We start from the raw sequence: 144,179 nt of genomic DNA, 5'->3' as shown, positions 1-144,179 counted from the left end.
TGTAACGTCTATGAGAATGCCCACTATTTTATTTTGGATGCATCTTTTATTTATATCATCTACAAGGATTAATGTGTTTAATCAAGTTGTATACACTGGTATGATGTCTACCGGGATTAATGTACTTAATCAGTTGTGTACACAGACTGTTATTATTTTGGATGTAAATGAAGAATGAGTGCGGATTCTGTGTTAATTGTACATGGAACATGTGTTGGACCACAATGAGATATTTTGGAAGACAAGTGAATGACTTTTATGGTTTTCTATTTAGATGCAAGGCCTCATACATTTGTACATACCAAATAGTATTTTATACTTTTGTTAGGCCCAAGACTTTATATTAATTCTTGCTATATTTTTGTAGAGCTTGTACACTCATAAACTCAAAAGCACTTTCTTGTGCTTTGTTTTTGGAATTATCTATTTGAAAAGCAAGCATGGTTTTAGTACATATAAATATGGGAGAATGGTACAAGGGCCACACTCTTCCCAAGGGAGATTCAACCCAATCTTGTGTCGATAGTGACCTCTACTCTGTCTCTCTCTTGTTTATTTTTAATTGTTTAGTTTATGCTTTTACTTTGTGCAATTATATGTTATGCTCTAATTTTTTGTTGAGAAATTAGAGTTTTCTTCTCCAAGTGTCTTAAGGTCCAAACGTATATAAAATAATATTGCATTCTCATATACGAATAATAATACTAGATTTTAGACCTAGAATGACAATTCCACCCCATCAGCCATACGACTACAATCAAATGACATCATGAGAATTTTAGGAGTTGGGGTCATTGTATACTATCTTTATGTACCAAGACCAACATATAGAATGTGCCAGAATGTGGATATATGCAACAATTTTTCCCAAACTTCTAGCTATAACACCATTTTATATTAAGCTTAGCCCAAGAATTAAGGAGGAGGTGGTGAGAGAGGAAGATGTCCAAGAGAAATAACACAAAATAAGTCAACACAAGAAGCTAAAGTAAAGCACAAATTTCAAGGAGAAACAAAAAAAAAATCAAGCCAACACAAGTGGCTAAACTAAAGCAGAAAATTCAAGGAGATACACACTAAGGATAATCTTTTTAAATGTAGCCATATTTGGTAGTGATATGTGTGAACACACTAGGACCAGTCGGGGCACTTTTTCCCTCTTTAGGAGGTTTTTTCCCACATGCTAGTATACATCCATCTTGGGGTATACTTATCATCTTTGTACATCACACATTCATTATCTATCTATCATCCCATTGTGTGCTCCCTTGAGCTTCTCCACTGTGTGTGTGTGCGCGCACGTGCACGTGCACGCATGCACGTGCATTCGTGCAACCCCATTTCCAATATTTGGTATCAGAGCATACGCTCCTTGCTCCTGTACTCTATTGCCTATACTACCCTTATCTTCTTGAATTGGATCAAGGAGCCCTTTTGGGAGAAGAAAGAGGACCATGAAGTGTATAGTACTTAAATTGAAGTTTTTCGGTCATATTTTTGTTATGGGCGTGTTTTAGAGGGCCGTTCACACAATTTTTGATTTTCTACAAACATCTTTGGGAACCGGATTTACACTATTCTTCATTGGATTCTAGAGTAGTTTTGTCAGATCTACTATAGACTGGTGTGCAGATACATGATAAAGCATCAACAGATACTTACCACACCAGATCTTGTCTACGGGCTTCACTTTAGCGACATCGATCTTTGCATCTTATGAATAAAAAATTTACTCACTATACTCTGCATTTCTTTCATACAACTTACAGGTCTCCATTTTCAATTGCCTTATTAGAAACCACCTTAGTTGCATCACAGGAGCACTCAGCACTTGCAAGTTACGTGATTACTTGCTTGGGTATTATCAGAAATGGTAGACTTATGTATTTCAGATATTATCCACTGAGGATAATCTTGATGTAATCAACTACCTGTTATGGTTCTATATAATACGGCATGTATTGGTAGCTAAAGGGCTTTGGAATGCTATGGTCGGTAGTACTGAGAAACATCCAGAAGGCACATCTATAAACATAGACTCAGTTTCACATGGTGCATTACCATAGCATAGCATACCTTCTATGCAGTAGGAACAAACAAAGTGAGATGGAAGAGATACATAGGCACATGTGTTGCTTGCTTTGTTAGTCAAGAGGAGTAACATTCCTTACCCTTTATGAAATGGAGAATTGATTTTATGGGACCAATCAGTACGATTGCACGTGGCATCCAAACAAAGTACATTTTAACAGCTATGATTTATGTCATGAAATGGGCTGAAGTAAGAGCTTCAAGAAAAGTGAATGTTATGGCTATAGCTAAGTTTCTTTATGAGAATATCCTTATCCAATTTTTTTTTCTCCTTTTGATCTAGTGAGACCAAGGGAAACATTTTATAAATAATGAAATCCAACATCTCACCATGACGTTCATGATCTCACATCATCACAAGTCCACTCCATACTACCTGAAAATTAAATGGTCAAGCATAGAGCGCCAGTAAATTCCTAATTTCCATATTAACAAAAACTGTTGAAGCTCAATGCAATGATTGAAAATTCAAGCTCACAACAACTTTATGGGCTTACCAAACCTCTTACAAAGTTACAATTGGTTACACAAAATTTAAGATGGTACATGGAGTTGAGGTGGTAATGCCATGGGAATTTATGATACCTAGCTTAAGAATATAACTGAGAGACTTGAGCGTAACATGTTGGACTAGCCGGTTGTTCATTCTTGAACAACTAGAGCAAGAAAGACAAATTGTTGTACAAAACATGTTAATAGAAAAGGATTAAAGAAAAAAGTGGTTTGATAAAATAATCTCAAGGATAAGAAAATCAATGAGAGAGACATTGTACTTATGTACGTAGTCTGTAATGAAAAAAAGAAACTAAAGTATACTGAAAAATGACCATTTTGAGTCTACAAAATAACACCTCAAGATACTATGCAGGTTGAAATGACGGGCTAAAGAAGTGGCAACCCAAACTATCTTAAAATGGATTCCCAAGATTTCTCGATCTGTACCACCTCAACCAAGCAAGCAAAGAAGACAGAGCTCAAGCACAAGAGGCAAGGATGCAAGAAAGTAAAGAAGGGCACACTAGATAATGCATAAGAGAATGAATGGTGAGAATACAAATCGACCCTTATCTTGGTCTCCTAAGCCTTCACACCTTAGCCTGCCATACTTAAAATATAGGAGAAGAGCACACTAGATAATGCATAAGAGAATGAATGGTGAGAATACAAATCGACCCTTATCTTGGTCTCCTAAGCCTTCACACCTTAGCCTGCCATACTTAAAATATAGGTCCTTAGCTATCCAGTGCTGCCTAGGCTTATAAAAACACTTAATCTAAGCATACAATCCCAATAATTAATCCCGTAGTGTGCCTTTCATAGACAAGCGATGATCGTACATGTAAAATATACAATATTAGTATTTCTAATGTCAATGGACCAAATGAAGTGATGGTTACCAATAGATGGTGTTGACATTAGAGAGGTGTCCCATGAGGGTTAACATGCCTCCCTTCTTGATGTAGATTCCATCCTCGAATATGTCGATGAAGATGCATGGAGGTTGTATGTTGGATGCATGTTGGCATTGAAAATGTTGAAGATCTTGTAAGGTCTACAAGGCAATATGGTATACCCAATAAGATGTTCTTGTGTAAAATAATTAAAATTGAATCCCATTACACACACCTAATTAAGCATTAAGGAAATATAACTATGACTAGTATAAAATTTCTAGTTAAGACAAGGGTAATCTTAAGGTTGGTCCAAATTCGATTTAAACTAAGATGGAGCAAAGAGTATGCCTTGGGTTATGACTTTCATCAGGCGAAATATGGACTCTCATTTTTATCCCTTAAGGATTTCCACACCTCCTCTCTCTAGAAAAATGGACTCATGGTGAAATTTTTGCAAATCAGCTTAGAAGTGAGCGGAGTTTGAAAATTAGGAATCTACTCTTCGATAGCTTTCCAATGATATATAGCATGATGGACAATTTTGCATATTAAGAAAGTCCCCAAATTGGTGATAACTTTCTTAATATGCAAAATTGTCCATCATGCTATATATCATTGGAAAGCTATCGAAGAGTAGATTCCAAATTTTTAAACTCCGCTCACTTCTGAGTTGATTTGTAAAAAATTCACCATGAGCCCATTTTTCTAGAGAGAGGAGGTATGGAAATCCTTAAAGGGAAAAAATGAGAGTCCATATTTCACCTAATGAGTCTCTACACACTCACTTTGGTGAAACCATCTCTAGCTATTATCTAGCCTCATAAATGAAACTGCTAAAGGAATTTTACATGCTTTTGCCTTAATTTTATTTATTTATTTTAATTTAATAAGAAGATAAAAATATAAAAGTAGGGCACCACTATGTAGAGACCTAAGCAATGGCCCCCCACAGACCTCATACAACAGTATCTAAGAACCACTAAGTATCTCTATTTAACAATGGTTTTTTTAAATCTCTTTATTGGTAGGTTTTTAGCCACAAGGTCCCATTCCATGGAGATCAAGGCTATGGTCCCTAGGCTCCATCACTAAGAGCCAAAAGTCCTACCTAGATTGCATATGGTGATGATTATCTTGTGTTTTTCTTTTTTATATATTTTTGGTTTTTTTTAAAACTAATTTTTTTCTTTTTTAACTAATAACCTTGTCCTTAGTCAACTCTTCATCTTATGTGAGTATTTACTCATTTTTGGGTTTTTATGTTTGAAAATCCCTTGAAGGCATGTCTTGTGGGGTGACAGCAATCTCTTCTAGGTAAAAGGGAAGCATAAAGTGTTATGTAGTCACCTGGAAGTCTAGACCTATTCTAACTAAAGAGGGTACAATAAGGAAGGTGGAGTACTTGGCATACTCCTTTGACAATCGATCTCAGAAAGAGTTGAACTAGAACCAAATCCTGAATGATTATCAAGGTAATAACTAGAAAAGTGATAGACCAATCACAGAACGATGTAAGCAAGCACTCAAACAAACATTAAATGGAGAATTATAAAAAATATTGAAATTAAAGACAATAGCATTAGTCGTTGAGAATGGGTTTAGAATACACTTGGTTAGTTATATGGTTTGGAAGTCGGTCTTGCGAATTGTACTTGTAATGTTGAGAACTTTCCTTGTGCTTAATGTGATTCTTAAAAAATATTCAAAAATCAACGCAACAGATCATCATCAGATAGCCATAACTCAAACGATGGGTCAGACAAAGTGCCGCTAAGCTAATCATACTCACGGTTTGCTTATGATATATGTACCTCCTCTGGTGTACAAGGCAACGGACTGTATGCATCCTCACTATGATATGGCAAGTGAGATAAGTAGCTACCGCTAGCTAAGCTATCTAAGAAATGACCCACCATGCTGCAGAAGGGATAAGGAGTCAGTAACATTATTTTAATGACGGTGTAAGTGCATAAGCTCTTGCCCTCCTCCCTTGCTCTACAAGTACATTATTTCTTACTTGATAGGATCCTCCCACTAGGTAAAGTACACTCATGTCATCATGTCATTGTGATATCTCTCCTACCATGGACTGCAAGAGTCATGTCCAATAGCGCTTAAAATAAGTTCTACGATGCCAGCATAAGTAGGATGCTATGAACAACATATGCGATGCTCACAATGAAGACATGGGCAAAGGGGATGAAGATATAGGTAGAATAGGTCCACAAAGGTGGCTCCACAACATCACTCTCCTAGTGGTGCATCAAAATAGCATGAGTGGATTTGGAAAGGAGGAATACTTAGCTTTCCTTGATAGTACCAATCCACAAAGGTGGCTCCACAACATCACTCTCCTAGTAGTGCATCAAAATAGCATGAGTGGGTTTGGAAAGGAGGAATACTTAGCTTCCCTTGATAGTACCAATCCAGACAATCCGGGTCCAAGATAGGGTCACTCGTATTAATCCACGAAAAGTCCGTTCTTACAACCTATAGTAACAACAAAGTCGTAGTTCATTATCTTGTTTTTATCATGTGCTCTTTCTCATCATCTTTTTTTAACTTTTATGGTTAGTCAAATTTTTAGTATGTCTATAGATGCTATACTGTTGTACATGTTGGTGCAAGCTTTATTGTCATGGGTTGGCTTTTTCCAACAAGCTCCCTCATGATATGGACATGAAATTTATCGGGGAGCAAAACATGGGGGGTAAAGATTTAGGCTTTATGAAAATTCTCCCTTCCTGCTGCTGCAGGTCATCCCTAGACTTCACAGAGGCTTATGTAAGCTTTCTGTAGCCATCCTCTCCAACTTTTATCCACTTGGGACTCTTTCTTTGGGGCGCACCTGGTTGTTGATGTTGTTGAGTAATCAAAGAATTAAAGATGGTAGTAGGCTTTCATAAGCACAGATAGGACTTGCAGGTTCCTGGAGAGGTGTTGACATTGATGCGAGAACTTGTTGGAGGAGCAGGACTTTCCTCAAGTATTGGGGTCTCTAGAAGTACTTTTAAAAATGGAGGCTGAGTAGGCATTGAAGAACTTGTAAAGGCCTCATGGGAATTGGAGGCTTTATTAGAGTCTTCTTTTCTTAAGGGGTAGGCCATTTTAAACAGCTTTTGAAATCCAAATCTTGTGGGATGTTGGCAATGAAGGTTTATTAATTTATTTTCCCTTGTCTCCTTGAGCATTATGGTTGGCAGAGATTGTTGATTGGCAGACGGATGTGTCTGTGAATGATGAAGCTATAGACATCTACATCCTCTTCGGCACCCAAGTTCATGTGTTACCCTTGTAGTATTCTTGATCTTGAAGAAGACGAGTTAGAATCCATCGAGAGGTACCCTATGCTTTCGATTGATTTGGGTTTTTTTCTTGTGGGTTGGCAATTGAGAACTGGTGCTAAGACTTTAGGGACCCACTTAAGGGCAGCTCATGGCTTTCTTTGTTGATGCCCTACTGGTAGTTGATTTTATATGGAGGTAGATGCAGATGTGGAGCTTGAAGATGAAGGACCTTGTGGTGGTGAAGTGGATGTTAATGGGGAGGGAATGACATTGGGTCATGTCGATGTTGAGTATTTGTTAGTGGCATTCAAATGCTTGTTTTGTTGGTCCAATGCACTTGGTAGGGTCCAACGCATGTTCGTGGAGGAGCGTAAAAGTGTAGAGTTTGGATTTTTTTGCCATTGTTTGATGCACTCCTTATGCCCCAATCAATTCCGCATTTGAGCCGCTCTCATCTAGATCCATCCAAGAATGACATGTTCTTTTAAAGTCCCTGTGGGCATGACCACTCCTTTCTTCGTTCCTTTTCTGTCAAGATGTTTTGCATTACAAATTGTCTTTCCTTTGTCAGTTGTTCTAAAACAAACAATCGATGGTTAGCTAATTCATTACCATCAAATTTTTCATTTACAATTACCCTTAAACTAGGAATCATGAACTCCCAAGGCATTACTACCTCAATTCCATACACCATCTTAAATGGCATGCAACCAATTGCAACTTTGTATGATGTGCGATAGGCCCATAAAGTTGTTGTGAGATTAGACTTCTAGTCAGTGCATCGAGCCTCAATAGTCTTTGTCAATATCAGAATAAGAACCTAGTTGGTGCTCTCTACTTGGCCATTTGTCTATGGGTAATATGAAGTTGACTAAAGGTGTGCGATCATGCATGTGCTGCTGAGATTTCTGATAACATCGTTGATGGAATGCTTACCTTGATCACTAACTAGCTCAAATGGACATCCAAAGCGGATAATGATGTCCTATAATAGAGAAAATTAGCAATCGCCATGGCATTCTCTTCTCGTGAAGCTCTTGCTTCAACCCATTTGGTTACATAATCTATCATCGCCACAATGATGAAGCATGCTTATATGCCACATGTAGCAAGACTAATAGGAACAATGAAATCTAAGCCCTATTTTGCAAAAGGCTGATCGACTCTGAAAGGATGCAGTGGCATCATGTCCTTCTGTGGGTTTGCACAATGTTGGCACTCATCACAACCTTTTCCAAATAGCACACAAGCCTTGAAAAGTGTTGGCCACCAGTACCTTGAGTGGAGTATTTTCATGGCTGTGATTTCTCTCTCATAATGTCCACTTGCTACCCCTTGGTGTGCTTGTTTCATGATCATGAGGTATTTTTCCTCCCGTGGGGACAGCGGCTAAGAATATCTTCCTTACCTCTTCTATAAAGAGTTTCGAAAATAAGCTGGGAAGGCTCACTCTCTTTTAGCAACTTTATTGCTAAATCTTTCCTCAATTCCTTTCCTTCTAGAAAACCATTACCTTAAAAGTTAACGATTTTCTCGCTCCACTCTGGAATACACTCAACCTTTAATAGCTTAGTACCTGGTAACTCGTCATCAACTCCTATTGGTGCTTCACCATTAGGTATACGGAATACATAATCCACCATGACATGTTTCTTGCCACGCCTCTCAGAACTACTATAAAATCAAACTCAAGAAGTATCAACAAACCACCTTGTGATTCTTCCTATGTGGAGCATGGTTTGAAAACAAATTTGTTAGCAAGAATGTAATGCTAAATATTCTTTATAGCATAAACCATTGCTAACCCTTCACGCTCAGTGGTGGTGTAATTGATTTCAATCTCATCTAGTTGCCGATTTGTAAAACTGATAGGATAGTCAAATTTGTGTTCCCCTCGCTATATTAGGACACATCCAATTGCAAAATTAGAGACATCAATGTGCGCATGAAACAGTTCATATAAATACAGTCAATAGCTTGTACAAAGGATGATCTATCTCTGCATAAAAAAGAAGAAACCGACGATAATAGTCGACATGGACCATGAATCTCTCGAATCCCTTGTACTTTATTAGTGGGGTTAATTCCAAGATGACCTTGATTTTTCTCTCATTAGTGAAAATCTCATTTCTGGACAAAATATGCCCAAGAATAACTTTGTGCTTCACCCAAAATTGACAATTGTAAGGGTTTAAAAATATGCGATAAAATCGACACCTTTCAAACACCCTTTTTAAGCACACTAAGTGCTCTTTTCAAGAAGAATGAATGCACAAATCATCCAAGAAAGCTTTGAGAAACTTTTTTAAGAAGTCCTTAAAAGCAGTATTCATAAGTCTTTGGAATATGGTTGGTGCATTGGTTAAACTGAATGGCATAACTCTGTAAGCATACACACCATGCTCAATGAAAAAAGTTGTTTTGGCTTGGTCCTCAAGTGCAATCGAAATTTGATTATAGCTTGAGTATTCATCCAAAAAGCTATAAGCCTCCCTGCCCACAACTCATTCGATCACGTGTTCTGAATATGGTAAAGGGTAGTAATCCCTAGGCATGGCAACATTTACTTTCTTGAGATCAACACACACTTTAGTCTCAAGGAGGCAAGGCTCTTTTGATTATGCATTTCCTTGATACAGTTTCTTAGTCTCGAGGAGGCGAGGCTCCTTTGAGAATGTGCAGGGGATCTTGGGTCTTGCTGCTTGAGAATCCGTGGTCTCTCCATGCATTGGGCAACCAATTCTCTTGCCTCTCGGTCAGGGCTAGTGCCACCCGTGCTTAGATGCTCTTTGCTTTTGCTGGTGCTGCCAAGTGTCAGGAATTTTTCTGAGAGGTATTTTGGGCTTGTGTATATATGAATGCATGGTGTGAATAAAGGATTTGTTTGGGAATGCATTGCCAAGCGTTCAGTGTGGATGGATTTGTTTTGAGGCTCGTGCAGGCCTGTCCGGAATGTAGTTCGTTGGAGATGGTTTCACCTGTTCCTCGGTCGTCTTGGCATCCTAGAAGTACAGTGGGCACACGAAGTTATATGTGAAATGTGTGTGGAAAATCTGGGGGATAATTGATGATAAAAGGGCCAAGGTAGCATTGTGGTGGCTATTTTTCATAATAAATAAAATAAAAAAATAAGGATGATGTGGCCAGCTAGTAACGTTGGTGTGGAGCTATGAGTGGGCGCTAGTGAAGGAGTCCAGAAACTTGTGGAAAGCGTGGAGCTGGCGGGAGATGCGCGAGATGTAGATAAAGTGAGGCCACCTTGTTGTTATGGGGGACTCTCTGGGGCGTAGCTGCACACACACAAGTGACCGTGCATCAAAGGTAGCTGCTGGGCATGCAGAGAAGGCCCCCATGTGGTAAAGGTCGAGGGCTCTCGGTGGAGTACGCAGGCGCAAAGGTAAAGCTGCAGCGGCGGCTGAGAAAGGCCAGAGATTCGAAAAGGCTGGAGAGCAGCCGTATGTGCAGGCGCCTTGGTGAGCGCAACTGGTAGTAGGACCAAAGGAAGCTGGCGATAAGTGGCAGACGACTGGGTGAAGGTGAGCACAGCCGTGTGGAAGCTAATGGAAGGCGACGCTCTGGTGACTCTGCTGCTGCCGACGTGTGAGAAGTAGCCGCTCTGAAGACAGTGGGGCAGGCGTGGCTGCTGGAGGGCGCCAGTGTATGGTGAAGCTGCTGTTCGACAAGAAGGACGGGCTGGTAAAAAAGAAGCAGAGGGTGATGACTGGCTGGCGTCAAAGATAGCTGCTGGTGGCGAAAGGAGAGAAGTGTGGGCAAGCGTGGTGCGGCCGTCGGGTAGAGGCGTCAAAGGTTGACGGGCTACCAGCGCAAGAGAAGAGGAGTGTAGAGCTGGCGAAGGCATAGCGATGCGCAGCCATTTGTGTTAAAGAGCTACAGTTGGAGACAAGGCATGTAGAGGCTGCCTATGGGCAAGGTAGGCGCACAGAAGGTGAGCGTGGAGACCAGAGGGAGCTGGTGATAGCAAAAACAAGCACGGCCTCTGTTTGCAGAGACAGGCTGGGGAGAAGGAGCCGCTAGGAGGTGCTGCAGTGGTGGCTGGGTTACAGAGGCCGCCATCTTGTGTAGCAAGGCCTGGCTGGTAATAAAGAAGGGTCGGACAGAGAAAGAGAGACTTGCTGAAGGTCATCAGTAAGGCAGGCAAGAGAAGGCTAAAGATAAGGCTGACGAATGCGGGTGATTGGAGACGCCGACATACAGGTCCAGCCAGTGATTGGAGCAGTGGGCAGAGCCAACGCAAAATGAAGGTGTGGCTGCATGGTAGAAGGCTGGTGGCTGGTGTGGGCCGCCTAGGAGACATGGCAGTGGACAGAGCAGGGTGCCGATTGGTAAAGAGAGACAGGTTTTGCTGCTTGGTGGTGGGCCGGTAGCACTGCAGATAAGCTGCAGAGAAGTGTTCAAGGGTGCGAGGCTGACAGAGGATCAGCACAGAGAGAGTGAGAGAGAGATGATTGGGTAGTTGCTGCTGACAACACATGCAGAAGTGATGGGTCGCAGAGGAGTTGAGGGTTAGCTGGTGTGGGCGCCTTCTGAAGTGTAAGTGGCCGGGTTCATTCTGATGTGATTGGTACAGCATGCAGGCGAGTGGATCATGTGGTGATTGGGGATGTGGTGTATCCTCGGCTGACAGGCCTGAGTGTTTTGTTTATGGTTGTGTGAGTAAGGCTTCTGTGTCGAGAGAAGCTTGTATACAGTGTTGATCTGTGGAAATATATTGCTGGGTGTTTACTTGGTCTATGGTACCCCTGTTTTATGCTGTCTGTCTGGCGTGGGTTGGGTGGTGAAGTGTGAGAGAGTGTTCCAGCCGGTGGGCTGGTGGTGCCCCCGTTCGTGTTTGTGTTTCTAAGTTTGCGAGGTAGAAGAGCTGTAGAGGCAGGGTTTTCTTTCTTTCTTTCACCTCACATCCTTCTGGTGCCCCCACTGAGGAGTTGCTCTGGCATTGTCCCACTGAGGATTGCTCAAGGATTGTCCCACTGAGGAGTTGCTCTGGCATTGTCCCACTGAGGATAGCTCTAGCGTTGTACTTTGCCTAGAAGGGCGTGTGTTCCACTCTGAGGAGAGCTCAGGGATTTTTGCAGGTTGTCATGATGTGGTCTTATCTGGAATTTCATGGCAGGAAGGGAGAAGATGTGGTTGACTTTTTGGAGCAGATGGAGTTGGCATGCATTAGCAACCATGTCACAGATGAAGAGCAGGTTCTGAGACTGATAAAGATTTTCTTGAAGGGAGATGCCCGAAGTTGGCTTAAGGATTTTGAAGCACAGGATGCTGGTGTTTTGACCTTAGACAGGTTGAAAGAAGGCCTTTTGGAGCATTTTCAGCAAGTGGAGGATCCTAGTGTGCTTTGGCAGGAGTTGAGCATCTTGAAGCAGGTACATGGGCAATCACTGGACGATTTTGTGAAGGTATTTACATGTTTGTGGAGTAAGTGGTGTGTGACACTAAAGCAGGAAGTTCCTCCTATGTTTTTGAAGAAGAGTTTGTTCATTGATGGTTTGCTACCTCATTTGAGGATCAGGGTTGAGTTGAAGAATCCCAAGTCATTTAATGATGCTGTTAGGATTGCTAGGGAAAAGGAAGGCAAGGTTTTGAAGCAGATGGAGATGGGTATTTATCCGTATGAAGGTGTTGTGTCTGCAAGGGATATGCATGTGAAATTGGTTGAGGTGGATAAGAGTTTTATGCAAAGCTTGATTGGACAGGAGCCTCAAAGGCCGATACAGGTGCAAAGGGGGATGTTTTATATGCCTTCTGACTTTTTTCCAAAGTCTTTAAAGCATGTGCAGGTGGATGAGAAGCTAGTTGAAAAGCCAAGTGAGAACGTATGCTTGGGGCATGATGTGGATGTAGTTCAGGTTTCGCATGATGTTGATAGGTTTATTGAAAGGAAAGATATGCATGTTGGGAAGCCGAATGAAGATTTAGGATTACAGGCTGAGTCTTTTGCAGGTGAAGAGTTGTTAAGGGACTCTCCTTTGGTAATGGATGTCATGGCTACGAAAGGTAGCGATGTGGAAAGCTTGGTTGACGATCCTTCAAGTGTTGAGAGTGATAGTATGCAGGTACATGAAAGTGAAGACTTGGACGATACTTTGGAATTTGCAGATGATGAGCGGGAAGATGAGCCGGACACAAAAAGTCCTGAAGATAACTCTAGCAGGGAGGAGGATGGGGTAGAGATGGCTAGTGAGATTGTTATTGAGAATGTTGGTGATGTGGATGTTCAAAACAGGGAGGACGACCTTGTTATCATTGATTTTCTTGGCAATTGGATGATGATCCAGTACCTGTGATGGAAAAGGTGGATGTTCTGTCATGGGATGCTTCATGTGAAGAGGAGTCTTTGGACAGCAGTGACACCTGGGGGGTTGGCGATGCCATAGAAGGCTATCAGCTAGAAGAGCGTGAAGATGAGAGTTCGATCGATAATGATGCGAAGCTCGATGCTGTCCTAGATGGTGTACTCCAAGACCTGGTATGCTTGGGGGAATTGGAAGCTAAGCAAGTGAGTGGGTGTTCTGGGAGTTTGAAGGTGGATGAAACTGTGGCTTGCGAGCTTGGAATTCCCTGTATGGATGCAGACATGGTTGTGAGTGTATCAAAGGCTTCTATGCATGTGGCTGAGATGTTGAAGACAAAGGCCATGGTTGAAAAAGATGCTGAAAAGGTTGAATTGGAGGATGATGTTGTGATGCCTGTCTTGGAGAGCACTGAGGCACCTTTGAATGCTCCTATGGTGGAGAATGATGATATGCTTGTGTGTGAAAATGTAAAGGTTGAGACTTGGGCCTCTCAAATGTTGTTGAATTGGATGTTAGCTGTTATGATGCCGCAAGTGTTGAGAACTAAAATGTATATTGTAGGAGAAATGCTATATCAAGGTCTGTCTTGAGAGCAGGCGCCTATGGATGAGGATATATGGAGAGAGACAATGGACGCTTATGAAGAGATGGATGAAAATGATTTTGGAGCACATGTGGTTGACGTGTGGTGTGCTTTGATGCCACTTTTTTGGAAGAATGTTATGAAGGTGGATGATGGATTGAAGCGGTTTCCTTTTGATCCAGGTGGCTGAGTTTTTTGACAGCGATTTGGAGTTTTGTACATAAGGTTGTACATATTGTGCGATGAGTGTAGATGCTTTTTGCTGCTGAGCATGAATGCTCTAGCGGGCTGGGGGGTTGGCAAAGTATGTCAGGAATTTTTCTGAGAGGTATTTTGGGATCGTGTATATATGAATGCATGGTGTGAATAAAGGATTTGTTTGGGAATGCGTTGCCAGGCGTTCAGTGTGGATGGATTTGTTTTGAGGCTCGTGCAGGCCTGTCCGGAATGTAGTTCGTTGGAGATGGTTTTAGCTGTTCCTCGGTCGTCTTGGCGTCCTAGAAGTACAGTGGGCACACGAAGTTATATGTGAAATGTGTGTGGAAAATCTGGGGGATAATTGATGATAAAAGGGCCAAGGTAGCGTTGAACAATAAAAGGAATAACATGGTGGCCATTTTTCATAATAAATAAAATAAAAAAATAAGGATGATGTGGCCAGCTCGTAACGTTGGCGTGGAGCTATGAGTGGGCGCCAGCGAAGGAGTCCAGAAACTTGTAAAAAGCGTGGAGCTAGCGGGAGATGCGCGAGATGCAGATAAAGTGAGGCCGCCTTGTTGTTATGGGGGACTCTCTGGGGCGTAGCTGCACACACACAAGTGACCGTGCATCAAAGGTAGCTGCTGGGCGTGCAGAGAAGGCCCCCATGTGGTAACGGTCGAGGGCTCTCGGTGGAGTGCGCAGGCGCAAAGGTAAAGCTGCAGCAGCACCGGCGGCTGAGAAAGGCCAGAGATTCGAAAAGGCTGGAGAGCAGCCGTATGTGTAGGCGCGCCTTGGTGAGCGCAACTGGTAGTAGGACCGAAGGAGGCTGGCGATAAGTGGCAGACGACTGGGTGAAGGTAAGCGCAGCCGTGTGGAAGCTAATGGAAGGCGACGCTCTGGTGACTCTGCTGCTGCCGCCGACGTGTGAGAAGCAGCCACTCTGAAGACAGTGGCAAGCGTGGCTGCTGGAGGGCGCCAGTGTATGGTGAAGCTGTTGTTCGACAAGAAGGACGGGCTGGTAAAAAAGAAGCAGAGGGTGATGACTGGCTGGCGTCAAAGATAGCTGTGGCGAAAGGAGAGAAGTGTGGGCAAGCGTGGTGCAGCCGTCGGGTAGAGGCATCAAAGGTTGACGGGCTACCAGCGCAAGAGAAGAGGAGTGTAGAGCTGGCGAAGGCATAGCGATGCGCAGCCATTTGTGTTAAAGAGCTGCAGTTGGAGACAAGGCATGTAGAGGCCGCCTATGGGCAAGGTAGGCGCACAGAAGGTGAGCGTGGAGACCAGAGGGAGCTGGTGATAGCAAAAACAAGCACGGCCTCTGTTGCAGAGACAGGCTGGGGAGAAGGAGCCGCTAGGAGGTGCTGCAGTGGCTGGGTACGTCAATTGCAGAGGCCGCCATCTTGTGTAGCAAGGCCTGGCTAGTAATAAAGAAGGGCCGGACAGAGAAAGAGAGACTTGCTGAAGGTCATCAGTAAGGCAGGCAAGAGAAGGCTAAAGATAAGGCTGACGAATGCGGGCGATTGGAGACGCCGACATACAGGTCCAGCCAATGATTGGAGCAGTGGGCAGAGCCAACGCAAAGTGAAGGTGTGGCTGCATGGTAGAAGGCTGGTGGCTGGTGTGGGCCGCCTAGGAGACAGGGCAGTGGATAGAGCAGGGTGCCGATTGGTAAAGAGACACAGGTTTTGCTGCTTGGTGGTGGGCCGGTAGCACTGCAGATAAGCTGCAGAGAAGTGTTCAAGGGTGCGAGGCTGACAGAGGATCAGCACAGAGAGAGTGAGAGAGAGATGATTGGGTAGTTGCTGCTGACAACACATGCAGAAGTGATGGGTCGCAGAGGAGTTGAGGGTTAGCTGGTGTGGGCGCCTTCTGAAGTGTAAGTGGCCGGGTTCATTCTGATGTGATTGGTACAGCATGCAGGCGAGTGGATCATGTGGTGATTGGGGATGTGGTGTATCCTTGGCTGACAGGCCTGAGTGTTTTGTTTATGGTTGTGTGAGTAAGGCTTCTATGTCGGGAGAAGCTTGTATACAGTGTTGATCTGTGGAAATATATTGCTGGGTGTTTACTTGGTCTATGGTACCCCTGTTTTATGCTGTCTGTCTGGCGTGGGTTGGGTGGTGAAGTGTGAGAGAGTGTTCCAGCCGGTGGCTGGTGGTGCCCCCGTTTGTGTGTGTGTTTCCAAGTTTGCGAGGTGGAAGAGCTGTAGAGGCAGGGTTTTCTTTCTTTCTTTCACCTCACACCAAGGACTAACACCATCAGATTTCTCAAGTGATTGTGTGTTTGATGGCTCGATGTCATCAAAAAGAGGGTTATTTTGCACTGATTTCCCTGAGTGTAGGTTTATGAATGTGTCAAATGATAGTGTAGGATCACATTCTAGACATGGACACGGGTGGCACCAATAGGCTCCCGTCCATACAGCACGAAGCAAGTCACACACGGGTGGCATAAAACTGGTTCCCGTCCATGTGACGTAGTACGGGTCACACACGGGTGGCACCAATCTAGCTCCCATCCATGTGACACCAAAAGACTGGCCCTTTCACATGGGACACCGGCCTGGCCCCATGTGAACATGGCACAAATCTAGCCGCTCTATGGAGTAACAATCCTAGAAGAGTGGCTCTAGACATGGAGATGGACCAAATGGTGACATACCCTCGGGCTTCTAAATAGTTGTGCTCAACTGAAAAACCTCAAGATATGCCTACAAAAGCTAAGGGTAGTCAGCAAAATAATCCTCGTCTACCCACAAGTTTTCCATTCTTCTTAGGCACAACCACAATGAATGAGACCCATTCTGAGTGTTAAATCTCATTGACGAATCCACACTCAATGATTTTATTGATCTCTTCCTTAATAATGCTTGCATATTTGGGATTCATTGGATAGGTGTCGTTGTTGGACTAGCAACGGGTGCCATGCGGATGGTGTGTTGTAACACCTTTGTGGGAACTCCCTTCATATCATGGTACGTCTACACAAAGCAATCACTATATTCCTTGAGGAGAGCAATGAGCTTAACTCCTCTTCCTTGGTGAGGTCTTTAGTAATGTAATCTGGCTTAGAATTTTCACTAAATTCCTTGAGGAGAGCAATGAGCTTAACCCCTCTTCCTTGGTGAGGTCTTTAGTGATGTAATCTAGCTTAGAATCTTCACTATATTCCTTGAGGAGAGCAATCAGCTTAACCCCTCTTCCTTGGTGAGGTCTTTAGTAATGTAATATGGCTTAGAATCTTCACTAGATTCTACCAAGTCTACCTCCTTCACTTCAATAGGTCCATCATAGACTCTGCTCTCCTCACTCGTAGGTCCTCGTTTTACATTTTTTCAAAACACAAACATACGATCCCCTATGATATATAATTTTTAATGCTCCCATACCGAGCGTAATTCAATTTCTTGTTCTTTCTCTTCCTCAGCTGCCTTGATAGCCTTAACCTCAGTGTCTCGTTCCTTTTGGGCTAACGCACAATTTTAGTTCCTTTGGGCTGAACAACTAAGCTTGGGTTGGCTAGAGACTTCCACCTCAGCTATATCAATTGGAGGTGCTCCACAATACATGACTTTTTGTAACTCTTCTGCCCAACTTTCTATAAACTTTCGATGAATGTCTATAGCACCAATGTATTGTAGCCACCACTAGGCCATGGTTGTTCTTCTTGCAACCTTATGTACGTGTTTATCTTATAACGCTTTTGTTTGTCTTATGTTTTCAGTGCTCTTTTACTTTGGTGAGAAGCTTCTTTATCTAATTGTGTTTCTGTTTCACTTGTCTCAATTTTTCTTAGTTCGGTTCCACTCGCCCATCTTGGCTTTAGTTCTGTTTTCATCTCATTTCCAAGCTCCTCCCCAGAGAGGTGTAAGAGTTAGAAGTGTAAGAATCAAAGTCTTCTTCCATCTAGATTCAAGCTCACTATACTCCTTGATTCCCTCATTGTCTCAGTACATCACTCATCATTTGCAATGTTACAATTTTGGGAAGTTTCTTGTCATCCGGTGTTACCCATTTTGATCCTCTCCTTCCCGAAGTGTCTATGTGGTGTGGCCATCATTTGAATCCAATTTAAATCATCACCTTCATCTATGACCTTTGATTGGGATGGTCCCTGGTTCGTATCAGTGTCCTCCTTGCATATGAAGCAATATTGTAATGAAATAGAATTGATTAACTGTCGAAAAGTCCACTACTACCCATAGCATGTGCAAAGTATGTCAGGCGTTTTTCTGTAAAGGTGTTTTGAGTCCGTGTACATATGGGATGCATGGTTTACGAATAAACTTTGCCTTGAATGCCCTGGCAATTGTACAGAGTGGGTGGTTTTATGTTTTTTTTACGAGCTGAGGGTGATGCCTGCATGTGAAAGTGTGCCGGGAACTTCGAATGTGATGATGGTTGGTCAATCTAGGGCTGATTCTGGATGCAGAGATGGCACTCCATTTTTAGCATGAATGTGGAGATGGCCGGCAAAACAGGGCACCGACTGGGAAATGGTCTGGTTTGGTAAGTTGATGCTGCTGATCACGAAGCTGTGGGCAGCTCTGGCAGCATTGTTTTGGAAGGAAAGTATGGGTGCCGTTTCTGCTAGAAAAACACAAGAAAAGGAAGAGCCCTTTTAGTATTGGTGGCCATCCTTAAGACTTTAAAAAAATAAATAAAAAACATATATTATGTGGCCAGCTAGTGAAGGGGCCACGTGGGGTTTGGTGTAGCTAGCCAGCACGCTATCTAGAAGCTGGCGAAGAAGCGTGAAGGCGTGAAGACAGGCTGGGGGTTGGCCACTTAGAAGGTAGAGAGACCTTGCTGTGAGTGTGTGATAAAAGGAGAGTGCGAGGAAGAGTGGGTTGAAGCTTGTCAATTGATAAAATCTATGGTGATGGATGACCCCTTGTAAATGGACAAATAGGGTTTGTGTTGATGATATGTGAGTGGCTTAGCCTTGCTAATAGATAAAAGGTCTTGATAATGAGATATATGAGCCATTGAAGCTGTTTTTTCTCTGGTCTCTGTGTGGTGTTTTGAGAGTTTTTTGTTTCCAGCATAGTGCTGGTGGTGTCCCTTGTGTTTGTTGTGTCTTCCAAGGTTGCTGGGTAGGTAGCTATAGAGGCATTTCTTCTTTTCCCAGCCTCCCGACACCAAGCATATGAGACTAGTGGTGGCTAGGATATTTAGACTCATTCGACGAGTCTGACATCAACAAACTACTTTAACACACTTCTATTCGAGTAACTTATCTTCATACTTGCATTCCATTGGATTATCCGGTTGGCAAGCCCTTGGAACTTTGTATAGATTTAAATACTCCAATAATATACTTCAATATTGAGGGGGGGTCGGCCCGTTCTGGCCCCAGTGATGGTGTACTATGTAGTGTTTGTCTCTTTTGTAGATTATCTTGTGTGACGATGTTTTATTTAGATGTATTGTGTAATGTGGGTTGTACATATTAAGTGTGATGTGCGTATTAATAGTTCACAAGACAGTGCCCAAGGACGTTCACACCTAGCCGGTGTAGTTTCAGTAGAATTTATCAAACGTTGTAATGAATGCATCAGGTTTGCCATAGTCAAAGAGAAGAATTGCATGTCCCTAACCCCCATAATCTCGAAATATAGTGATGCGTGCTTCGTGACTACTATATATTATGCAGCATTATCTTCCAAGGAGATGAGTGCTTCCATCATAGTTCATAGTTCTTCATGATGTAGAGACCTATGAGCATTAGGTTTAATCCCCATAAATATCTTAGGTATTCCTTGTTTATTATTTGGTTTCTTGAGTGCCTCAAGATTTGAATGAGGTTTAGAGCTTGACTCTAACTTTGTGTGATCGTCTACTTGGGCATGTGAATTTCCGTCTAGTCTTTTATATCTTGCATAAGTGTAGATTTCTTTGCATCAAAGAACTTATGGGCACTTGGACTTTAGAGGATGAAAAGCAATGAGACCAACAATGTCTCTTAGTTGATGGTCACATTTACTAGGTGGTGGGCTTGGACCTACTATAGTGTTTGGCATTTGAATTGGCTCTTCCTTTGGAGATGGTATTTTCAAAAGCCTATGAGCCTTACGAATTCGAAAGGAGGAGCCTCACAAAATTGAATTAGCACCTCCTTTGGAGATGGTATTTTTGAATGCCTCAAGAATTCAAATTGGCTCTTCCTTTTTGGAGATGGCCCACGTGCCATCTCCATTGGCTTCCGTGCAACCTCACTCTAATGGCTACCATGTTAAAAGGAGATAAGGTGGTTTTTAAAATCCAACTTTAAAGCTTTAAACCTTAATCATTAAGGGCTGGCTCACATGCCTTTGATAAGAATGATGCTCAATAAAAATTCAACTTTAAAGCTTTAAACCTTAATCATTAAGGGCTAGCTCACAAGCCTTTGATAAGAATGATGTTCAATACCTTAAAATCACAATGTGAACTAGCCCTTAATCATTAAGGGCTGTTCACATGCCTTTGATAAGAATGATGTTTAGTACCTTAAAATCACCATATGCATTGACATCATGGGTATCACCAACAAGGCCTTCTCCATCAGCACACAAGATCACATCAACTACTTCATCAACGGATCATCAAATGAGTTCATTGATACCAATGCCCACACACAAGACCCAACTCTTGGAGTCATGGAAGAGATGCCAAAAAAAGGAGACACCACTAACATATGTTCGATGGGGGAATCTTAATCTCTCCATAATAATATATTTCTTATTTTGTGTTGTGTCATGGGTCCTCTGCCCAAGTAGTCCCCTAAAACGATGTCATAAGCATGTGTTAGTTTTGTTTCTTTGTGTTTTTCTAGTGTTGATGAACCCCAGTTAGAGTGAGGGGGTTTATTTTTCTCTAGCATTGCATCCTTACCACTCTCTACATACATGAGCTTTACACAACATTATAAATCATCATTGTGTCCTTACTAGTCTCTACATACATGAGCTTTACACAACATTATAAATCATCATTGTGTCCTTACTAGTCTCTACACACATGAGCTTTACACAATACTATAATCATCATGGCTATAGCATACATGGGCATCACACCTGAGAAGAATCCAACATTATATACCATTAGTGTTTTGCCTACAGGGTCATCATGCCTATCATAGGTCTCATCAGTGTCATGAGTTGTTTTAGTTTAGGGAAAAAATTATCATAGAGGAAAATAATCTTAAAGCATCTCCACTTCACTCCAAAGGGGTATTTGTTGGGTATTCGAAGCTTCGTGTGTGTGTTGTGTGTGTTCACCTTGCATGTAAACCCTAGTTTGTGTGTGTGTGTTCACCTTGCATGTAAACCCTAGCTTCGTGTGTGTGTTGTGTGTGTTCACCTTGCATGTAAACCCTAGTTTGTGTGTCCATGTATATGTGTGTGTGAAAACCCTCTTAGGAGTGTGAGTGTATGTGTGTGTGGCAGCCTCCTAAGGCTAAATATTATGTGTTGATGTAATAAGAAATGATGTCATAGCTCATGCCATGTGTAAGTGCTTTAGTGTATGTGACCTAGTCAAAGATAAGGCTCATGGCATTGTACCTTTATGTATCAACAACACAACATCTAATCTAATCTTCATTGTATCATGTAATACTGGTCTTCTCTCTTCCTCCCTCCCTCCCTCTCTACATTGCTATATGCTATTTTGCTCCTAGTACATCAGTGTATGCATCACCTAGAGGGCAGTCTCCCTTTTCTATTTTGGATGATGACTGCTATATGCTATTTTGCTCCTAGCACATTAGTGTATGCATCACCTAGAGGGCAGTCTCCCTTTTCTATTTTGGATGATGACATTTGGGAGTTCTCTTGGGGGACTTCAATGCAAGGACCGCCCATAACCAGACAGTATTTTATGATACCTCAGAGAGGAGATGTTGAGGGAGCTTGATGTTAGGGATATGGGCCTATCTAGACTCTCACAGGATGAGGAACACACTGAGTATGGGCGGTATTTGATAGACATGGGGACTGCACATGGATTGGCCATCCAATGATCATCATCATGTGCTTCCTCAAAGGAAATAGGTTCCTTCTCATTACATAAAGTAGAAATGACAACATGATCCACATGAGAATAATATGCATGATGAGAACATGCACGAGTTCTGCTAGGTAAAAGAGCTACCAACTTGCTCTCTCTCAATGTCTGCACAAGCCATTTTGGCATATGCCTAGATTCTTCTTTGGTTGCTTCTCTTTATCCACTACATCCTCAATAATTGCCTCATTAAAAGGCTAATTTGCAAGTTGATTTTACACCTGCAAATGCTGAATATTAGCACTTGGTTGAGCATTCAATTACTCTAGATATGGCTGCCCTCCATTAAACAAAGGTAGGAACGAATCAAACATGTCCTCTGAGCATACATTATGATGTTTTTTGCATGAAAGCATGGGCTAAACTGAGTGATCGACAAAAAACATCTCTACTTACCAAAATTCGCTTTGAGGCCGGATGGTAAAGTCTATATCCCTTGCTTTCTGAACTATATCCCACAAATATGCATTTAATTGCCTTATCATCAAGCTTACTATGTTGTTGCTCAGGCACAAGAGCATAAGCAAGACAACCAAAAACATGTAAATGAGCCATAGAAGGCTTCTTGCCATGCCAAGCTTCATAAGGAGTTTTAGACTGCAAGGCCTTGGTAGGGCATTTGTTCAACACATAGTTTGCGCTTGGGCTTTTACCATACATCGTGCTATCTCCATGAGAGACCTGTTCTTCCTCTCAACCACACCATTTTGATGAGGTGTGTATGGCACTGTACATTGATGCCTTATGCCGTTTTCAGCCATATATGCATGAAATTCCTTGAATATATACTTCCCCCCCTCAAGTTGAATGAAGGGTGCCAACTTTACATTCACATGTATTTTCAGCCATGGATACAAAGTGCTTAAAGCACATAAAAACCTCTGACTTTTGCTTTAATGGATACACCCAACTATATCTGGAGTAATCAAATAAAAGTGACAAAGTAAAGATATCCTCCAATAGATGGTGTCCTCATAGGACCACATACATCACTATGTATAAGCTGTAATTTCTTAACAACTCTCACAGATTCATCCTTTGAAAATGATACCCGATGTATTTTACCAAGAATACACCTCACATAAATGTCTGGCACGAGTCTCAACAAGAGTTGGCAACTCGGACATGATATCATGCCTTTGAAGGCATAACAAACTGCCATAATTCAGATGGCCAAATCGTGCATGCCATAATTCTACATCACTCATAGCGTACGAGTCGTAGTAGAGACAGAGCAAGCATCATGCTATAACTTCTCAAATACATCCATCTTCTATAGGCCATGAAACAAGGTACCTGAGACAATGATAGAATAACTATCATTTCCATCTTGAACTGTACATTTGTCATCCACAAATTTCAACATTAAGCCTGAGAAGATTAAGGCTAAAACTAAAAAGTTTTTCTTAATGCCTGAAACATATAAAACTTTAGAAAGAGTAAATGCACCCCCATTTGCAGCAGAGAGCACAACTCTACCAACTTCTTTGACAGGATATGAGGAACCATTTGCACATGTGACAGTTTCTTCACTTGGGATAGATTCTAGAGATGAGAATAAAATTTTTTGTGAAGTAATGTGCTTACTAGGACCACTCTCAAAGTACTAAGCATCCGATTCTACCACTAACATACATACATCATGAACAGAAAAGTCATAACTACAATGTACAATCCATGCCCAATCATCTTGAGCAAAACTTATAAATTCCTTCTTCTCTGCACTTGGTGCAGATGCATCAGCCACAACCATGCCTAATTCTTTCATTTTCTCCTTCTCTAGTCTTTTTTGCACTCATTTATGTAGTGCCCTAGTTTCCTGCAATAGTGACACTTGTCCTTCTTTTTAGGCTTATCACCTTCTTGCTCTGCATCCTTATCTGAGGATTCTGATTTTGGCTTTTCTTATAGCCACCATGCGAAGAAGCTTTACCTTTACATTTTTCTAGCAACAAAAGCTTGGTCACCAACTCGCATAACATGTTTTGCCTTGACTGCTCTGCTTGCAAGAGTACTGAAACTAACTCATCAAATGTAAGGGCATTTGGATTTCCCTTCATCTCATGAGTCTAAGGGTAAAGGTAAAACTCTAATAAGAATCCGTCAATGCATTGAGAACTGTGAGCACCAATGTACTATCTGAATATATCTCATCCACACTAGTGAGGTGCTTCTTAAAATCTTTGATCTTAGTCAAGAAGCTGTCCATTGGTCTCCCTCATTCATGAGCTCAGACTCCTACTGTTTGCGTAAATATGCAATACGTGCTTCATTACACACATGGTATAATGGAGCAAGTGCATCCCATGCCTGTTTTGAAGTCTTACATAACCAAATATGAGGAATAATGCTTCGCTTCACAGAAAATGCAAGCAATGCATGTACTTGCGAATCTCTTCCATTCCATCTCGTTTGAGCAGCAGTGGGAGATACTGGTGGTGCATGTAGAGGAGCCACATCTGTATCAGATTCTACTTCAGATGTACCTGCAGCACCTGGTTGCACTAGTAGTTGTGAAACAAGACGAGTTTCACTAACACTGACCATATTCCAAAGACCTTTAGCAACCAGTACACATGCCTCATCATATAGGACCACAATGGGTAGTTAGTCCCATCAAGTTTGTCCTCAGCAGCAGCAGACAATATGTTGAATACGTCACTACTGCTAGCCATGACTGTCTACCAAATGCAAAATCTTTCAACACACTGCAAGTACTCAGTATTCACTGAAATCGACCCCGGATGGCCGCCAATTGACTAAATCACCTACAAAGTGTATGAAAAATAACACAAAGTAGAGAATAGAGTATTACTGGGCGAAAGTATGATTGGTCGATGTTGTTGAAGACACTTTAGATGTTGCCTGATGCTGCACAACCCAAACACCCAAAATTGAGCAGAACCAATTCAAAATGACGCCTCTAGAACGTCAACAGAAACCTTGCGGTGCCCAAAACGCGCTCGAATCACGTCGCGAAACCCGAAAACGTTGACACACTACAATATATACCTTCTTCTCCTAAGAGGGTATCTCAATTGGAGAAAGAAAAACAGGGTCGTGTGAGGAGGGAGACAGACTACTAGATCAAGTGTCAAGGAAGCCAATTGTTGAAATTAGGGTTAGGGTTGCAACAATGCACACACACAAGATAGAGAAGCTTGAGAGCACACAAACTCACTAGATTAGAATGAACAAATGTGTGCCAGATATAAAAAGATAAGTACACACCCCAAAATGAGTAGATAAGATGGTATACATATGTACTGGAAAAAAAACCTCCTAGTGAGGGAAAAAGTGCTCCGGTGGTCCTAAGTGTGTTCACACACATCACTACCATATAATGCTACATGAAAATCCTCAAAAACATCATTAATGAGAATCAAACAGATTGGGAACAGAAGTTGCATTCTGTACTTTTTGGATGTTCAAAATGGTATATAAGCCAAGGTAGTGAAAATAATATTCAAGTTGGTGGGTTTAGAACTAGTATAGGTCATGTAATTCCTTGTGTCGAGTACGCGAGTAGAAAGGTTATCACCAGATCAGTTCACACAGCTCAAATAAGACCATTTGTTAGCACTAGAGGAAGAAATGTAAAAGAGTGCCATATTAGTAGAGGCTATGTAGAGAATGTTAAAATGTCAAGCTCAACACGAACTAACACTCATGACATGCTTGGGTGTGGTCGTTCCACATTTCCACCACTGGTATGTTTAGTAGTTGACACGTCGAATCTTCGTCAGTGATTCTACAGCTTGACTACACCTACCTATAGTCCAACCGAGTTATGGCATACTTATCTTGACAACTCACTTACTTAGTATGTTCACATTATGGACCTCTTGTACATAGTACTCTGGTACTTATGTTGGTTTTCACTTATCTTTTTTAGACCTCTTTTGAGAGCACAAAGAATTTTCACTTATCTTTTGTAGACCTCTTTTGAGAGCACAAAGAATAAAAAGATTTCAATCTTTCCTCTTTGTGCATTTCTTATTCATTGTTGTGTGGTGTGTGTGTACTTGCAAGAGCTCAAGCTCTCTCTCCTCCCCCAACCTTGTCATGGTATCAGAGCCTAGTTTAGGCTAAGGAGCTAAGCAACAAAGCAAAGGAGGCTGCAAAGGCAAAGGAAGCGGTACTACATGGGTAAGAGCATCATCGTATCTTTCCCTTCTTGTTTTGGTGTATAACACCTCCTAGATAGCTCTAGGAGCTATATATCTCTGCTTGATAACTACTTGTATGATACGAAGTAATTTTGCAGCTAGATTTACGTTTTGAGCACGTTTTGATCTCCATTCGGCCAACTGCTAGGTGATTTCGGACACTTTTGGAAAGTTTTAGCTGGGAACTATTTTCGAGCACTTTTGGAAAGTTTTGGTTTGGAATTGTTCATATGTGCTCTGGTCACGTGCTGTAACATATGGATTGTGTAGAAGTACCACTAGAGAATTATAACAAATACTACTATGTTAAAGGTTACATACAAACATTGTTTCTTTATAGATTTTTTATTGTTATTTGGCAAGAAATGATGTCTGACAACATCAAGCAAATTGTCAATAAGAAGCTTGACAAGAACAACTTCCATGCGTGGAAGTTCAAAATGATAAATTTCTTCATGGGAAAATGATTTTGGGACTATGTTGAAGGAGACAATGAGAAGCCTTTAGAATTGCATAAAGAGAATGCTACTCTAGTAGAGATAAAGGCGTTCAAAGATTGGAACCAAGGTACAAGGAAAGCCATGTATTGGCTTTTAGTTCAGTGTAACAGACACTATGATAGGGCATATACAAGATGCCAACACTCCAACAGTAAAACCTGGTGAAGATGTTGTAGAAAAGCATAAGACAAGGAAGTTGCAACTTAAATGGGAGTTGCATACAGTGATGAAGAAGAAGAACATGTCCATGAATGAGAATGCATTGAAGATCAAAGGTATTGTTGATCCCTTAGATCTATTAATGTTTCAGTGGAAGATGATGACTTGGTAGCGTTTACTTGAATGGACTTAGTAAAGAATACAAGCCATTCAAGACCTCTATTTCCATAAGAGAGAATGTTCTCAAATTTCGGGATTTGAAAATGTCTATATTAATCATAAAAGAGAAGTCTTTGGGTGAGGAATCTTCCTCCCAAAGCAAGAACACTTTAGAACATGCCTTCTACTCAAATTCAGGTAAAAGTAGAGGTAGAGGTCACGGTTGAGGCCAAGGTGGTGGCTATTTTAGAAATCAAAATTATGGACAGCAGTCCAATGATTGGTAGCAGAGTAGAAAACACACACAGGTGAAAGAGGCGAATCTCAAGGTAAGGGAAGCCAAAGAGACCGAGGTAATTGGCATAAATAGCAATCAAGATCATGTTCAAAGGATTGCTTTTATCGTGGCAATCTAGGTCACTTTGCACAACAGAATGTCGCCAAGAAGCAAAGTGATATAAAAAGTGACAGGTTGCAGCAAAATAATTATGCATCTTTAAGTAGGCTAAAGATAGATGTGAGTAGTTGTTTATTATACAACATATGTTAAATTTAGTGACTACAAAAGTATCCACAAATGGTGATGATGTATGTTATGTGGATTCGGAAGCCTTTAACTACATGACTTGTCATAGTGAGTGATTTAGAGATGTTAAAATTTAGAAAAACTATGTTATGTAGAGAGAGGGGATGACACGACTCATCCTGTTGATCACATTGAGAATGTGCCATTGGCTATGTAGGATGGCAAGGTGAGGTACTTGACTGATGTAGTTCATGTACCTAACATAGCAAAGAATTTGGTTTTTGTTGGGTAGATGGTTGAGCAAGGTTTGTAGATATGCTTTAACCCTAAGGGCTGCTATGTTGAGGACTTCAACAACAAATGTCGTTTTATTGAAAAGGACAAAAGAGTGGATAGAATGTTTACTTTGGATGTAAGCATGCCTGAGGTAAAAGCTAATATGTTTGCATAAGGTGCAAGTGTTGTGGCCGATATAGATATCTGGCATAAACATATTCATAAATTGTTACAGGTTTGCCAAAGTTTAAGGTCGATGGAATAAAGTATATGAAGCATGCTAATTTGAAAAGTAAACAAAGAATGTATTTCCACTCAGAAGTATGGGGACCAACAAAGATGGCATCAATGGGAGTATGCCGTTTTACTATGTATCTTTCATTGACGAACCACACACAAGGAAGGTGTGGGTCTATTTCATGAAAGAGAAAAGTGAAGTCTCCCTTTCAAAATTTCAGAATGTTGGCTGAAAAGCAAATAGGTTTATAGGTTAAGTGTCTTGAGGTCAGATCGAGAGGGAGAATACTTCTCCAATGATTTCAGTAAGTACTCGAGAAAGCATGGAATTTAGAGGCAATTCACATGCAAATACACTCCGTGGTAAAATGGTGTTGCTAAGAGGAAGAATAGGCACATTGCATAGGTTGCTTGTGCATTGATGGTTGAGAAGAGCATGTCTCATCATTATTGGACTAAAGCAGTTTTGCAGACTATAGTTTACATTATGAATAGGACTCCCACGACGGAATCACATGGTGTGATTCCAAAAAAGAAGTATACTAGTAGAAAACTAGGTTTGTGACACTTGAAAGTATTTGGATGCATTGAATATGTACATATTCCTGATGAGCAATAAGTTGGATCCAAAGTCTGAAAAATATGTGTTCATTGGTTACTCCCTTAAGCAAAAGAGATATAGATGTTATAACCTTGTTACATGTGAGATAAGGGTGAGCAGGGATGTTATCTTTGATGAGATGAGAACTTGGTATATGCTAGTGTAAAAGACTCAATTGGGACTGATGCACATGAGCAAGTGGTTGCACAAAATACAGGTCAACAATCACAGTCATTAAGTGAGAACCGAGAGAGGGGTTTGTTGAGACCATGGAGTGGTAGGTTACATCAAACAATCAATCTTGCAAGTTTAGCAGCAGTAAGTATATCACATAAAGGTAAAGAGAAGGTTGATGAGTCTTATAGTATGCCTCACATTTCAATAGGACATTCATATGTTGATGGACACTCTAGTGGCTCAGAGCAGAGCCTTGATGATGAGCAGTTTAGAATTCCAGCCATCAAGACACTTGGTGCAAGAAAGACTAAGATACTTGCAAGGACACCAAGGACAGATCCAAGGCTACACAGGTCGAGTAGGGTCAAAAACCCTGTTCAGAGATGGTACGTAGCTCACCATTATGCATACATGGCAAAGGTTATGCAGGAGGTTGAACCCACATGTTTTCAATCTTGATGAGTCATCAAGTAAGGTGGTTTGGAGTCTAGACAAGAAGGCCATTTGCATCCTTTATACTATATGTTTTGTACTATTGCTCAATTAATTAATTAGTGCTCGCAAGTGGGCACTAATTAATTAATGTGCTCTAAGGTTCATATGTGCTTCTTTACCGTATCGTATTCGCGCACTCTCTTCCTGTCATGAAACACATGTCTTCTCCCTCTCATTAGCGTTATCATCAAAGGCAGAAGCGTCTTCTCTCTTTCTCTCTTTTTGCTATTTGCTCAACACAGATTTTTTCCTCTCTGCGTCGACATTCTCTCTCTCTCTCTCTCTCTCTCTCAGGATGCAGAATACAACAGGCCGCACAGACTACGGAGACTATCTCTTAGCCCTTGGCGGGGCTCATGCGCTAGCCATTTACAATGGCGTAGCCAGATGGCCTGGATCCAACTCCTTCACCTGCTACCCCTTCGAACATGGACTCAATACATTGGACTATCTAGTGGGATCCCTCTCTCTAATCCCACTCATTCCTGACTTTACCATCTTGCCTCGCCCGATCGGTGTTGTAGCCGACCATGCATACCTGGCCTTCTTCCTCACATGCCAATACACCACCCAACCGCCTGCTTTCCCCCCATCACCGCCACTTGAGATACCACTTCATCATAGAGACCTCTTCCATCTATTTTGATTGTGTCTACCGCATCCTCTCCGACCTCGACCCCCACATCCCACTTGATGAGCTTACCACACAGCTTGCTACCACCCTCCATACGTCCGCCGATGCAATTGCCTTCCCACACTCTAGAGCCACCCCTGCATCACCAGGAGGGGCTGTCCCACAGAATAGCTGGTACGACAAGGAATGTCGTGATACCCGAGCCCATCTATATGCGCTAGGATCCACCACTCACCAGCAGGCACGAGTGATCTTCCGATGTCTCACACAGAGGAAGAAGAGAGACTACCTAGTGACGCTTGAGCAGGAGCTATAGCATCTATTTCTTGGGAGGGACTGTAAGGAGGCTTGGAGGATCTTCCAGGATCATTGCCTGTCGACTCCGATTACTTCACCCAGCACCTGGCACACCTATGCCGCCTCTCTCTACCATGCCCCCGAGCAGCAACCTCTCCCCCATCCACCTGAACCTCGTCCCCCACACTCTTCCTTCTTTCACCTGAGCATGGTGAGATAGGAATGGTTCAACCGGGGAACCATTCATGGCCGTCATGACCGCTGGGAGGGGGGCAATATTGACGCATCAGCAACGAAAAGCCGGCATTTTTTGGTATTCGATAAGCTCTTGACACATCATCAAATAGAATGATATTCCAACAGTTGATTTGATCGGTTGTGTTGGAGTGCTGCCGACCAACGGCCATGATGAGTAGGGAAAGGCTGTCAAGAGGGCTTTCCAAGAGAAAAATGGGGAGCCATTGCTAGCTGGTGACCCATCGTCCTCCGAGAAAGGCCGACTGATGGCCTTTCCCAACCGTCATGGTCATGGGGAGTGGAACATTCTGCAAAGATGTTGAGAGCCAATTCCACATCAGAAAGGTGCAGAATTTAAATTGATGTTGACGGCTAAGTGTAGGAGATTTGGATTCCTTGAAATAAAGTGTCCTAATTTAGTGGCTCAGATGTTCCCTCCCACAACCCACAACCCATGACCATGACGGATGGATACTATCAATCCCATCATTGATTTCTCAACCCAATGCTTCTCACATCCAACTCCAAAATCATGCTTTATATGTCAATCCTTCTGTGTGAGTCACTGTACGTTTCCTCTTTGTACCTTTCGTACTATCTGATCCATGGTGCATGACAAATTGCTTTATTGTTGGTCCTTCCAGGCAGCTCCAACAAACCAGATGCATGATCAATACTTAACAACACCTGATGTTTGGATAAGTGGATTCCACTCACCATTACATTAGCAAAGTTTCTTTTGTTCAACTACATCTCTTCAGATTCCAATAATGAGAGACGATGTATACAACATTTTAAATTGGATTCTACCCAAAACCCCTACACGAGTGGTGCTGACGTCCAGATTTTGTGCACCTGGCAATAGAGAGACGGTATCGTACTCCCCTTGCCAGAGTGATACAAGCTCAAGGTTGGAACACCAAGCATGGAAAGAAAGGAACACTGGAATTCCTAATATATATGCTTATACAAAGTAAATTTATGCTCTCACAAGAATTACATGATACAGTACAAGACCCTCACAAGCACTACATCCCAGCACAGGTAGAAATGCTTGCAATAGGCCTGACCTGCTGAATATTAAATGAATTAATAGCCTGCTTTTTATTCTACACCTACACAATTGCTTAATTTTGTACATCCAGGTATCTCTGTCCTAAATAACAGTACAAATGTGTTAGCTTCATGTTAAAAGAAGGGTATTATGTACATAAATAAACAACTATGTCAGCTATGGAAGGTTAGTCATTCTGCTCTTTGAAGGGTCCAGAGTCTGAAAGGAGATCTTTGGCAAGATTAACCTGTGCATTTCACAAACCAACGGCTCCTCAACTCTGACAAACGACAGAGGAAGCATGGTGTATAAAGACCCTGACTCTGTGTGGCTGAGAAATAGCACATACCTGTGATGACTCCCGTTTTAGGAAATCTTTTACTGCCTGTTTGAATGTATCATTGGGAAAGTAATGCGCACTATATGTGGTGGTCGGCATATACCCACGTTGAATTTTATGCTCTCCTTGTGCTCCAGCTTCTACCTTCTTCAGGTTCCATTCAATAGCAGCTTCAATAGCCTGCAAGGTGGAAGTCTTGCGGCCCTGAGAGACTCTTGGTGTGCAGAAAACATCAACTTCAAGTGATTCTAAGGCTTACAATGTAGTGAAATAAGAGTTTTGGAACCTGATAATAGCAAGTTTCGAAATGAAGGTTTGGATAGTATGCCCGTGGATGGCATCCCCATAGCCTGCCGAACAGTGTGTCACCTCCAATCAGGTTCAAAGCTCCTGCTACAAGTTCCTCTTGGTCCTCAGCCACAATGAGTAACACACGATCTCCCATTCGAGAACCTAGCATGTGGAAGAACTCCCTTGTCAAGTATGCCTGGCCCCACCTGAAATCATGTGCAGACAGATGCTGTAAAACTATGTGCAAAATCTAAAGATGAGTGTTACTTGCAGAAATGCGGTGGAAAATTTTGGTGTATTCATATAATTACTTGAGCACACAAATTAATGAGTACAAATGTGAGCCTCCTTTTCTTAGACTTCATTGAAAAGGTGATACCTCTTTGACTGCCAACACAGACACTTCTCCCTTTCCTTCCACTGAGGTCATTTGATTAGATTAGTTCAAATCATGCTTTCTGAAAAGGAGCTAACTTGATCCAGTATTCTGGCAAAGATGTAATAAAAGAGAGGATATTTGCAAATACTAGGTATGGAAAAATAAAAGTACAAGAAAAGCACCCAGCAGTGCTTTCCTCTAGGAGGTAGGAGTAAATTGGAGAAGAATCAATGGCATCACCTTTCCCAGCTACCCCACATCTGGGCTGATCATGACATGCACTTTTCTTTCTAGATTTTCAGAGTCATGTTTATTGATTTTGTCAAAACACGGCTCCAATTTGTGGGCGAGTCCAAGGTGATTCAAGCTATGCATGCATCGTGGATTATCCGGTGTGTGAGTTGACTACCCGAGCATATCTGATGTCTTGGATTATCCAGTGTTTGAATACAAGCAATATCTTAAGTGTTTGTCAACTTCATGACTAAGAATCAGGAGGATGTTGGCTGCCAACATATGAAAGACGACTTCTAGGCTAAGAGCATTGGCATCTATCTGAAGTTCAAGTCTTTGGAGAAGAGTTGATAATGGGGGATATGGTACGATCATTAGGTCTATGCTCTACTTGAAAGGAAAGTTTGTCGAACGTGTATGGCTTGCAGGAAAAGAGGGATATCCAACTAGCTAGTGAAGATAGTCATCTAAATAAGGATTAAAGAGTGAGCAACATTAGAGACTAGCCTCAATGCGCCTTTCAATACCTCGGATTTTGTTCTCAAATTTTATCGTTATTTGATAGTTGGAGTTGTGTATTCGTCATCGCTGTTAGCCATTTCTCCTCATAGAAGTTCAGGTGTGAACTCGTTTACTCATGGGCACTTTTTGCCATGGCTCGACATGGGTTTTTTCCCGTGTGAACACACTTATTGTGTGTTGGTCTTTTAGACCTAGACCATATAGTACTTTGTACTTTCTCATTCTTCATTATTATCAGAATACATTTCCAGCACTCCTCACTCACGTTTTCTCCGTTCGAGCGGTGTGTGTGTGTCTGTGTATTTGCAGAGCTTCTCACATCCAACACTGGTATCAGAGCCAGCGTGCTCCTCGCATGCAGCTCCTCACCATCAACCTGCAGCTCTTTCCCACACAGATCTGCACCAACCTGCTGCAGCCCATACACAGACCTGCGCCACCTTGCACGTGCTATCATGTGCCACCCTGCACGTGCTGCCATACACCACCCTGCACCTGCTGTCTTTTCAGATTTGTGCCACCCTACAGCTGCTGTCCGTACAGCTGTACGGCTCTGCTGTACTACTTGTTCCATACATTGTTGTTGTTCGTCCTGCAAGCATACCTGCACACTGCAAAATTTGCAACCCATACAGATTACAATTGTATGCAAAATTGTGGGATTTGGCAGATTTTGACCTGAAATTGACACATTGGGCACATTTTGTCTGTTAAAATTTGGGGCTTTTTGCATCATCTGCAAGATTTAGACCCAAAATCACAGATCTTGCTCAGATTTGTGCCTATTTCACAAGGATTGATAGGTCTATGTGAGAAATTTTAGGGCTTTCTCTCAAATTTACAGGATTTAAAGGTTTTTGGCCGACATTTGTGCACTTTTGCCTTACAGGAACATTTTGCCCAATTTTTTGCAGTGCTTTGCTTCAGTTTGCTGCAAATTTCCTTGGTCGAGACAGTTTGTCATATGTATATGTATTGAACAAATATTTGGGGCATTCTGATTCAGTTGCAGTCTTTGTTTGAGTCAAGACTTATGTTTAGTCAATGAATACATACTCTTGAAAAATGTCTAGAAACACTAGTGACTTGTTTGGCATGTTGTTTGAGGATAAGTTGGATGGTGCCAACTATCCTATGTGGGCATACATGATGAAGCATGTATTGGTTACAAAGAATTTATGGGTATATGTGTCTGGTGCTAAGTTAAGACATGCTGGTCCCACACCTACAGCTAGCACATCAAGGGGGTCCACTATTGGGACTAATGATTCTAGTTGCAGTGGGAGTGCACTGCCTGCTCCTGTCCCTTCTACATAGGAACAACTTAGATGGGATGCTAAAGATGCGTAGGCTCATGCATTGATCGCTCTCTCATGTTGAAGGCAAGTCATTCCTCATATCCGTTCATGTACTTTTGCTAAGGGTGCATGGGATATACTTGCCTCATTGTATCAGATCCGCAATGAAGCTAGTGCAACTTATCTATGGAAAAAGCTTGACACAGTGCATATGACTGACGATGATTCTATGGATATATTCCTCATCCGTATTAAGGATTTGCGAGAGCAATTAATCAATATTGATGACGTAATATCTGATAGTCCACTTGTTTCTACTGTTCTCAATGGTTTTCCTGAATCCTATCAAGCATTTGCTACCACTCTTCGGCTATTGAAGAAGAGAAATTCAGATTTGTACACATTTGATGATTTAGTAGCTCTCTTGTACAGGAAGAGCAATCCTGATCAAACCGGAATAACATGATTGCTGCAAATTAGGCATTTGCTACTCTTTTCGTGGCAAAGGGAAATCTGGGACATCTTCTAGTGCTAAGCCTGGGGCAAGGCACCTGCTCGTTTAGATCATCCTGCGTCAAAAGGTGGAGACAAGAACAAACGGTGTAACTATTGCAGAAAACCTGGACATGTCATTGAAGAATGCCAAAAGCGTATTGAGAGTGAGCAAAAGAAAAAGCAGCAAGGTTTGGCTGCTACCACAAATGACACTAAGGAAGAGGCCAACTTGGCCCATGATGGCTATGCATTGATTGTCACATGTAGTACCCCATCTATGCCTTCTTACTGTATGTCAGCTTTTGATGTTGATTGGTACTTTGACAACGGTGCTATAGAGCACATCACTTCATGTACTTAAAGGTGGTACAGTGATGTGTGCTAATAATGTATTGTATGCTATTAAGGGCATTGGGAATGTAGAATTGAAAGCATGCAATGGTGACATTTTCACTTTATATGACACATTGTATGTACTTGGAATTCACAAAAATCTCATCTCTATGTCTACTCTTGCAAAAAGTTTAAAGTTCAGTTTTCTGATCACTGTTGCTCAGTTCATGACTGTTGAGATGTCAATTCTATTGTCATGTCTGGTACATTGTGCAATGGTTTGTACAAGGTGGATAGGTATGACATGGTACAAGAGTCGCATGATGCTATGGCTGTCTCTACCCCTATAGTTCTACGTGACGCTAAGTTGTGGCATGCTCGGTTTGTTCACTTTAATTTCCCATTATGCAGGTGCATAAGCATAACATGGTTCATGAGTTGCCTCCTTTGCAGCTCCTTGTTAAGCATTCATGTGAGGGTTGTTTACTTGGGAAGATGCATCGACATTCTTTTTCCAAAGATGGCACTGTGCGAGCTACTCGATCATTGCAGCTTGTACATAGTGATGTTTGTGGCCCGATGCGCGCTAGAGTGAAACAGAATGTGTGGCAGCCGAAGTGCATAGATTGTGGAGCAGTGGAGCACATGATAGTCTTTTGCCCTCATCTGAAGATTACACATCATGATGATGCACAGGCTTCGCCTGAGATATAGATTATTTGACGACGGACTTCAACCTCCCCATGAAGGCATATGTTTTTATGTAAAGCGGATGCTATTTTGCAAACACCTCGGTTGTGTACTTTTGCCAATATCCTTTGATCAGCTAAGTATTTTGGCCTATGTAGATGCAATTCTTTTAAAAGAAATATATTCAGTCTTTTGTCGCTTAAATATATGTTTTTACTCTTGCATATATATGTGCAAGGAGAATCCTTTGGTTGTTGGTGTTTGTTGCAGGATAGATACTTTGAGCAATTCAGATATCTATCTATTTTTCTTGGCCGCAAAGCCACTAAACTAATCCATGATTTCGGTATTCTATGCGATACGGAGTCATTAAAATTCAGGATCTATCTATCTGTAATCAGGATTTAATGGATTTCTACGGCGCTTTTGTCATTATGACTGTGCGTACACATGACAATTATATTGGCATCAGTTCTTGAATCAAGTTTTCCGCTCCATCTCTTGGGGGACATCATATATTGTCACTTTCATTGATTACTACGCTCGGTTCACTTGGGCATATGGCTTGAAAGCCAAATCAAATGTGTTTGCATCCTTCCGTGCTTTGTTTGGCTGAAAATGCTTGTGGTCATAAGCTTGTTGCTTTGCGTACAAGGGGAATATTTATCAAATGAGTTCACAGCTTTTATGCAGTCTCGTGGCATATCTCATCAATGTATACAACTTATACTCCCCAGTTGCTGAGAGACGTAATCGTACTCTTATGGAAATGGCCATATGTATGCTTATAAGCAAGAATTTTCCGAATAAATTTTTGCTTGAGGCAATCATGTGTGCCAACTATGTGCTGAATCACTGTCCTATTAAAGCCTTGAAATCTATGACAGCTTATGGGGCTTGGAATGGCAGAATCTCAGTGATTTTACTCATATGCGAGTCTTTGGTTGTCTGGCTTGCATGCATGTACCAGCCCAACGAAGACATAAACTTGATGCAAAGGCCATTAAATGTATCTTTACACGCTACATCATTCAAAGCAAAGGGTATCGACTAAAATCATTGTCTCTCGCGATGTTATCTTTGATGAGTTTGCATCTCAGCCATTGTTTTCATGTCAAAAACAGCCATTAGTTGGCCCAGAAGATGTCTTTGATACATTGCTGTCTTTATTTGGGTTACATGTTGATGATGTAGAGCCCGCTTTGGCTCATTTACACCATCACATGGTGCTGAAATTCTTGAAATTCAGCCACCTAACACTACTCCAATCAGTCCTGATGTGCCACATGTTGATCAGGAGACCCTGGGTGATGCATTGGACAATGAAAACGGCGTTCTCCAACTCACAACAACTACTCACACAACACCAACCAACTAATTATTCGAATTACTTTCAAAGTTAAGGTTTTACACACCCTTTCTACCTTTAAGCCATCACCTGAGGTTCCAATACAATTTTATCAACTCGAACTCACACAATTGCAAGATCGTCATTTTAATAGGACAGACCTTATCCACACCCTGCGTGGACAATGGGACCGATTGACAAGAGACTCAAACCTCATTCTGAGGGGCCTTCCTGTGGACTTGGAGTAGTGGTTCCTTCCTCACCAGCGTGGATGGCAATATCACTTGGTATCATAGGCCCCCAAGGGCGCAATGTGGCTTTCACCTATAGTCTCCTCCGAAAGTGGCCAGCCATAAAAGGAGTGTCCCCTCTTTTTGTTTGAGCATTCTACCTCTACCGAGGGTTGTAGTGCATGCACCGGCAGACATTTTTCTCTTAACCGATGGATCTTTTTTTGGCAAAACAAAAGATCCTCACCAGCATGGATGGTGATATCACTTGGCATTATGGGCTCCCAATGTGGCTTTCACTGATAGTCTCCCTCCGAGAGTGGCCAGTCATAAAAGGAGTGTCCCCTCTTTTTGTTTGAGCATTCTACCTCTATAGAGGGTTGTAGAGCACCCACCGGCGGACATTTTTCTCTTAACTGATGGAAGGATTTTTTTTGGGCAAAAAAGTGGTTGCCCATTTCCCAAGGCACCTTAATCTTCATAGGATTAATTCCATAAACCACAATGTCATAGGTAGCTAGCAAGAAAATTACAAGAAACACTTGCACAATCACTACACAACAGCACTTGCACAGCACAGGCATCGGTTCCCCAAATCCCCTTTGCGGAGTATTCTTTACTAATATGATGTGAAATACAAAGCTGGAAAACTCTGAAATCTCCTAAAACAACTAAAGACACTGCGCTCTCAGTGTTTACAAGACCAGGAGTAGAGGAAAACAGTGTCTTCTCCTCCAAATCTGCGGGTACACATCGCTAATTTGCATTTGCAAGCCTCCAACTGGTTTTTATTGCTCCAAGTTGGTCCGTGGGATGATGTTTGAGAAACTAAGGGGTGTTGAGTGTGTTCATGTTTTTTAAAACCATAAATAAAAAAATATGAAACATAAAAAGTTTAGAAATTGAAAAAAATTGGGAGACTTGGGGGAAATTGAGGAGACTTAGGGGAAATTGGGAAAATTGGAAGAAATTTAAAAAATTAGAGAAAATCAAAAAAATATGGAAAAATTTGAGGAACTTCGGAGAAATTGGGAAAAAATTGTACGTCATTGGAGAAATTGGGGAAATTGGAATACATTCGGAGAATTAGGAGACATTAGGGAAGTAAAAAAAAATACATACCTGTACGGAACGTGCGGATTTGTACTCATAATGTAACCTTGCCATGGGCTATCGAAGTCGCTCATTGTCAAAGAAGGGAAGAGCCTAGATGAGGGCTCAACGGAAAAAGGCTCACACACGAAGAATGTTGGTGGCAAATTTGCCCTCGAAGGAGAAACCAAATCTGCGAGTGTGGGCCTCCATGACGATCCATCTAGGGCTCATGATCTAGGGACCACTAAGCTCGGGGGTGTGCGAATAGATATGGTCCAGGAAGAACTCCTTCCACGGGTCTCCCCCCAAAAGGAGGTAGTGGACTATCAGCTTGCCCAGCAAGGCTCTTCTCTGAACCATCGGATCAATGATTCGCAAGCCCCCTTTTGGGAGAGGGGGGAGGGGGGGAGGTGGGGCGCTGAATGATGACTCTCCATGCAGCATTGCCATGAGTTTCCATGCCATCGCCTCCTACCCAAAGAAAGTTCCTCATAAGCCGTTGAACATGTCCTATGGAAGAATGCGAAAGCGCCCAACATGAATTGATGTACCACATGGTGGCCAAGACAACCTCGTTGGCCACAACCAATCCCCCCTCCACAAAAAGCCACGTGGAGATTCAATACAAAAGCTTCCTCTGAATGCTCAGAATAAGGGGAGCAATCTGCTTATGCCCACCCGGCACCCAAAGTACCCCATGGAGGTGATACGAGGGACCCATTGAAGAGCCTCCACCGGACACCACTCCAAAGTGGGTGAGGGGCCTACCTAGAAGCTGCATGACTTGTGCCAGTTGATCTTTGCTCCTAAAGCAAGGCAAAACTCCTCAATCACGGCCACAAATTGATACAAGTTCCCCTCGTTGCCGAAGAGGAAGGTCATCGTGTCCTCAGCGTACTCCGAATCCTTAATAGGCAGCCAAATGCCTTGGTGGAGACCTGTATCCTATGTTCCCAAAAAGTTCCTCGTAGTAGGAAGCCACAAACAAAAAAAGAAAAGGGGCCAAGGGGAAACCCTAGTGAACTGATCTAGAGATGGGAAAGCGATCTCTCCAGGAGCCCCATATAAGACCTAGCTATGAGCAGAAGACTTTAGAGCCAAGACCACCCACACCCATGCAATCAAAAATCCCATCCTGAGCATAGTGCCCTTGAGGAAAGCCCAATCTACCCTATCAGAGGCTTTCTCAAAGTCAAGCACAAGCACCACCATGTCCTCTTGCGGAACCTTCTAACGGAACGTGATGATGTCGCCTCTCAAAAAGTAAAGATGTTATCCAAGATGCTCCTATCCTAAATGAAACCTATCTGTGTACGTGTATGAAGTCTAGAAGGTATGTTGGAGGCATCTGCTTATGGCTTTGGCAAGGATTTTGTACGATATGCCCACCAACAGTGTGATGAGTCTCCTCTTTGCAGCTACGCCTGCCCCACCCCCCAATCAGCGTCGACCCCCCCCTCCCTATGCCCTTCAGTTCCTCTTCCCCACCAGATCCCCCCCCCCCTCTCTCTCTCTCTCTCCGGTAGCCTCTCATCCGTTCGCTTCCCTCCCCCTCTTCGTGTGCGCCCCCCCACCCCCCCCCCTCTCCCATTGTTTTTTTTCTTTTTTCTTTTTTTTCTTTTTTCTTTTCTCTTTTCTTTATCTTTTTTCTTTCTTTGTTTCTTTGTTTCTTTTTCCTTTCTCCTTTTTTTTTCTTTTTTCTTTTCTTTTCTTTCTTTCTTTCCTATTTTTTTTTCTCTCTCTTCCTCCTCCTCCTCCTCCTCTTCTTTTCTTTTCTTTCTTTCGTTCCTTCCTTCTTTTTCTTCTTCTTTTCTTTTCTTTCTTTCTTTCCTTCCTTCTTTTTCTTCTTCTTTTTTTTCTTTTTCTTTTCTTTTCCTTTCTGCGCCCTCCGCCCCTTCCTTTCCTCTCTTCTCCGCCATCTCTAGCCCATCCTCGTCTCTCCAGCAGCACCCTTAGGTTGTGGTAATTTCTTCATTGTCTTGGCAAGTTTTGGCCTCTTCTGGTCTTCGCCCCTAGGAGGACTCCATGGCAACCGCTCCGTCTCCCCCGACCGAGGCCGCCGTTACCTGCCTTTCGTTTTCAGAAGCGGACTTGGAGCTTCTCGCTACGACTGTCGCATCCCTAGAGGCCTCCACTCTGGTATGCGAGATTGTCGGTAGCCGCCCTGCGCATGGCCAACTCAGAGATCTTCAAGCTAGCCTCTCAGGTGCGCTAGCAAAGATTGTAGATATTCATCCTTTGGGACGCGGCTACTACCAGGTTGAGTTCAACTCACCGGCGGCGTCTGATCTTGTCATGCAGCTGAGCCTCGTTGCACTACGTACGGCCCAAGCCTTCTTTGCACAGTGGTAGCACAGCATCTGACCCATTAGCTAGAGTTTCAGGCTTTCCCGTGATAGTCTTCTTTCCAGGCCTCAGGAAGGAATACCTTCCTCTTCTCCCAATGATTGGTGGTGCCATCGGGAGAGTGATGGAATCCCCCCTCACTGTTGCCTCAGTCCTCGCACGAGCAATAGGGATTCCATCTCTCTGCATTTGTATTGCCTCGCCGGATTCTATGCCTCACATGATATCTATTCCCAGTCTTCAGGGCGATCCCATTATGCAGCGAGTTGAGTATTCACGCCAATGCTTTATTTGCAGACAGATGGGTCATCTGGCCAGAGCCTGCCCTCGGCGTCAGACGAGGCGACCGTCCCCAGTGGTTCCCCCTCCTACTTCCCACTCAGATCCTACTTCCCACTCATATCCTCATGAAGGGGCCGAGGGAGGAGCAGGTTCCCAGGCCGTAGAGCACCAAGTTCCGACCATGGATGACCCATCAGCCGGAGAGTGGCAGACGGTTGGCCCCCTGTCCTGGCCGCTAGCCGAGCACCAGAGCTGAGCGTTGCCGCCGTGCGCGCCAGGTTGGCAACATGCATGAGGATTTGGTTCTGTCAGAGAACCGTTTCGAGCACTTATCACAGCACCCACCTGCACACCGCAGGCCCCCTCCAGCCACGGAGAGCGTCCCCCCCCCCCCCCCCCCCCCCCCCCCCCCCCCAAGTTACGGAGAGGCTTCCTCAACATTTATGCCCTGAATGCGTCTGCAAGTAGAGCTATCTTTTGGAGCACTGTCCAACAAGCCCTTCCCAGGCTGATTTTTGGTGCATGGGCGGTGACTTCAACATGATAGAGGTAGCAGAGGACAGACTTGGAGGTGGCACGGCCACTGTCTCCGGGGTAGAGTACTCTGCATGGGAGGAGATGATACTGATTCCTAGGGGACAGGACCTCTCTCGGCTGGACAGGTTTTATGTTGACGAGTGGGCTTGCAGCCGAGGAGGCATGGTTGGTATTCTGGCAGGCACTACATTTTCAGATCATGCCCTAGTTATTCTATCCCTTGAGGACCCATGGAGGTATGACAAACAAGCGAGCTCCAAGATTCCAAACAGCCTCATTCAGGACCCCGAGATTTGTAGCCGGATTGAGCAAATATGGGCGGTCTAGACTTTTCCTTAGGATTCGCAGCATGCACTTTGGATGAGGGCCTTGGGGAGGTGAGTATTTTCTTGGAGGAGGCAGCCCAGAGTAGATTGGAGGGATTTCGAGAGCAGGAGAGGAGTCTGAGGAGGGGCCTAGCGTCTTTAGGAGAGTTCCCCGGACAGCTCGTGGATTGAGAGTCAAATCGTTGCTGCCTGCACGGAGATTCGGTCCATTGAGGAGAGGAGGATGGAGTATAGATACCATGCCAGGGCCTCATTCTGGACTCAGGCCAATGACAGAGTTACTGGAGACTTTTTTGAGATAGCCGGCCCTCACAGGATGAGAGACGGTATTCGCAGGCTATGTGGCCAAGATGGAGTTATTGTTTTCGACCCCCCGCAGGTGAGAGCCATCGCCACGGATTTCTTTCGGTCTCTTCCCACTGGTGCCCCATTATTCCCCCAGGTGATGGATGCGCGCGAGAGAGTCTAGAGAAACACAAGAGAGGTGGTTCCCCCCTCCCTTTGGTCTTTCTTATTGACTCCTTTCAATGGAGAGGAGTTGGCGGAGGCGGTGAAGGCATTACCCAGGGGCAAATGCCCGGGGGTGGATGGGCTTCCTACTTCTCTCTTTCTTCGCCATTGGGACCTCATGGAAGGTGGCCTTCGCGCTGCCTTTAATGAGATTATGCTCACAAGTGCCATGCCAAAGAGGCTCACAGAGGGCTTGATACATTTGATTCCCAAGGAGGGTGGTGATAGATTGGAGATCCGGCAGTGGAGACCCATCACTGTTCTAGGGACGGCCTACAAGATTTTGGCCAAGGCCATCAGCACAGGCGACTTCAGCCTTCCCTCCTAGACTTGATCCATGACACTCAAACTGGTTTTGTTCAGGATCGGAGTATTCTGGTCAATATCTTTAACTTTTGGGAGGCGACAACTTCGGCCAGGATATGACAGCAGGACCTCATTGTGCTACTCCTTGACTTTGAGAAAGCTTATGATAGGGTGGATTGGAGCTTTCTAGAGGGCACTATGAGCCGGATGGGATTCCCCATGGAGTGGATTCACGAAGTCTCAGGACTTTATTCAGCATCTCATAGCTAGCTTCTCATTCAGGGAGCTCGAGGCAACAGATTCCCCCTTTCCCGCTTGGTTCAACAGGGCTGTCCTTTGGCACCGTACCTCTTTCTATATGTCGCCGAGGCCATGAGTAGTTTTCTCTCTCGCCTAGGAGACTGGACTTCAGGGATTGCGCCTTCCCCTCCACACGCAAGAGGAGCTGCTGGACTCGGAGTTTGCAGACGACACAGCAACCTACCTTGCTGGAGATGTTGGGAATCTCCAGAGATTCGCGAAGATTTTATGTCGTGCATTAGGAGCATAGATCAAGTGGCACAAGTCATGTGGTTTTTGGGTAGGCTCATCACCCACCCCGACTTGGCGACCAGTTTTGAGGCTTTCCAGTGGATCTCGAGGGGCACTCCCGTCCGATACCTCGGATACCAAGTTGGCATTGATATTTCTCCCGAGCAACAGCTTGCTCCGCTTCTTCTAAGTATTCGGAAAAAGCTTCTCTATTGGAGTTCGGCAAGGCTATCCCTCGCAGGCAGAGTGGTGGTGGCGAACCAGGTACTGCTTGCCACCATGTGGTACATCACCTTGTGCTGGGCCTTTTCTCGGGCTTGTATTGGCTAGGTACATCATTTGATCCAGAACTTCTTGTGGGCCGGAAGTGATGGGAGGCCAGCCAAGGCCAAGGTGGCATGGAGAGTGATCATTCAGCCAAGGCCAAGGTGGCATGGAGAGTGATCATTCAGCCATGTAGCAGAGGGGGGCTAGGTCTCATTGATCCAACTATACAGAGCTGTGGCCTGTTGGGCAAGTTGATTGTCAGAGGACTCCAACCCGGTGGTGAGCCTTGGAAGGATTTCCTCTTGGCCCGGATTTTAGCCCGCACTCCGAGCCTTGGAGGCCCGTGGCCGCAGAGTACTAGATGGATCTTCACAGAGATGCGAGCCCGTGGTTTGTCCTGCCTTTGAGGACAGATTCGTAGCTAGTCTACTTTGTGCTTGGGATCATCTCAGGCCATCCCTCAAACAAATTGTTCTAGTGGCCTCAGAGGAGCAGCTTCGGCAGCCTTTGATCTGGAACCCCTTGATTTGTTTACCCAGTGGCCACATGCTAGGGGCCCGACCGCACATATCATGGGGCGCCTTGAGCATGGGACCAGCCAGGTCTCTTGGAGATTAGGTTGCACATAGGCAGTTACCTCAGGAGGAGCAGGAGAGAGGCCTGACAGGGATACGGGGTAGAGATAGGCTCAACATCGACATTGACTCAACTATTCCTCTAGAGTCGCTGACTCCTATTCCAGACCCGACCGCCCTCGATGTGGCTAGGCGTGTTCACCAGACACGATATTCTTGTGGCGGTCTATGGAGCAGATGCGGACAGTTGTCTGGTCACTTTTTCTATTGGATTACATGACAAATTAGAGAGATCAGAGCACCCCTTGGAGGATTTGAGAGGTTTTCGGACATGTGCATGGCACAAATCCAGCACCGGCCAAGGTAGCCAAGGAGAGATTTTGGGAGTGCCGACCACTCGCGCTTGCAGTGGGACCCTGGAGAGTGGACATGGCATGATCCCACAGATCGGATGGAGACTCTGGATGCCCCTTTCTTTGCACATACAACCACGCTCGGCCGCAAGATCCAGATGCCGGAGATAGATGGCACACCGGTAGCACACTAGCAATCTCAAGGCTTGTCACAGCGCTTCCTTTTAGATTTCTGGAAGAGACTTTGGGACAGCTTTTGGCCGAGGAAGATCACTCTCTTCCTTTGGTAGACGGCACACAGGAGTCTGGCAGTCGGAGGGCGGTCAGCAGCTTGCCCGAGGTGCGGCAACCCCCAGGGGTCTCAGCGACATTGTCTTTGGGATTGCCCTAAGGCTCGACAGATTCGGCAACGGATTATCTGCATCTATGGACAGGGCATCAACCCGGATTATCACTTGGGGTACTGTTGCTTGGGCCATCGAGGCTAGAGTGGTCAGGACTTACAAGGAGGATGGGGGAGGCCATGCCCTCCAAGTCTCCCACCATCGTATTGTAGTAGTACCAATCACATCCCCACCTGCAAGTGTTTGGCATCCAGGCTCATGCCAGTGCTAGGAGATTTGCAGTAGCATAGCAGCCTGGCACATCTGGCGTGCTAGATGTAGCGAGGCCATCGAGGTTACCCACACTCCGCCGGCTGGGACCATCAAGAGCATATCTCTGGTCAGTGGGGGAAGTTGCAAGGAGGTTCTGACCGCATGCGGAAGTGACGGGAAGCCTTCTTGAGACTTTGGAGGCCTGGCCCTTTCCTCATAGATAGAGGCGGTGACCCCATTTGGCACTACAGACCACCTGTGTGGTTGTTTCCCCCCCTCCCCCTATATGAGATAGCCTTCTCCTCATAGAGCAGCCAGCCAGAGGAGAAGCATCTCTCCCCCTTATGATCACTTGTTTCTCGCCCTTATAGGCGAGTTTGTATTTAGCCCTTTGTGGTTGTACTTAGCCCTTTGTGGCTGTTCTCTTTAACTAATTGAAGGATCTTATTCCCGGGAAAAAAAAAAGTGTGATGGGTCTCCACTAGCACACCTCCATCCAGCCCCCCTCCCCTTCCCCTTTTTTTGGGATAAGATTGAGCAAACCCTCTAAAAGCCACTCCAGACCAATTAAAGCTGTTTTTTTGCACGAAACAGTCATACTCAGCCCATACAAATGCACGTGTCCAGTAAGCAACTTGCTTTGTTTCTATTGGTGTACCTACACGACAAATTCTGCTGCTGGTTTTTGTTCCTATTACTTCTCGTGGGACTGCATATAGAGGTATGTGACTAGCCCTACTTCAACAACTTTCCAACCTCCTACAGTTTGGGGATAAGCATCTTCTAGCGACTTACAGCTGATATGGCTGTTTGGGTATTGTTTCTAGCCCTATTCTTTTGCTTTTACTCATCTACTTGCATGTCTTCAAATACAGAGTGCAATGCATACTCTCTGTGAGAGAGTGTTTATTGAGCACACTCTTGATACACTTGCAGACAATGTATTTGAGTTGAAATTCTCGTTATTTTGGCAGGAGATGCAGCTGAAAGTTGGGGTACTTTATCCCTAGAGAACAAATTGGATGGTACCAATTACTCTTTGTGGAGTTTTATCCTGCGTAATATGCTGGTTGCCAAAGGCCTCTCAGACATAATCTTCGGTGATAATGTAAAGCTAGTGGCTATATAACCAGCTACTCCTCAGAGCGGTGCAACTACAAAACCTATTGTACTTCAGCCTACTGCAGAACAGAGGCGGTGGGATACCAAAACTCAAGCAATGTTGATTATTGCTTTGTCTCTCAAGAGAGCAATTATGCCTCATATCAAGTCCTACAAGACAGCAAAGAATAGCTAGGATACTTCAGAAAGGATGTATCAAGTTATGGTACTTTTAAAGGCAACTGGACATTCTGTCAATGGATGAAGGTGATGCCATGACACATCATCTCACTAAAGTCAAGGATTTAAGAGAAATGCTTGGGATATATGTTGGACAACTGGCACCTTAAACTCCTTGCCTCTCTTCTATCTTAAATTTTCAACCTCTCAATCTCTCTTTGAGAGGTGGTGGTCCGATAACTTTTGATGAACTAGTGGGATTAATGCTTCAAGAGGAGCAAACAAGGACCAATCTTATAACCTCTCGTGCTTCTGAACATGCATTATGTATTCAGAAATTTTGAACCTATTTGTAGGCGACAATGGTGTATCTTGTGCATATCACTTTTCCTACCAAATCAAGGAATTAGACTGTGTCCTTGATTCCGCCATGGTAAGGAAATTTACATTAAGGATGTACTCTATGTTCCAGGAATCAAGAAGAATCTTATATTTCTATTCCCACGATTGCAAAGCAGGGTTTGGTTGTTGAATTTCGTGGTGAGATATGCTTGGTAAAGGATCTTGATAATGCATATCAAATTGTTTCTATGGGGACACTATACAACAGCTTATATAGGTTGGATACCTATGAGAAGCACACTCCTCATGGTTGTGCTATTACAATGAAGACTCCTGCCATGCATTCAACTAAATTATGGCATGCTAGATTTAGACGTGTAAACTTTGGCAGTTGCTTTTACTAAAGCATGATATGGTTCAATGTATACGTCACTTGAAGCCACCAATCGGACACATGTGTGAGATGCATTTCGGACAAATTGTATAGGAAACCATTCCCACGAGATGGTTCGTCCAAAAATTACAACTTATACATAGTGATGTATGTGGTGACGCGGGGGGGTGTGGGTGGGGCTAACCCTATATTTTGTGACTTTTATTGATGATTATTCTTAGTTCACTTAGATTTATCCTTGGAGGAGAATTCAGAGATGTTTATAAATTTTCAGCTTTATGTAGCTATGTTGATCCATGATCAAAGGCGGTACAAAGGTAGAGTTGTTGCCAAAGGATATTCCTAAGAGAAATGGATTGATTGTAATGAGACTTTTGCTCCCACTTCTAAGATGACAACAAGTATCAAGGTGGTAATTCCTTTAGCAGCCCATCATGGATAGAAGATACATTAGTTGGACATTAAGACTGCATTTTTGAATGGTGAACTTCAAGAAGAAGTTTATGTGCAGCAACCACCTAGTTATGAGGTTACATGACATGACAAGCAAGTGTGCCTGTTGAAAAAGGGCCTTCATGGGTTAAAGCAAACTCCTAGAGCATGGTATCTAAAAATACATACATATTTGAGCAGCCAGGTTTCCAAAATAGTCCAACTAAAAGCACTCTCTACGTATGAAAAGAAAAATCAGGAATTGTCATCATTTTTCTCTATGTTGATGACATAGATTTGACACGGAACAATGAAGAGATAAATTCAGCAGTTAAGGCTGATTTGGAGACAGCTTTTTAAGATGACACATCTCAGTCTGCTGCATTATTATTTGGGCATAGTGTTTGTGTAGAAAGAGGATGGAATTATTATGTCTCAAACAATGTAAATCAATGGGATTGTGAAGTGGTTTGATATGGAAAACTGCAAGCAGATTGCGAATCCTGTTGAGACAGCTCTTAAGCTCAGTAGCTTTGATGGCAGAGATTCTATGGACGCCACTCTTTATAGTCAAGCTATTGGATGCCTGATCTATCTATTCAACACCAAACCACATATATCTTGTAGTGTTTCCTTGTTGAGCCTGTTCAGACACCTCTTAAGCTTAGGAGATTTGATGGGGCAGATTTTGTGGATGCCACTCTTTATAGTCAAGCTATTGGATACCTGATCTATCTATGCAACACCAGACCAGATATATTTTATGGTGTTTCCTTGATGAGCAGCTGTATGCACAACCCATGCACTCCACATTGAAAAGCTGCGAAGAGGATTTTCAGGTACCCCAAGAACTCTCAGTCACTCAGATTGTTTTATGCCGAAGGAGGTGATATTCACTTGTATGGATATTGTGATTCAGATTGGGCTTGCGACTTTGATACTTGACAATCCAAAAGTGGATATTGTTTTTTACTAGGCAACTCACCTATTTCTTGGCTTAGCAAGAAACAACCCACTGTGGCTACATCCTCCTGTGAAGCTAAGTACAGGGCAGTTTTCACATCATAGAATGCATCTGATTGAGGAGATTGTTGGCAGACATGGAGAATAGACAGAGTGGTGCGGTACAATCAAAGTGCTATTGCCATTGCTAAATATCCGGCACATGGAAGCTCATTATCACTATGTGAGAGAGAGACTTCATGCTTTTGTCTCACTCAAGATAATGATGCAGACATCTTCACAAAGGCTCTTCCAAGAGACAAGTTTGAAGCTTTTTGAAAGCCTTTAAGCTTGATAAGTTTGATGTTACTCTATACATCCACATCTCCATTGCAAGGGAGATTGTGACAGATGTGTTATTGGAAATGTGTAATAGATTCTAGGTATTAGTTTGGTGACAATCTCCTAGCAAAAGATCTCGCTTATGGACTATGGTTTTAGTTTTTTATCATGACCATTAATTTAGATGCCACATGTCATCATGTGATCTACACTTGGGCCAGTTAGGTTTTCATCATTATAGGCCCTAAGTTTGATGTAATTTTTTAAAGACTACTTGCAATAGAAGATAGCTGTGTTGTTCTATTCCTCCTACACGTGTGCTTCTTTACCTCTCTGTACTTGCATATTCTCCACTCCAACAGCAAGAAGAGGGAAACTGGAAGGCCATCCTCACCTGGACACTTCCCACAGGAAGAGCCCCCTGCATGCATGCTTCTTTACGTCTCTCTACTCGCACATTTCACAACTCCAAAAGCAAGAAGAGGCAAACCGGAAGGCCATCCTCGCCTCAACACTTCCCACATATGTGTTCCAATCCAACAACTATCAGCTATCTCCTCAAGACACTAAAGTGAGGCAAGGCTACAACGAAGGCCTCTCTCCTGCTCACGGAAAGCTTGTGGTCTGTCATGGGCAGTCGTCTATAGAATCTGATTGAAAACCTGGAGAACCTTATCCAATTCAAGAGCTACCGCTCCTGGTCAAAAAGTAACAGAAACCCACGCCTCCTCAATGCTCTCACCTCTAGGTCCTGGATAAGGCAATCCGAGATCTGAGCTCTTCTGGCGGTCGGCCTCCACGGATCACCCCGGTAGAAGGTGTCGGGGGCATGATCAAAGAAAGTAGTGCCTGCCAAAATAGCAACTCCGCCGCCGCAGTCGAGAGCATGCTTATTGACATAAAACCAGGTTGGGCCTAGGGCCCCAACAGTCGAATCTTGAGAAGAGAAGGGTACTGGGGCATGGCCAAATTTCGGGTGGTGCCAACCCCTAATGGTGAAGATCAACTCTTCCCAGGGCGTGCCCTCTGCACCCGGTTACCATGGTGTCCTGGCTAGCACCACTCCGGTCCTCAATGGACTCAATCATGTTAAAGTGAACCCCCATTCACCATGCATCTACTTGGGGAAGCCCCTGTCAACTTGGGTCCAAAACACAGCACAGTCCACTGCCCCCCATTTGAGGCATAGATATTGAGGAGATCAACATGGTCTTCCCTAAGAGAAAAGATCACCCATTGTGCTCTCCTGGGAGTAATGGTGCCAGAGTCCACCTCCTCGGCCAAAAGCTGGCTACCAATAGAAATACAAACCATCCCTGGCTCCAGAGGGAGCCCGTCCCATTGGACCAAAAAATGTGGTGGTGCTCAGGGAGAATCTTTTCAGGACGTCTAATGCAGGATGCTGTGAGATGATGCTCCGGGATGAAAAGAACGTCAATGTTGCCACCAACCAAGGTGCACTCATGCTCCTCTTGTACAACTAGTTATCTTCTGCCTATGGCAGCGGACCCCCAAAGTCTCGAACATTCCAAGAGGCTATCTGCATAACTAGGAGGAGAGGGTGTGGACCCTACTCGAGTCCCTCTCGGCACACGAGACTGTCAAAGCCAGTTTAAATCGTGAGTAGCCACACCCTGTATGAAGACAAATTCGCTCCAAGTGGATGCAAATCCGCCCATCCAGATATGCCCATTCCGTTTGTGCCCTATTCAGGGCTGGACCTCCTCAAATTGAAGGTACATGTAACTGTGAATCACTGACAAACTGACATGGAGGAAGACGTAGAGGTGTGCCTCAATCCCCTCGAACTTGAAGGATCTAATCCTCCAACCTGCGGCCAGAACTGTCCAGCTCTATCCTGGCCATCAGCCAACACTGGCTAATGGGGTTGGTGAGGTGAAGGTCACCAATATGGTGAGAAAAGTCAATGGCCTGGTCACGGATGGCCAAAGCTACCTAGTCACAATCCCAAGTACCAGCCATGGGTGACACTAAACGGGAAAGAGAAGACCGCATCCCCCACATCCGAGGGAGTGGGGCGAAAGTCATGCAGGATCATGCAAATGTGCAGAGGAACCATCTCGGTAAAGCAGCTCTACTTAATTGGAAACCTCTGGAAAAAAGAGTAGTCCACCAAGTGCCCCATGATTTGACGGGAGGCATTGTTTCAACACGAGGAGGAGGGCAAAATGAGGGGCAGGCGCAAGGCATAGGGTGACGGGAGGGCCACTAACTATTTGGCCCTCCTAGCTCTATTTCACATGATGGAACCCATGCCCAGACACCAGACAGGTGGAAGAAGACATGGGAACAAGGTCCATAAGGTTTGATTAAGAAAAAGCATCATTCTTGGTCAAAAAGCAGGAAAAATAAAAAAGTCAAACAGGGTTGACCATGAGCCAAGGGCACCACTGGAAAGAGAAGATTGAGTCGGACCAAACAGCTAAAAGCCGCTTTTTCAAAAAGCAGCTCCAGGGCCAAAAAGCAAGGCCTTGAAGCTAGAAAAGCAAAACAAGAACTTCTGACTAAAGTTGAGTAATATTCTACTATTAAAAAGACCAAAAGCAAAGCAAAAGGCAAAAGCATCACTTTTTGGCAAAAAGCAAGGCTTCCCCAAGTATTAAAGAAGCATGAGCCTCTCTTGAGCATCAAGTTGAAGAAGAACCTCTTCATCGTGTTGCCATCTTCGTTAAAGCATTGAGATCATCTTCTCCATCATCATCTATGAACCTAATCATGGAGTTTTTCATCGCTGCCCGTTGATTCAAAGTGCCTCCATCAGCAGCTGTAGTGCCACGTCATCATCTGTCCGTGTGCATGTACGGATCCATACAGCCGTACGGAAATGTACGGACAAAAAATTTTAAAAATTCTAAAACTGCTCCAAAAATCCTAAAAACTTCTTTTTGGAGATTTTTATAGCTCAAAAACCATTAAAATAGGTTTTATATCAGTTTTCTTGCCAAACAGATCTTTTCCATGGTTTTCTTCATCGACAAGGCTATAGGAGTTGTGGAGATTACTCATGGGATGAGCAAGTGTTTCCTGGACTTGGACATGGACTTGGATATGAACTTCGACTTGGATATGGACTTGGACTTGGATATGAACTTGGACTTGGATTCATTGGATTCGGATTTGGATATGGATTTGGTACTAGCCCGGTGAGAGATACTTCTGCGTCATCCCCGTGGTGTGCTCGACATCGGAGATCTTGTGCCTCGACATTGACATTGACATCGACTTGGATATCCTACATTGGCATATCTCTTTGTTTTGTATTCAATGATTGTATTGATCCAAGCCAGCATGCCCGTGGATTGTTCTTGAAAGCTTGTTCCACGCTCAGTGTGGTATATTGTGAAAGATCCCTATTCTCTTCTCTCTCTCCCCTCTCTCTCTATATCTTTATCTCTTTGGATACATGGTTGAGTTTGTCTCACTGCACGCCCTGCTAGGCTTACAACCACTCCTGGCAGCTCCTGCACGTCTTGCATGGCGAAGATTAACTTGCAAAAATGGATTGGACAACCACTTACGCAATTTGACCAAAGAATTTCATTATTAAAATTCTTAGATATTTATGAAAGAGGAGGATTGGACACATTCAAAGATTGTGTAGCTAAGACCAAGGAGCAGTTAGGCAAACTACATGTGAAGCAGGTAATAAGAAATATGGTATAAGAAGAATTATGGTAGCCTAATATGATAGTCGGTCTGAAACTCTCGTCTCGACAAGTCAAGAACTGTCTTTTAAGTTTTTGCTTCATGTTCTTAGCTTTTTACAAGATCCATCAAAAGTGTGAAAAGCATTACATATGATTTGAAATGATTGCTTTCTCTTATGTATGAGATCTCTAGATAGAAATCAGAGACAAGTCTGTTGTACGGCTTTTAACATTAATGAAGTGACTCGCATCTTGTGATTAAAACAAGGTTGTTAGAGGAGTCAGAGGCGTTTGGTACGAGGTGGGTATGGTACGCGCCTCGAAAGACTCGTATTTTTTAGAGACGTTAGAGGCATGTTAGAGACATCTATTTATATATATATGTGTGTGTGTGTGTGTGTGTGTGTGTGTGTGTGTGTGTGATTCCACAAAAAAAAAAAGTGTGTGTGTGTGTGTGTGTGTGTGTGTGATAGATAGATATAATATATAGTGAAAGTTGAGAGAGAAAGAAAGAAAGAAAGAAAGATTTTAAAAGACCGAACTTGGCCTATGAGACAAATCAGTGTACCTGTGTGGGGTATCCTCTGTCATCCCAACAAAATGAAAAAGTACTGAACTAAAAAGCTGAATCTGGGTGTGCAATAAGTACAATGAGGGGGGGAGGGGATGGAGCTCTACTACTAGGAGAATGCAAAGCTATATGCATGGAGTATACAATCATGATATGCAACCTAGCTAGCTCCATCCTGTACCATATGGGGGGTATAAAATGGTATACATCAATGAAGGGGGTGTCCACAGCTCCCTGAAGAACATGCCTTGGTCTGCTCTGAAGCAAGCCAGTCGCTCCGCACCCTCTCTGTGGAACTGAGCTCTGATCTCTATCATCTCTCTCTGGTATAGGCGTGGTGTCCGAAAGCCAGGTGTCCTCTGTCTCCTCTCCTGCGGGCTCTGAGTGTCTCTGCTCTCTGGAGAGTAATTCCCTACTGTGTAGGGGCTGGGAGTGGGGTGGATCTCTGAAAAAATGTAGTAATCTGTGTCTGTCATCCCCCATCTGGAGCTGTCTGAGCCTGTAATGATCTCTCTCTGTGACGTTGTATATATAGAATGAATCTCCCCAATATGCGCTGGTCTACTGCCTCAAAGATCTGGCGTAGGGAATGTGGCTCTCTGAATAAAATGGGATATCTCTCTCTGATGGTTGTATATGCTCTGCATCTGCATACATAATGCTCCTCACTCTCCACCTCCTCTCTGCACAATCTGCATACCCTCTCCTCTCGGGGGATCCGTGCTGCTCTGCCAGTCTCGATCTCCAATCGATGTGATGAAACTCTAAGCTGACCAATAGCCACTCGGGAGCCGTGTGGTAAAAAGCCCTCCATGTATCTAGACCTCTCTATAAATCCATCATCAGTGATACTCATGAAGTGATCTCTGTAGTATAGCATCTTCAGTGGAAGAGGGTGTGTAGGCGATATCCATGTCTCTCATGTATAGAGCTGCCATAGGTCCTGTCTCAATACTCTGTTCCTCTCACTATGAGAGAGACGGATATGTGGTGCATCCCTGTCATACTGGAATGGTGGTAGATAATCCATGTCTAGGCCATGCTGTGAGAACCAATGTGTGACCTGTGCATACCATGATCCTCCGTCTCCTGCCTCAGCCAGCTGTCTAGATGCCTCAAAAGCACTGTATGACAATCTGTCTTGTGGCATCTCTCTGAATCTGTCTAGCAGGCATATAATCTGGAATATGGCCTCTACCATCATAGAAGGCGCAGCAAACTCTGCTCGGATAATGTCATGAGGTACTGACGGTTTGCTGCGTATCATGCGTGCCATCATGAGGGCCTGTGGTCTCTCTATCTGTGTCCACCAATGGGTAGCAAGGCCTGGCGCCCATACCGTTGCTCCATACATCAATGCCGGTGTGACTAATGTGTCAAATAGCCACCCCTTCGTCCGGGGCTCCTCAAAATGCACTTGGTGGCACTGTCTCTCTAGCATAGCCAATGCTGCATATCCCCGTGTCAATCTAGCTCTGGCTGCTGAACCCATGGTAAAGCGCATGGCTGCTGCAGAGAAGGTAACCCCTAGGTACACGTATGATGTCACCACCTCCACCTGGCATCTTGCGAGAGTGAATGTCAGCTGACTCCTGCCCTGTCTCGATGTATGAAAGACCATAACCTTGGTTTTCCCAAGGTTCACAGTAAGACCCCTCTGTGTGCAGAAATCATGGAGTGCATGTAGATGCTGCTGTAGACCTCCTGGAGACTCAGACACTAATACAATATCATCAGCATAAAGCATAATATGTACTGAGGTACCTGCTAGATCAACTCCATCTCCGCCTCCCCGTGTAATGAAGTCAGCCATCTCATCAATGTATAACCCAAATAGCGTGGGGAAAAGTGGGAATCCTTGCTTCACACCAATGGTGCTAGCAATAGTCTCGGACATACCTCCTGGGCATCTAACTCGCCCAAAAACCTGCTCATATAATGCATAGATGCCCCATGTCATATCTGCTCGTATGCCAAGAGACTGCAGGCGCTAAAAGAGCCTCTCTCGTGGTACTGTGTCAAATGCCTTGCGGAAATCCACAAAGCAGCAATAGAGCTTTCTCTTCCTCACTCTGGCCTGATCAATCATACATCTCAAAGTGAATACATGGCCAGTGGTAGAGAAACCTCTCCTGAAGCCTGCTTGCCTTGGTGAGCGTAAACCTGCTCGCTCAGCATATAAGCTAAGCTCTTGCTCCAACACTGCACCATAGAGTTTGCCCAACACGTGGCCAACCATAACCGTCCTGTAGTTACTCGGATCGAGCATATACCTTGTTTTGTGGATCGGCACAATGGTGTGCATCGTCCACTCCGCAGGCAAACCCTCTGCTAGTGCCCTGTTAAACAGGTGTGCAAGAAAAGGAGCCAAAGAATCTACTGCATATATGAGATGCTCACCCTGTAGGCCCATATGGTCTGCGGCCCATCCATGCTGTAGGCGGCGGATAGCTTCCTTTACCATCGAGTGGGTAAAGAAGCTAGCTGTGGTAGGTCAAGGCTCCTGTGGTGGCTGAGGTATAGGTGGCTGCTGTGGGGCGTGGTATAGGCCCTCTGCATATGTGTGCCATGTCTGTGGGTCAGCAATGGGTGTCCGTGTCCAGGGCTCTCTGAAGTGCCGTCATGAGATAGGGCTATCTCTACTCATGAAGAAATGGAAGATCTCTAGCTCGTGTATCTCTGCGAAGGCCCGCCTTTTGCGAGGAGTAAGTCTCCTCATCTCTCTCCTCGACTCCTGCTCTGTGATGGCTCCCAAGGCTTTTTGTATGTGGAGCCGTGAGTATAGGGCTCTACACTCGTCATCATACCATCTGTTCAGGGGCATAGTCCCAGATCTCGCAGGCTCTCCTGAGTGGACACGATGTGGAGCCATGTGTAGGAGAGAGAGAGAGAGACTAGAGTGTGTATGTATGAGCCTTGAGGGAGGGAGAGAGACGGTGTATGAGAGGGAGAGAGAGTGTGTGTGTGAAAGAAAGAAAGCTGTATTAAACGTCTGCAAAAGGCCAAAATGACCTATGAGACCAAATAGTCCATCATCATCATCTGGATACATCATCAAGATTCAAGGGTACAAAGTAAAATGAAATGAACTGAAATGAACCATAGTATAGAGAGAGCTCGAAAAGTGGGTATAAAAAACATCATCATCCTAGTGTGTTTGAAGTTTGAAGTTTGAACTTTGGGTCTTGAGAAAGGCCTAAGGGAGGGAGGGAGAGAATGAGGGAGAGAGAGAGTGTGTGTGAGAGGGGCTGGCTTGGGCCCTTAAAGCCCCCGTCTAAAGACTCAAACCAGCGCAAAAAAATAAAAAAATAAAAATAAAATTTTGTTGACGCCTCGATCAGGCAGTCGTACACCTCGAACGCCTCTAACCGTTAGAGGCGCGCCTCATAACAACTATGGATTAAAAAATCATACTATAGCTTCCACGTCAACAGATGTACCATGGTGAAAAGTGTAAAATGCACCCCTGTGATGTGCCTACAGCAAAAAAAAAATACCGCTTACTTGTTGTCGGTTGTGTTTCTATAAAAACTGTAAAATGCATCCCAATGGTGTGCCTGCAATAAGATAGACCCGCAATAACGTAAATTGAATACATCGTTTCAGCTTATAATTTTTTTTGAGAAACATTAATTTGTAAATCAGTCAGTGATATCTTTTGTTTACAAGATTGTTGCAAAATCAGTTCTTGATCTCTTTTGTTTACAAGATTACTTAATTGTACTAAGAATACTAGCAGACATTTGCACGATCTAAGAATACCATTGCTTTTATCACACAATCTTCCCAGAAAACTCATAAGGACAACTTACATGCTCGTCTGAAGAGACATTGTTTCTTGGCCAACTTCCAGGAACCCCACACCAAGGGTTGGCTTTTTGACACCTTGGTGCGTCCCGTAGCGATATATGGGGCCTCTTTTTGGGGAGACCACATTTAGGAGATGAGGAGTGGAGGAGGATAGAGAGGTTGCACATTACAATGCTCTCACATATCATCACTAGTAAGCAGTCCGTGCCACAGGAGATTATTCTAGCAGAGTTTGGAGCAGCTCCCTTGGTCATGACCCTCTCCCACCGTTGGGTCTTGAGTCCTCCAGGCAGCTAAGATGATCACATAAGATCTTGGTTCTCTCAGGTTGGTCGGTGTTTTGCCCAGCAGAGACTTCAGATAGATCATCTTCCCCCTTTCAGTATAGCCTTGACTCCCTGTTTCTAGATCCTTCCCCGCAAGAGATCAATCGCCTTATTTGGCTGGATCTGACAGGGCTTCATACGAGCTGGCCATGGGTACCCCCCCTAGAGCTTCCTACGAAACTCTAGTTTTACAAACAGTACATCCTGAGAGTTTTAGAGGATGATTTCATTGAGAGCCCCGGATATCTTCATAGACACATGTCACATGCCATCTATTGGCCACCTGAGGGTACCATTTCACTGTTTACCGATGGAGTCTAGTAGGGCAGGGAAAAACACTTGTGTCTATGTGCAAGAGAAATAGAGAAGAGTGCAGCAAAATCATAGAGCACACACAAGAGTCCTAAAACTATTGTCTATATTACATATAAGAAAAGGACGATTACAACTGAATTCTCTGTACAATAGAGAGGCTGAGAGTGAAATAGTCAACACAGCCCCAAAAACACTGAACATCGCATGGAGGTATGTATGGAGGTATGCCAGGAGGTATGTATGGAACTTATGGTGGCGGTGGTGGAGGTGCTTTTGGTATGCCTGGTATGGGAGGTGGTATGATGGGCATGGGATCTAATGCTGTGGGCAATTCTTTTCTCAAACCACATCCCTATGATAATCTTGTTCAAAGCGAGAAGCCAAAAGATTATAAAGAGGGTGGTGCTACGGTAAAGTTTGATACTTTTAGTGGTGCAAAGGATCGTTTGAAGGCTCTCACCTTCATTCATCAGTTTGATGCGGCATTTTCTGGTGGTAACTTCACAAAGGCATCTAAGGTACGAAAGGCAACTTCTTTCCTAAAGGGTAATGCTCTTCAATGGTGGTCGACACTTCTTCATCACGGAATAGCACCTAGCACTTGGGTGGAGTTCAAGCAAATCTTCTCTTCCCTATGGTTGACACCAACTTTTGAGGTGGATGTTATGCCAGCTTGGCATCGATTAGATTCCAAAGATTGTAACAATCTGGAAGAATATAACAAGAAATTTTAGGATGCTCTGCTACCGGTCACATCCTTTAGGTCCGTGTCACTAGTTGAGCAGATAGAGACTTATTGCTGTGGGTTACCCAAGGAGCTTCGAGATTATTGCATCAAAACAAAGGTCATTAATATAACTCAGATGATAGAAAATGCTCAGACTAGATATGCCATGCTTACTGGTCAGATGTCAGGATTCAAGGATCTGTGAGAAAGAAGAGATGAGAGAAGAGACAATGTACTCAAGAACTCATCAATGAACCACTAGCCAACTTGATTAGAAATGAACTACAATGCCTCATATATATAGACACAAGATGAACGGATCTCTAGAAAAGTTCCTCCACCCAAAAATGTGTAAATAGGAAAAAAATGGAAATGAATGCTATAAATCCCAAAAATGCCTAGAGGCTAAAGAGTGTGCCACTAGCGTGACACCATCTGGAGATGACACCTATCCAACACCTCCTCTTCAGGTCCAGATGGGAGGACCAACGCCAACGCGCTGAAGAAGATAATCCAAGGTAGGTCGAGGAAGAGGCTTAGTAAACAAATCAGCAACATTATCTTTGGTAGGACAATACTCAAGCTGAATGCGACCTTCAGAAATCCAATCACGAACAAAATGAAAATGAACATCAATGTGTTTGGATCGTCCTCGAATAACTGGATTTTTGGCTAAAGCAATAGCACTCTGTGAATCTGAGTAGATGAGTGTCGGAGTAGATGAACATCCAAGGTGATTCAGAATTTGCTGAAGCCAAAGTGCTTCAGAAGTGGCCTCAAGATATGACTTGTACTCTGCTTCTGTCGATGAAAAAGAAGTAATTCGCTGCTTTTGACATTTCCAAGAAACAAGTCCTTTACCAAGCATAAAACAATAGCCTGACATGGAACGCCTAGTATCAATACACCCAACACGAATAGTAGAATATCTGGCAGTAGGAGCAAAAGTTTCATCAAAGTCTTCACCTTCTTTTTGAGCATAACCTTTAGCAACAAGTCGTGCCTTGTACTTATCAAGAGTACCATCAGAATGAAACTTGACTTTGAAAATCCACTTAATACCAATGACCTTTTTATGTGAAGGTCGTGGAACTAACTGCCATGTGTTATTAGATTCAATAGAAGAAATCTCTGCTTGCATTACTTCACACCAATGTGGTAAGGAAAGAGCTTCCTTAACCGTTTCAGGCTCAAATACATCACCAATATGAGACATCAAGGCAATATTTACTGAAGGGCGTGTACGTAAGACATGTGTAGTAGATTGTTTAGCATCTGAAAGTGATATACTTGAATCCTGAAGTAGAGAGCGAACCCATTTTGGAGGACCAAAAGTCCGTGTAGAATCCAATGAAGTAGTAGGTGTCGCAATCGAAATGGATGGAGGGGATGAAGTAGGAACTAATGGTGTAGATGAGGATGAGACTGTAGGGAATGAGAGAGGCTCAAGCTCAAGAGATGGAAATGGATCTGAGAGAGATGTAGAAGGTGGTAACTCATCAAGACCAAAAACATACTTATCAAAGATGGCATCACGTGAAAGAACAATATCCTCACGAGAAGGATCCCAAAAAAGGAACCCTTTGGAGCGAGAAGCATATCCTGTGAATATCATAGGTTTGGACTTAGCATCAAGACTCCTCCTCTTAGAAGAAGGCACATGCACATGAGCAACACAACCAAAGACATGAAAATGAGAAACAGTAGGCTTGTGGCCTGTGAAAGTCTCCTCTGGAGTCATGCCGTCCACTGCTTTCGTAAGAGAGCGATTGAGAAGATAAACTGAAGTAGCTATAGCCTCACCCCAAAAAGAGGAAGGTAGCGTCGCATGATGTAAGAGGGAGCGGGCCATTTCCTTCACCGTTCTATTCTTTCTTTCAACCACACCATTCTACTGAGGAGTATAGGATATGGTGGTTTGTCGTTGTATGCCTTTTGAAGCTAGAAAATTCTCAAATGCTGTAAACTCACCTCCATTGTCAGTCCTGAGAAAAGATACCTTTTGACTTGCTTGATTCTCCATTTGGACAAGCCAAACCTTGAAATGAGAAAGAGCATCAGACTTCTTAGGTAAGAAATAAACCCATGATTTGCGAGAGAAGTCATCCACAAGAAGCATATAATACTTGGATCCACCAAGCGATTGTACTTCCATAGGTCCTGCAAGATCAGCATGAATAAGCTCAAGTATGCGTGTGGCCCTATGAGTAGCCTCCTCTGGAAAAGAAGCCCGATGTTGCTTTCCTTGAGCACAAGAAGAACAAATGTGATGGCGAGGTTTCTGAAGCTTTGGTAGACCTGTAACCATGTCACGTGAGACAAGATGTTGCAAAGTAGCAAGAGGAACATGGCCAAAGCGGAAATGCCATAGATCACTATCTTCATTAGAAACAAGTGCTTTAGGAGAAGCAAATAATTGATGAAGATGAGACTCATGTGGTGGCAACTGTGCTGTAAAAGAGCTTATATGATAAAGCCCAGCATTTTGATAACCATATGTCACACAAGAAAGTGACTGTCTATCAATGATTTCAATCACTTCATCATCAAAGTAAACCCCAAGACCTTTAGAAGTAGCCTTAGAGATAGAAAATAAGTTGGCAGACATCTTAGGCACATGCAAAACATCATGTAAGATAGCATCTCTAAAAGAAACATCACCAATACCAATCACAAGGAGAGACGAAGCATCACCAATGTGTACTGATGAAGAGATAGACTTATGGTTTTCCAATAAGAAAGAACTATTCGTCATGTGAGAGGTACCATCACTGTCGGCAATCCACTTATCCGCAGTATGCGTATCAAGATCTTTGATTACCACAAGTGATGTGACACATGAAGAAGTAGAAGACATAGCAACATATGCAACCTTGGCGTTATCGTCTTCCTTCTTGTCTTTGTCTTTGTCGTGAGAAGATGTTGATGTAGAAGAACCCTTAGATTCGGATTCAAGTTCAGCTTTTACCTTCTTGAATGCCGCCTTCTTAGCAAAACAACGATCCTCCGTATGGCCACTACGACCATAGAAAGTGCACTCCTTGGAAGAATCCTTTGATTTGTCCTTCTCGCCTTTGGTTGAAGAATCTTTAGCATTGGAATTAGAGCCTTTGCGTTGATCATTCCCCTTGCCTTTGCCTTTGCCCTTGCCTTGGCTTATAAAAGCCGAGTCCTTATTGTTTTGCTTGCGAGTAAGGCACTTATCATGAAGAAGACCCATAGTCTCTTCAAAGGAAGGGAAAGGAACTCGAAGAAAGATGTTATCTTTGAACGATTCAAAAGAAGAAGGCAATTTACCAAGTAGCTTGTGGACCGGATTGCTTACCAATATACCAAACTCTTCAAGTTGCCGCTTGATTCGATTGAATTCTCCAAGCTTCTCCACTATGTTGTCGGATTCGGAGATAGAAAGCTTATCCAAATCTTCTTCCAACTTAGCCATCTTAACCGTTGAAAGTCTTCCATATTGCATTTGTATAGCGTGCCATAATTGTTGAGCCGTACTTCTTGTAGAAAGAAATTGAGACACAACCGATGTAGACACCGATGTAGACATGCCATGCACAAGTAAAGCTTTGACCCGTGCATCCATATAGGTTTGATATTGAGAAGGCACCATATGAGGAGAAGTGATTATAGACCATACCCCGGCGCTTTCCAAAAGAAGTTGCATAAACAAGGACCAAGTGTGGTAGTTGTTTGGGGTAAGCTTTTGTGAATCGGAAAGACTTGGAAGGCTCAAAGATTGAGTGAATGGGTTAAAGGGCTGATATGATTGAGTGGAGAGAGGAGTAGTAGTGGAAGTAGTAGAAGGAGGAATCATAGTAGATGAAGTTGCCATAAAAGGCATAGATGATGTAGGGGGATATACCATAGAGGACATAGAAGTATGTGGATAGGAAGGCATAAAGGACAAAGAAGAAAGAGAGAAAGGATCCGTAGAAGGTAATGGATATGACGGAAAAGAGAAAGTAGAAGCACCTACCGAAGAAGGAATTGCACCAACTTCCATTGTAGTAGTTGCCGGTCCAACCGTCATAGGAGATGTAGGATCCATAGTATCTTCAAGTTTGCCTTTGTCTTTTGGAGTGGAGAACTTCCGAGACCCCATAGGGAGAGGAGGGTGGGAAAACACGAGAGAAGAAGTGTCGTACCTCCAAAAACGCAGCCAATAGATGGGCTGTCCACCAAGGAAGTATCTCTAAAATATGTACAAAGATAGTGCAAAAACGCAGCCACAAAACGCAGCCGATATATGAACCAATAGACTCCGTAGAAACCACCTAAAGAGGGCTGAGAATGTAGCCTTAGGTAGAAGGAGTATGGAGGAGTTGATTGTCCACAAAAACGCAAACACAAAGTGTGTAGCAAAGTGGAATTTTCAGCCGGTAGAAAGGTGTAGTAAAAGAGGATGAATATGTACCTCAAAACACCATGAAGAGGGCTGAAGTTGATGATGAAAACGCAGCCAAGGAATGGCTACAAATCTCTCCACAAGAAGCCTCCAAAAAAACGCTACCGCATGTAGGGAAAACTAGTTGGCAATGTTTTCACCGCAAGTAGAGTTGTAGGACTCGGATTGAAGTGCTTTAAAAACACACTTGTAGAGGATGGTAAGGGGCTGGTTTGAAGCCTTTTGCATCATTAAATGAGTGCAAGGATGATGAGTAAGGGCTTCTGCAAAAAACGCAAGCAAAAATTCTGCATGCAGGCAATCTGCGAAGAATAACTCAAAAACGGTGAGGAATTTGCGAAAACTTTCTTCTGCTAAGTTGTAGTTCACGATGATTCCAGTAGGTCACGCAGGCACAATCCTCAAAAACGCATTCGTTTAGCAGAAAATAAAAAAAATGAAAAAACACCATTGAAAGCGGGGTTGTTGAAGAGGACTAGAGGTAGAGAGGAAGAAGGATAAGGAGGCTCTATGTGCGCCACCACCTTGCTCTGATACCATGTGAGAAAGAAGAGATGAGAGAAGAGACAATGTACTCAAGAACTCATCAATGAACCACTAGCCAACTTGATTAGAAATGAACTACAATGCCTCATATATATAGGCACAAGATGAACGGATCTCTAGAAAAGTTCCTCCACCCAAAAATGTGTAAATAGGAAAAAAATGGAAATGAATGCTATAAATCCCAAAAATGCCTAGAGGCTAAAGAGTGTGCCACTAGCGTAACACCATCTGGAGATGACACCTTTCCAACAGGATCAACGTCTCTTCTCCAAGAAAGCATCAAAGGAGTCAAAAGAGACCAAAAACACTGAACCACGAGAGAAGGGGCAATCCAAGAAGAGAAAATTTCAGCCCTTACCTCAAAGGACAGATGAAGAAAGGAAAGAGCTTATAGCTGGCAACAAATGTTTCGCTTGTGGAGAAGCAAGGTATCGGTACTATAGGTGTCCGAAGAGAGCACCTAAAAACTCAGATGATTCACAGGAAGAGCCTAAAGTAAAGAAACAGAAACCATCTGCTGGACTAGTACCTAACTTGATAGGGATGAAGCAAGGGGATGCATCTTCAGAGTTATGCAGAGCATGGGGAAGACTTCAAGATCAGGAGGTCTTGATCTTTTTCGATCCAGGGGCTCGTGCAAACTTCATCACCCCCGAGCTTGCAGTAAAGTTGGGCATCAAACCAGAGGAGATGGTGTGTTGCATGAGGCTACTTTGGCTTGTCCTGGAATTTCAGTTGAGGTTATACCGATCATTGGGAAACTGCGTCTCAGTGTGCAGACTTACACAGACAGAGAGGATAATTTCTTCATTATGCCTTTGGAGGGTTGTGATGTTTTGTTGGGTATGCCTTGGTGCCATAAGGTTAAAGCGGTAGTAGATACTTTCAACAGGAAAATCTCTCTCACTAATAAGAATAAGGAACACACTCTTGATGTAAAGCTTAAAGGGGAATCTATTCCTGTTTTGTATCGGCCTCGGCCATTTCTTGTCTAATAAAGAAACATCTTTCTGTTTACTTAGAGTTTGTTAAAGAGAATCAGGATACCACATATTCTAACCTATCTGAGTTGGATAAGGAAAGATTGGATTTTCTCAAAAGTTTTCAAGATTGTTTTTCAGAGGCTTTGTCAGGGGAATTGCCGCCTGCTAGGCCTAAGGATCATGGGATTAAGTTGATTCCTGGAAGTTCACCACCGAATAAGCCACCCTATAGGGTGAGTGCAGCCCAACAAGAAGAGATTATGAGCCAAGTGCGTGATCTGTTGGACAAAGGGTTGATTCAGCCGAGTTCTTCGCCCTATTGTTCACCAGTGCTTTTGGTACAAAAGAAAGATGGTTCTTAGCAGATGTGCATTGATTACAGGGCACTGAACAAGATTACCATCAAGAACAGATTCCCTATACCTCGAATCGATGATATTTTGGATCGGTTATAGGGAGCAGCTTACTTCAGTCGCATTGATCTGAAGAGTGGATATCATCAAATTCGCATCAGGCCAGAAGATGTGCACGAGACAGCTTTCAAGACAACTTTTGGACTCTGAGTTTCTGGTCATGCCTTTTGGTCTTACGAATGCTCTAGCGACTTTTAACAGGATGATGGATCGGATTAGACCCCACCGTGCTTTTGTGGGCACTTTCTTTGATGATATGATTGTGTTTTCTCACTCAGAGAAGGAGCATCGGGAGCATTTGACCAAAGTCTATGAGGAACTCAGAAAGCTTAGGTTGGTTGTCAATGGAAAGAAGAGTTCACTTTCTTGGGCACATAGTGTCTAAGGATGGCATCACGATGGATCCAACAAAAGTCGAAGAAATAAAGAATTGGCCGGATTTGCAGACCATACATGATGTGAGAAGTTTCTTAGGACCTTTTTTTTTTTTTCCGAGAAAAGATCCTTTCATTAGTTATATAAAAACGCCCGTAGGGCTACAAAAGATCTCTCCTGCTCATAAGAAAACAGAGCAGTGAACAAAGCAAGGCAGCCCCAGAGACTATCCCTAGGTGCTGCAAAATACAAGCATCAGTACAAAGGACTGAGGGGCTAAATCATACAATAGGAGGGGGAAAAAGCCAAACAAGTGGCCTGTAATGCCAACGGGGGGATCCCGTGTGTAAGGTATAGAAGGGGCCGCTGCGCCAGGTGGTGTGAAAGGCCTGGCGCCGCAAGATCGCCTCATCCGGATGCGGTCATACTGTCCTCGCAGGGTGCGGATCAACTCCTGCCAAATCCCCCGTACAGTCTCTGCTGGTGGCTCCAGTCTCCCCTCAAAGGCCCTGAAACACCGGGCCCTCCAGGTGAACCAGATGGTGAGGCTGCTGAGGAGCTCCCAACGTAAATCCCTCTCCTGTGTCCAGCTCGCGGACGAGAAATCCGGTGACGGAACCAGGCGAGGCTGGCCCCTAATGAATCTGATGTCCTGACTGTCCTGCTCCATCTCATAGCCCATAGAAGGCCCTGACGAAGTCGACCAAGCAGCGGCACCCCACGTAAACATACCCTCTGGACAGAGGGGGGCCAGAATACGCAGCATCCGCAGCCAAATCTGCTGCGCCTGAGGGCAATCCCATAGGCAATGTCTCTGTGTCTCCATAGGGTGGCCGCATCGGACGCAGGCCGCCGGAAGACCACTGTAAACAAGCCAGGTGCCAACTGCTGAGCCCCTGTAGGCGACCAGCCCCACTGGAGAGTCGAGATCCTGCGGGCCTGTCGACTAGCCCAGAGCCGGGCCCAAAAATCCTCCAGGAACTCCTGTGAGAGTCCCTGTAGCCGCCAGTGCCCCGCTGCAGCTGGAGAGACCATCCTCCTCACCGTCAAAATATGCCGCCCCAGCCGAACAGTATACTGGAAAAAGGTGATCTCTGTGGCCTCAAGGGATGCATAAGGATCATGCCACTCGTACTCCCCAGGGTCCCACTGTAGCCGGGCCAAGGGGCGCGCTGCATATGCCCATATGCGCCAATCCGGGAGCACATCTGCAGGGTCGGGGTCAATATGCCACTTCCGAGAAGCGGCGGCCACTACCCGTGTCCTCTGAAAGGTGCACTCTGCAACCAAAGGCGACTCCACCTCCACTCTCTGAAGTCTACCCTCATCCTGAATCTCATAGTAGAGGCATCTGCCATCCTCAGTGCAAGCTCTGACAACAATCAGGATCTCCAACTGTGTAAAGGCTCCCATCCACCGTGGGGCCACTAGCTCGAAAGGCGTGAACCACTCCTCTGTGAGTGCCTCCTGAATATCATCCCTCATAATCAACCCCCCTCTGAAGTGACTCAGCCTCTCCACCTGGATCTCCTCTGGGAGACTGCAGAAGGCCTGCCAGTCTCCAAAACTACGTGCTGGGCCTGCCGCTAAAGGTCCCAAAGCTAGACGAGGCCGAGAACCCAGCATATGACCCTACTCTGTGCGAACTGCTGGGCTCCAGATGAGCGGCTATCTGGCCCGCTCCTCAACACAAGAAGGAGATCGCTGAGAGAGCCCCGGTCTCAGCAGCTCCCAAGCTCTCAAGATGCTCAAAGCAAATCTGTCCTCCCATCCTCTACTGAGGCCTGTCCTCCTCATCTCTATGAAGATCTAGCGAATCTCTGGTGCCCAAGTGCCCCCTGCTAGGGGAGCCCGGGCCTGCAGCCGCTGCAAGAGAAGCTCTTTCCACAGCTCTGCGCCTGGAAGCAGTCCCCGAACAATAAGCTTCCCCAATAAGGCTCTACTCTGATCGACTGGATCTATAATGCCCATGCCTCCCTGAGCCAGTGGAAGTGTAATAACTGCCCATGCAACCTTTGCCCGGGCTGGCTGACCGTCCCGCCCAGACCAAAGAAAGTTCCTGATCAGCCTCTGTACTTGCTGATACAAGAGCTCGAGAAGATCCAGCAAGACGTAATGTACCACATGGTCGCTAACAGCACCTGATTTGCCACCACCACCCTCCCAGCCAAGGATAGTCCAGCTGTACTCCAATACAAAAGCTTCTTCCGAATGCTCAGAAGAAGCGGGGCAATCTGCTGCTGAGGTGACAAATCTAGTCCAATCTGGCATCCCAAATACCGCACTGCTGTGCCAGGAGGAATCCATCTAAAACCGGGGTCCAAGGTCCATGCCGGAGTGGGAGCATTGCTGATCCAAAAGGCCACTGTCTTGCGCCAATTGATCAATGCTCCCGAAGCTGCACTAAAAACCTGGAGCGACTGCTCTGCCCAAAGAAGATTGGCCTCTTGGCCATGCAAAAATAAGCCCGTGTCGTCAGCAAACTCAACATCGAGCAGGTCCTCCCCCCGGACTGGGAGCTGGAGTCCTCTCAAACCAACATCCTCTGTCGTCAAATACATGCTCATAGCCTCCGCAAAGAAGAGAAAAAGAAAAGGGGCGAGGGGACACCCCTGACGGACTGATCTGGTCAGCTCAAAACTGGGCCCCCGTCCTCCTGCAATCAACACCTAGCTACGAGCTGTGGAATACAGAGCCGCCACCCCTCTAATCCAGCCTGGCTCAAAGCCCAGGCGAAGCATAGTGCCCTCTAAGAAACCCCAATCAACTCTATTGTATGCCTTCTCAAAATCGAGAAGCATCACGACCAAGTCCTCACCAAGAAATCTAGCTCGGGCCGTCGCCTCCCAGAAAGTAAAGATGTTGTCAAGGATACTGCGCTCCTTGACAAATCCTGTCTGGGTGGCATGAATCAACTCCCCCAGGAAGGGCTGGATCCTCAAACTCGAGGCCTTTGCTAAGAACTTGTAGAGAGTATTGAGGATCGTAATAGGTCTCCAATGCCGAATATCATCTGATACTCCCTCCCCCTTGGGGATAAGAAAGATCAAGCCCTCTGAAAAGCTCTGTGGCATCACCCCAGTGTCCAAAACATACTAAAAGCCCCTGCGGAGGCCTGGCCCCAAAAGGTCCCAATAGCGCATAAAAAAGGCCGGCGTCAGTCCGTCCTCCCCTGGGCAACTATGTCGCGGCAGGACCCTCAAGGCCTCGGCAAGCTCAATCTCTGAAAGAGGCGCACCAAGAACTGTACGCATACGATCTGTGACCCTCCTCTGCACATGGGCCCACACAGTCTGTCTGCAAGCATCCCGATCCTCAGTGGCTGGCTCCGCTGAAAGCAGGTCTCTATAGAATGCAATGGCAATGGCTCTGATCTCCCCGGGCTCAGTAACTACCGATCCATCCGGCCTACCTAGCTGACGGACTCCTGCTCGAGCATGGCGGGGTCCAGTGATCTCAAAAAACTCCCCAGTCACTCTATCACCAAGCTGCGTCCACTGAGAGGCCTGACGACGATAGTAAAACTCATGTCTCTGCTCCTCTGCCTCTCTAACCTCCTAGCGTGCCTGGCTCAGCTGGGACGCCACCCACTCACATGCAGGCTGCTGCTCCTGAAGGCGCAAAAGCGAAGCAAGGCTGCGTCTCAGCCAATGCTCCCGCTCGCGAATCTCTCCCAGCCGTGTCAAAGCTGCAGCGTGCAAAAAAGAGCTAAGCTCGATGAGTCCCTGGGCACACTGGCCTGCTGCATCCTGGTCAGAGCTCTGACTATCATGCCAGATCCTCTCAATGTCCTCAGCGAGACTGGGATCTGTAAGTACCCTCTCTGGGATCCTCAACTACAAGCTGGCTCCCGTGTCCTCTCCTCCAATGTCAAGATAACTGGCGCATGATCTGAAAATGAGGTGCCAGCGAGAATGCCGACGGAGCCCCCTCGCTCCCCTAACCAGTCGCCCACATAAAAGCGATCAATCCGTGATAGGTTAGTCCCTCCTTGCCGGCGATCCGACCGAGAGAAACTAAGACTGTCCTGATAGCGGGAGAAGGCCCCATGCTGCCATACATCAGTGATCCTCAATGACCTGCAAAACCGGTCCCAAGCTGCAAGCTCCGTGCCGTGCACTGTAACATGACTGCCTCCCACTCTATCGGAAGGGTCCTCAAGCATGTTGAAGTCTCCCCTGACACACCAATGTGCGGCCTCTGGCAATGCATCCGTAACCTGGGTCCAGAACTCTGCTCTGGCACTAGCATGGTTGGGCGCATAGACGTTGAGCACGCCCAATAGCTCATCATGCATCCTCAGAATGACATACTGTGCTCTACCAGGCACAATGATCCCTCGATCCACAATGGCCTGCCGCCATGCATACTCCTCCATGTCCACCCAAAGGACCAAACCCTGCAGACCAAAAGGTGTCCCATCTACCAGGCATCACCGAACCATATCTCCGGATCCTGCTCTCACCCAAGTGGTGCTCCTGCATCATCAAAATATCAATGCTGCCACCAACCAGGCATCTCTGAAGCTCCTGCCTCAAGCAACCACGATAGCGTATAAAATGTACTCCGCCCAGGCCCTGTACATTCCATGAGATGATCCTCATGGATAACCTACTGAGGTGGATGCTGTCTCAGCCGTACGGCGGGCCCTCGCAAGCGGCTTGGATGGAGAGTGGTCCCCATCCGAGCGGTTGCGAATCTGCCCACCCGGTGTACTGCAAGAATCACGGATCAGGCGCCAGTGGCTGTGGCCCATGGCGACTGCCTCCCGCTCTGACAGAGCAACCTCGTGTATACATACATATCCAGGGTCGCGTGCTAAGTCTGCCACTATGCGAACGACCAAATGACGAATCCCTAAGGCATCCACACTCCCGGGATCCAAGAAAAAATGAGCCAACTCCCATAGTCGGCCTATCACATCTGTCACCTCCAGATCGCTCACATGATGAGAAAACTCAACTGCCTGAGTCTTCAAAGTGCTAAGAGCGAGCTCTAGAGTCCACTCCTGGTCGCATGGGCCACATAGAGGGAACGAGAAGGCCACCGCTGAATCAAGTGCCTCCTCCCCGCGGGCCGGAGGTATCACTACATGAACTCGGATGGGTGCTGGCTCATGGGGGCCCTCTGCTCCAAAAAGCCGTGTGAAGGCGTAATCAAAAGCCTCCGAGCGCTGTCTAATGCCGAGGCGACTCAGCCGACTGCGGATAGATGATATCCGTGAAGCCCGAATCGGCATGGTAAGTCTCCTCTGTGGTGCTCGAGCGAGGTCGGTGCTCAGCGCCCTCCGGACTGCAGGTGAACGCCAGGGGACTGCCAGGGCCTCCCGGGAAGGTGAGGCGGGCGGGGGGGGAGGTGTCACCAGCCTGGACATTTCCCAGTCTGAAAGGGGTCTGGTGGACTCCAGGATGTTTAAATATTTGGAAAGTACAAGCTTTGGGAATGGGAGATTATCCTAGAATACAAAGGACCACACTCCTAAAATTTAGGAGAGTTGCTATTTTTGGCCCGACTCCGATGGAAATTCTGTTCGCGTCATTACATCTGGAATTGAGCAGATACCAAGAGTTGGCAAAGTGCCTATGACAGAATGTCTACCAGTTGGGATATTTTTAGAGGTAAAGATTATGGAAGGACCCATCTCTTAGATTGGGACATGTGGCAAGAAAGTGGACCAAAGTGAGACAAGTGGCCTAACACTTGTTAGAAAAAGGATCAAAGTGAGACAAGTGGCCTCACACTTGTCATTTCAGCTATTGTGTGGCTCTCCACTTGTCATTGTAGCCTTCTCTTGCCATTTTAGCTCATGGGAGGCCCAAATCTATAAATTGGAGCCCTCTCTCTTCATTAATAGAGGCTCTCTTGCTGCACACTAGCCTCTACCACCGTTGAAGGCTTCTCTAATGATGGCTACTCTCTTTCTCTCTCACTTTAAGGCTGCCCATGAAGAATACCGGCTGTATGGGACTGTTTTGGAGGCTTCCATCGCGAAGAAATACTGAAGGCAAGGGTATTCAATCATTTATTATGATTGCTAGCCATTGTATGTGTTGTACCAGCATTTGTACTTGCTGTACCAGCCACCATACCGACTGTACCAGCCACTGTACTTGCTGTACCAGCTTCTGTACTTGCTGCACCTGCTGTACCAGCCACCGTACCGGCTGTACCAGCCACCGTACCTGCTGTACCAGCCACTGTACCGGCTGTACCAGCCATTGTACCAGCTGTACCGGTTGAATGGAGAGTTGTACTTACTGTACCCTTTCTATTGCATGAAGACCCGTGGTTTTTGGGAAAGAATCAGTACCCACACGGAGGTATATGGATTATATTGTTGGCTCGGCATTTCTACAGCCTATGTTCCGGCTCAGTTGCCTTGTGTTGGGCTGTGTTATGGCATTTGTATATGGATAATCCGGCATCTCCCGTGGGGAGAGTAAGGCCCTCAAAGCTTGTACATGATATTATTCTCCTTGGGTAATAAAATACTCCAAGGGGGGGGTCGGCCCATTCCGGCCTCTATGCGGTGTCACGTGTGCAAGCTCCATTTTCAGCATTTGTGGATGTTTTGTCCAGCTTTATGTTTTATGCAAAGTGATGATGGATATGTGTTAAGGCTGTGGCCATGTTTAAGTGTTTTAATATGCATTGATGGTATCAACAAGTGTGTCAAAGGCCCTAGTCCCCCGGGCACCCACCGCCGCGAGTTTCATTGGTGTCACCAGCCTGGACATTTCCTAGTCTGAAAGGGGTCTGGTGGACTCCAGGATGTTTAAATATTTGGAAAGTACAAGCTTTGGGAATGGGGGATTATCCTAGAATACAAAGGACCACACTCCTAAAATTTAGGAGAGTTGCTATTTTTGGCCCGACTCCGATGGAAATTCTGTTCGCGTCATTACATCTGGAATTGAGCAGATACCAAGAGTTGGCAAAGTGCCTATGACAGAATGTCTACCAGTTGGGATATTTTTAGAGGTAAAGATTATGGAAGGACCCATCTCTTAGATTGGGACATGTGGCAAGAAAGTGGACCAAAGTGAGACAAGTGGCCTGACACTTGTTAGAAAAAGGATCAAAGTGAGACAAGTGGCCTCACACTTGTCATTTCAGCTATTGTGTGGCTCTCCACTTGTCATTGTAGCCTTCTCTTGCCATTTTAGCTCATGGGAGGCCCAAATCTATAAATTGGAGCCCTCTCTCTTCATTAATAGAGGCTCTCTTGCTGCACACTAGCCTCTACCACCGTTGAAGGCTTCTCTAATGATGGCTACTCTCTTTCTCTCTCACTTTAAGGCTGCCCATGAAGAATACCGGCTGTATGGGACTGTTTTGGAGGCTTCCATCGCGAAGAAATACTGAAGGCAAGGGTATTCAATCATTTATTATGATTGCTAGCCATTGTATGTGTTGTACCAGCATTTGTACTTGCTGTACCAGCCACCATACCGGCTGTACCAGCCACTGTACTTGCTGTACCAGCTTCTGTACTTGCTGCACCTGCTGTACCAGCCACCGTACCGGCTGTACCAGCCACCGTACCTGCTGTACCAGCCACTGTACCGATTGTACCAGCCATTGTACCTGCTGTACCGGTTGAATGGAGAGTTGTACTTACTGTACCCTTTCTATTGCATGAAGACCCGTGGTTTTTGGGAAAGAATCAGTACCCACACGGAGGTATATGGATTATATTGTTGGCTCGGCATTTCTACAGCCTATGTTCCGGCTCAGTTGCCTTGTGTTGGGCTGTGTTATGGCATTTGTATATGGATAATCCGGCATCTCCCGTGGGAAGAGTAAGGCCCTCAAAGCTTGTACATGATATTATTCTCCTTGGGTAATAAAATACTCCAAGGGGGGGGTCGGCCCATTCCGGCCTCTATGCGGTGTCACGTGTGCAAGCTCCATTTTCAGCATTTGTGGATGTTTTGTCCAGCTTTATGTTTTATGCAAAGTGATGATGGATATGTGTTAAGGCTGTGGCCATGTTTAAGTGTTTTAATATGCATTGATGGTATCAACAAGTGTGTCAAAGGCCCTAGTTCCCCGGGCACCCACCGCCGCGAGTTTCAGGAGGAGGGGGGGCGAGAGGGGTGGAGAGGGAGCCGCTGCCACAACCGGAGTGGGGGCGGGAGGAGGCGAAGGTGGAAGCGAGGCGACGGGGGGGGGGGGGGGGGGGACGGGGGTGGGGGGGGTGGGGGTGGGGGTGAAGGAGGGGGTGCTGGCATCTCCTGGTCCTCAGTAGTCGCAGGGGTCTCCTCCTGGAGGGGAGCAAAGCTGTTCCTCACGGGAACCCAGTGATGTTGAGACTGTGGCTGCTGCTGCAGCGGTCTCTGGGCGCGCTGCTGTGGCTGTCTCCCTCGACGGCGCCCCTGTCCAGGCTGCCACTCCGAGGTCTCTGTGGCCTGAGCAGGTGTCCCGGAGGCTGCCTGCCGAGCCGCATCTGTGGGCGGGCCATCAGGGGCCTGCTGCTGTGGTGAGGGTCGAGGTCTCCTGCGGGGGCAGGCCTTGGCCAGATGACCGACCTGCCTACAAATGAAGCACTGGTTCGGGAGCCCCGAGAACTCCACTCTCTGATCAATCCATCCCCCCCTATCCTAGGTAGCTGAATGACCTTAGGAAGGGAGGAGATGTCAGACACCAAAACTCTGACCAAAGGTAGCCCAGCTGCTCTGGCCACCACTAAAGCTGCTGTGGGGCCAGTCTCTAGTACCGAGCCCACCAATGCTCCTAGCCTAGAGAGGAGCAGAAGATACTCCCGGCGGAGTCCAGGGAAGCAAACTGTAACATGGAAAAGGCGCTCTCCCTGCTTTGCCGCTGCTGAGTCAAAGCCATGCTGCCAAGGTCTGAAGAAAGCCCGAGCACCCCTGATGTCAAGGGGACTCATGGCTAGGACCTTGGCCACGCTCTGGGCGGTCTCGAACTCGATCTGGTAATGTCCACAGCCCAATAGCTGTACGTCCAGGATCTTGCCCACATCTGCAAGAAGGCGGGCCTGGAGAAGATCCCGGATCTCCCCTCTGCTGGGGCGAGTGCCGACTATACGGCAGATGGTGGAATGAGCCTGGAGGCGTTCCACCTCTGCGGTGAGGCTCGCTTCCTCTTCTGGCTAAAGAGAAAGCCTGATGGGGGTGTCCTCAGGGGCGGGCGAGGGGGCTGCAGGGGAGCCCCTCTGAGGCGGGGCGGGAGGAGCCTCCATCAGAGTCTGAAGCTATGGCGAAGGCGAGGCGAAAGCGGAGATCCTGCAAGAACCGAGCTGCACATAGAGAGGCGGAAGACGAAGGCCGTAGAAAAAGGAAAAAACCCCCCTGGGGGCGGAAATCAGCAAGAAAAGAGAGGGGGGGGCGAAGCGGCGAAGGAGTAGCCCTGGGGGGGGGGGGGGGGGGGCGCGGAAGCTGCGCGCAAGAGGGGTCGGGGGGAGAAAGAGCTGGCGGAGGGGGGGGGGTCGGGGCGCTGCAGATGGGAGGTGGGCGCGAAAAGAAGGGGGGACGCGAAGGCGAGGAGCGGGGCGCAGTAGCGAGGGCAGGCGGGGGGGGCAAGGGGGGGCGCGAGGAATGAGGGGGGCGCGAGGAGGTGAGCAGGCAGGTAGGCGGGGGGGGCGCAGGTGTGCAGATAGCGCGAGCAGGAAGGGGCGGGAGCTTCAGCGAGCAATAATAGTTTCTTAGACTCTCGAAGTTTCTTAGGACTTTGTTCATATTACAGGAGGTTATCTGATTCTTTGCAGAAATTGCTTCACCTTTACATCACCTGACCAAGAAGGATGTAAAATTCCGATGGACAGTAAAGGAAGTGGAAGTCTTCAACAAGCTTGAGAAAAAGCTAACCACTGGTCCAGTTTTGGTTTTACCTGATCTTCATAAACCTTTTGTGGTACAGTGTGATGCATGCGGGAAAAGCATTGGAGCTATTCTTATGCAGGAAGGACATGTTATTGCTTATGAGAGAAGAACTTTGTCACCAGCAGAAAGGAATCTACAAGTATATGAGAAGGAGCTTCTTGCGATTATTCATGCTCTTTCTACTTGGAAGCATTACCTTCTTGGGGCTGATTTCATTGTTCAGAGTGATCATCAAACTCTTTGATATTTCCTTACCCAAACGAAGCTTTCAGAGAAGCATATGAGATGGGCAAACTTTTTGTCCATGTTTCACTTTCATATTGTTCATGTAGATGGCAAAGAGAATGTGGTAACGGATGCCTTGTCTAGGAAACCACATGTGGCCGCCGTCTCCATTATCTTTCATCATGAACTTGATGATATGCGAGAACAGTATGTTCATGACTTAGATTTTGAGCGGATTTTTGATCGTTTGACCGAAGGAGAGCGAGTTGATCATTATTCTCTCAAGGAAGGATTTTTGATGATGCATGACAAATTGTGTGTCACATCTCAGTTGAGACAGAAGGTTTTGACAAAATGCCATGCTCCGCCTTATGCAGGCCATCGTGGTATTGAGGCTACAGTGAAGGCTTTGGAGGCATTCTTTTATTGGCCTACTATGTGCAAGGATGCTGATGCTTTTGTTCGTGATTGTATCATTTGTCAGAAGGTGAAGTATGACCGTCAAGAGACACCTGGGTTACTTCAACCTTTGCCTATTCCAAATAGACCGTGGGAGAGTATTGCTATGGATTTTATCTTTGATCTTCCTAGGACAAAGAGTGGGAATGATGGCATCTGACTATCATAGATCGTTTCAGCAAGCAGGCTCATTTCATTCCAGTCAAGAAGAAGATTAATGCAGAGCAAATGGTGAGGATATTTTTGACGAATATCTTTAAGTACCATGGGATGCCCACATCTATTGTCAGTGACCGAGATCCTCGAATGACGAGTTTATTTTGGAGAGCATTGTTCGAGAACACGAAGACTTCGTTGAAGTTCTCATCGTCTTTTCATCCACAAACATATGGGCAATCGGAAATTGCTAACTCAGTTGTATTGGATCTTCTAAAGTGTTATGTTTCGGATCATAAGGAACAGTGGGAAAAGTATCTTCCTTTGGTGGAGCTTGCTTACGACAACACCATTCACACTTCGACAGGAAAGGCACCTTTCGAGATTGTGGAAGGCGGGAAGAAAGTACCTCCGATCCTGCATACAAAAGATAAGATCTTCGAGGCAGATTGTTTTGTGGAGAATATGGATGAGGCTTACAAGAAGGTCAAGTTAGCTCTTCAAAGGACTCAAGAGAAACAGAGGAAAGCAACAAACCTTCATCGTCGGTCATTGGTTTTTAATTTGGGTGATTGGGTGCTTTTGAGATTTGAGAAGACTAGACTCAAAAAAATGAAGGGTAAACAGAGCTTATATCCTATATTAAGTATGTGGTACTACGGGCCTTTTCAGGTGATTGAGAAGATGAGTGATGTTTCCTATCGTCTTCAGTTACCGGATCTTTGGAAGATTCATAATGCATTCCATGTGAGTCTTCTTAGACCTTTCAGAGGTGCGGCGCCTACAGAGTAGGTTGATGAGCCGCAACCAGAGGTGGAAGAACTTGATGAGATTCTTCAACCGGAACAGATTTTGGCACACACAGAAAGAAAAGTCAGAGGAAAAGTTTCACGTCGATATCTTGTGAAGTTTGTGAACTATTCACCTATGGATTCGAAGTGGATGGAGGAGAGTGACTTGGCAAATTCACCGAGGATACAACTTTACCTCGAGGCTTTTGGTTTGGAGCCTACCTTAGAAAGTGCTTCAATAGGTTCAGCTATGGATTCTGGAGTACTACTTGTTCCTCAAGAGGGGGGTGACTCCGCTCCTTTCTCACAGAGTTCACTTGGATGAGATCTGGAAGTCGCTTGGTGTTCTTATCACCACACCTGAGATACTGACCTGACAATATATCTACCTATGGGATTTCTATGATATATGTGTGTACTACTCACATGGTTTGATTCATGGATATACAAATATCTTCAGAGAATGGGGACGCCTATTCTAGTGTAACTTGGTTGAACACAATGCTAATCAATACACTAAGATTTGATGGACACTTGTTCAAATACAAGAAGTAAATTGCTGAATTGACAAGAGACACACAATGAGCCGGAACGGCCGACCTCTCCCTCAAATAAAGTATATTGATCCTAAATGAGGCGAGTTTGTATCTAGCCCTTTGTGGCTATTTTTTCATTAACTAATAGAAGGATCTTTTTTCCAGAAAAAAAAAGGAAGATTGCACGATAGATTGGGCACAAATACACATGCTCTTGATTGATTAAAAGATGGAAGTACAATGTCGTCATAAGATGTCATGGGTATGTCATTAGGGTGACTTCATGTATGACATCATGTGTTGACAACATGCATGACATTATAGATTGATGTCATCATAGATGACACCATCATGAATGACACCACTGCTGACATCATCATGGATGATGTCATCACACATATATAGCTAACACGTTGTTCACACACACTTTTTTTTTTTGTGAAAACCATGCTTCTATTAACAATGAATGACTTACAATATAGGAGATGGACTCAAGATAAGTCCATCTTCAAAGAAATTCAAAAGTACTGGAAAAACACCTCGAAATGGCTAAAAGCAATGCCCTCCAACTATAAGCAGTCATGGAGGGATTGTCACAAATTCATATTAAATTAAGAATATGCCTCTAGAGGCGTCTACCCAAACATAGAGTACTGTTTCTCATCTTCCATATTGTCCATAGAGCCCAATATCTAGTCCATAGAAAGAAAACATCAAAATCAGGAGAGTTAGGCACACTAGTCCCAAATATCAAGAATTGCTTTCCATATTGCCTGCCTAGAAAGCATAAACTCTCTTGTCTCCAAACAATGCCATAACAAATGTGGTGCAGTTTCAGAACGAGCTCCACATTTGCAACAGTGGCTCCAGCTATCCCTCTTTTAGCGAGCATCTCCACAGGTAGGACATCCACTAAACAATGCCAAAGAAACAATCTTTGCTTTAAAGGCAGCTTACTTTCCATATACCTTGGAGGTGTTTTTTCCACCATCTTTCACTCTTTTGCATACCCCATAGAGTGTTGCCATGTGCATAAATCCAATGTCACGTGCACACCTGTGCCATGGCATAAACCTCAACAAACTTAAATCCCTGTTTAGGATAGTATTTAGGACAACATCATCATCATCAGCATCAACAACATCATCATCATCATCAGCAGCAGCAGCAGCATCAGCATTATGGAGGGCATGGGTGACCAGTCACAGCTAGCAAGGCTCTCAACAGCAGTCAGCAGCCATTTGGGACTCAAGGCACGCAGTCGGCCAAGTGCTAATCAGTCGGCCAGCAAGTTTGGATAGCATTGAGATAGGTGTCACATTTAAATGATAATTTATGCAATAATATTTGTCCAGCAAACAGGCCGACAACATCTCAGTGAACCGACCAACATCCTCAAGTCATATATAAGTAGAAGTTAGCATTTGCATTGAATCATTCATCATAATCACCTTTTGAAGAAGTTAGAAGTAGTAGAAGCATGTAGAAGGCCAGAGGTCACCCCTATGGGGTAGACCAAGGGCCTAGAAGATGTACAAACATTCATGTCACCTTTTTGTACCATAATACAATAAGACCCTGACACCAACTCTCTCTCTCTTCTCTCCAATGTCTTAATCGTGGTTATTCAGCATCTTGTTCTTAAACAGGCTTAGGGCTGTGGATCAGTACAGCAAGGTTATCGTGCCACATGCAACATTGGTATCAGACCATTCATGCTTAGCCACTAAGCAAGTCCCAATGACGTGCACAGATCCATCAGAAGAATGCAGCTAGGGGTAGCATATGGAGTGGTCTGCATAAGGCGAAGCTAGAGGAGAGCATTCTCTGGGGTGTGTACTCAGAACAAGTACATCATTAGCTCTTAGATCAATTCCAAAGGCCTAGCAACAAGCATGATCAGTTCTGGCAGGTGACCCGCCGCTATGCTAAGGGAAAGGGATAACAGGCAAGGGGACAGCAGAGGAACAGATGCTCAGTTCTTCAGCAAGACTTCGAAGTGGAGAGATCAAAAGTAGAAGGTGTTCAAGCACAAAGTGTCAACGTCAAAGTAGAAGGTCAAATACAAAAGTCCACGGAGGAAGGATGATAGAGTGTCCACTCCGTCATCAAGTTTAGCAAGAGGGGATGCCACGTGCACACCCGTGCCATGGCATAAACCTCAGCAGGAACAGACTTTAATCCCTGTTTAGGACAGTATTTAGGACATCATCATCATCATCATCATCATCATCATCAGCATCAGCATTATGAAGGGCATGGGTGGCTAGTTTGCAGCCAGCAAGTCTCTCAACAGTAGTAATCGCCAGCAATTTGGGACTCATGTAGACATTCGGCCAAGTGCTAATTAGTCGGCTAGCAACTTTGGACAGCATTGAAATAAGCGCCACATTTAAATGATATTTTATGCAATAATATTTGTCCAACCGACAGCATCTCAAAGGACCGACTAGCATCCTCAAGTCATATATAAGTAGAAGTTAGCATTTGCATCGAATCATTCATCATAATTACCTTTTGAAGAAGTTAGTAGTAGAAGGCCAGAGGTCACCCCTACAGGGTAGACCAAGGGCCTAGAAGATGTACAAACATTCATGTCACCTTTTTGTACCATAATACAATAAAACCCTCACACCAATTCTTCTCTCCTCTGTCTTAATCATGTTTATTCAGCATCTTGTTCTTAATTAGGGTTAGGGTTGTGGATCAATACAGCAAGACTTCCATGCATGCAACATCCAAGGTGGCGAAAGCAAATGGTTATACATGCTTGTTGCAATTATCTTATCCAAATGTAATGCCCGATCATTGTCGGTTTGCCCTTTCACTTTCCAGACATATAGCCACTCAATTTTAACTAGTGGAGGCAATGGTTCGTATGGCTACAATAACCTTTTAATCTTCCTCCAAATCGGTCTATGATGCAAACCCAAGTTATTCACACTGCAGGCCTGCAAAAAGGATAGCACATTCCCTCTATCATCCACAACATCCTGTAGCATGCGTATACCCAAGGATGCCAAAAAGCATGTTGTATGTGGATCCTGCATAGCTAGCGGTTCTACAAACAAAGAGGACCAGTGTAAACTTTCCAATTGCATACAAATACCGATTGCAGAATCACGTCCCACCCATTTGAGGTCTTTCAATGCAGTCTTCCAATCTTGCACCATTCTTGTAGCACCACTTCCCAATGTGAATTCACCCAAATTCCATAAGCCATAGTTTTCATGCTTGTACACATAGCTGCAAGCATGATTGCCCAAGGCTACTCTAAAACAATGGAATCATGGTAGCTTTTCGAGCAAAAACATGGTCGTTAATATTGAGAATATTCAAACTACCATGCATCTTCGGCGAACAAACACAATTGTGTCGCAACAGTCTCGAGGCTTTTTTTATTTGTCTTCGTCTTCCAAAACAATTCCAAGCTTCAGACATGAAAGCGTGCAAATCTTTCTTTCTCCAAACAAGCAGTGGCAAGTGGAAATGAACATAAGCCATGAACACTGATTTTAAAATGCGCAATTTGACATGCAAGGGCCACGTAGATAGTTTCCAATAAGCAAGTTTCGCTTTGAACCTCTGTAGTACCCATTGTGCCACCTTCTCGACCGTCATATCCCTTCCAAGTGGGTATCCATGATGCCTTACCATTTGATTTGGGAGAACTATTTTGACCTGGCCATAGAAGTCGGTGCCAATCCATACACTATAACGGAATCAACTTTGACTTCTCAAAATTTATGTAAAATCCCGCAGCATTACCAAACAACTCTAAGACACTCATGATGCGTGTGAGATGAGTTGGATCATTTTTAGGCATGAAGAAAGAGTCATCTCCATAGGCATGTGCCATAAAGTGAGTTCCATCGGGTTTCTGCACACCAAGTAGTTATCCTATTTGCATCAATTTGTCAATGTACAAGAGCATATAGTAATGCACTCAAAAGGCAACCTTGTCTTACTTATCTTCCCAACGTCCAATGCCTCGAGAGATCCTTACACAGAATACATTGGGCAGTGCTGTCGAAATGCATAGCGGAAATGAGACAACCTGCTGTGAGAGAGAAAACGTAGAAGTGTAGAGAGAGAGAGAAGCTGTATAAATTCTGCTATATACACAAGATCTAGTACAGATATGATACAAAGAAGTGTGGGGGACAAGGGTGGTATAAATACCACCTTGAGCTGCTAGTCGGCCAGCTTAAAACAAGCCGACAACCCTATGAGAGCCCACGACTGGAATGACCGCCAGTCGGCCAGCAGATGACCGGTCGGCCAAGACCAAATCAGGTCGGGCTGCATACAAATCAAGTTGGCCTGGAGAAAAACAGTCGGCCAGCTCTAAGGGTCATAATCAATGCCCTTCTGCTGAGCATAACCCTTTGCCACAAGTCTTGCTTTGTACCTATCAATGGTAACATCAGACTTTCTTAAACCCACTTCGTGCCAATAGCCTTCTTGCCACAAGGTAAGTCAACCATATTCCAAGTGTCATTACGATGTATGGAATCAAATTCTTGCTGCATGGCACTCATCCAATGCCGATTTTCTTGTGCATTCTCATAAGATACAAGGTCATCATCATCGTCACCAACAGACATACCAGCATCTTTCTTCTTTTTCTTTGCCAGTCCCTTCCTGAGCTCATTAATGTAATGACCGGACTTCCGACAATAATTACATTGGCCTTTCTTCTTGGCTTTCTAAGCATCACTTTTGTCTGCCTCAAACTTTCTTGATAGCTGGCAAAAATCATCTTTTGGCTGAAAAGCACCATGTGAAGATGCCTTCCCTTTGCCCTTTTTTGCAGCTCCAAATGCATGATCCCCACCACCCATGCTGGACATGTTGGTCCTAGTCTGCTCTTCCTATAAGAGTAATGGCAGCAACTCTGCAAATGTGATGGAGTTGGGATTGCCCTCATCGTCAGGCTGAGAGTGGTTTGAAAAGTAACATAAGAGTCAGGCAAACAGTGAAGAGTAGTAGTGGCAAGCTGGATGTCCGTAATTACCTCATCAATATGAATGAGATGCTCTCTCAAATCCTTGATTTTTGCTAGGTGATCATTCATGGAGTCGCCCTCATTCATCTCCAATATATCTAGCTGCCTCTTCAGATAGGCGACTCTCGCTTCTATGCAAGTCTGGTAGAGGGGCAGTCAGTGCATCCCAAGCATCTTTTGTTGTAACACATGAACGGATGTGAGGAATTATAGTCCTCCTCACGGACAATGCAATTAGGAATAAGCAGAGGTATCACATGTAACCCATATCCTCTGCTCCTATGTACGATCTACAGGTTGTGCAAGTGGCTGCCCGGCTCGTTCTCCTCTTGCAAATTTGCTGGGCGTACTTCGTCCCCTATGATGATCCTCAAAACCCTAGGGCATCAAGCATACATCGCATCATGTATGTCCATAAAGCATAGTTGAACCCATCCAACTTGTCCTCTGCTGTCAACATCCCAAATACCTCATTCTCACCCATTTCTGCTAAAATACCAGGCACAAAATGCAAGTTGTTCTACTAAAATTCATTAGAAGAGCTCCCAATAGAGAGAGACAGAGAGAAAGAGATCCCCGCACCTGCTGCCCACTCCACCTGCCCTCTGCACCTGCTGTCCAGCTCCCGCGTCCCTTGCGCCTTCTTCCCCTGCCACACCAACATAGTGTGCAGCTGCTCCAGCCCCCCAGCACCCCCCGTCCCTCCCCCAACCCCCAGCATGCTTCCTCCTCCATCTGTCCCTTCCTTCTCGCAGCACCCTGCCAGCCCTCCCGGCTGCCTCCCCGCTTTCTCCTTCTCCAGCCCCTGCTCGGGGTGCACCCCTCGCACCCCCACCCCTCCCTCTCTTTTCCTGCTCTCCCCTTTTCTCCCTTCGGACCTCCACTCATCTATCTAATGCATGTATCTCTATCTAATGTGTGCAGGTGAGATATGTAAGTGATAGTCTAGAAGAGGACATCAAGGAACAACAGTGCCGCTCCAAACTCAGCCAGTACCAAGTTCCAACTCATGTCGTACCAATGTCTTATTCATGATCATGCTGGAGAACATCATCAGTTGCACTCTCTCTATCCTCCTCTCCCAGGTCAGGCCCCCAAAATGAAGCAGCACCATACATCATAGCTGGCCACACTAATGTGTGAACCTATAGTCTCAGCTCCTGGAAGGACCCTGAAACCAGTCTCTCCAAGTGGGCCAGGGCAGCATATCCCCTTTGCCAAACGGGCCTAGGTAACCAGCCGCATAGGAAAGACAGGGTCAATAACAGTAAGCCCCACTAGATGCAACCTGATGTGAGGTATTTTTTTTCAGGAAAAATGTCCTTCTATTAGTTACTGAGAAAAACAGCCAAAATGGCTAAGTACAAACCCGTCCCCAAATGGGAAACGAGAGTCAAGATGTACAAAAGGGGAGGATGCACTTCTCCTCCGGCTAGCCGCTCTAGGAGGAGAAGGCTATCTCATACAATGGGGGGAGGGGGAAACAACCACACAAGTAGATTATAATGCCAAGTGGGCTCACCACCACTTGATGTGAGGTATTAAAGAGCTTGATCTTGGTTTTACCAGGATTCAGTATAAGATCTCTATCATCACAAAAGGTTTGAAGTGCATCAAGGAATCTCTATAGCGACTCAGTTGAATCTGACATAAGAACTACGCCATCTGCATATACGAGGATAGGCACCACTATCTAGGCTAGCCATGATTGTGTGCCCCTTGCTCGGTCGATAAAATCTCATCAATGTACAAACCAAAAAGTGTAGGAGCCAGCAGGTAACCCTATCTGACTTGACAATGCTCAAAATGTCGCCTTACATATCACGGTGAACCAAACCCAACTATCACAGATTCATTTAATGCCATCACCCCCCACATCATCTTTGGTGGAAACTCGGGCTCTTGCAAGTGAGCAAAAAGCTGCGATCTCTGTATTGAGTCAAAGGCCTTCAAAGTAGCAATAGACCCACTGCTTTCTTGCTCTTGCCGCCTCAATGATCGCCCTTAAGGTGACAATGTGGTCTAAGGTAAAGTAATTCCTCCTAAATCATGACTGACTTGTAGCCCTCTGTCAATGCCTCTCTGCCCATAAGCTGACCTCAGCCTCCAGCACTGCACCATATATCTTGGCCAATCATGATGGTTGGGGAATTATTTGGATCCAAGGGATCTCCTGCTTCTCAAGGGTTCATGCTCAAGTGGACAATCAAGTTAAGTCATCAATCATGGAAGGTTTTTCCAAAGCTGTCTATCCTATAGATGGGTTGATGAGTTCATAACTGCAATCTCAATTTGTTTCTAACACCTGCTTATGCACGATTGTAAGCTGTGGATGCAGGTCAAGCTCTTGAAGTATCTTGCAGAGGGGTGAATACAAGTCAACCTCTAGAAACAACACACATGAATCCCTTAAGGTAGAAAGATGGGATGCCTAAACATAAATTCGAGGTTAAAATGTGTGCTATGTGATTGAGAAGAGCATCTTTGATGCCTTCTTTCCTTTCCTTCAAAGAGCTAATACTCTAACCACATGTAGCATCTCACATCGTGTAGCAAGCATCAAGGAAACCGAGTACTTTCAAAGAGTAGAAAGCCATGCAAAATAGCTTGCTATGTAGATCTCAAATTTGTACCTTTATCTCACCTCCACGTAATCGCTTGATACTTAGATCTTGTGCTTGCACCTTGAAAAAAAAATTTCATAGTTAGCAATGGAAAATATATGTTTTATACGCATGAGTAAGGCCAACAAGAGTCACCTTTTTGCGTTCTTGCCGAATTGTTTTCCTTTTGCTTTGCTTCAAGTCCATCAAAAAATCATTGAAGCTGAAAAGTTGCATAATGAGTAACAATACTAAATGTGTTGAAGATGCTATAAGAGTTAGTAGATATTGCAAGTGAGAATGGACCTTAAAAGCTCAAATTCTTATTGAAAATGTCTAATTAAGCTTGTAATCTAGTCGGCCAATGCCATCTAAAACAATAATACAGTGCAAATCTGTCATGCTACTCTTGTTTATGCATTCAAATCCATTGGTAACATGCCTTCAATTTCCAAGGTAGGCCATCTCAAACTAAGTTATGATGGTTTTCACGCAGCATGCACATGGGCAAGTATCCTTGTAATTTCGAGAAAGTGTTCATAAGTGCAAGATGTGTCCATGGTTAAAGGAGTGTTTACGATATTTTGTGTCCATTGGTAACATGCCTTCAATTTCCAAGGTAGGCCATCTCAAACTAAGTTATGATGGTTTTCACGCAGCATGCACATGGGCACGTATCCTTGTAATTTCGAGAAAGTGTTCATAAGTGCAAGATGTGTCCATGGTTCAACGAGTGTTTACGATATTTTGTGTCCAAATGGATCCAATGCGCCCATGGTTCATAGAGTGTTTATGATATTATGTGTTAAATGGATCCAATGTATTTTTCGTCATGTTTGCTTGCGTGATGATCAAGTTTGATAATAGATATGATTTAGATTAAAAGTTTTGATGTCTATCAATCATGTTCTCCATTTTTTATTCAAATCTCGTGATAGCCTCAATAATGCTCTGAAATCTTTAAATTTCAAAGACATTCACTACCATATTTTGGCTCAAAAACCACCATGATTCCAGTGTTTTTTCGGTTAAAAGGTTATTGCATCCATATGAAACATTGCCTCCACTGGTTGAAAATGACAGGCTGCATGACTCTAAAGTGAAAGAGCAACCGACAATGCTCGGGGATTACATTTGGATAAGATAACTGTAGCTAGCATGTATAATCATTTGCTTCCACCACCTTGGATTCTATGGGGTATGCAAAAGAGTGAAAGATGGTAGAAAAAACACCCCCGGGAAATGTAGAAAAGTAAGCTACCTTTAAAGCAAAGATTGTTTCTTTGGCGCTGTTTGGTGGGTTGCGGAGATGCTTGCTAAAAGACGGATAGCTGGAGCCACCTACTCTAAATGTGGAGCTCGTTCTAAAACTATTCCACATCTGTTATGGCATTGTTTGGAGACAAGAGAGTTTCTTTGACGATTGGTTGATGATATCTTAGGTCGCTTCCTAGGCAAGCGATATAGAAAGCATTTCTGGATATTTGGGAGTGGTGTGCCCAACTCTCGTAATTTTGATGTTTTCTTCCTATGGACTAGATAGTAGTCTCTATGGACAATATGGAAGATGAGAAACAATGCTATGTTTGGGCAGACGCCTCTAGAGACATATCCTTACTTTAAGATGAATTTGCGACAATCCCTCCATGATTGCTTACGATTAGAGGACATTGATTTTGGACAGTTTGAGGTGTTTTTCCACTGCTTTTGAAGTTCTCTGAAGGTGGACTTATCTTGAGTCCATCTCCTATATTGTACATAAGTCATTGTTAATAGAAGCATGGTTTTCACTTTCTTTTTTTTTTTTTAGTGTGTGCATGTGCGCGCGCGTGTGTGCTTTCCACAAAGGGAGTACCCCTGAAAAAACATGCAAAAAGCTATCGGATTGGAGACCAATAACTCTTATGCCTATGGTTTACAAACTGGTTGCAAAAATGCAGAATAACCGTTTGAAGAACATCTTATATGAGGGTCTACACCCTGCACAATATGGTTTTGTGTCCAGAAGGCAAATAATGGATAACATTGCCAATGCTTACATTGGCATTGAATATGTGAAATATACTTAGCAGGATGTACTCATCATGCCGATAGACATAGAAAAAGCTTTTTTTTTTTTCCCGAGAAAAGATCCTTTCATTAGTTATATAAAAACGCCCGAAGGGCTACAAAAGGCTCTCTCCTGCTCATAAGAAAACAGAGCAGAGATCAAAGCAAGGCAGCCAGGGAGACTCTCCCTAGGTGCTAAAAAGTACAAGTATCAGTACAAAGAACCGAGGGGCTATATCATACAATAGGAGGGGGGAAAAGCCAAACAAGTGGCCTGTAGTGCCAGCGGAGGGACCCCGCGTGAAGGGTATAGAAGGGGCCGCTGCGCCAAGTGGTGTGAAAGGCCTGTCGCCGCAAGATCGCCTCATCCGAGTCGCCACGGATGCGGTCATACTGTCCTCGCAGGGTGTGGATCAACTCCTGCCAAATCCCCGGAACAGTCTCTGCTGGTGGCTCCAGTCTCCCCTCAAAGGCCCTGAAACACCGGGCCCATTGCCTATGGGACTGCCCTCAGGCGCAGCAGATTTGGCTGCGGATGTTGCGCATTCTGCCCCCCTCTCTCCAAAGGGTATGTATACGTGGGGTGCCGCTGCTTGGTAGACTTCGTCACGGCCTGCTATGGGCTATGAGACGGAGCAGGATAGCCAGGCCATCAGATTCATTAGGGGCCAGCCTCGCCTGGTTCCTTCACCCGATTTCTCGTCCGCCAACTGGACACAGCTCTAACCACCACTGAAGCGGCTGTGGGGACAATCTCAAGCACCGAGCCCACCAATGCTCCAAGCCTTGAAAGGAGCGAAAGGTACTCGCGGCGGAGTCCAAGGAAGCAAACTGTAACATGGAAAAGGCGCTCTCCCTGCTCGGCCGCTGCTGGGTCAAAGCCATGCTGCCAAGGTCTGAAGAATGCCCGAGCACCCCTGATGTCAAGGGGACTCATGGCAAAGACCTGGGCCACGCTCTGGGCAGTCTCGAACTCGATCTGGTAGTGTCCACGGCCCAGTAGCTGAACGTCCACGATCTTGCCCACATCTGCAAGAAGGCGGGCCTGGAGAAGATCCCGGATCTCCCCTCTGCTGGGGCGAGTGCCGACTATACAGCAGATGGTGGAATGTGCCTGGAGGCGTTCCACCTCTGCAGCGAGGCTCGCTTCCTCTTCTGGCGAAAGAGAAAGCCTGATGGGGGTATCCTCAGGGGCAGGCGAGGGGGCTGCAGAAGAGTCCCCTGAGGTGGGGCAGGAGGAGCCTCCATCAGAGTCTGAAGCTATGGCGAAGGCGGAGCGAATGCGGAGAGGCCTGCAAGAACCGAGCTGCACACAAAGACAGTAAAAAAAAGTAAAGAAACCCCCAGGGGACGGAAAAAACCAGAAAGAAGAGGAGGGGTGGGGGTAAGTCGGCGAAGAAAGAACCCTGGGGGGGGGCGGAAGCAGCGCGACAGGGGGGGGGGGGGGGGGGGGGTGGGGGAAAGAGAGGGCTGGCGGAGGGGGGGGGGGGGGGGGGATCGGGGCGCTGAAGAGGGGAGGGGGGCGCGAAGGCGAGGAGATGGGGCGGCGAGCGCTTCAGCGTAGGAACACCAGGCGGAGGGGGGGCGCACAAGCGAGGGCACGAGGGGGGGGGGAGGACGCGTGGGCGGGAAAGGGGACTGGGAATGTCATGGAAAATATGGGGTTTAGGCCTAAGATGAGAAATATTATTTATTGGCTCTATGAAGGAGGCACTGCTTGATGTATATTACAAAGAGTCTTTCGGATATTTGGTTTCTAGGCAAATCAGTGCGACAAGGTTGCCCCCTCAATGCATTGCTCTATGCAATAGCCACTCATCCCATGCTCTTATTAATGGACAAACTGCTTGTAGAGAACAAGCTACATGGCATATAGATTTTGGATGTAAATGACTTTGTTAGCCAAGCTTATGCAGATGACTCATTTTTCTTTCCTAGGAATACTCAAGATGATGTTAAAATAATTATGGATACTCTGGATCTGTATGGGCTTGCGGCAGGCTTGAAAATTAATTTTTGCCAAGTCCAAGCTTCTACCGCTTAAGCATTGTGATTGGCACTCTACATCTTTGGTCGGGGCAGATAATCTCACCAAAACAGAGTCAGACTGTGACCGGTCTTCAGAAATCTGACGGGCAGTGAAACAAACACTCGCACATAAAACACTTCATCACCCATGGGAACCTGGAAAAGGAAACAAACAGGGGAAGCTAGAGTGCTCCTGCAAATAGTACAAGGACACCGATTGGCCCCAAAACGCAGTGGCGCCCCTTGCGGTATTTCTTTACTTGAACAAAATTTGAGTACAAAGTACAGCTTGTCGAATCCTCTACCAATAGGATCCCTTATATTTTTCACCCAAGACTTCCAAATAAGAACTCTCGTTATTACAGCAAAGCATTCCATTAAGAAGGCACACCTGTACAACACCTCCTTGCTTGAAGAGGTCTTCTCCATCGCTACCATGGATCTCTCAAACCCTTTCCCAAACAGCAGTAGGGCTATACCAAACCATATGTCCTTCCCTATAGTCACAGCTTGCATGTAACCTCGAGAAGACTACAACCTGTTCACATGAATCCAAAGACATGCTTTCCACATGAAACCAAAGACCTGTATTCGATAAACCAAAGACGTGTATCCCATAAACCGTAGGCATGTTTCCTCGATACCAAAGTCCTGTTTCCTCTCGAAAACCAATGTCTTGTTTCCATGACAGATATACCATCCAAGCATGGTTGCCAAAACCTAGAGAGAGAAAGATAGAGGACGTGTCAAGCCATCCCCGAATACACATAAGTCCAAGACGAAAAGTAACAACACATCTCTTCCAAGAACATCATCCTGTGCATTTTAGCTTGATCCTCTGTATCCCAATCTCTTCAATAGGGCCTGCACCCCATGGTTAAAAATAGCAATACGGTCGAACAACAACAACAGGAGCATCAACAGTAGGCCTGCTCGCCTGTACAATCCACACAAAGCCGCCACAACAATAGCCGAGAGCAGTAGTACCTCCTCCAACAACCCACGCGCACACACGAGCGCCCACCGGCACATATACACACCTGCGAGTGTGCGCCCACACACAAAGGGAAGAGGGCAAGCCCTTGATGTCTCCAAAATATAGCCTAAGGAGACCTAGAAAGCTCTCCGCCTGAGGAATCCTGCTCAGCCACACAATATCTGCAAGTAGCGCCTGGATACGAGTCTTGCTGCCAGCCATACTCCTGCAATCCTGCGATCCCAAGGTGATGCGCCTAGATGTGAATCTTGCAACCAACCCTCATACTCCTGCCGGCCCACGTACTCCTGCGATCCTGCCATCCCAAGGTGATGCGCCACATCCTGTTGCCAGCCACATGCTACCACCTAAGGCCATCGCCTTGCCTAGTTGCTTCCACACATGCAGCCGCCTACTGCATGTGGCCTTCTCCACGCTGCCAGAAAGTCTTCGATCCTGCGATCCCAAGGTGATGCGCCACATCCTGTTGCCAGCCACATGCTACCACCTAAGGCCATCGCCTTGCCTAGCTGCTTCCACACATGCAGCCGCCTACTGCACGTGGCCTTCTCCACGCTGCCAGAAAGTCTTCCGCCTCGCTACCTGCACGATCACCATCATCCGGCTAATTCGATGCCGAGTGCCAACGTTTCGTGTTCCAAGGTGCTGCGCCACGCGCCTTACACCACACGACTACGACCCCCACCCCACGAATCTCTGCCACCTTCGCTTTTATAAGCAGGATGCGATTCAAATCGCTTTTCTCCAAAAAGCCAAGAGCTAAAAGCAAAACGCATGCTTCCAAAAATAATATTTTAATCACATCAAAGATTATTAAACCTTATAAATTTTAAAGTCCCTTTTGTCCCCTTTCACACTTGGGCTGGCCACCATATATGGGTTTCCTTTTCATATCCAAATTGATGCCTGTTCACACTGTCCATCCCGTGTCCGTGCCCACCTGCTTGTTGTCCAGAGGGAAAAACACAGGGTCGTAACACAAACATCTTGGGTATCCTCTGGGTTGGAATGTCTCTTTGAAGTGAGAATGAGAGTGGGTATTGGACAGGGTGAATTTTAAACTTCAATATTGGAAATTATCATTACATGTTAGATCGAGAATAGTGCAATCTGTTTTAGTGGCTTATATTCAGTTTCACTTGCCTCTTGTTCCCTGGTCTTCGACAGATTTGGATAGTTTCACGTCTGTAGTATGCATACTAAGGTGGACAAAAAACCCATCAGCTACTTAAAAAGCATTTGGTCTGTACTCCAATAATGCATGGTGGCCTCAGTATATTGAATTTACACTTTCATGTTATTGCCATGAAAGCTTCTCTTCTTTTGAGTTTCTTGGAGCGAAAACAGCCCTGGACTTTAATGTTATCAAGTCTTGTTGCAACTTGCAACAATGAAAACTCCAACCTTTGGGGATTGGATGATTACTCATGCTGAGGTTATATTTGGTTGCTTAGAGAGGCGCGATCCTGGATGCCCGTTTTTCACGAAATTGATTCAAGACTGGCAGACTCTGATGGCTCAAATAAAATGGTCTAGGAGACCGCCTAATCAAGGCAACACCCTTCACAGAGAGAGCATTCATTGGAGTCGTGCATTTTAGCACAGCAGCCTCTTGCTCTTTTACAACTGAGAGAGGCTTATTTCCTTTCTACCAAAGCAGTCAGATATGTTGAGGATGTGGTGAATGATAGGGGCTATGTACTTTCTTTTTCACAAGCTATGACACTTTACAATCTATGTCTATATCACATACCGATATGGCAAACCATAGCTTCTTTACTGCATGATTTCCAGCATGTACCTCCTCTGTGGCACTCTTTGTGAACATATCCGTGGATTTCAAATGCTTTTGTTACAGGGGATTTCAATAATTCGCCTAACTTTCATGATAACACCTCTCACCGCTCTCACATGATGTGTTCTGAAGAGCAAGATTGGACTAAGACAATGACTTCTTTAGATGCATGTGATTTTTGGACACACCTCATGCCACATTCAAAGGGTTATACTTTTCATCATAATGCTGTTTTGCATTCATCTAAATGCTACTTAGTATGATGCATACACATGTAAAATGTGGATTGATCACACATTGCGCCTCTATGATCATTCGTTGGAATGGCTTGGTCTTTACTTCGGCATGGCTGACAATGATTGTCTGTTACCTCATAAAAAGCTACTATACAGTTATTTGTCTCAAGCACATGCAAGAGGATATAGATATTGCTTGGTTCAGCTTTGTACAGCGAATGCAAGAGGATATAGATATTGCTTGATATAGGACTATGGCAAATGGTACATGGGAGAGAATAGAAGACAAATAGAACAAGCAAAAATTGCAGAGCAAGAATACACTCAAATCAGCCAGTTTAGAGAGCTGAATAATTTACCTAGATGAATCTAGGAACATGCCCAAATTCACTTTTTAGGAACGTGCATGTTATATACTAATGGTAGTCAACCCAAGAGACTATATAACTATCAACTCCATTATGCACAGTATGGACTAGATACCACGACACCCCACTAACGTCATCAGTGCCCAATAGTGGGTGTAGAACTCTCTATCAAGATATGCTCTCACACACTCACTCCACTAATGATGAACAACAGATGTTAACACAAGCTGAAAATTGTCTTCGCCCCATAATGATGAACGTAAGCTAAGCCTCTTGGCGTCTTGGGAAATCTGTTCGATAGGGCGCTATTGTATGCTATCGCGACTCACCAAATGCTCCTCTACATGGACAAACTGATACAAGATGGGCAGGTACATGGTCTCTCCATGGTGGATGGTACACAATTTGTGGCCCAAGCTTATGCTGATGACTCTTTCTTTTTTCCCAAGAATACAGAAGCTAATGTAAGGGCTCGCATGAGAGCACTATCCCTCTATGGTTTGGCTGCAGGATTACATGTAAATTTTGAAAAATTATGATTGGCATCAAATTTTGTGGCCCCTCCAGATCCTACCACCTAATGAGATTGTCAGGCATCTAAGTTATCCCATTGGTTGGAAGTTGTCTTTCAAGGATGAGACTCAATGGGTGATGGGCAAATTGCCATCTAAAATAGAATATTGGAAATTATCTATATGGCCTCTACATGTGCGATTGCGGATAGTGTAGTCAATAATAATGGCATTATGTCTAGTTTTATCTTCCGCTGCTACCTTGGTCGCAAAAATAGATTGATAATTTCATGTCTAAAGCAATGGAATATCTATGGAAAACCAAGTGGGTAGAAAAGGGTTATGTTTGCTAAGGCAAGAGCTCATATGTTCACCTAAAATGCATGGTGGGCTCAATGTCCTTAATATTCATTATCATATAATAGCAAGTAAGGCCACTCTTCTACTTGCATTTATAGAGCAAGTCAAGCCATGGGCAAGCATGTTGGGAGCTATGTGCACTAAGATGCGAACAAATGCATATGGACATTGGATTATCAATTATGATAATATAGTCTTTGGGCATTTCACTAGTCATATTCCAAGCTCTTCATATTCGACTGCTCTCATTCAAGATTGGCAAGCTATATTATGTCATTTACAATGGTCCGGTAGCCCTACGAATCGGGGTAACTCAATGTTGTTGCAGAGTATTCATTGGAGCAAGGTATTTGATCGACCGCTTGCTTTGTCTCAACCAAGAAAGGCATATAATCTATCTACATTGGGGATTCATCACATACATGACATTGTGAATGAAAATGGATATGTTTTCACCTTTCCACCTGCAGTCAAACAATGTAATTTGGGGATGCATTACAAGCCAATCTGGAGGGTCATTTCGGAAATGATGCTGCCGTTTTAGCTAGTCCCAATGCTGTGTGTTGTGTGTGTGTGTATGTGTGAGGGGCAAGGAAATATAAGTTTATAACTTGGGTCTGCATCACAGGCGAGTGTGGAAAACTATTACTATGATGTTGCAGCCTTTTGAACCCATCCCACCCCCGGATGATCAAGATAGACTTCATGATTGGCAACTTATTGTCATATCAATTCTCTTCGATTGGATGCGCTTTCAACAAGTAATGTGTCCAAATTGTTGCTTCCTTCCCCGTAGATCCAACCTCATGCTAATACTTTATGGGGAATGCATAAGAATACTAAATGGTGGAAACAAAGGCTTCAACTAATCTAGGGTTGTAAGCTCCCTCAGACAATGTCTATTCTTATGGAGATCCCTTGTGGAAATACTTCCAATCTCCACTTTTCTAGCAAAACGACATATCTCCAGTGATAGATGTTGTCGATGTGGACGATAACTTTAAACTGCTACTGACTTTGACTTTGACTGATCTTTTTGTCTGAACACCTTCACTCTGATCTCCACTTCCAGATCTTGCTAAAGAACTGGTCATCTGTTCAATTGCTGTCCCCATGCCTGCTTAGCGGTGGGTCACCTACCGGAACTGATCATGCTTGTTGCTAGGCCTTTGTTGGAACTGATCTGAGAGCTTAATGATGTATTGGTTCTGTGTACATACCCTCAAGGAATGCTTCCTCTGGCTTCGCCTGTGTTGCAGACCACTCCATCTACTACACTGCAGCATTCTTCTGCTGGAACTGTGCACCTTCTTTCGGACTATTCTTAGTGACTAAGCCTGAATGCTCTGATACCAATGTTGCATGCCAAAAGCCTTACTGCAGTCACAGTGCAGTGATCCATAGCTCTAAGCGTGATTAAGAACAAGATGCTGATTTAAACATGATTAAGATACAGGAGAGAGAAGAAGAGAGAGATTGGTGCCAAGGTTTTTCTTCTATTTTATATGATACAAAAAGGTTACTGATGAATGTACATGGTTTGGTCAGCCCGGAAGGGTGACCTCTGGCCTCTACATAACTTCTGCTAACTTATGAGACTGATGAATGGATGAATGAATTGATTTATGCTCTTACACTTATATACTTTGCTGGAGGGCTCGTCGGCCAGCCTAGCTGTTGTCGGCCAGTATTTGGACATGAAAAATATCATAAAAATCAGCGCTTTCTTTTGATGCTGGATCCACTTGGCTGGCCTTCAAAAACAAGGTAGTGTCGACTGCTGCTAGGACCCCAGAACTGGCTTCCCACTGCTGCCCAAGGGCCTGTAAGGCTGCCAGCTGGTACCCTACACCCTCTGCTAATGATAGTGATGATGGTGCTTCTGATGAAGATGATGATGATCTGAATGCTGACTTAGCTGCTTATTAACCAAGGACTAATGATGTTCATGCAGAGAATTAGCCATGGCACAGGTGTGCACGTGACATCGGCTCTGCAAGCACTCTATGAAGTGTCGATTTCGATTGTATATGCCCAATTTCTGGTTCAATGCAAAGTTACAACAGAAGTTTGATTGCAGGACAGTCTTGCACAAAGAATCAAGTGTTACAGATGTTAGTGGATGTATGTTTATGTGACTGGTTCACATACAGTGGCATTATAACAAAGAATCTAAGTGTTACAAGTGTTGGTGGATGTATGTTTATGTGACTAGTTCACATACATTCCGCATCTTCTTTGGCATTGCACGGATTCTAGGACTAAGCCTAAGCCTCCCCTATTATCCTAGGGTTGAATCGTATCAAAAACTCTGTTTGCATTAGCATGCACTGCTTGGTAATTTCAAAAATGAAGGAATAATTTAGTAGATATTTGTATCTACGGGTTGGAGTCCAGCGACGGCAGGGCCTCTCTGTCTTCATCACAAAATATCTGGTTCTTCTTCATCTTGCCCTACGGCAGTCGCGGACCATCATTTGGGATCTGCTGATGAAGATCCTGGGGTCTGGGATGTGGACCTGTCCTCTGGTTTGTATTTGCGGAGGAATTCATCAAGCTTGTATGGGTTGACAGGGAGGACCCATTCTTCTTCTTCATACTGTTGTTTGAATTTGGCGAGTGAGTAGGCAGCATATTCGAAATTCTATGCTCTGGCCTTTAGTTGTTATGTCGCTTGTGCCTGCTGCCGCCGATGTGCATCCCGAAGATTTACCAGCTGCTACCGGAGGATGTTCACTTGATTGTTTGTAGCGGCTAGCAGAGTAGCTAATCTCAACTGCTGCTTGACTGTCAGTAGCACTTCGTGCAGCTTCCTGTGTTTGCTTTGCTCTTGCATGAGTTGCATACGGACCCTTTGCAGCTCTAGCCCCACTTGGTTTGCTTTGTCCAACCTTGTGTCCCTTATCTGGATTTCTTTGTGCAAATCTATCAATTTTTTCTTTAGTGCCTCTGTCAGCTGCTCCGGTTTTTCCTGTGGTTTGTTGGCTTCTTCCTTGATAGCTTCCAACTCCTATTGAGTCTTTTGTTGCAATTGGGAGGTCAGCTTGGAGTTTTCTTCTTTCAGACTTTGCAACTGTTGTAACTTTTTGGCGATGATGGTTTCCTACTATCCTGTTGCTGCGTCAGTCTTCCGCAAGGTGGTTCCAAACGTAGTGAATGATACGTTTAGTACGTTTGGAAATCATGCTGAAAGATTCCAAACATAGTGAACGCTGCCCCCGATATATATATATATATATAATTTATAGTTTACATATAAAATTTTGAAATATGACGTTTGAAGATTCATCAATGAACATTAAAGCACTTACTAATACTATACAACCTTTAATTTCAATTTTGCACAACTTACAACTTACAAGTCACAAGTGACAATGGCAAATGCAAATATCAAATAAAATAATTAAACAATGAATCATAGATGAAAGTGAGAGAGAAAGAGAGAGAGACTTGCGGGGGAGAGAGAGAGAGAGAGAGAGAGAGAGAGAGAGAGAGAGACTTGAGAGTGTGCAGGAGGGGGAGGGAAATGAAATGAAATGATGTGATATATTAACGTCTCTAAGAGGCCATGATGGCCTATGAGACCAAAACTGAGCGTACATCTCAAGTTGGTGTCTCATCAAAGAGAACAACCAAATGAAACTGAAAAGTCCAATAAACTGACTATCTTACAGTGATAAGAATTGTAAGTAAGACTCCTAGATGATATTGAGCGTGTGCGAGAGAGAGGCTTGAGCGAGTGCGAGAGAGAGAGAGAGAGAGAGAGAGAGAGAGAGAGAAAGAAAGATTTTATTAACGTCTTCCAAAAGCTGAATTTTTTTAACCTATAAAATCAAAAGTGCACGTTCACTAACGTTTCCAAACATTAGTGAACGTTCCAAACGTTTGGAACATTTGGATAACATCCAAACGTCGTTTGGATGCAACTATGGTCTTCCGTCGAGACCTTGTTTTAGGGGAGGCTTTCTTCTCTATGGGCTGCTCTTCCAGCTGAATGAGCTTTGCCTTTTGCCGATCAAGCTTTGCATATGCCTGAGCAAGTGTCTTGTCTGTTTTCTTAAACTCTTCTTCCAGTTCTAGCAGGTCAATCTATCTGGCTGTGTTTTCATCTTGTTGCACAGACATCTGCTTCTCCAAGAAGATGACTTGTTCTTTTAATTGAGCTGGTATCATCTGGTCGATGGCATATGCACTTCCAACTATTATTTTCTTTATGTTCTCTGGCTACTGTATCGGTTCTTTTCCCTTGGCCAGCACCAGCTTTGTTTTCTATTGTTCGAGCTCCAGCTGCCTTTTGAGTGTTTCAATCTGCTTTTGTTGGTCCAAGACCAATTGTTGACCTGTGGAGCTTTCTCTTGTGGTGCCTTTGGCTAACATTTGTTTCTAGAGCAACTCCAGCCTGATCTCCAATTCTTTTTTCCCCTCTAGCTACTCTGTCAGCTTGTGTATTTTATTCTGGAGCTCCATCTGCTAATCTAACTGTGTTTCCTCCAAAGGTGGTGACTATGGAGGCGGTGGTGGTTGTTGCAACTAAGGTTCCTTATGGCTGTGCAGAAGATGACTCTCCAGTTCCGCCTCCAACTTCATGTTTGTCTTGAGGTGGAATTGGTGGTAGCAGCAGGAGGCATGTGGGAGTTGGCAGTATCATGTATTCTTTTAGTAGCTGCAAATTGTCCTCCCAACATGCTTTCTAAGATGCTGTCAATTCTTCTTCCCATTGCTCCATTGGTTCCACAGGCATTTGGATTATGGGGAGGAGTTCTTCGGCCTCCATGGCCTCCTGTGTCTGCAACTTCCTTTTCACAAGGAGTAGCTCCTTGCGATCTTTTCCTACTGCTAGCTCACATTGCGGATCATCTACGTAGCATGGTCCACAATGCGGACTGCTTTTTCCGCTGCTAATTGAGCTGCCTGATCCGCACCGCTTGCTGCAACTTGCTTTGGATTTCATAATTTGTTGTTCTGAGCTCAGCGACGACCACCATCTCTAACTCGTCTCCTCTTCACCACAGTGTTGCTGCTTCTTGTCTAGTCTTCCAATGGTATCTTGCTGCTGTTGATGGAGCAAGTTCTGAGCAACGGATTGTTGATTATGTTGCTGGACTTGAGTGGACAACAGCTGCACCTGTGCTTCCACCTAATCTATCCTGGTGAGTCTTTCTTCATTCTCCAGCTTGTCCATGACACAATTTGCTATATTTTCTAGTGCTGTGAGAATGCTCTGAGTGGCTGGGTCAGTTGTCTGCATCAGCCTGTCACCTCATGTGGATGGTGCTTTTTGGATTTCCCGTTTCGTGTGCTATTTGTTCTCTGCTAGGGGACAATCCGCTTTTCACCATACGTTTGCACGTGTCTTCAAGCTGCTGCTTTTGCTGCTCCTTGGTTGCTTGGACCTCCTTTTGCTCTTTCGGCTTGAGAGTGGTGATATGCTGAGACCACTAAAACTTCTTTTTGTGGGATTCTATGTTGGAGGTCTCTTCTTGATTTTTCCTTTCGACTCCACTTGAGGCTCTGTTTGCTTTGTTCTTGGTTGCAGATTCAGTTCCAAGGCGTTTTTGTTATGTCTCTGTTGCTAGCCTGGTTGCAGATTCAGCTGCAAGGTGTTTTTGTTCTACCTCTATGCTACCAGCTTTAGCCTTTCGGATTCCTCCACTTGTCTCTTCCTAACTACTTCTTCCAGCTTTTGCCTCTAAGACGACTCCTCTTGTCTCTTCCTCGCTACTTCTTCTTCCGGCCTTTGCCTCTGAGACTCCTCTTGTCTCTTCCTGGTTGCTTCTTCTTCCTTCTGCTTCTTTACGCTCTCCTGGTTTGCAACTGAGTCACCTTCTCTAACTCACTGAGCTGTGCCAAGGCTTTAAAGTGGCCTGCCATCTTTGTGTGACTTCCTGATAGCCGAAGCTTTTGAGCTTGACGCTACATGTTTTTGATCACCACTACTGCCCAATTCACCTTCTGGGCATGTTCTATTGCTGCCAACAGTCTGTAGTTCGTTCTACTTATGTTGGTGTTCTTGGCAAGTAGACAAATCATATCTAGGTAAAATCTGAATTGCTTTTGCATGTCTGGATCACATGTGGCGACAAAGTATTCCTTAACGACTTTTGAGAGCTCCTCCTCGATGTCCACATCATAGGAGTCGGCATTGGTGATGCCTTCAGCAGGAAGATTGAATGTTTTGGCTATGTTTTCTGGCGTGACCGGCACAGCCTTACGCCCTTCCATCTTTACTATGTTGTTCAATGACAACTCCGCTAACTCCACCTCAGCTTCAATGTTTTCTTGTAGACACGTCCAGTTTTTTACTGCGAAACCATAGAGTCCAACCTTCTGCAGCCACTCGTGCTGAACCATAGGGTCTAACATGGCATTGCAAGGATCAAACTCCACATGCTTGCTACCGCTAGACACATGCATTCTCTCTCCGTTCGATGTCACCCGTTGGAGCGTTGTGCATGTGTCTTCATCTGGCTGTACTGTATAGATGGGGATCGACACTATCATGCACTGGTCCGTTGTGTCTGCCTCTGTGTCCTCCTGACTAGTTGGTTGCTGCCCTTCATCATTTCTGTCTCTATAGGTCTGAGTCTCAATCCGTTTACAGGCTTGGGTAGTGTTTCACCACTTAGTGTTTTCAGTCTGAATGTGCCTGAGCTTTTATTTCTGCTATCTGATAGGGACCCATCCAACGTATTTTGAGCTTACATGGGTGTGGTCCGCACTTTGAATTGAACAGCAGTACTTTGTCATCCTCCTGAAAGATCTTGTGCTTGCTATTTCTATCCACCCACTTCTTTCTTCTTTTTTGAGTGATGTCTGCCACCCACCCATGCACCGTGTAGCCTACTTTCCTCCATCTACATGAGATGCTGCATCCGCTGGTTGATTGATTCCTCTGGGTTGAGCCTTTCGATCAGGGCTATTCTAACTTCTAAGGCTTGGGACAACATACTCCATTGGAACTATTGTCTCTAAGCCATAGACCAAAGAGAATGGGGTGATTCCAGTGCTTACCTTGTATGCTGTGCGGAAGCCCATAGTGCAGAGTGCAACTTTTCATCCCAGTCTATTCTGTGTTGATTGACTTTCTTTATGAGGATCCGCTTCAGCACCTGATTTGTAGATTCTACTTGACCATTTGCTTGTGGATAGTAAAAATTTGATTTTTTGTGCAGTACCATGTGCTACTAAGTCAATTTCTGAATCACTTCATTGATGAAGTGTCCTCCTTGATCACTTACCAACTCCACTGGACATCCAAATTTCGTCACGATGTTTTCATACAAGAATTTGTCTATTGCTACTACAGAGCTGAAGTGTCCTTGAGGGCTTTTGCCTCTACCCATTTAGTGCCGTAGTCAGTTGCCACAAGTATGTATTTGTTACCAGTCCTTGTTGAAGGTTTGAATGGTCCTACAAAATCCATTCCCCACTTCTGAAAGGGTTCAAGTGGTAGGGCTCGCCGATGAGACATCCGATCAGCAACTGATGGCTGTCCGATCCGTTGACACACATCACATTGCTTGACATGATCCCATGCATCTTTAAGTACACTGGGCCACCATAAGCCTACTTGCAAGGCTTTTGTACCCCTTGTTTCTCCAGAGTAGTGTCCGCCTAACACTCCTTGATGTGCTTCAGTCAGCACAGTTGTTTGTTCATGGTTTGGCACACATCGACAGACAACCTGGTCAATGTCTTTTTTGTACAAAGCTCCTACAATCTCAAGGTAATGCCTGCTTCGGAGAGCCAGTTTCTTCCGTTGATCTCTACTCATGTCAGTGGGCAATGTTCCTTCTTCCCAATACCTTCCTAACCTAAGCTAGTTGTTGTAGCTCCATAATCAAGTCTTGAATCTGCTCTTTATTTGTTGCCCTTCAAGGATTAGCCTTGGGAATGAGCATGCACATGACATCCCCCTCTGCTAAACTTGATGACGGGATTTCAACTTCTGACCTTGGATGACTGTCATCATCCCCTTGTCTCCTCATGGACTCCCAAACCTGTCATCCTTCCCTTACAGGCAACCTTTTCACTAAAAACCATGCCCAGTCTCCAAATCCACTCCAAATCTAATGAAGATCTATGAATCTGTTCCACCTTGTTCCTTATCCCTTCACGCCTTGTCCCTGAACACGTTCTGTGTTCTATTCTTGAGTATTGAGTTTGGCACTCTCACGCCACCCCTTGGAGGATCATCCTCCCTTGGAACCGTTGCCTGAAAGCCTTTCTTGGTATGCCCCAAGTGGGACCGGACTCACAGGATTGCCATTCCCCTTGGGTCTTGTCAAACACCACCAACCAACCTCCTGGGAACTTCTTCCATGTCTTGTGTTACTCTCCTTGGACTGTGCACCTTCATTTGGGACTGAATCAGTGTTTAGCCTTGCTGAGCCTGATGTTCTCATACCAATGTCACATGCAGAAGCTCTGGGAGTCTTCTTTCAGCCCTAAACAACACAAGCAAGAGAGATGGAGCGAAGAGAGAGAGAGAGCTGAGTTTTAGTATATTCTATAGTACAAAGAGGGTACATTCTTGGCTAGCCCTTGGCTACCCCTCAAAAGGTGGTAAATCACCAGGTCTAAGCCTATTCTATGACTCAATCCCTTGACTAAGTCATAGAATAGGCTTAGACCTGGTGATTTACCACCTTTTGAGGGGGACTGAGTCATAGAAGGGCTTAGACTAGGTGATTTACCACCTTTTGAGGGGCAGCCAAGGAAATTAAACTAATTTTCCTTTGACCAATATCACCAAGAATCTAGTTGGACAATCAATCAAATGATGGTACCCTTCTTTCTCTCTTCTCTCCATCTCTCTTGCTTGCGATTTGCATCAGGTTGTTCCAGGATGGTGTTTAGGGTTGAAAGAAGACTCCCAGAGCTTCTGCATGTGACACTGGCGCAACCTGAGGTGGGTCCACAAGATCCATTGTATGGGTGTCCCCCAACTCCTGGGTCCAGAAGAAACTGGTGATGGTTGGCTGGCAAGGGAGGGGTCGGGGTGGCTAGGGCCAAAGCTCTCTCAAGAAAGTGTCCATGTGTGTGCGGAGCTCAAGCAGGAAAAGCCCCAGGCAACGCTGGTCCAGGAAGTAAGAGTGGTCCAAATCCTCAAGAAACAGACAGTGAAACCTCCCATGGATCTAATGGTATACTAGGCAGCAGCATATGTAATGCTCCTCTGTCTCAACTTCTGTGTGGCATAATTGGCAGATCCTCTCCTCCCTAAGCCTCCGTATGAGCTCCCCGGCTCTAAATACGCGCTCAGCTCTACCCGTCTCCACTCTGAGAGGCGGTGGCATGAAACCCATATCTGGCCAATCGCAATCCGCATGGCATGGGACATGTGAACACTCAAGTAGCCCAGCTACTGGATAAATCCATTCTCAGTGAGCATGAAGAAGTGATCTCTATAGAAGTCTTCGTTGGGAGCTCTGAAGGTGTGATCTATGTGCAATGGGTGTAGAGGTTGAGAAGACCTAACCGGATAACCCGGTTGGCATGAGAGCAAGAGAAAAGGGTAGTCCAAACTATACTGAAGGGGTGGTAGGGGGTCCATGCAGAGCCCATATACTAAGAACCAAGTGGAAGCAAAGGCATACCATACTCCAAAGTGAACCTCGAGTGCTAGTTGTCTTGAGGACTACAAGTTAAGCCTCGAGCACCTATGGGGATCCATGTGACTGATGCGATGGAGGTATGTGACTATCTTGAAGAGTGCATCCACTACCATCGGGGCTGCAGCAAACTCTGCCTGGAGAACATCATGACCTAGTGTCACCAGCCTGGACATTTCCTAGTATGAAAGGGGTCTGGTGTGGGACTAATGGTTTGTTGCGGATCATACAGGAGAACATCATGACCTAGTGTCACCAGCCTGGACATTTCCCAGTATGAAAGGGGTCTGGTGTGGGACTAATGGTTTGTTGCGGATCATACAGGAGAACATCATGACCTAGTGTCACCAGCCTGGACATTTCCCAGTATGAAAGGGGTCTGGTGGACTCCAGGATGTCTAAATATTTGGAAAGTACAAGCTTTGGGAATGGGGGATTATCCTACAATACAAAGGACCACACTCCTAAAATTTAGGAGAGTTGCTATTTTTGGCCCGACTCCGATGGAAATTCTGTTCGCGTCATTACATCTGGAATTGAGCAGATACCAAGAGTTGGCAAAGTGCCTATGACAGAATGTCTACCAATTGGGATATTTTTAGAGATAAAATTTATGGAAGGACCCATCTCTTAGATTGGGACATGTGGCAAGAAAGTGGACCAAAGTGAGACAAGTGGCCTGACACTTGTTAGAAAGTGGATCAAAGTGAGACAAGTGGCCTCACACTTGTCACTTCAACTATTGTGTGGCTCTCCACTTGTCATTGTAGCCTTCTCTTGCCATTTTAGCTCATGGGAGGCCCAAATCTATAAATTGGAGCCCTCTCTCTTCATTAATAGAGGCTCTCTTGCTGCACACTAGCCTCTACCACTGTTACAAGCTGCCCTAATGATGGCTACTCTCTTTCTCTCTCTCTTGAAGGCTGCCCATGAAGAATACCGGCTGTTGGGGACTGTTTTGGAGGCTTCCATCGCGAAGAAATACTGAAGGCAAGGGTATTTAATCATTTATTATGATTTCTAGCCATTGTACTTGTTGTACTAGCATTTGTACTTGTTGTACCTGCTGTACCGCCATTGTACCTGTTGTACCAACTTCTGTACTTGCTGTACCAACCACTGTACCTGCTGTACTAGTCATTGTACATGCTGTACCAACATTTGTACTTGCTGTACCTGCTGTACCAGCCACTGTACCAGCTGTACCGGCTGAATGGAGAGTTGTACTTGCTGTACCAGCTCTATTGCATGAAGACCCGTGGTTTTTGGGGAAGAATTAGTACCCACACAGAGGTATATGAATTATATTGTTGGCTCAGCATTTCTACAGCCTATGTTCCGGCTTGGTTGCCTGTGTTGGGCTGTGTTATGGCATTTGTATATGGATAATCCGGCATCTCCCATGGGGAAAGTAAGGCCCTCAAAGCTTGTACATGATATTATTCTCCCTGGGTAATAAAATACTCCAAGGGGGGGTCGGCCCATTCCGGCCTCTATGTGGTGTCACATGTGCAAGATCCATTTTCAGCATTTGTGGATGTTTTGTCCAGCTTTTATGTTTTATGCAAAGTGATGATGGATGTGTTAAGGCTATGGCCATGTTTAAGTGTTTTAATATGCATTGATGGTATCAACAAGTGTGTCAAAGACCCTAGTCCCCCGGGCACCCGCCGCGAGTTTCACTTGGGGCCTCTCAACTCGCTGCCAATCCTCATCGGATAAATCTAACCCCCAAAAGGCTGCTCCATACATCAAGGCTGGTGTGACGAGGTGTCGAAAAGCCAACCCTTCGTCCTGGGCTTCTGGAAATGTGCCTACTCGTCAGTGAGTCCCTCGTGATCCTAGCTCGCCCATTACATAGTCTATGGATGGCCTTGAGGACCATGCCCTTGGTGAAGAAGGTGGAGGTGGTGTGACAGGGATCTGCTGGTGGGGGTAGAGGTGGCTAATGGGGGATATGATAGAGGGAGCGTGCATAAGAGTGCCATGTGTCTGGGCACGTGATAGGTGTGGGGAAGCAATGTTATGTTCTTGGAGTTTCCTCCAAGCCTCTTTGCACTTCGGTCCTAAGAAAAGTCCGTATAACTCGTCCTCTTTCTGAGCGTAGAACTCCCATTTCTTCGTTAGGTGAGCCATTGAGAAATCTGTTGCGCTTGGCACTTCGTGATTTGCCCAATCCGTACCTCATGCTTAAGATGGGAGCGTTTGGCTCAGCATTCGTCATCCCAACAGTTCTGGGGCATGGAATTGCAAGGTGGCTTGGCAGTAGACTACCGCCGTGCAAATGAAAGAAGTGGTGGCAGATGTGTGGAGTATGGTGGTGAGTTGTGATGTGAGGGTGGGTAGGGGGACAGTAGGTTCCACATCCTGGAGTTGGCGATAGATGTGGTTGGAGTAAACAAGGTCAAGGTTGTGATCAAAATGAACCTGGGTGTAATGTGAGATGGGGGGAGGTGGCGGAGGGACAAGTGGTGTGCACATAAGAGTGAAAGAGAGGTAGGCATGGTCAGCTTCAAAGGGGGGTGGCGGGATGGAGAAGTCGAGGAGAAGGTGTGCCAAAGTCGAAGATCCCATAAGGTAGTCCACAGTGCTAGTACCTCTTGAGTGAGGGAAGGAGGTGAGGGTGGGCCATCGGGACATCCCGTTATAGATAACAAGACCATGTGCACCTCCCAGCTCTAAGAAATATCTCCCATACACCATGACCTCCTCACGGTCCTGTGATGATCTCTACAGCCCCATGTCAGTGATGTCCAACTCCTGTAGCCTGATAGGATCGTCCAAATCGAGTAGTGGGACTTGCTGACTCCTCATCTTGGCGTTGAAGTCCCTGAGAAGGAGGACTTCCCCCAGCTGTGAGAACTCCATAATATCCCCATATAATGGTAAGTACGGTGACTGGCCATGCTGTGCGGCGTAAGGTGAGTGGCATGATGCAAAATAACACACAGCAATGTGGATGACTCTGTCACCACTAAGCTATAACCACACCCACAGATACTGTGCATCCTCGTCCTTCCGGATGATGCTGAGAATCTGTCGAAGATGGAGTCTAAAAAGGACAGCTACCCCTCTTGAGCCACGTACTACTGATGTGAGAGTCTCGCCTCGAAAAGCTGACCCCCACTCGTACCCGGCTATGTATGGTAAGCCCCTCTCACCTCAAGGGCACACAAGTGTACATGGGAGATGATCTCAACCCAACATAGGTGGCACACCGGCGTGACACGATGGTGATAGTTCATGAGGCCCGTAGAGCGGGCAAGTGGGCTATCTACAGAGATGGTAGGGTCACCGCTGTCCCAAATAGTGACGCAGGGTCTATGAAACCAAACACCTGAGGTTAGCAGTATGGAACTCCAATGGCACCCTGTGGTCAAATCCAAGAGGTTTGAGCAAGATTCTCCACAGGCAAGGATGCCATTTTCTATACAAAGACTCATCAAAGCCCACAACCCGTCTATCTAAGAAAGCATGTCTGTTGGTGGCATCAAGGAATCTAATGATGAGAAGCCACTCTTGTGTCATATCTTTGCTTGCCCTGCATGTATTTGCAAAAGAGAGGGGGGGGGGGGGGGGGGGACGCGATTGCGTCTACTCCTATCATGTGGCAAAGCGACATGGCATCTGCCTTGGGGGAAGCCCCCACATGTAGCCCCTCCACTCGCACATGAAGGGCCCTATCCTTCCTGTGTTTCTCCTCCTCAAAGTCTAATGTATGATGCTCTATGGGGGTTTGTCCAGCCAATCTTTCTTGGTGGTCTGTAATTCTTCCCGCAACTTATCATTCACGGCCTTCAGTTGGTTCAAGTCTGTCCTCAGAGTCAAACCCTCCTAAATATTCAGTTCCCCTTCCTCCACTTAATGGTCCTTGACCATAGCCTTTAGGGCTTCCATTTCTCCTCCTGGTGGTTCACCTTTGCTGCCAATTCTTCAATATTGTTATTCTTGCCCAGTATCTCCTTGCGCACCTTCCAACTATTTTTCATGTTGGTACAGGACCCTGTCCCAACACCTTTTTTTGTTCACCTAGCACCTTTTTGGTGTTGTCCTCCACTGTCTTGATGTGTGTCTCCAGCTCCTGTAGATTCATTCTAGCTATTTCCCCCTAGTTGCTGCCTTGGGGGCCTAAGCAAGGGTGGGTGGGTGGGTGGGTGGCTCCAATAAGGGAGGCAGGGGACACGCGAGTAGCGCGAACAACAGACCAGCACAAATGGGTGGTATAAGGGAGGCAGGGGACACCCCCACAGCGCAGACAACAAAGACCAGCACAACTGGGCACATGTGGGCAATGCGGGGTTTGCGCACGTAGCAGGCAAGTAAGGTAGACCAGCGTAGCTAGACATGCACACAGGACAGGCGGCAGAAGCGGCGGGCAGGGCGGAACAGGGGAGAGAGAGAGAGAGAGAGAGAAGGTGAGGACAAGCCTTACACCGTTTGGTGATATTCGTCAGTTGGACGATCATTAACCTTGGTCAGATTGGGCATTTAGAAAGCCTCAGGACATTGTCCGATGTACAACAAATCAAGTGTACCATATGATGGTAGAAGATAAACAATGGATCATTGAGAAGGCTAATAGGTATGGAACATCAGGAAAAGTAGGGTCTAGTCGAAGGAAGTAATCTTACAGGGCTGGTGGTCTAAGATTCCATATCAAGGAAAGCTGTTCCTATGGCGCATGCTAGTTGGAGGCCTACCATTGGGGGACCAGTTGCGAAAGCAGCGGATTGCTTCTAGTAATTGTGTGTTTTGTACTACATGCTTGGAAACATGCCCGCATCTTTTCATTTCATGTCCAATGGCAAAGAAGATGTGGAATTTCCTTTCTTGCGTATGGATTCCATTGACAGATAGGACAGTAAAGGTTAAAGAATGGATTTTTAGCAAGATTCTGAATGGGTCAAATAACCCAAAACGTTCAGTTTTCTTTCATTTTTTCAAGTAGACAAGTTTGTGGCATATATGGTTAACTAGGAATGCCTTCATATTTGATGCAAAAGTGGATACTACAGCTCACATAGGTCGTATAAAAGGGCTACTACTGTGGCAAGTCCCTTCCTTGCGGTTAGCTCTTTTGGTGGAGAATGACACCGCTATATACTGGAGAAGGGTACTCCGAGCTACACTGTTGGTTTGGAGTAATTAGTGAGGGAAAGCTAGTACATCACATGGCGGCCATGTGGCCATTTGTAAAGTAATTTTTGGTAATATATCTTCTATTACGAAAAGAGAGAGAGAGAGAGAGAGAGAGAAAAGAAAGAAAGATATATCAAGCATCTACTAAAGACCCAATGGGCCTATGAGACCAAAGTGATACAATAATGCCCATGGCATATCTCATCATGGAACGGAAAATAAAAGAGAAACAAAACAAAGCTATCTCACTCGAGTGATACAAAACTGTCCACGCAATCTCATCATGGAAGAGAAAATAAAATAGAAACAAAACAAAGCTATCTCACTTGGGTGATACAAAACTGTCCCACACAATCTCATCATGGAATACCAAGAACATGGAACATGAGAGAGGCCACCAAATCAACCAACAAAATTTGCAAAGAAACGAACACACTACCACTTAAACTATAAAGTCATACCTTTTGTAGCCATGGTTGAGCCAATGATATTGCATTCCAACCCTTTGCAAAAACCCAACATCACCCATCTTCTTCCACTCTTCTTCAGTTGGAAAGGTTACATGCAATGATGATACCTTGAACTGGGAACACAAAGATATTCCATGTAAGTAAAAAGAGTAAACAAAAGCTAATCCATGTTACTATGCCACATGACAGTCCATCTTCAGTCATTGTTCAACGTAAAGCAAAAAGCAAGGGATCTTTCAACCTTCAAGTCAAGGAAGAATATGTTCTAGCATTGAACCTGTTGGAACATTTGCGTGAATCAAGAGTCCCTGGACATAACAGAGCCTCAACGTAACATTATAATAGGACAAGAATCTAGAAACAAAGTCTAAGCTTCAAGAGAAAACCCAATTCTCATCTTGAAAAGCAACTATGTTCAAAGATCAAATTCGCAAGAAATGTTTCGAGATTTTTGAGGTTTTGTTTCAACAATTTCATCTCTCACGATGAGGTGTCCAAAAGAAGTACTTTCTATAATAAAGCTTTTAGAATCACTAGAAGACACGTTTTAATGATATAAAATGGATGTAACTTACTAAGAGACTTCAAACAAAACATTCGGTCTTGTAAATCAAAAAGAAAATTCAAAGTGTTACACGATCATACTGGTTGCATATTACAAGTCGTCTAGGCGACTAGCCGAGATGGGACAAGTTAGGGTTTGGTATTCCAGGGTTACACAATGGTTCTCTCACATGGACTTCATATGGATTGCCCGCCCCCATTCCACTACAGTTTGGATGCACCACTATCACCTCTCACCCACCAAAACATTAACAGACTTATCCGAACCAACCTCTTTAGATTGGAAACCCATGTCACATGGCTGGATTGTCACATGCACCCTGTACCATGGTGCTATGTGACACACTCGCTCAGCAACTTATGTAACATCACACAGAATTAATACCTTTTTTAGGAATGTCGTATGATGTGACCCCATTGTGAGCTCCAGTTTGGGACATGCACACACAACGTAGGTTGGTCAATCTTCCAAGCCTTCGAGAGTCAACATGTGTCAGTCCTCTTACCCACTTTGAAAATTCATCATGTAGGAGCATGTAGAAGTCAGCCTAGCAATAAGTCAGTCACATAGAAGCACCATGAATAGTTTTGTATCACCCCAATGAGATAGCTATGTTTATGTTTTGTTTCTGTTTTATTTTCCATTCCATGATGAGATATGCCATGGACATTATTTTATCACTTTGGTCTCATAGGCCCATTGGGTCTTTAGTAGACGCTTAATCTATCTCTCGCTCTCTCTCTCTCTCTCTCTCTCTCTCTCTCTCTCCGCCTACATGACAAACCCCCCCAACCCAGAGCATCAAGATCCTCCACCACACAGAGATAGATCTAGGAGGTTCTCTACCAACATGGCATGCTCCCATCACAGAGGCCTGACCCTCTTTCTACCCTAAGATTGGTACTGGTTGAGGAGGGATCATAGGATAATCACCTGCTATCTAGATGTATTTTTTTCATTTTTTTCATTTTTTTCAGTTCGTCTTCCATGGCTCAATATATCCATGGTACCATTGTATTACTTTTGGTGTCATAGACCCTTGGGGTCTGTCGTAGACTTTCTTTCTTTCTTTCTCTCTCTCACACACATGCACACATTGACTTTGTTTCAACATAGGTAGTTAATTTTTTTCAGTCTTTCTTCTGTGATTCAGCATTTCCCATGGAGATATTGTACTACTTTTTTGGTCTTTCTTCCATGACTCAGTATTTCCCATGGAGATATTGTACTACTTTTTTGGTCCCACAAACAATTTGTGTCTCTTAAAGATGTTGATATTTCTTTCTTTCTCAATCACTGCAACTCAAGCAAAAGAATGCAAAATTAGCTAAAGCCAGAGCGGCTTGGGAAGAAGGCAAGTGAGCAGTCGATCATGAGGGAAGATCTCTCATTGAGGATTTTCATACATCCAAACCGAATCCAAAACAATAACCAAACCAAGATGATTGGTGATTGTACTTGATGCTTGGCATCATAGATCCACTAGTTTATTAGGAAGTTGTTTTTTCTTGAATGTTTTCTTTTGCTAGACCACAGATTTAACTATGGTTTTTGTGTTATGTATTGGATCTCATAGGTCTTTATGTTATTTAACTATGGTCTTTATGTTATGTTGTTTAACTATGGTCCTATTGGATCTCATAGGTCTTTATGTTATTTAACTACGGTCTTTATGTTATGTTGTTTAACTATGGTCCTATTGGATCTCAAAGGTCATTTTGGCAATCTCCAAATGTTATTATTATGGTCTCTGAGTCGCAGAGAACTACAGCACCATCTCCATGCACTCGATGACTTCTGCACACAGAGGGGGCTTACAGTGAACCTTGGGAAAACCAAGGCCATGATTTTCCACACCTCAAGGCCGGTTCGACGAGACAGGCCATCTTCACACTAGCAGGAGGACAGGTAGAGGTGGTAGACTCATATGTGTACCTAGGGATTACATTTACGACTCCGCCAGGAAGATTTACTATGGCGAAGGCAGCCAGGAATAGACTCACACGAGGGTATGCAGCTCTGGCCATGCTAGAGAGACAGTGTCACCAGGCACACTTCCAGGAACCCCGCACGAAGGGGTGGTTGTTTGACACGCTAGTCACCCCTGCTTTGATGTATGCTGCAACAGCATGGGCACCTGGGCTCGCCACCTCCACATGGTCTCAGATAGAGAGGCCTCAGATTCTCATGCTCTCACGGATGATCCGCAGCAAACCCTCCGTCCCACATGACATTGTCCAGACGGAGTTTGCTGCACCTCCTATGCTAGTAGAGGCCCTCTTCCAGACGATCTCCTTCATACAGAGGATCAGAGATATGCCATCAGATTGACTCTCACATAGAGCTTTTGAGACGTCCAGGCAGCTCGCAGAGAGTGGAGATAGGAGATCATGGTATTCACAAATGAGACAGTGGCTCACTCAGCATGGTCTTGACATAGATCACCTGCCACCTTTCCAGTATGATATACATGCACCACACATCCAGCACTCTCACAGTGAGAGGAATAGAGTCCTTCGGTAGGATTTATGGCAGCGATACACTCAAGAGACTTGGATTACACCCAGTCAGCCTCTACCACCGAAGATGCTATACTACAGAGATCAGTTTATGCGTATCTCAGCGGATGGATTCATAGACCTGGATACATGGATGGGTACATGCCTCACAGTGCCCGAGTGGTGATTGGCCAGCTCAGAGTGTCATCACACCAGCTTGAGATTGAGGCAGGTAGGGCAGCACAGATCCCCAGAGCAGAGAGGATATGCAGACTATGCCAGGAGGAGGTTGAGAGTGAGGAACATTATGTATGCAGATGCACAGCATTTAGTGTCATTAGAGAGAGATACACCACCATCTTCAGTGGACATCCCTCACTCCGCCAGATCATGGAGTCCGCAGACCACCGCCAGTTCTTGCTAGAGTGTCACGTGCACACCAGTCAGGTGTACAGTGACATGGCATCATTCTATGGCATCATTAGCATCATCAGACATCATCAGGTATTTTACTGGTATTTATGCAATTTAATAGGCATTTTTCAGGCATTTATGGGGCAGCCGACAGCAAGTTATGGACATGGCATCTGGCCGACAGCCCTTATGCTGGCCGACCAGCAGCATTCATGCATATATATACAGGCGCCTCTCCATTCAGCATTCCAAGCTCATCATTCAAGCATTCAGGAGTGTGTTCTCCAACGCATCTCCTCCAGGAAGCATTGGGAGCAGCATTTCCAGCTAACGCATCATCATCAGCAGCATAACCAGTAACGCATCAGCATCAGCCTTCATCTTCAGCAAAACGCAGCAGCATACAGTCCAGATTCAGCCATCACGTCTGCGTTTCATCATCCCATCAGCTGTTCCCTAAGCCTCCCTTCAGCGTTTCCTTCCAGGAGACAAGGGAAAGAGTGGACAGCAGTTCATCCCGCATTTTCAGCATATAGGCAGCATATTCAGCAGTACAGATCCATTTGGATCTCATTGTAACATCATTCATTCATCTAATATAGCTGCATTGCATTGACACCAATTTGTCTATCTCTTAAACATCATTAAGTGCAGTTAAGTCAGACTAAGGTTGTGATTACTACGGTCTTAACCTCTCACATGTCACATTGGTATCAGAGCGTTACAGGGTAACCAGCCTTAGAGCATGTTCATTCCATCAGTCATTCAGTCAGACATCATGTTAATCGCTTCCGCACAGTTAAACCCAGTTCTCAAAATCTTGCAGGCCACCCTTAGGGATTTTCCCTTAGGTCTGCATCAGTAACCCATCCATCTGCATTCTTGCACAGCATATAGGGTTGCACATGGCTTGCATAGCAGTCATCTTAGCAGTCATCTTAGCAGACATCTTAGCAGTCAGTCTTGCATACATGTTGGCCATGAACTCTCAGGGAAGAATGACATCCATCATCAAAGGAGAACATAAGTTTTGGCTTCAACTGGCAGCAGCAGGGGGTTTCTCTTCCACAGAAGACGGAAGTTTGCTCCAACATCGCCTCAGGAGGTTCAGAGCTTCAGATACGACGGAGATGGTAGGTGAAAGGTTTCCACAGGCAGGTCAGGGGTGACTCAGGTATTTGCCATTCAGTTCCCGCAGTACATAGAGTCTTGGCTCAAAGGATTTCTCTCCTGCAGACGGCCTCAGTCCCAGCAGAAGACAGAAGGGGGCAGTGGTTCGGAGGAGAAGGATCGCAGAAGAGTCGCAGGTTGCCAGGTATCCACCCAGCAACAGTTTAGCAGCGGGGAATGTCACGTGCACACCAGTCAGGTGTACAGTGACATGGCATCATTCTATGGCATCATTAGCATCATCAGACATCATCAGGTATTTTACTGGTATTTATGCAATTTAATAGGCATTTTTCAGGCATTTATGGGGCAGCCGACAGCAAGTTATGGACATGGCATCTGGCCGACAGCCCTTATGCTGGCCGACCAGCAGCATTCATGCATATATATACAGGCGCCTCTCCATTCAGCATTCCAAGCTCATCATTCAAGCATTCAGCAGTGTGTTCTCCAACGCATCTCCTCCAGGAAGCATTGGGAGCAGCATTTCCAGCTAACGCATCATCATCAGCAGCATAACCAGTAACGCATCAGCATCAGCCTTCATCTTCAGCAAAACGCAGCAGCATACAGTCTAGATTCAGCCATCACGTCTGCGTTTCATCATCCCATCAGCTGTTCCCTAAGCCTCCCTTCAGCGTTTCCTTCCAGGAGACAAGGGAAAGAGTGGACAGCAGTTCATCCCGCATTTTCAGCATATAGGCAGCATATTCAGCAGTACAGATCCATTTGGATCTCATTGTAACATCATTCATTCATCTAATATAGCTGCATTGCATTGACACCAATTTGTCTATCTCTTAAACATCATTAAGTGCAGTAAGTCAGACTAAGGTTGTGATTACTACGGTCTTAACCTCTCACATGTCACATAGAGACAGCGCCACAAAGAGACACTGCTACGGACTCATACCACAGGGAGAGGTGGGCCACAGCTCCAGCTCACTGATTTCTTCCAGAGATCTATCCCAGTGCCTATTCTAACGCAGGAGGGGGTTACACTTCAGCGCGCTGCGGACCTCCAAGCCAAACAGAGACCGAGAGCACTAGGCTACCAGACTCCCAGACTACATCAGAGGGAGATCACAGAGATACGGGCTCGACATCAGCACCATATCCCAGGAGCGGCTAGCTCACTTACACTCACACTCGGAGATCATGCTCCGAGGTATTTTTGCCTCGCCATCGCCTATGTATCACATACTACACCCCCATTATGGTACTGGTTGGAGCTAGACAGATCTCCATTGCATTCTTGTATACCCTGCGCATATAGGTTGCATACTGAGCCTCTAGCAGTAGTGCTCCATCCATCACACCCCCCCACTAGCTCAGTACTTTCATAGTTTACTTCATGTTCATTTTGTCCTTTTTTTTCTGGACATCCAGAAGACATTGACAGTTGTACATTGATTTGTCTCATAGGTTGAGTTCGGCCTCTAGTAGACGTTAATACAGCTTTCTTTCTTTCTTTCGTTCTTTCTCTCTCTCATTCACACATGCCCAGGAGGGAGATCAACGCACCAAAAAGAAAATAGGAAAAGTGGGCTAAAAGCATTCCAGCATAAAAATGAAAGTATAAAAAAAAAGACATAAAAACAGACATAGAGGAAGAATACATGAACAGTAAGAATACATGAGCAGTGAAAAATGGAACATAATTCAACACCCACTAGAAAAATTATGGAGAGGAAAAAAACACACAAGGTATGATAAAACCTTACTTGGTGTGCAAGCTCTTGCATTGATCTTAGGAGACCATCGGCAACATCATCCTTAAGTGGGCAGTTGCGAAGAAGTATCCTAGGTCCTGTGACTGGGGTGAAAGGAACACAGCTCTGTAGCTTTGGATAGTAGGATCCCCCAAAATGATAATAAGCATTTGCCCAAGAGTGATCAAACACATACTCTCCATAGGAGTGGCTGCAAGTATTGATGACAAAGCATTAGTTGGTCACAAGAACACACAAGCACAACACTGATTTGTTTGTAAACATAAACAGATACACAAAGAAACATGCATGCTACATTGAACTTAGTCAGCAGTACGCAGAAAACAAGCTACGTGGGGATATAGTACTACAAGCAACCTCATGAAAATGCTTGTATTACAAGCCACATCGTGCTTTTTTATCAAAAACTGACCAACCCCAATAGGCTCCCACTGGAATGATGGAGTATTCCTAGCCATTGTTTTCTTAAATGGGCAATGTTTCCCATCCATAACCAGCTTGTCCTCAAATTATGGGCATGCCTGTAAGCATCCTTGTATGGCTGTCCATTGAAATGGAGAGATTCTAGCCATAGTTTTAAAATGTACGAGCAATCTTGCCTGTCCGTACCCGCCCGTCCTAGAAATATGGGCATGTATGTGAGCAACCTAAGCCCTTCCTTGAGCAAGTGCCAGCAAGCAGGCAGCAGAACAATTTTTTTAAAAAATGCAGTGTTATAAATAGAATGTTACACGACCAGAAAGGTCCTTCCTAATTTCTACACTGAGTCTTGCTGTGAAGACTGAGGATTGCTTGAAGTAGAGAGGTCTGATATTAAGCAAGAAGAAAGACATTGACCTTTTAAGATAGAGAGGTACAACCCCCAGAATGCTACCAGCTTCATCTCTTGCAACCAAATGTTGAGGAGACCAACCTTTTTCCTGCACCTCAAAACGCTATTAACATGATGTCCTAAACACACTAGTCTGCAAAGGTGTGATGGGAGGGGTGGAGGTCTTACTGGCATGGCAGAAAAACTATCTTCGAGACTTGATAAGAATGCATGCATCAAAAATGGATTCAGTGAATCGGCCCCTGAGGATTCTATGGCACATATGTCCCAATCTTCGGAAGGGATCGATGACATAGATGACACCACAGAAACAGTGATTGAAGACATAGCCGCATCTGCTTTCTCTCCCTCCTGTGGACAACACATTGTAACTTAAAACAACTTGGGTTTATGTTATTCTCAAATCACTGGAACATAACACATGAGAATGAGTGTCACAACTAAGCTTCACAAATTTATTCAATGGGCACCTCAGCACTTGGTTGTGTATGTTGCTCCGCTGAGAGAGCAAAGTTGCCATGTGAAAGGCAAGGCACATGTTTGCCTCTATCATCCCGTCCCCACACAATCGCGCGAACAGCTCTTGTAAATGCTTTCTTCTTTGACCTCCACTCTGCTGCCAAGAAATTCTTGGAAGGCCCATGCAGAAAAGTAAGAAGTTATTTTATCATAAAAGTTCTTGCTTATGGGATATAATGAGCTACTTGATAAGCACAGCTTCCATCTTCTCCAATGTCCTCCCACCCCATGCACACACAGAAATGAATGACTTTTGAAGCTTGTTAATGCTCGAGTGGACCAAGCATGTAACAGGGCTTTGAGACAAGTCATGAATAACCAATTATGTGAAGAGAACAAAAGAGAACGTGGCTCTTAACACTTGCAATGCAGCTGCGATTGATAATTTCTTTAATCACCAGATGGATGAAAGCGTAACCAGGATCAACCTTATCTAAAACTACGCAGAAAGAACAAAGGATCAGTCACAAAACATTTAAGATCCTTAAAAGGCCCCGTGTGGGATAATATTATATGATGAAAAAGGGAATTCTTTTACGTTAGGGTTCCTTGGCTGCCTTTATGGTCTTCAAATGTATTGTAAAAGTAAGTTTTGTCAACTTTCAAATTTGCAAACAACCTATTTCAATGCAAGGTGAAAATGCAGAGATTAGGGTATGAAATGTGCAGACTACAAGAAAAAACAAAAATTGCATGAAACCCATCCCAATGAAAACGCGAATTCTTACTTGCGGGCAAGTCTGGTGAAGGAGGTGATGGGACAAGTGGAGCTGCAGCTGCGCCATGGCTGTGGCGGGCCGTGTGGTCGCCATAGCTGCAGCTGCGAAGAAGAGCCTCTCTCACCACAAACTTGGGAAGATCACTCCGTGCCACGTCAGCACTTTTTTTAAAAGTGGTGGACCCACCATGCCATGTGTTTTTTTTTTTTGGCTAGTTGGAAATTTGAAAGCAGAGGGATCGTCTAGCAAGGTTTATTGTTGAGCCCTTTTAAAAAAGGGAACCTTTTTAAGGGTGCATCAAACCAATCTTGAGGACATTACCATGCTTTTTCTACTTCTTGGAAGTGGAAGTGTGGATTTTCTCCTACTTGTTTGCCAACCTATTCACACTAGAAGCCCTCCACAACCTTCCATACCCCACTTGCTGCACCTTTTTGTGATTGGTTGGGTGAGAAAGGGGGAGATGTCCATTGTGTTTGTGTTTGAGAGGTCTGAAATGGTTTTTTCCTTGAGGTGGCATTTTCGGAGGGTGTGTGAACAAGAGAGGCGGACTTCTTTGATTGGTTGTGCAGGCGAGAGACACCCTCCCAACGCCCTATTCTAAACCCTACCTAAAGAAGGACGTGTGAAATTCTAGTTGAAAAATGGAACCTTACTAAAAGCAAAAAAAATCCCTTCAAAGAGGAGGGAAAAAAGAAGTAAACTTTCACATGAAAGGCACTTGCATGATTTTTATGATATTTGAAATTTATACTAGCCTTGTATTCCAACTTCAAGCTTTAGAATATTTTTCAACATTTTTGTTTCATGAATTTGGTCATTGTTTAGATTATTTACATTGGAAAATGATTGTTTTTTTTAAGAGCTATGGATAGTTCTTGCTTAAATCTTATCCGCAACTTTAAAGAGGCTTGTATTTATGTTTCCTCAAAAAACTATGAAGGGTTTTTTTTTTCCAAATATTTTCCTCAAAAAGTAACTTTTGCTCATCTATACAAGGGCAAAGTTAAATAATTTACTCTTCTTCAAAAGGTGGCCAACTTTCCAACATCCCTTCTTAGAAAAGAATAGACCCCACTTTCAAAAATTAACACTCTTTAGAAGGAAAGGCCTTTGATGGTGGTAGGAGATGGTTTGTGATCATGTGGACATGCAAGATTCCCACATAATTGATAATGGGCGATGAAGTTTTATCTCTCAATCAAGGCAAAAAAACTTTACAAATGTGCATCCCAGTTGGCCATCTCAAGGATTGGCATGGAATCATGCACTTCCAATTGTAAATGCCCCCTAAAATGATTATATACACAAATTGCCTCACCCCAAGAATGGAAGCCCCATTCCATAGGTTGCACTTGGCATGTAATGACCTCATGAGCGAGCCAATGCCTGATGCTAGAGGGTGATTATGTCAAGAGTGGCATAAATAAGCCCCCCTCCCCCCAACATGGTTTTCAAGGTGCTTTAATTAAAAATCTCAAGCACTTAGTTTAATAAAACTCCTTTTTGGCAACCCAATATTGCCTAATGCTAGAGGTTGATTATGTCAACAGTGGCATAAACAAGCCCCTTCCCCCCTACATGAGTTTCAAGGTGCTTTAATTAAAAATCCTCAAGCCCTTAGTTTAATAAATCTACTTTTTTGGCAACCCAATATTTCTTGACGTGTGACCCTCCATGCATACTATCTATCTATAGTTTCGATGTGTTCTCTCTCTCTCTCTCTCTCTCTCTCTCTCTCTCTCTCTCTCTCTCTCTCTCTCTCTCTCTCTCTCTCTCTCTCTTGCTTCTACTTTTCTCTTGCTAAGCTCAGCAATTTACTGTTGAAACTCTCAAGGTAGAAGACATGTCGATCGCTTGATCAAGGTGTAGAGCCAACATTGAAGCACAAGGAGGAGACCACACACTTATGATCATAGGGTAGAAGACATGGTGGCCTCTCTTGAGATCAAGGTGCAAAGGCAACATTGAAGCACAAGGAGGAGACCACACACTTGTGATCACAGGGTAGAAGACATGGTGGTCTCTCTTGAGATCAAGGTACAGAGGTAACATTGAAAGCACAAGAAGGAGACCACATCTTTGTGATCATACGTATGAGGAGAGAGTTTGTCATCACAGGTATGAGTGAGAGTTGGGCATGAAGGAAAGGCAAAGAAGGGGTTGGGTGTTGTAGGCATATGAAGCCTACAACACTATATATGTCGGAGAGGAACACTATATATGTCGTTGTATTGTCTACTATGAGATCCGAGGGGGACGTACCATTGCCTATTCTGTGAAGGCTTTGGACCTTTCCGTCGCATCATGGACTTTGAGGACCAAAGGTGCTTAGGGCTCTTCATACTTGAGCTTAGACGCCACAGAGAGAGCCTATTGAGGGATAAGAGGGCAGTGGGAGCATAGCCGCCTAGACAAAGAGCCCTCATAAATTTTTTCAAAGCTAGCACTGTAACCCCACCAGCCTCTACTCCCCCATCTACAGGCCTACCTCGCAAACCACCCTCCAGAGGAGTCACCTGACAGAGCCATTGCCATCTGTAGAGCGAGATGCCCACGACCACGAGGATTGCGACCACAACTCCCTCACCATCGGCAGTAGATTCGAGCCATCATTGCCCACCACCGAAGGAGTTTACCACGAGACGATTCAGCGGTGACAGTTCAGCTTTCAGCTCTTAGCTCTTTTAGGATGTTACCAGATTTGTTATGATGAGACATCATCATCATCAGTTGTACCTTGTTTTGGTCTCATGGGCCATTTCGGCCTTTAGGAGAATATCTCTCTCTCTCTCTCTCTCTCTCTCTCTCTCTCTCTCTCCTTTTCTCTTGCTAAGCTCAGCAATTTACTGTTGAAACTCTCAAGATAGAAGACATGTCGATCGCTTGATCAAGGTGTAGAGCCAACATTGAAGCACAAGGAGGAGACCATACACTTGTGATCATAGGGTAGAAGACATGGTGGCCTTTCTTGAGATCAAGGTGCAAAGGCAACATTGAAGCACAAGGAGGAGACCACACACTTGTGAGATGATGATCACAGGGTGGTAGAAGACATGGTGGTCTCTCTTGAGATCAAGGTGTAGACGTAACATTGAAAGCACAAGAAGGAGAACACATCTTTGTGATCACTCACAGGTATGAGGAGAGAGTTTGTTGTCACAGGTATGAGTGAGAGTTGGGCATGAAGGAAAGGCAAAGAAGGGGTTGGGTTTTGTAGGCATATGAAGCCTACAACACTATATATGTCGGAGGAACACTATATATGTCGTTGTACTGTCTACTATGAGATCCGAGGGAGGTACCACTGCTTGTTTCGTGAAGGCTTTGGACCTTTGCGTGTCGGATCATGGACTTTGAGGACCAAAGGTGCTTAGGGCTCTTAATACTTGAGCTTAGACGCCACAGAGAGAGCCTATTGAGGGACACGAGGGCAGTGGGACCAGAGCCGCCTAGACAGAGAGCCCTCACAAAGTTTTTCAGAGCTATCACTGTAACCCCGCTAGCCTCTACTCCCGCATCTACAGGCCTCCTTGGTAGACCACCCTCCAGAGGAGTCACCCTGGACAGAGCCATTGCCATCTATAGAGCGAGACGCCCACAACCACGAGGATCGTGTCCATGACTCCCTCACCACATCGGCAGATTCAAGCCATCATTTCCTGCCACCGGAGGAGTTTAGCGACGTTTCAACGGTTTAGCTTTCAGCTCTTAGCTCTCTTAGGATGTTACTATTTTCATTTTTTATTTTAGATTTGTTATGATGATGAGACATCATCATCATCAGTTGTACCTTGTTTTGGTCTCATGGGCCATTTCAGCCTTTAGGAGATGTTAATATCTCTCTCTTCTCTCTCTCTCTCTCTCTCTCTCTCTCTACTTTTCTCTTGCTAAGCTCAACAATTTACTATTGAAACTCTCAAGATAGAAGACATATCGATCGCTTAATCAAGGTGTAGAGCTAACATTGAAGCACAAGAAGGAGACCACACACTTGTGATCATAGGGTAGAAGACATGGTGGCCTCTCTTGAGATCAAGGTGCAAAGGCAACATTAAAGCACAAGGAGGAGACCACACACTTGTGATCACAGTGTAGAAGACATGGTGGTCTCTCTTGAGATCAAGGTGCAGAGATAACATTGAAAGCACAAGAAGGAGACCACATCTTTGTGATCATAGGTATGAGGAGAGAGTTTGTCATCATAGGTATGAGTGAGAGTTGGGCATGAAGGAAAGGCAAAGAAGGGGTTGGGTGTTGTAGGCATATGAAACCTACAACACTATATATGTCGGAGGAACACTATATATGTCATTGTATTGTCTACTATGAGATCCGAGGGAGGTACCACTGCTTGTTTCGTGAAGGCTTTGGACCTTTGCGTGTCGGATCATGGACTTTGAGGACCAAAGGTGCTTAGGGCTCTTAATACTTGAGCTTAGACGCCACAGAGAGAGCCTATTGAGGGACACGAGGGCAGTGGGACCAGAGCCGCCTAGACAGAGAGCCCTCACAAAGTTTTTCAGAGCTATCACTGTAACCCCGCTAGCCTCTACTCCCGCATCTACAGGCCTCCTTGGTAGACCACCCTCCAGAGGAGTCACCCTGGACAGAGCCATTGCCATATGTAGAGCGAGACGCCCACAACCACGAGGATCGCGTCCACGACTCCCTCACCATTGGCAGATTCGAGCCATCATTGCCTACCACATCGGAGGAGTTTACCAATGATTCAGTGGTTCAGCTTTCAGCTCTTAGCTCTCTTAGGATGTTACTATTTTCATTCTTTCTTTCAAATTTGTTATGATGAGACATCATCTCATGACCAGTTGTACCTTGTTTTGGTCTCATGGGCCATTTCGACCTTTAGGAGACGTTAATATATCTTTATCTCTCTCTCTCTCTCTCTCTACTTTTCTCTTTCTAAGCTCAGCAATTTACTGTTGAAACTCTCAAGGTAAAAGACATGTCGATTGCTTGATCAAGGTGTAGAGCCAACATTGAAGCACAAGGAGGAGACCACACACTTGTGATCATAGGGTAGAAGACATAGTGGCCTCTCTTGAGATCCAGGTGCAAAGCAACATTAAAGCACAAGGAGGAGACCACACACTTGTGATCACAGGGTAGAAGACATGGTGGTCTCTCTTGAGAGGTAACATTAAAAGCACAAGAAGGAGACCACATCTTTGTGATCATAGGTATGAGGAGAGAGTTTATCGTCATAGGTATGAGTGAGAGTTGGGCATGAAGGAAAGGCAAAGAAGGGGTTGGGTCTTGTAGGCATATGAAGCCAACATCAAGATAGGGATGGGATTAATTTAAAATTTCTTCACCTTCTTTCATATCTTATTCTCAAACATTGTAAGTTATTTTAAATTTTCCAAAAGCCTTAGCCTTATCATTCAAAACATAAAACCATATCTTCATTGTAGTTGTTGTAGGTGTTAATTAGTGGTATAAAGTAGGAAGAATCACCTACATTTGTGGTTGATATCTTAGCTAAGTATGTATAACTTAAAGAGGAGATTGTGCTATAATAGCAGCTGGCCTCTTGTGAAAATGTTTGTCAATGATCCTTTCCCATCACACAAGTTTCACGTGTATTTGGCATTTTGAGATATACTTGTAAGTGCTTTTGAAAGTCCTTCCCTTTGAGAAAATGCTTAATGTGTTCTTTGTTTTTCCATTTGGAAGTCCTTCCCTTTGAGCAATTCTTGTGTTCTTTGCTACTCCATTTTACTTGTAGTGAATAAACAGTGGTCTTTGTCTTGTGATCTCACACTCCTTACATTGTACTCATTTTACTCCATTTTTCTCGTAGTGAATAAACAGTGGTCTTTGTCTCGTGATCTGACATTCCTTACATTAAGCTATGAATTTCATGTTCTCTCTCTCTCTCTCTCTCTCTCTCTCTCTCTCTCTCTCTCTCTCTCCATTAATTTGAAACTTCTTCAAGTTCTTTCATATCTTATTCTCAAACATTGTAAGCTATATTTTAAAATTTCCAGAAGCCTCAACCTTATTATTCAGAACATAAACCCATATCTTCTTGTTGTAGTTGTTTATTAGTGGTATAAAGTTGGAAGAACCACCTAGATTTGTGGTTGGTATCTATCCACAAAGCTAAGTATGTATAACTTAAAGAGGAGATTGTTCTCTATATCTAGCCTCTTGTGGAAATGTATGTCAATGATCCTTTTCCATCACACAAGTTTCATATAAATTTGGCATCTTTAGAGATACTCGTAAGTTTCACATGCATTTGGCATCTCTAAATCCCACGTTTCAACATCTCTTTCAAAACTACAAAGCTTAAGTGTTTAAATCTCTCATGCCACACCTTCCTTATTTATGCCCATATTTTCACCAAAAGCTAAAAGTTCATCGAGGTTTCTATTCTTGGTTTTTCTTTAAATGACACTAACACTACCATCTAAGATGATTGTACCATCTTAATCAGAGTTATATGCAGATTATGTGTGCATATACTAGGAGGCTAACCTATATTAGGCTTGTGAGCATGGGAACAAGCTCTAGTGGAGCATGGGTTAGGACTAACCTTAAGGGTTAAGGTTAGGGTAAGGTATCCAAGGGTCACACATGGGAAATGGAGAGTCAAGAGTCACTTGAGGGCCCTCCTATATAATAGGGGCATGGGGCACACTCAAGGCAGGCTTGGGGGCTTGGAGGCTTAGACTATGGTCTCTTGTGTAGAGGTCCATATCTACTCACCTACCATTTCACACTATAGCTACATGCTATTGGATTGGAGTTATACCTCTTGATGGTATGGGACATCAAGGTAGAGGTATGATGTATTTCATTTATAATTCATGTGTGCATCCCTTGGGCTCGGGGGTGGTTGGGTGGATGAGTTTATGCCTGATTTATGCATATTTATGCATAACAATTATCTAGAGAGATCTTAGGGTTTTAACAGTGGTATCAGAGCAATCTCTAGTTAATTGTTGTTGATTTTTTTAAGTAAATTTTATTATTTACTAATAAAAAGGTTATTTTGTTGATTTGTGTTAATGATTTGCACATGGATCGTCGATATGGTGATTGGAACGCGTGTTACTACTATTCAATGGACGAATCGACGTTGCGGGGGAATTCTGTGAGTTTAATGCTATTTTTTCCTATTTTTTATGGTTTAAAATAAGCATTAATGGATTTGTTTACAAAAATTCCACATAATTTATTGTGGATATTTTTGGTAAAATGGATTCCCTAAATTTCTAGAAATTTTAAGGAATTTTTCCTAATTTTAAATGAATTTTTTGAGCATTTTTATGGCTAAAAATGTATTTTTTATACATTTTTGCGGATTTTCCCATGGGTATGTGATGAAATTTCTATCAATTTTCTACTAAAATGCAGTAGGGGACAGCATGTTGATGCATGAAATGCTCTCCCGTGTGTGTGGGACCCTCTCCGCCTCTCAATTCTGATTTTTTCTTCTTTTTTTCGTGTGAATTTCTTTTAAAAGGGATTTTCTTAATTAAACATTAATCATAATTAATGTTCAATTATGCTTAAGTAAAAGTTTAATTAAAAACCTTAATCAAATGATTAATTAAGGTTAAGCTCTCTATTAACAGAGAGATAGAAGGAGTGGGAATTGAGTGGAGAAGATGGAGAGGAGAGAAGGAGTGGAGAAGATGGAGAGGAGAGATGGAGATGGAGTGGAGATGGAGAGGAGAGAAAACTCTCCTTCACTTTTTCTATGCACAAGCGGGAGAGGGGGGGGCTATGCAACAGCCGCCAGGGGAAAAAAACGCCCCCCCCCTAAAAAATCAAAACCCAATAAGCTTAAAAATCTTATTAAATTTGTTTTTAAAAAAAGAAAATAATTTTTTAATTTAAAAAATGAGTTTTTTTATTTAAAAAAAAGCTTTTGAATTTTTTCAAAAAAAGCTTGAAAAAAAAGCCTAGAAAAATAGAGAAAATTTTGACATTTGGGAAAAAAAAAACTCAAGAAATTTTTGAAACTTTTTCTCTTAAAACTTTTTTTGGCTTTTCATCTTCAGGAAAACCTTTGGCTTTCCGCTTTCCTGAAACCTTTTGCTTTCCGAATTCTGGGAAATCTTTTGACCTTCCGTATTCCATAAACTTTTGACCTTTCACATTTTGACTTTTTTGTCTTTTCATTTTCCCGAAACTTTTGGCTTTTCGTATTCCGGGAAAACCATTGGAATTCTGAAATTTTTTCACCGTCATGCGTTTGGGGTAAATTAAAAATTTTAAAAAATTCCTAAAAATTAGTGAAAAATTAGATAAAGGTTATTTTAAATTTTGGGAAAATGTGGGGTTGGTGTTTGGCATGTGGTGTGTCTAGTTGGGTGCTCGTGACCATTCAAATTCTTTTAAAAATATATTGTTTGACCCAAAAAAAAATAAAAAATCCATTAAAATTAAAAAATTTCATTGGATTTGAGAATTGTCGAGCGGAATTGGAAATTTCGTGAATGATGGGATTCTCAGGAAAAATTAAGAATATTCTAGAAATTATTTTTAGAAATCCTAAAAATTGGTATTTTAAAAATATCAATGGTATTTTGGCAAATTAAATTGCTATTTTTTTTGGAAAAAAATATAGGTTTGGAATGCCATAAGATAGGTTTGGTGGAATTCAAAATAATCATATTTTGAGGCCCTAAAAAATGAGGAAAAAATTATGATAATTTTTTTTCTCGAGAATTTAATATTTTTGAGAGTCATTTAATGTTGAAGTACGTTTTCTCGTGCTGACATTAGATAGATGTGGGTTATTCGCATATTATTAATATGATTGTACCTCGTATTAGTAGTTATTTATGTTTGGATTAATTCTAAACGATGTTTTCATAATTTTTTACCATTGTTTAGCCATTCTTTTTGGACATGTTCCTTAATTTCTTTTGATAGCTATAATCTGCATTCAAAGTGTGTTTCACCTTTAACACTTTTCCATGATAATTTATTTTGCATTTATTTAAGTGTGGTTTGTGCTTAATTTCTTAAGCCTAAGATAAATTCTCTCATGGGTCAGTTGATTGGTTTATTTTGGTGGATTTTATTGGATGTTTTCCAAGTTTTATATGGACTCATCAGGTTCTGTCTAGATCACTTGTGTCTAGGGGTTTTTTAATGAGTGCTACACGCATGTGTTTCACTTTCTTACTTTGGAGTTTTGCTTGAACGACACAATATTCATATACTCTGGATTGATGAGTTGGCTACCAATTTTAATGCTTCTTTTGGCATAATTAATGTCCATTAGATGGTATACATAGATTTTTATGATCAACTATGGTTTTTATGGATTCGAGGAGCTTTTATGCTTTTATCCATGGTTTTATAAGGATTTTTTGATCTTTTGGAAAAATTTTATGTGCTTTGAAGGTAGCATTTGACTTCGTTTTTTGCACTTAATTTTGGAGTATATTGCTTGTACTCTTTGTACATATTCCAACTCGGATACCTAGTTGCTTATGTATCTAGGTGAGTTATTTTTTCTACCCTAGCTTTATTATGTTTATTGGGTAGTTATCATTAGAAAGGTGCCAATAATTCAATTTCTTTTCTAAATGATGCACTCGGAAAGAGTTATTCCTTGATGTGGTCTCAGGTATATAGAGACAGATTTTAGTATGTGAAAGTTTGGGATAAGGCCATCTTATTCCTTTTATACAGGATTTTGGGATAAGGCCATCTTTTTCCTTTTATACAGGATTTTATTTATATTTTCCTAGACGGCATACTCTGGAGTTTCAAATTGTTAAGGTATGTATGGGTGGTATCATGGTGGTATGGACGCTAGTGATCCCTCACATATATTATCTTATGGGATAATTTGGGCTCAAGATTGTTGCTTTACTTACATCACTTAACATGTTGACCTCAACATTCAAAGACAATCTTATTTTCTAAATTCACTAGAAGTTATAGTGTGGGCATTCTCTAGATAAACTTCTTTTATCTATAGCCTGCATGTTTTGATGAGGGTAATCTCGTCGGCATATTCACTTGTTGGAATCTCTTTCTTTAGAGTTCAACGAATTTATCTTGTTGTGTTCAGATTAAGGAAATTTGGATTTTTCCTTTGTTGGCATTTCTTTCTCTAGTTCCATACTTTAGATGATTTGTACAGTCAACCTAATGGTTTACGGATGGACATATGTGATTCATCGAGACATTGATGACTCACTATGTTGATATGGGTAACTCGAAACACCGATAATTCCATGAGCAGATGTGGGTATGTGGGGACGCCGGTAAATCCTTGGTTTCTACTGTTATAATGCCATGTTTTCTTACTTGATTCTGAATGGTTTACAACGAGGAAGTTACTTTGAATGTGAATTGCTTTGATCATCTGCAGTAGTCTAATGGGCAAACAGAGCGTATGAATCAGATTGTAGAGGATATGCTTCGTGCATATGTCTCTAGAAAAGCATCAAATTGGGAAAAATATCTTCCAATGATGGAATTTACCTATAATAGTTTTAAACATACGGCTATTGGTTTTAGTCCGTTCATGCTTATGTATGGGTATCAACCCAGGGCACCTATTGATGTCAGTCTTAAGGACATCGAGCTTGATGCATCGAGGGATTTCTTGTGTGATATGCAGGAAATGTTGACCGAAGCTCAGGATTCTACCAGGAGTGCTCAAGATAGAGTACGATTTTATACTGATAGGAGACGCTCATCTCGGTCGTTTGAACCAGGAGCGTTGGTTTATTTAAAAGTTCATAAAGATTCTCAGACTTTGTCAAAAGGAAAATGCTCGAAATTATCTCCTTGATATTGTGGTCCATTTCGATTTATACATCGGATTGGCACGGTTGTGTATGAACTAAAACTACCTCCAATTGTCAGAGTTCGTCCAGTCTTTCATATCGATAGATTGAAAGGAAAACTGGGAGGAGAGGATAACATAGTTACTCCTCAAGAACTCGTTGAAGTCGAGGATTTATCCTATGTTCCACACATGAACCTGATAAGGTACTTGAATTCAGGGAAAGAAAACTTTCTAGTTGACTAATCCTTGAGGTTAAAATTAGGTGGAAAGATAGGGAAACAGAGGTTTTGACTTAGGAGTCGGTTGATATTGTTCAATGCAGTTCGCCTTTTTTTCATTTGCAAGAGTGCAATGTTTTGAGAGAGGGGAAGTATGTTATATGCACATTATGTGTGCATATACTAGGAGACTAACTTACATATGTGAGCATGGGAGCATGGGAACAAGCTCTAGGGGAGCATGGGTTAGGACTAACCTTGAGGGTTAAGGTTAGGGTCAGGCATCCAAGGGTCACATATGGGAAATGGAGAGTCAAGAGTCACTTGAGGGCCCTCCTATATAATAGGGGCATGGGGCACACTCAAGGCAGGCTTGGGGGCTTGGAGGCTTAGGCTATGGTCTCTTGTGTAGAGGTCCATATCTACTCACCTACCATTTCACACTATAGCTACATACTATTGGATTGGAGTTATATCTCTGGATAGTATGGGACATCAAGGTAGAGGTATGATGTATTTCATTTATAATTCATGTGTGCATCCCTTAGGCTCGGGGGTGGTTGGGTGGATGAGTTTATGCCTGATTTATGCATGTTTATGCATGTTTATGCATGCATAACAATTATCTAGAGAGATCTTAGGGTTTTAACAAGAGTGAACCCTCAAGTCACTAGCCATGATGGCCATGGCTGACAACATGTTTTTCTTTTTATTTAAAGGTAAACAAGAGACTTCTATCATATATCATTGTTGTTATGAACTTTGTAACCAAATGGTCAAGGTTAAGGAAATAGTCAAGGTTAATGCCAGGATGACTACCAAGTTCCTCTATGAGAATGTCATTTTACAAGGTTTGGATGTCCCTTTAGAACTCATAAGTTACCAAGGGACTCATTTCTTAAATGATATGGTGGAGTTTCTTTTAGAAGAATTTATGGTTGTTCACCTCAAGTCTTCTCCATATTATCCATAAACAAATGGATAAGCACAAACAAAGTCTTATGTGCAATGCTCTCCAAAATAGTTAAAGGTTCTAGGACAAACTTCGAACAAAAACTTTCATCAACATTATGGGCATATCAAATGGCGCACAAAACGTCAATAGGGACTATGTCTTACAATATGGTCTTCAGACTAGATACAACTCTCCTTATAGAATTCATGATCCCAACCTTGAGGGTAGCTAAACAAATATAATGGATTGTTTGAATGACTCCTTAACTTGAAAAACTAGATGAGGCTAGGCTACACTCATTCGTGAGGCATGAGCTGCTTGAACAACTCATTAAAGTTGAAAAACTAGATATTGTCACCCACATGTCGGATCCTAGGACAAATGAAGGTGTTGCGTACCTAATAGTAACACAATGCAAAAAGAAATGACTAATGGACAACTCGATGCCGCTGACATGTTAAGTCATCGAAGGCCAAAACATATAAAGGGAATAAGAGTCTTGAGAGTCGGGTTGCAAAAGACCAAAATATGCCCAAGTGTAAATCCTAAGTACATCACAATATAACTATAAAATCAGTTGCATGCTTACCTATACAGATGGTCCAATTACTTTGCATCCCATGTATATATGATCTATCCACCTTCATGCACTCATGTCGAAAGGGATGTGCAAACCCGACTCTAAAAGAGTTGTTTTGATAACCTCTCTCCTTGCTCCCTATCAGTCTTTGGAGTCTCACTTGTAGCCTTACTTCAAAAGATGCTTATCACAACAAGGTTTGCACCTATAAATTCAGAGACATAAAACTAATATTTACTGAGTATGTATTTGTAAGATGGGCATATAAGAGCAAGTTGTTTTAATATCCTCTCTTCATGCTCCTTGTCAATCTTTAGAGTCTCACTTGTGGCCTCACACCAAAATAGCCCTATCAACAAGGTCTGCACCTACAAATTTGAAGACATAAAACTAATATTTACAGAGCATGCATTTGTAAGATGTGTTGGCATTAATGGTGGCTCATAATGATTAGTGAACAACATGATTAAGCATAGTGATGATAGATTAGTGTTAAGTAAAATGAGGTTAGCTTAAACACATGAGATTTTGCATAATGATAAGGTAATGATGGAGAATGAGAGCATATCTCTTGCATTAGTGTGCATCTTGAAATAGGTGAATACAAAAATGATTATAATGAGCTAATCAAGATTAGTTACTAATCAGATCCACAAATCTCCCCATGATTTTCTTCCATAGATTCCTCCTTGAATCTATCTACACTCTGCTATTCTCTCTTCTATGATTCTAGCTTTCCTAGATACAGGGTGGACTGATTAGCAACAAGTTTGACCACTTGCAAGAGTAGATATTCTCTAGTAAGTGACATCCTACTGAGCTAGTGAATATGAATAACCTTTGATCAAGTATAGACTATATGTCCCATTATCCCCTAAGGCTAAATACATGAGTATTCTGGTGCATATTTCAACACCCTCTCTCAACAAAATATTCATGGCAATGATGATGTTATGATGGCAATGCTAGATGCATTAAGATCTCTCAGTTAGGTTGCTGGTATGACCATGTGAGTGGCTAGTTAAGCTTACAATACATACATTTATGCTTAGAATATGGGAATAGCTAATAGGGAGGGCTGGCCCTTGTTGATCTATAAGGTCCAATCATCTTCAACTTAGTTGGCCTCATACAAGACCTCTTCTTGCTTGACTTCTTCTTCACTTTAATCTCTTTCTGCAAGATAGGCCTTTTGATCCTTGTTCCTTTAAAAACAATCTTTCTCAACATGATTCGGTTTTCCATAGAAATCACATGATTTCTTTGGAAACTCCTTGTTAGTGGGTCCTTTGAAAGAACCCTTTTTCTTGAATGAACCACTGAACTAGGCTTCATCTTGGAATGTAGATAAGTTGTTTTGCCTTTTGATCTTCTTTTCCTCTTCCAAAAGAGCTACAGTGATGTCAAGTTGGTGAGGGTAGTGACTATGTTGCCATAGTCCTCATGGGGCAAACTTTTTAACAATAATGCAATGCATACATCTTCTTCCATATTTAAGTTAATCCCTGCTAATTGTGTGGTTAGGCTTCTCATCAGATTTAGGTGAGGCAAGATGCTCTCCCCTATTTAACTTAAGTTCAAAGAATTGAATTAGAAGGTTGATCATAGAGCTCTTAGCTTTAGCACCAAACAATGTGTCCAACTCTTCCCAACCTTCATTTGAAGTGCTTCTTCCATCTATGTGATGGATAAACTGATCACTTAAGCCCAAAGCTATGATGGCAAGAGCTTTTTCATCCTTACTAACCCACAATGCTTCTCCCTCCCTAGTGTTAGGCTTTTTCTCCTTCCCATTGGCAATGCTCCACAACCCTTTCTCGTTAATGTAAATTTGATCTTAGTCTACCGTGTATGAAAGCTTGTTCCTTCAAATTTATCTATCTTGGTGGCTATTAGGGAAGGTCTTACCTTAGAGAGGCAGTTTCTAGTCCCTTTTAGAAGAAATAAATGATTAATGTAAATATTAAATCCAAATGTTTTAAGTATAATGAGCCCTCCTAGAATTAGATATGCATGAGAATAAATGTGGAACAAAATCTAATTCCGACAGCTAATTTAGATAGTTGAGTCCAACAACTAGCTCAGACACCAAGATTTGACTCAGAGAGTTGGCTTCGAGAGTTTGACTCCAACAGCTAATTTAACCAACTAATGTAGATAGCTAGCTGACTATAGTAACCGATTCAGCTAGGTGACGTAGATAGCTAACTCCGAGAATTGATTCAGCCAGCTGATGTAGGTAGCTAACTCTGAGAACTGATTTAGATGGATGATTCAGACACCTAATTCAGATATCTGATTTAGATAGCTAATTTAGCGTTTTGATTTTGCATTCGGATTCTGTTAGATAATCTGGCCAAAAAAAGTAAATCTGATCAAGAAAGTCAGTAGGTATGGTAACATGTGGCGAGACGACTATCAGTAGTAGCAGCAGGTCATTGGCAATCAGTAGAGCAAGTCATCTCGAATGTTAGTAGTTAACAACAGCAGGTTATCAACCATCAGCAGCAGTACGTCATTTGATTTTCCAGTAGTAGTAGGTCGTCGACTATTAGCAAGCAAGTTATCTAGGTGATTCAGCAGGTTGTCGAACTGATTCAGCAGGTTGTTTAGCTGATTCAGCAGGTCGTTTTGAGAGTCAACAACATGTTATCTGACTGATTTTGCATTCGTATTGTACATTGATGTTGATGTTGATATGCTTTATTTTAGATGCTCGCTGAAGAAGACCACCAATCGGAAGACAAAGTAGCACACGGAGCTGGCATGACAAGGTGGCACACATAGTTGGTTGATGTAGACAGAGAGAGTTGCCCATGGAGTTGATGTAGATAGATGGCTTCTAGAAGATGAAGTGGCTAGATTATTTGGTTGTAGAAGAGAGAGCTCATAGCAGCTAGATTATTTGGTTGTAGAAGAGAGAGCTCATAGCAGCTATGAGCTTTGCATCCAGATGATGAGTTGATGAAGAGATAGCTTACAACAACTATGAGCTGTGTATGGTTGTAGGACAATTGATGTAGCTGATGAAGAAAATGGAGTGAAGCTCATAGCAGCTATGAGCTTTGCATCCAGATGATGAGTTGATGAAGAGATAGCTTACAACAACTATGAGCTGTGTATGGTTGTAGGACAATTGATGTAGCTGATGAAGAAAATGGAGTGAAGTGTTGCGCAACAACAAATACAGATGACTAGGTGAGAGTAGTAGATAGGAGCAGTAGCCAACCAAGCATTGATGAGCTGTGTATGGTTGTAGGACAATTGATGTAGCTGATGAAGAAAATGGAGTGAAGTGTTGCGCAACAACAAATACAGATGACTAGGTGAGAGTAGTAGATAGGAGCAGTAGCCAACCAAGCATTGATACGCAATGTTGGCATTCATGGTGGCTCATAATGATCAATGAACAACATGGTTAAGCATAATGATGAGATATTAGTGTTAAGTAAAATGAGATTAGCTTAAACACATGAGATTTAGCATAATGACAAGGTAATGATGGAGAATGAGAGTGTGCCTCTTTAAATAGATAAGTACAAAAATGAAGATAATCAAGATTAGCTACTAATCAGATATACAATATCTCCTCCATGATTCTCTCCCATAGATGTCTCCTTGAATCTCTCCATGATTCTCTCCCATAGATGTCTCCTTGAATCTCTCCACACTCCACTATTCTCTCTTCCATAATTCTAGCTTTCTTACATACAAGGCGGGCTGATTGGCAATGAGTTTGACCACTTGTGCAAAAGTAGGGATTCTCTAGTAAATGACATCCTACTTAGCCAGTGAATATGAATAACCTTTGATCAAGTCTAGACTATATGCCCCATTATCCCCTAAGGCTAAATACATGAGTATTTTGGTGCATATTTCAACAAGATGGATATATATAAGAGGGAGTTGTTTTGGGTTTCGTTGCTTATCTCTTCATCGGCCACCTTCATGTAAGTAACCTGTAGAATGGAGTTGGCTTTCTTCCCATGGAGATGTACAAGTGAGAAATGGCCTGCCCCAACAACATGGTATGCCTTTACTTGGAACGAGCGTAGCAACCAAGCCTATGGGGAAGTTTGCCCACACCAATCATGCAACCTTGACACAAGGATTTTTGTATGTGAAAGTTTAGATCTCGACTGGAATCCATTATTACATTAACATGAATGGACTAAATCCAATCGTAGGAGGAGAATGTTTTCAACTATTATAAGCAAACTCCAAATGCGATAGGTACTCCTCCCAATTGCATTGCTTTTTACTAACATATGCATGAAGCATGTCTTCTAACACTTGGTTGACTCTCTCGGTTTGACCATCAGACTGTAGATGATTAGCCGTATTCATACTCATAGTAGTGTCCAACTTTTTGAAGACTTCCCTCCAAAAGTGACTATCAAACTTCATATCTCTATCACAGAGACTATATTTACGGGATAGATTATATAGCTTGTAGAGATGCTCGATGAATAACCTATCTAACTCGGGAGTTTTCACCGTTTTTTTAGTAGGTATATACTTGATCATCTTGGTCAATTGGTTAACCACTACCCAAACCAAATCATTCCCTCGATTCGTTCTAGGTAAACCATTGAGATGAAATCTATGGAAATACCTTCCCATTTTCCTTTAGGAATATCCAATGGATTCAACAAACCTCCAACCTTGAGGCGCTCATGTTTATTGACCTGACACTTCTTATATTTCAGCACGAAGTCCTGGATGTCCTTAAATAAACTAGGCCAATAAAATTGTCTTTTGACTAGTGCATAGGTCTTCTGTATCTTGGGATGACTAGCACTCAGACTATCATGACTTTCTATAAGAATTTGGGCCCAAAAATCACTAATAGCTGGTACGCAAACTTTACCTTTGTAGAGTAGGTACTCATTGTCAATGGAATAGTGTCTATACTTTTCCCCCCGATGAATTTTATCACCCCCAAGTGAACTACTATCAAATACTTGTGAAGTGTCCACCCCCGAGCTCTCTGTCTCGGTATATAACCTAAGAGACTCGTCTAGTCACTCCAGAGACTAGCACTTGTTGCTCTTCCAGCAAAAACCTTGACTAATCTCTCTAGATTGATACTTCTTTTTGACAACGGAGGTGGCTGTATATAAGTGCGGCCACGTACAGTGCACCATACCTCTGAAAAAGATGAATCATGCTCACATTAACCATGTAGTGACTCTAAGAGTTTTCTCTTGAAGGTGGTGAAACTCAACTTGTTCACCAATAGCATGTGGCTCAGTGCATCTACTACTAAATTGAATTTACCTCTCTGGTAATGGAGTGTAAGGTCAAAATCCTATAGGATCTCTACCCCCACTGAGCTTTTCTACCCTTTAACTCACTGCTGTGACTTGAAGGCCATTTGAGACTTTCATGATCCGTCCGAATCTCAAATGTAGCACCATACAAATATTGTCGCCACTTTTTTAGAGCATGAATAATAGCAAGTAACTCTCACTTGTAAGCCCAGTAGTTATGCTAGGCACGGTCAAGCTTCTTGATTTTAAATGCAATAGGGTGTCCCCTTTAAACCACCCCAATGATCTCCCCACTAGCATCTGTCTCAAAAAAAAAGGCTCATTAGGGTCCTCAATGCTAAATATAGTCAAGCTTCTTGATTTCAAATGCAATAGGGTGTCCCCTTTAAAATGCAATAGGGTGTCCCCTTTAAACCACCCCAATGGCCTCCCCACACTAGCGTCTGTCTCAAAAAAAAAAAAAAACGGCTCATTAGGGTCCTCAATGCTAAATACTGGCCCCGTCGAGCGATGGTTACCTTAAGCTTCTCAAAACTTCTTCGTTAGGATCCCCCCAATAAATAGTTTTATCCTTTATCCTTAACACATCCGTTAAGGGGACTGCAATCTTTGCGTAGTTCTTTACATACTATTGCTAGAACCCTGACTTCCTTAGGCTATCTAACAATGGCATCCACCTTGTCAGGATCCATCCGTGGAGACAATATGGCCCAAATATTGGATCTCCTTAGCAAAAAATTTACACTTGGATTCTTTCCCAAATAGCTTTTTTCCTTAAGAAGTTTGAACGCTGAGCACAAATGCTATAAGTGTTATTCTTTCGACTTACTATATGTAAGTACGTCGTTAAGGAAAACTACTATGATTTTTTCCAAATATGGATGTAAAACCTTGTCCATCAGCATCATAAATGTCATTGGAGCATTCGTCAAGCCAAACGGCATGACTAGGAACTCATAATTTTCAAAATGAGTCCTAAATGTGGACTTTGGAATATCCTGTTTCCTTATCTTAACTTGGTGATACCTCGATCTAAGATTAATCTTAGAAAAGTATTAAACAAGTCGTTAATGCGTGGCATTGGGTATTTGTTCTTATAATTTGATTTAGAGCACGATAGTCTATGCACATCCACATAGATCCATGTTTCTTTTTTACCAAAAGAATGGGTGATGCCTATGGTGAAGAACTTAGCTGTATAAACCCTTTCTTCATAAACTCGGCTATATAAACCCTTTCTTCATAAACTCGCATTAGGCAAAATATGGACTTTCATTTTTGCCCCTTAAGGATTTCAACACCTCCTCTCTCTAGAAAAATGGGCTTATGGTAAAATTTTTGCAAATCAAATCAAAAGTTGGTGAAGATTGCATATTTCGAAACTACTCATGTTAAGACCTTTCCAATGATATATACCATGTCATGCCACATCATCACTAATTTGGAGACTTCTTGAATAATCAAAATTTTTCCAAATTGGTGATGATGTGGCATGACATGGTATATATCATTGGAAAGGTCTCGATGAGTAGATTCCAAATGTGCAATCTTTGCCAACTTTTGATTTGATTTGCTAAAATTTCACGTAACATGCCATGTCATCACCAATTTGGGGACTTCTTGAATAATCAAAATTTTCCAGAGGGCAGATGGCTGTTGGGCTATTGCACAAGTAAAAATGAAGAAGATGGAAGCTACCCAAGCTCCTCCTTCCCAGCTGCAAGAGAAAAAATGAAGGCTGCCCAAGCTCCTGCTGCTGCTGCAAGAGAACTTGTTACGTTGCTGGTGTTTCTATGGCTGCGTGGGGGAGGTGGTGATGTGGCGAGAGACACGATGCAACTCCTAGTTACGCCCTCCAAATGTTGGCCAGCTGCTCTACTACGCATGCACACGTTGGAAGAAGAGGGCTTCTTTGCTGCCATGCACACAAGACGAGCCACAAAGAACGTTGGCCGACTGTTGGTATATGGCCGACTTCTGCTAGTGTATGATGCCCCTCTTCTCACACGCCACACACAGTCGTGCCCATGCAAGAAAAACAATGAAGATACTGGGCTGCTACACAATTCCCCACATAGATTTTGGGCTGCTACGCAAGAAAAATGATAAGATGCTCTTCCTTGGCAGCTATGGCGGCCTCTCCTCCACACAGTCGAGAAAATGGATAAGATTTTTTGAGAAATTTTTGAATGGTTGAAAACCCTTCGAGTGGCCCTAGCCCCCAATCACGCGCAGATCTTGACAAATGAAATGCCTGCTCTGATACCAATGTTATGCTCTAGTTAACGATGGAGGGGGGAGAGCTCTAGATCACCACTCAGCTATAGAGGGAACGGGGATAAGGTTCCCCACCACTGCTGGGTATATATGGGGTACTACGTTTGGGTGTCCTCTCCCCTAAACCTTGGGTTGCTCGTCGCCCATGCTTTGGTGGGCGGTCTCAAAGCCAGTCGAGTTCCCCATGCTTTGGTGGGCGGTCTCAAAGCCAGTCGAGTTCCCCATGCTGCTATGGGCTACATAACACAAAAGATTATCCATTGGAATGTTAAGTGAATACATGGGAACACATGAGTATATGACAATACATGTCCATAGATCATGCCCATTTTTATGTATCTACCCAAGTGGGTAGTCTAACACCAAGGATATACATTCAGCTCTCACTAGGTGATATTTTTCTCTTTCCACAATGCACGGTACATGCTCCCATCATCGTCTATGTCTGTCCATGACTTAACAATGGCTAGTGTGGATGCTAACACCTTAGAATTACACAAGTTGTGAATCCCTTATGCAAAGAAATGAATATCGATGATGTCCTGATAAAGTCCCATCTACATTAGAGAACAGAGCTAGCCCTTTGCAGGCTCATTCCGAATGAGGCTACCTACACTTCAACAAGTGAGGTGACTTCACTCCATGATATTTTTGATGCAAAAGGGTATGCTACTATAGGTGCACCCTTTCTCATGTCCACACAGAGGCCATGGAGTGTGAAGACTTTAAATAAGTGATTCATTATTTTTGCCCCTCATAAATTGATATCTATGTTTCTTATTTTCATATAAGGAAACGTGGATTGTAGAATTACACAGGCACATGTGGCACCGACCCTCTCCCATCTCATGCTTGAAGAGGATAGGAGATGGGTCAAGGTTGAGATAACTATCAAGAAGAGAAATAACATGCCTTGGTATGTAGCGCCTACTACTATGCTTTCACAACTTGTATATGGAAGGTAAAGATCATGTTCATTTAGGATTTTCAAAACCATGTAGTGAAAAGTGTTCCTTTGTTCGATGAAAATTTATGACCTTTCATGTGTAGGAAGATTTTTCACAAACCGCTTGAGCAGGGAGGAGCTCCTTCTAGAGTAATACACACAAAGGCACTTGAAAACGATTAGAGGCATGGAAAATAACTTTCTTAATCATGCCTACAAGATGCTTGCTATTGCTAGTCCTGCCAAAGGCGATGGGTTCTTCAAGTTACTTTTTAGCTATAATTGGACCAAATTGTACCACTCACAAAAAAAAATTTGCACACTTTATGCCAATATCATTCATTAGTTGGAAATGGTTGGGATGGATGTTCACTTAATTAATCCATGTTGCACACATGATGATGACAAAAGCAAGGTGAAAGATGATGCTACAAAAGCATAAAGTTTGCAGATACAAAGAATATTTTGTTGTATGTGAGGAAGGAGACTTATTGGGAATGGATGTTTTTTATCAAGGACTCGCCCTCATTGAGGAATTGTGATGTTATGGTAGCATGGAATGTTCTAATGAGTTTGAGCAATTTGGGAAGAGTAGAGGGGATTCCTTATGAGACGACTGAGGCCTTCCCATAACTTTGGAAAGACATGAAGAGTAACTTGAAGTAGCAAAAAATGGAGGAATCCTCAAAATGACTTGTGTATAGGTAGAGTGGTCTTGTAATCCACTCATGTAGTTGACTAAGATTATTTGATCTAAGATGTTCATGAAACCTGTAAGATTCCTCCTTCTAGCTTTTGAGGTATAAAGGTGTAAGAACCTCCCCTTCTGATCTTGTAATTATTCCCCTCTCTAAAATAGAAGAAAGATCTTGTTTTACCCTATTTTGGCCTAGAGAGAGAAAATGTCTAGAGAGAGATAATCCAAAATTGGGATATCTTTGGATATAAAAATCCTCCTAGTGTCTAAAATGGATTCCCCTGAAACAAAAGTTTAAAATGAACTTTCCAAAGTGAATTAGGAATTATTTGAAAATGGTATAAGGGACCTTAGCCTAAGGGTCTACATTTTCAGAAATTTTTGGATTATGGTGTAATTAAGGTTCCAATGGTTCCAATTGGATTAATCCAAGTATTGGGATGAGATAAATCCAAAAGAATAAAAGCAAATACGCAAAAATGAGTAAATGCTTACATAAGATGAAGAGGAGTACAAGGTTTATTAGTTAAAAATTATGAGATATTACTAAAAAAATGAGATATTTTGGAATAATGATGCATTTTTGACACCTTGGTAAGGAAAGGGGGACTCTTGAGGTAGGTGCCTTTTTCACGTGTGGAAGGGTTTTTAATTCAAAAAAAATTTGTGATATTTTTATCTCTCCTCTCTCCTGGATCAGACCAAATCAAAAAGGGAGCCAAGCTGGTCCAAATCTTATCGAAATTGAGTCAAACTGAACCTGAAAAATTCTAGAACCCAGTTGGACTTGGTTAGTGGCCTCCCTCACCTATAAATAGATCAAAGCATTCTTCATTCTCAAATACTCATTTCCCTAGCATGCACACAAACCTTGAAGCTATCAATAAGAAACATGCACACTAGAGAATTGACATGAGAAGAGAGACAAATATCAACTCATTGCATTGAATTAACAAAAATAGAACTTACAACAATGTAGATGGGGAGAGAGAAGAGCTTGCACCTCTATGGGAAAAGAGGGAGAGCTAGTCTCAAGAGAGCTCAAACATGAGTTTGCCCAATGTGTCCATAAGCTCTCAAATGAGCCACTTTTTATACAAAAACTCTAAAACTCCCAAAAGTTCCCATGTGGGATTATTGTCAAGCCCACTCCCACACTCATCTACAACTTGGAACTCTTTACAAGAGCCCTAAGTATCTTTTTGTTGCATCCTTGCATTGATCTTCACTCGTCACGTAACACTTCCCCCGTCCTATTTTGCGCATGTCCTCGAGCGCGGTAGAAGCAAGAGCTGCAAAAAACAATGGATACAAGTAAAGCCTTTTATTGAAAAAAAGAAAAGAAAAGGAAAGGAAAAAAACCCAGCAATGATAATTTCACACGTGAGCATACAAGTGAAAGGCTGATTAGAGTTTTAAAGAGTGCTAAAATAGGTGAGTAAAGACTAGTCAAAGTGAGACTAAGTGGTAGATAGTGCTATGCAAAGGCAAGTGTGCTTGCACACCACAGGTTATGACCTCAGTCTCAATGTCCTACAAGTATTTAAGTTATTCCTAAGTGGCAAACCTACTCCTAAATATGAGCAATGGTGATTGGACCTCTTCTTCTTCTTCTTTTTTTTTTCTTTTCGTGTGTAAAAGATGATAAAGATGAAGGTTCCATCCCAATGAGACCCAAGCAATGGCCAAGAGACCTCCGCCAAGAGAATCTAAAGGCCACTAAGTATCTCAAAGACGACAGACTCTTTTCTTTCTTTTTGTCATAAGGAGTATCCCATGAAGATGAGGGCATCGGTCTCGAGGGCCCCTAATGTACCCCAGAATCCTACCAACATCTATCAAGGCGATAGAGTCCTTTAAGGTCTTTTTTGGAATCTTTTAGACGTCAGTGTTCACCCCATGGAAACCAAGGCATCGGCCCCAAGGTGCTAAGACAACCCTAGGTCCTACCAAGCATTCCACATGGCTGTAGACACGTCATGTCTCGATTCACTTGTATATATTTTTTAGGGCATGATTTTTGTAAATTTTTTACCTAGCACCTAGCTCATACCTAAGAGGTAGCTACCACTAGGGATAACTAATATACGTTGAGAGCATAAGAACTTGGCATACTCCGTTGGTATATATCCTACACTGTCTTCAAATAGAATTACCTTCTACTAAGTCCTCTAAGAATCTAGAAATTACTCACCACATTTTAACAACTAATCTAAAATCTAAACCAGCCAACTGTGTGTGAACATGCAAACAATGTATCCAAAGTTAAAAGCACATAAAGAACAAAAGATTATGATTTGAATACACCTGTTGTAGTGCTCGTTGATGTTGTGTGTTTGCATTGATTCATTGCTGATGCTGATTGCTTCTCTTTGCTTCTTGTAGGCATTGCATGTCTCCCCCCTTCCTAATTTGTGTGCACGGTAGGTGGACTATTGGGGCGTGTTTGTATGCTCTTGTTTAGCTGAGATCTCTGCAAAATATTTATTAACAAACAAGAAAAGAAAAGAAAAGAATAAAATTTGTTATTGGTGCCAATCACCGAATATAGCCGAGGGAAAAAACCCAGTGGGAGAAAAGTGCCCTGGCTTGTCGATCTTATTGTGGAGTCGCTGAGCTTACCCTTGCGCTGGTGGTGGATCCGTGTCCACGTCTACTGGAAAGATGGTATCAATTTCTTCAGGATGCAGGGACAACCCTTCACAAAAACCGGCCTCTGGAGAAGTGGTAGAGGAAGGAGTGCTTCCTCGCTAAAATATGGCATTGGTTCTACGGGAAGGTTATTCAGACAATTTCGATTTTGGAACTGCGCAATATAGGTACTCATATTGATCCAAAATTGACACGATAAGGCTTGGGGAAGGAGGGCTTGCAAGATAGGTGGTTGCAAGTCATTTAAGCATGTATCCCTCCATTGTTGTGCTTGAACCTCCTCAGGTAATCTTCGTTGATTTGGTCCTCTCTCTGGTATTCTCACATTAAGAAGATTATGGCGTTGGGGTGTAATTCCCACAATTTGTTTCATTAAGCCCGTGCCATATCGTCTAAAGTAAGAGCGGCATATCCAACAAATGTGTGAAGCTTCTCCTAATACGAGTCATGCACACTCTTACCAATGTGGAAATGGGTGATGCTGTTGATAGAATAACGTGACAAAGTGATGCCCACAGCAATTTTCACCTAAGGGAGCATAGAAGTACCTAGAATGAGTTTGAAAAGGGGGAGCACTATAACCCCCGCGATGTTCAGGTCGAGTGCTATCGGGGTCAATGCATGGTGGACATGTATCTTGCCAAGTATCCATCAGGAGTTATCTGGACGTAGAACAATTAAATTTAGAAACACTCATATCCATCATTACAATCCCAATCAAAAACATTTTAGATAAGATCATCTCAAAGAGAACACAATCCTCTAAAGGCATAAGGAACCACACTATTCAAACATTGATCTACCAAAGAGCTTCAATTGTAGTGTTAATGCCTTATTCTTGGTTTTGGGTATGTCCTTCTTAAGAGGTGGGAAGGTTAGCAATTGTCGAGGAATTTGAGCAAGATAAGAGGATTTAGGCATTGAAGTGCTAGAATCTATGCTCAAAGGAGACTCATTTGGACTTGTCTTAGGTACACAAGTTGATGGTGGAATTGTCTAACAAGGAGAAATTGGGACAACTGGTGATTCAATACATGTTCTGGGAAGGTCAACACAAGTAGATTTGTAGGTGCTATCACAGCCACCTATCCTATCTTGAAGAGGTTGTGTTGATTTCTTTTGCACCCACTGATATGGAAAACCGAGGGTGGCTTTTGGAATCTTATTGATACACTCTTTTACCCCTAGCAAACCATGGCATTTAGGAAGCCAAATTGTTGTTGCCCCCTCATAATAGCCTTGTGCTTTAAGAACATGCTTTGGGACCCAACGAGTAACAATCTGAGGTTTAGGCTTGGAAAAGATATGCTTTTTAGGAGGCTTAGCAACTAGGCTAGATGGTACAAGTTTGTACGCATCTTTGGATAGCCAAATTGATAATTCCTTCTTGCCTGGCCTTCTTTGAGCCACGACTAGAGTAGTTGGAACATGCCAGCCATGGCCCTCACTTGAGGACTCATCGATTATCCACATCATTTGTGTTGGAGCTTCAAGAGCAGATTTTGAAAGTGGGTTGTGTAAGGTAGAAACACCACCCTTTTGACGTGATAAAGCTTGTGGAGTAGCAGATCCCAAGATGCAATCAGAATCAATTTGCAACTTGTATTGTCTATTCTTCCAATCTAATGAACAATTGGTAGCACTTAACCATGATCGACCGAGAACAGCCTCTACCACTGCCTTGGACTTATTTGCCACATAAAAGGGCACTGACATCTGGTGATCCTGAATGGACATCATAATGACACATTTTCCCTCTATAGGGTTATCTTCACCTGAGAAGCTTCATAAGTCAATAGGAATGTGCACAAGTATTGGTTGTCCCAAGGCTATCCATGTGTCAAACGAGAGAACATTATAATCTGCACCAGAGTCAATTAAGGCAGAGACAAAGTAGGTAGTCTCATGAAGATGAAGGCACACTTGAATATTGAAAGGATCGACATATGATTCATTAGTAGCCAACTGTAAGGCCAACATAGAAGCCTTGCGACGCTCCTTAGCTTTTGTAACTCTAGCTTTAGCCTCTTCTTGAGCCTGACATTTAAGTAGGTCAAGTGCTTCTTTCCGTGTTTATGCAGCATGCATTTGTTGAAGCATGGCTTCAGTTAATGGTTCATTGTATTTCTTGAGACGACTTCCATTAATGAAGTTAGGCATTTGCTCACCTTCTAGTGTCTCTAAACGCACTGCACCACTTGGAGTAAGCTCATTAATCACAAACGGTCCTAGGCCACGTTTCTTGAGCTTTCGCTTATGCTTCTTAAGTGTGTACAAGAGCACAAGGTCCCCTTTTTTGAATCGGCCAGTTGTTACATTTCTATCATACCATTGCTTTTGTCTCCTCTTCTCGGCATACATCCCCATTACCGCCAATAAGCGGGTCTCATCAAGCTTTTCCAATTCATCAATGTGTTGTGAAAGCTCATGACCAGTCCAGTCCAATTGTTTAGCTACTCATAGAGTAGGTACAAGAAATTCAATGGGAAGAATTGCATCTAGCCCAAAAGCAAACTCAAATGGGGTTGTGCCCACAGATGTTTTATAGGCTGTCCTATATGCCCAAAGAACTGAGTGCAACTTTTGCTCCCAATCAGTCCTATGTCCCTCAACAATCTTTGTGAGTGCTGTGCAGAGAATCTTGTTAGTACTCTCAGCTTGTCCATTGGTCTGGGGATGATAAGGTGCAGAACACTTGTAAATTACCATAAATTCTTGAAGCAAAAACTCTATGACCTCATTCACAAAGTGCACACCTTGATCACTAACGATCTCAATAGGTAAGCCATAGCGTGTAAACACGTACTCATACAAGAACTTGGCTGTGGTTCTGGCATCATTTTTGACTGTAGCCTTTGCCTCTACCCATTTGGTCAAATAGTCAGTTGCGACTATAATATATTCAGCATGCGTGTTACGAGCTGGAGGTTTAATGGGACCGACA

The 144,179-nt window shown here is 43.8% G+C and overlaps 1 protein-coding gene across 1 annotated transcript; it reads right to left on the bottom strand.

Moving 5' to 3' along the window:
* Nucleotides 1-31,313: 31,313 nt before the first annotated feature.
* LOC147634356 (acyl-CoA) lies at nucleotides 31,314-117,011 on the bottom strand. The gene is made up of 12 exons (XM_086805498.1): nucleotides 116,855-117,011; nucleotides 116,078-116,236; nucleotides 115,776-115,958; nucleotides 115,613-115,695; nucleotides 114,767-114,965; nucleotides 108,387-108,508; nucleotides 84,984-85,050; nucleotides 84,858-84,908; nucleotides 56,800-56,852; nucleotides 32,066-32,276; nucleotides 31,789-31,959; nucleotides 31,314-31,686 (listed from the first exon to the last, which is right to left on the bottom strand). The coding sequence occupies exons 1-12, from the start codon at nucleotides 116,936-116,938 to the stop codon at nucleotides 31,627-31,629; spliced, it is 1,443 nt and encodes a 480-aa protein (XP_086661624.1). The 5' UTR covers nucleotides 116,939-117,011; the 3' UTR covers nucleotides 31,314-31,626.
* Between the last annotated feature and the right edge of the window lie 27,168 nt (nucleotides 117,012-144,179).

The sequence above is a fragment of the Cibotium barometz genome, chromosome 11 (genome assembly GCF_041138505.1).
Source record: "Cibotium barometz isolate CiBa-2024 chromosome 11, ASM4113850v1, whole genome shotgun sequence".
Taxonomy (NCBI): Eukaryota; Viridiplantae; Streptophyta; class Polypodiopsida; order Cyatheales; family Cibotiaceae; genus Cibotium; species Cibotium barometz.
This window is presented reverse-complemented; position numbering and strand designations above follow the sequence as displayed.

Excerpts from the sequence above, each read along its gene's own strand:
- LOC147634356 (XM_086805498.1), bottom strand. The coding sequence starts at position 116,938 with ATGGCGACCACACGGCCCGCCACAGCCATGGCGCAGCTGCAGCTCCAC. Across the intron at positions 115,959-116,077 it reads ATACACAACCAAGTGCTGAG|GAGGGAGAGAAAGCAGATGC; the intron begins GTGCCCATTGAA and ends TGTTGTCCACAG. Across the intron at positions 31,960-32,065 it reads TCGAAACTTGCTATTATCAG|GCTATTGAAGCTGCTATTGA; the intron begins GTTCCAAAACTC and ends TCCACCTTGCAG.